The 109,408-nt window shown below is 39.8% G+C and overlaps 5 protein-coding genes across 8 annotated transcripts; 1 reads left to right on the forward strand and 4 right to left on the reverse strand.

Moving 5' to 3' along the window:
• Window positions 1-8,453: 8,453 nt before the first annotated feature.
• Window positions 8,454-39,581, reverse strand: fhdc1 (FH2 domain containing 1). Its single transcript, XM_038713004.1, has 12 exons — window positions 39,375-39,581; window positions 22,762-23,585; window positions 21,017-21,078; window positions 17,974-18,076; window positions 17,733-17,818; window positions 17,092-17,192; window positions 15,311-15,381; window positions 14,331-14,438; window positions 13,489-13,559; window positions 12,252-12,369; window positions 11,913-12,077; window positions 8,454-10,961 (listed from the first exon to the last, which is right to left on the reverse strand). The coding sequence occupies exons 2-12, from the start codon at window positions 23,248-23,250 to the stop codon at window positions 8,775-8,777; spliced, it is 3,561 nt and encodes a 1,186-aa protein (XP_038568932.1). The 5' UTR covers window positions 23,251-23,585; window positions 39,375-39,581; the 3' UTR covers window positions 8,454-8,774.
• Window positions 39,582-41,880: 2,299 nt separating this feature from the next.
• Window positions 41,881-60,009, reverse strand: arfip1 (ADP-ribosylation factor interacting protein 1 (arfaptin 1)). Of its 4 annotated transcripts, none has more exons than XM_038713005.1 (10): window positions 59,744-60,009; window positions 58,501-58,886; window positions 55,052-55,153; window positions 50,537-50,645; window positions 49,911-50,012; window positions 48,414-48,526; window positions 47,910-48,131; window positions 45,739-45,896; window positions 44,181-44,355; window positions 41,881-44,082 (listed from the first exon to the last, which is right to left on the reverse strand). In XM_038713005.1, the coding sequence occupies exons 2-10, from the start codon at window positions 58,882-58,884 to the stop codon at window positions 43,927-43,929; spliced, it is 1,521 nt and encodes a 506-aa protein (XP_038568933.1). In that variant the 5' UTR covers window positions 58,885-58,886; window positions 59,744-60,009; the 3' UTR covers window positions 41,881-43,926. The 4 variants fall into 4 exon arrangements, with proteins under 4 accessions (XP_038568933.1, XP_038568935.1, XP_038568934.1 ...); XM_038713007.1 differs by having other exon boundaries at window positions 58,798-58,886; window positions 59,744-60,004; XM_038713006.1 differs by lacking the exon at window positions 49,911-50,012 and having other exon boundaries at window positions 59,744-60,008.
• A 687-nt stretch (window positions 60,010-60,696) lies between these two features.
• Window positions 60,697-87,162, forward strand: fam193a (family with sequence similarity 193 member A). Its single transcript, XM_038713009.1, is given in 24 exon segments — window positions 60,697-61,097; window positions 62,718-62,792; window positions 64,155-64,397; window positions 74,028-74,203; window positions 74,312-74,435; window positions 74,437-74,480; window positions 74,895-75,141; window positions 75,292-75,416; window positions 75,575-75,722; window positions 75,835-75,906; window positions 76,016-76,090; window positions 76,184-76,296; window positions 76,663-76,905; window positions 77,106-77,253; window positions 77,448-77,594; window positions 78,316-78,585; window positions 79,358-79,580; window positions 79,692-80,048; window positions 81,248-81,530; window positions 81,691-81,877; window positions 82,171-82,410; window positions 82,523-83,423; window positions 84,595-84,676; window positions 86,149-87,162. Coding segments are annotated over 24 exon segments (4,839 nt in total). The 5' UTR covers window positions 60,697-60,875; the 3' UTR covers window positions 86,243-87,162.
• A 4,219-nt stretch (window positions 87,163-91,381) lies between these two features.
• On the reverse strand, window positions 91,382-94,914 carry tnip2 (TNFAIP3 interacting protein 2). The gene is made up of 6 exons (XM_038713010.1): window positions 94,253-94,914; window positions 93,503-93,805; window positions 93,252-93,332; window positions 92,886-93,149; window positions 92,635-92,751; window positions 91,382-92,505 (listed from the first exon to the last, which is right to left on the reverse strand). The coding sequence occupies exons 1-6, from the start codon at window positions 94,562-94,564 to the stop codon at window positions 92,227-92,229; spliced, it is 1,356 nt and encodes a 451-aa protein (XP_038568938.1). The 5' UTR covers window positions 94,565-94,914; the 3' UTR covers window positions 91,382-92,226.
• A 2,908-nt stretch (window positions 94,915-97,822) lies between these two features.
• Window positions 97,823-101,688, reverse strand: sfrp2 (secreted frizzled-related protein 2). Its single transcript, XM_038713012.1, has 3 exons — window positions 100,283-101,688; window positions 99,957-100,037; window positions 97,823-99,687 (listed from the first exon to the last, which is right to left on the reverse strand). Exons 1-3 carry the CDS (start codon window positions 100,776-100,778, stop codon window positions 99,383-99,385), a joined length of 882 nt encoding a protein of 293 aa, XP_038568940.1. The 5' UTR covers window positions 100,779-101,688; the 3' UTR covers window positions 97,823-99,382.
• Between the last annotated feature and the right edge of the window lie 7,720 nt (window positions 101,689-109,408).

Below are 109,408 nucleotides of genomic sequence, written 5' to 3' on the forward strand. Positions count from 1 at the left end.
AGGAAATGCAAAAGCGTACAGAAATGTCAAACTTTTGCTTTCAGTAAATGCTCCAAGTTCCATTCCACCTCCGAGGACAGAGAGTAGCCTAAATAAGTAGCTTTAAAAAACAAAATGTAAGCAGCATCGGCTCCACTCGTGATGGGACATCCCAGCACCAGTAGTAACTGTGGTTTCCAGTCAAACCCCTCCCTTCTTATGAGGGAGGCTGTTGCTGTGACAACCCTACATTATGCAGCAGCCCATGAAAGACTCTTTTCAGATAAAAAAAAAAAAGAAAGAAAAGAAAGAAAGAAAGACAGAAACAAGTTATTTGCATTCCTTTTCCATTAAAGATTTTGTGTGATAGAAAAAAGGCGGTATGAGGGTTATTGTCTGGTGTGTATCAGAGGTGGGGGAGGGGCGATGCATCTGAAGGCCTCACAACTATTTTAGAAAACTAATGCACTGCATGTGTGTGTGCCACAGTCAAAGGGCACCTGCTTAACATGCATTGCACAATCGCAGGCTCTGTGCAAAGATTTCTGTTAGCTTCTCCTATTTAAAATATATAGGATATAGGAATATAGGCACACTAACAGCTTAACAGGTCCGTTCAGACAGTTCAGATGTATAGAATTAAACACGAACATAATTAAGCTGCTTGTAAAAACTCAATACTGATGTGTTCAGGGTAAAAGTAAATCAATAATATATTTTTGCCATGAGTTATATACATGAACAATCAAATAGAAGCATCAAAGAAGCAACAATTCTGCACCACGGTGTTTCTCACATAGATCTTAAAACCGAGCCAAGCTCATTCTTTCCAAAGTTTAAGGGACAAAACCAGAATATACGGACATCATTTCACCCTGCACTGATCACAGCTGCCTGCACCTGCTGCTGTCATTAGTCCAGTAGAGCATGGCGGGATTAGCAGAGAGTCTTATGAATGGCTGCTAAATAATTGACCAACTTCTTTTGTCTCATTCATGCTGTTTTGATTGAACATATGTTGAGGCCAAATTGCAATGAAAGTTTGATGTGGAAATGGTCATTACGGGACTTTTCTAGAGCATACAGTTTGTCTTCCTATATATTCACTACGTTGAATATATAGGAAGAAGAAGAACAAGTAACGTTAGTAGTAGTTGTCGACTGGGTTATTAGAAGTAAGAAAAGAAGAGAAATTTGGACAAATGGAGGCCCACAATAATTATTTAGTACAAGAGCTAACAGAGCGTGTCAGCCACCTAGCTTCTCCTGGGCACTTAGAAAGGGAGGGTTGAGCAGTGCATTCATGTGGTGTAAAAAAGAGAAATAAAGTGTGCATGGGACATAAAGAAGTATACAGAACTTTGATTTGTGCAAAATGCATTGCATATGTAGAGTATGTAATCCATGTAGAGTGAATTAGATGTCTACGTGTTTATATGCTGTCATAATGCTAATCCCACACATCTTTGTAGCAGCGTCCATGTTAATTCCTCATTCCGATTTAAGAGCACATGAACACACACTGAAGTCAGAAGAATGACTTCACATCTCGGGAAATGGGACCATCTGAGGAGCACGTGAATGCACCATGAGCCACTGGTTGCAATTCACAACCCTCATCATTAGAAGCCACTAAAACTTACATACTGAGCCTTTAATGTATCTTTGCACATTTTAATTGGACCTTTCCATCGGTACCATCACTTATGTTTCATAATATTAAATATTTCGTCTCACGCTGACCATACTCTTCATCTGTACATTCTGTATTCTGCAGGATTGCTGCTCTCTTTATTGTTTACTTTTTTCTTAAATTCTACGTATACAATGCCTACTGCTTTAGCCATGTCCCTGGCCATGTCACAAGATTTTCTCTGTTCTGGATGACGCAGTGCTATTGGTACAGTATGACAAATAAAAAATGACTTTGACTTTGAATAACTAAAGAAAGGCCATCACACTTTCCCAGAGCCCAAGGAGGTGTCTTCAGATTCTTAGTTTTAGCCTACCATCAGTAAAAAACCTACGACATAGAAAAGCAACACATTCTCACATTTGTCAGCTAGAAGCAGAGACTGTGTGGTTTAAACGATTAATCGATTTGCTGTTGAGCGACTAATCTGTTAAAAAGATAATTTCAGCTCTACTGAATGGTTCCAAGCTGTGTAAAGAAAGAGACTTCGGCATTGAACTGCAACCTAACATGTAAAAATTGTCCAAACAATACAGTGTCTCACCCCATGTCTATATGTCCTCCAGTTTTCTCATCTGTGGGATCAGTTCAGTGGCTTGACTTTCACCTTGTGTTCATGTCATGTAGATCTGAAGACAGTAGGAAGAAGTGGACGTCAGTATAACCCACATCAGCACTCGGCTGTCACACAAAAGCTTATAACAATATATATATATAACAATATAATAACAATTAGTTTTTCCCTTGTAGTCTCATGAAAATACATCCTGAGCATTTCAGTGTATATTTGTTTTGATTATATATTTTTTTGCTGTGCAGTACTTTATTTAGATTGGCTGTTAATCTCAGTGGTCATCTGTTGATCTCACACTGATAATCTCTGTAGCTGTAGTAGAACGAGTCTATGAAATCCCAAACATGTAGGTAATGTGCTTTAAAGCCTGTAGCACATACATGCATGTGAATATATTGTATATTAAAGGTCAGAGTGATTCAGTGAGAAGAATCAGCAGTGACATTGTGTCCTTTAAAGTGACAGGGAGTAAGGTCACCGAAGGTACACTGTAGTAAAGGATTGTCACCTGGTGTTACAAAGCAAACCAGATCTGAAGCATGAACTCGCATGAACTCAAGATTGCATGAAAAAAAAGATTAAAAGGTCACAGCCTCATTTTTGGGATATATATTTTCATTTTATAATTTAGCTTTTTGGATGTCAGTGCTTGATGTCACTTGCAAATGTGCAAATTCAGTGTTGGAGGGTTTGAAATTCATCAGAAGAAGATGTGTTTTTTATTTCTAACTGCCAGAAACCACTGCTCTAAATGTGCACCGGAAATTGCTCATTAAACAGACAGGAGCTGTGACTTACTCTTTCTAGGAGTGGTGTTTTTGAGACCTCCTTCCTGTCCAGGTTATTGTCTGCCTCATGACACACTGGATGAGCAGGAGAAATTCCTTGAGCTGCTCTTTCATCCATCAAAAAAAAAAAAAAAAAACAATACAGGAAGCACGAGACCCTACTCCTGACTAGCTGTGGATGTCATGTAATGACGAGAAAATCCCTCACTACCTCCTAGAGCAGCATCAGAGTGAAAGTAAAGACTCTTCAGATGTTTGTGTGAGCTGCAGGATAAGGAGGGATTGAGAGGAGCATAATCCCTCACACATGGCTACAGCAACTTTGACCTAATGATAAACGTGCCAAGTCACAAGCTCTTTGACATCTAATGCCATTCAATACACAGTAATTTGGTCTATGCCTCTATCATATTGGCTTGTATATATACAGAACTAAGTCATACCAGACAAATCATACTACAGTGTGTGTGGTGTCCGAAGATGTGAATCTTTCTCCCATTAAATGTGGCTTTTGTCAATTTATTTCAAATAGATCCAAATGTAGTTCAAGTTCAAGTTCAAGACCTTTATTTGTCCCCAAGGGGCAATTAGTTTTGCTGCAGTAGCAAAGAAGTTGACACAGAGTACATAACAACAAAGACGACAACATCGATTAAAAATACAGTGAGAACTATCAGACATGATGGATTCTGCCTTTTTAAGCACATGTCTATTGTATGTATGAAGTAGTTATAATATGATAATAATATAATATGTATATAGTAATTATATAATCAGTCATATAAGAAGGTTGAACAGTGTTTTTTGCTTTGAACGAGAAAGCATATGTTCATCATTATGTAAAGCTAGAGTGGCTTATTTGTAATTTCAGAAATTGAATAAATTAAGAATAAATACGTTATAACTCCTGAGTGCTTTTCAGTATAATTCAATCAGTGTTTAACCCTTCTTTTAGTTTAATTCTCTTGACCATATATATATATAGTGGATGTGAAACTGCAAATATATCTTATTCTGCTATTTTTGGTTCACTTGACTTTTATAAAGTCCATCTCTCCATTTACTGAAGGAGTAACTCATGTGATTCTCTCTTTTGCCTGTCATAATAGCAATTCTCAAACAAATTACAAAAAACCAAAAACATGTGAAAAGACAATATTGTATAATACTAACATGTAGTGGCTACACCAGAGAACTGGCTGAGGATGTGTATTTACAGGACTGCTGACACACAAAATACTCTGCTGCACTCTAGTGGTTTAGAGGCTGAGGTGTGACTCTTACAGCCTGCATGTTCACCAGTGGTGGAATACAACTAAGTACATTTACTAGTATTGAACCTGAGATAGGATTTGATACTTGTACTTTACTTACTCCATATTATGCAGCTTTATACTTCTACTCCACTACATCTCAGAGGGAGACAGCTTTTGTTAATTTCATACCCTTACATTCGCACACTACAGCAGTAAAATGCAACACACGCATTAATGCACCAGTAATATTAATCCAGAAATATATAATAGTAAAACACAGAGTCTTTTCAGGCCAAATGAGTACTTTTACTTTTGAAACTTTAAGTAAATTTAGCTGATAATACTCACATAGTTTCACTTAAATTAAGTTTTGAACGCAGGACTTTTACTTCTAATAGAGTATTTTCACAGTGTGGTATTGCTACTTCTACTTCAGTAGAGGACCTGAGTACTTCTTCCACCACTGATGTTCACAGATTGAAGGGTTTTTTACTTTTTTGCTGCCAGGAGTGTTTCAATACAAATAACTGCACATTTGTTTTAGGTTATTGGAGATTAGTTGTTCCCTTTCTTTAGAGCATCCATTCTTAGGATGACCAATAAGTTTAAAGAAACACAAAGAACAAGTTTTCAGTTTACACAGCAACATGTGATTTTATTTATTTATTAGATGTTACAGCCAGAAATATAAACTGCAATACACAATTTGCAGCCCTGTGGTCAAGTGATCAGAGATGATCATTTGCTCAGCGTAGTGATCAGTCTTTTTTCTTTTTCATTGTGAGATTTCAGATTGTAAAAGACCAGGGAGAGCAGAAGAGCACATATTTTCCCCCAGGTGTGAAAATAAAAGTAGATATGTCAAGACTCTCATCACAAAGTAAAAAAACAAAACAAAAAACACAGTAGTTGTTCCTTTCCAGTGTACAAAAGGCATCAATTGGGGGAATTAATGCGACAAGACACATTTAATCATTTGGTGAAACATATATTGAGGAAATACATAGTACAACTATAGAACCAGCTAGCCAGCAAATTTGTCGAGTAATGAATTACAAAAGCCTAAAAAAAGATTGACTCTAAATAATATAAAGTCACATATTGTGATTTGGGCAGAGTCACATGAAACAATGTCAGTTTAGGCCTCTCTGGGGGTTGTAATGTGACAAACATTAGTGGATGGCATTGACCTTTTAGGTTTACAGTGTCTTTAGTAAATGATGGTAATTGATGTTTGGACTGTTACTATGGTAACCACCACTGTAACAAGGAAGTTGTGGTATAAATGGGCAAGTGAGTATCCAAATTCCACAGCAACTCTACCGCTGTAAGCCAGTCAGATGTAATGTAAAGGGCATCCATTGTTATACTCTGGGCTGTTAAAAAGAGGGCAGCAGGGGGCATTGTGGGATACACAAAGGAGGACTCTAAGGACAGACAGCATCAGAAGATTGGGACGTATCATATGAATTGTGTCAAGGTTTTTTAACAACCCAATCCAGAATCCAATCCAAATGTAAACAGATTCTACAATTAAACCTTGTAGGGAGACATTTTTCTACAAACCCAGTGACAAATTTAGTGTTACGTATGCTAAAAATGCATTTTTCTTAGGTTTGAAGTTGTCATTTTCAAGTTACAAACTGTTAGAGTACATTAATTTCAACAATCTTTGTGATTTCAAGGATTCGAGGATATACTTCCTTCTATACTATAAAATATCTTGAATGGGTTTGACAATCTTAACTCAAGGTCCACTTACTAGCTTTTCCCAGAGCTTTCAATAGTGAATTTTCACACTCAAATCAAAGATAACTTTATTTTAGGCAGTGAAATTTCATGAGCTGGAGCATTCCTGGATATATACTAATTTCAAAAGTAAAGTCATTAATTTAGAGCTTAATTAGCTGATTAATTCATTTATCAGTCAGCAATGAAATAACAAGCAACAATTTTAACAATCAAATAATGTTGTAATTTTTTATGCAATGATTGTGAAGTGAATATCTTTGGGTTCCAATGATTAACCAAGAACATATACGTCAGACTGATCAATAATGAAAGTAATCGTTAGTCGCAGCCGTCCATTACTTTACTTGACACTTGCAGGCCACACCACACACACACACACACAGTGGCATGTCACACTGGGCCTTTTGTGCCATTGGTTAATCAACTTCATTTGCATTACAAGGAAAAGGAAGACACCCACAGCATGTCAACACACTGTAAGTCAGGAATCAACATCTGACCATTTTAAAATATACGTGAGCTCACAAACGTCACTCTTTTACCCTTCATTTTTTAATGCTATGTAAACATACTGAGTCAGAAAAATACTATGTCTTTACATTATTTACAAAGTGAATCTAGCGGAGTCACTGTTTCGGTTCAGTGTGATGGAACGCAGGAAAAGTTTCTACTCTCCTTTTACAATCAGGGAGTTTATACTGATGATGGATCGGCTACATTAAGCTTTAAGGCAATGCACTGTTGTGAGTGTTGCTGCCATCAAGGCAATGGCACACTGCAGGTTAAAAGGCAAGTGGTGTGAAATGGTCAACAGGGCTGAATGTAGCCCCAGTTTGTGCCTCTCACATGTTACCATTATAGTCGAGTCATGGAGCTTAACATCTATTTACACAAAATAATCTTAATAATTTGTGATCTTTGAAAAGTCACACAGGTGTTCTTAAGGTATTTCAAGAATCCTCAAAGACTCTTTGGATGAATAACGTTTCCATCGGCTACATGACGGAAAAGATTTTTGACCCATCACTTAAGATGCTGGTATATTTCCTGTCCAGGTAGCTGGAAATAATATTAGTCAGTGCTCGTTTCGTATGACAAAAACAATCCAATGTAAGATAAATATGGCCAAATATAACTGATAAAACTTTTTTGTTTCACATTGTACAAACTGAGCAGGGAAATTTGTAATTACCAGCTACTATCTTTGGATTACGAAACATTGGTGCAACTTGAGAACAGGGTTTAAAATCACAATTTTTTTATTGTAAATGGACTGCATATATGGTATTACCATGGAGCAGAATATTTTAAGAAACAAAACAAAGGTGGTAGCCAAAAATGATATATGTCTTATATGATGTTACAATGTATTTGATGTTTCTATACAAAATAATGATAGAAAATGAGCAAGGACATATTCCATTTCTGGCTCACAGTCGCAATTTGGGGAACTTTTTATTGTCCAGTGTAATATTTTTATCCTCCACATGATTAGAAAAATCTTTGAGGATTCTGCAAATACCATCAAAACAGCAGTAGGCTAAGTGTTGTTAAACAACCTTCTGGGTTTTTCAAAGATCACTGTGTAATTATTTTTTGGAATAACAGATGCTTATTTCTGTGACTTAAATGTAACGGTAATGCATGAAAGGCACAATCTGGGGCAAGGCTGAATGATGACCAGTTAGGGCAATTTTTGTAATTTAATCTTGAAAAGTGCAGGCCTAGAGAAAAAATCAGATGACTACATTCACAGTAGAAAAATTAGACCAGTGTGACAAAACAATCACATGACTGATGATCATTTCAGTGTTGTTTTAGGCGCGTTCAATGCTTTTGTTTCAAAGCATTTACATTGATCATGTATTAGCCTACAGTATACAGAAAACTTCCTAAGTGCACATCTACTCCATGATATTATGGAGGAGTTCTAACACAGTTACAAACTACTGACACATACAAGTACCACAGTTGTGGCTTATAATCTGTGACTTTATATGTTGTAGTAATATTAATATACCAGGGATTTGTAAAAAGTGACACTGCAGTTCAAACCAGTTTATCAGGTACTGTCTACATCTTTATCATGCAGAACCAAATTAACATATTCTACTTTCTCTGCTGGTAAAAGGCCACAGCGATCTTTCTGAGGTATCAAGCAAAGAAACCAATAAGCAAACAGAGCGATACTCTACAGGAGGATGCAAACCCCTAAGACACCATTAACAGCAGCAAGTTAAGATACAACAAATCTTGTAACCCTGAATGAAACATATGAACTCAGTCTCAAATTGTCGGAGCTAATTAGCAGCATTATATAGCCAGTAGTGTTCAACATCAACATAATCACATACACTAGCATATACAGTATATAGACAGCTAAGCAGGCAAAGAGGCTCCTGTGTAAAACAGCAATTTGCCATTTGTCATTTTAGTTTATACCCCCCTTTGATAAAAAGGAAGTTGCGAAAACAATAGCTTTTTTGTACGATCAAAATAGGAACACGTGAAACCAGTTCATTGCATCTTGCACTTTGCAATTCATAAACCTGATACAGAGTCAGCTATTGGAGGAACCCTATAAGGTGAAATAGCTGAAATTTTTTCTTACTCCAGTCTTTTGCATGATATGAGAGGATACATCTGCACTGTAGATGGAAAAGAAGAGTGAATATCAATTTACATCAAACTGAGGGAGAAAGTCTCTCTTTCTACACTAGCTATGTTTATATTTATTTCCAGGTTGGTTTAGCACTTCTGCTTGTCGTCACAGAGTCTCTAGACTGGACAGACTTTTCAGAAAAGCTACCAGTCTTACGGATATCTTCATGCTTCGTAGGCAGTGTGGGAGTCTCGCTGCGGTAGGCGCTGCGACTGGCCGCTTTCACACTTTGCACTCGTCGCAGGTTTGTCCCCTTGGGCCGCTCCTCGTTAGCGTGAACTGTGGGTGGCAACCTATTCTGCTTCACCGAGGTACGTCGACTTACAAGAGAGGGGCTGCGAGACGGGGTGGTGGGGACGGAAGGGACTGAGGGGATGGATGGGGGTACCAGCTCCTTCTTGGTCCTGGAACATGAAGCTACGGTGTTGCGGGCAAAGTTGGGGACATCTGAGGTGTTTTTTGTGCTCAGTGTGTGAGAGCTGCTGTTCTCAGAGCAAGCTCCAGCCTGAGCCTGAGCTTGGGCCTGTGCCAGGGCTCTCATGGTGGAGCGGCACATCTTCTCCTCAGGAACTGGCTTGGGGATGTTCCTTAGGGGTTTGGCGCTCGGCTTGTGGATGGAAGCCTTTCTGGGTGTTGAATCGCGTGCCCATCTCGAAAAGCCACCTGTGAGGCTACCACCCCTTGAAGCTTTTGCCTCATCAGGAGGCAGACTGGAGTGACGAGGAGGTTTTGCGGTCTTCTCACTCCTTCCTCTCGCTGGGGTGCTCTGGTCACGATGAGGCCGGCGTGATTCTCCACTGTCATGCGCCAAAGGTCTCTCTGCTCTCTTGTTGCTACCTGTCCTTGTAAGCTTGCTAATGGGCACAACCTTCCGCATACCCTGGCTCTCGTTGCTGGTCAGCATTCGCACACCGCGACCTCCAATGCACTTAGTCGCTTTGTTAGCTTTGCCCTTTGTATGCACAGTTTTTTTACTGCTTCTCGGTGCATCTTTTACACCTTGTTTTCCCTCAGCGGTGTCACAGCTGTCCGTGTCCCACTCTTCTTTGGAAGCAGACGGAGTCATGGAGGCTGTGTCCATAGATTTTGTCGCTGAAAGCTCATTGGTTGAAACAGACTGGTCGTTGGGAGACTCCAAATTAGAGGATAGAGAGCTTGGATCTTGTTGGCTCTCCTGATCTTTGCTACAGTCAGCTGTGAAATAAAGTCCCTCCTTCGTTAGAGACGAGCTTTCAACCTCTGAGTAATCCAAAGTGACAGAGCAGTCTGTTTCTGTGCAGTCAAGTATATAAAACACTGGTTTCTTATTGGATACAGAGGTATCTAGTGGGAGGGGTGTATCACAGGTTGTTGATGAAAATGTACTGTTGTCCTCCTCTTCTTTCTCTCTCTCAGGAGAGACCCGAACCTGTGGGAGAGGATCTATTTTCCCTTCCCAGGCTGCCTTGGGATCTGCTCCTCTTTCAAAAACGTTATCATCCAGGAGGAAGTCCAGACTTAAGGGAGGTGACTGTCTCTCCTTTTCCAAATCTGTCACCACAACATCCCCCTTGTTGACAAAGTGCATATGATTACTGTTATTATTTGGACTAGGTAGGTCAAAAGCTTGAGGACCTCTAACTAAAGTGTGCGTCTCAACACAAACATTCAAGTGGCCGCTAACTGTTGGGTCGGGAAGATGGAAGGGCTTCTTAAAGACACACAAGGACCGAGGCAGAACGCTGCCTTCTGACACAGATGAGTAATTATTGTTGTTGTAGGGGTCTTTATCATTTAAGCCAGAGGAGGAAAACCTGGCCAGCGGACTCACAGGCTCAGTTTCTGCATGTGGAGACGTTACCTGTCTGTCGCAGCCCAGCTCACGGTTGTCATCCTGGGCTAAGATCCAGGGGGTTGTCCTGCGCTGCAAAGCGCGGCCCGACCGAGGTAGGCTGTTAAACTTAGAATAGTCAGCGGGATCCCCAGTGCCCCCAAATAGCTCCAGGTATCCTTGGAGTTCTCGGTCTGCTATGGAGGTCATGGTGTGGCGATGGCGGCGGGCGCTGGCTGAGCGTCCCAGCGGGCTGTGTGGACTCTGAGCCCTCTGCTGGAAAAAGTCCAGCAGGCCTTCTTTAGTGAGCATCTCTACATCGTTCTCGCTGCTGCTCCGACCAAATACACCACTCTTATCTGTACCCGACCAAGCAAAACGCTTTTCCTCCAACTCCCTCAGACGACGCTGTCTGGCAGCTTCCTTCAACTCACGGTCCACGTTGTCCTGAGAGTAAAAGGAAGGTGGAGAATGTTAAGACGCAGGCAGGACGATGGTAAGATCAAATCAGACTAGAAGAAATGAACATGCATCTTTTTACCTCTAAATTCACTCATCTTAAGTGATATTGCCCCAGTATTTCAAAATGGGTCTTACTTTTGTAGTTTTGGGAATCATATCATTATATTCATCAAAGTAACAGAACCTGCAAAACTTGCTCTCCTATTGTAGCAGACTGCTTTGTGGGTGCAATCCCTACTCCAAGATACACAGCAGCTTGACAGAATTGGACAGAACTGCCACAATAATGTGGACGGAAGCTTAGAATGTTTGGCTAATCCAACGGGAGCACTAGACCAACAATGTCCCATTGGAATAAATTACTTCCTGTCTCCATTAATTCGACAATGAGTGAAGTTGTACATGTGGCGTAATGGCAAGATCTGAGAATAGCATCACTACACAACATCTGAGTGGCCAAGAAACACGAGCTATGATTATATAATGATTATATATAATTTGAAATTAAAACCTACAGTGAGCGCACAAGAAATTTTGGTAAAAATCTCTCATTGCACAAGAAAATGAGGTATGCTATGTTGGAGGTATGTTAAGCCAACGCTGGATCAGGATGTCATTCTGTGTTCTGTGCTTTACCTGGCTGGAGAGACCATTTTCCCGCTGGAGACAATAAAGTTAAAGCAGAAGTTGAAAGTTGAAGTTGAAGTTGAACAGTTTGGATAATAATTTTACAAAGAACCCCAAATAAAGTTGGCTAAAGTGGGGTTTTCTTTACAACCTGTCTAATTGTCTCATTGTGTTTCTTGTCCAGGTCTTTTCAGCGATGTGTTCCCAGACCACAGCAAACAACTATGTGAGAACAATGTTATTATTACCCATGGGGCCAAAAACTATGAAAAGCTGTATTAAACCAAATATCCATTCACTAAAGCCGACCTTGACAGCTTTCTTGAACTTGATGCAGAAGTCTTGAAAGATGCGGAAGCACTCGTCCAGCTTAAAGGTGTCCTTGTCTTCACACAAGAAATCGATCAGAGCGTTCCCCTCTTTACGCAGATCCAGCCTGCGCCTCTTCAGGTCCTGAAGCTTCTCTGCTGAACTCTGAGACATCAGGCACACACCTTCTTTATTTATAAAATGTTAAACACTTTTATGGATGTCACTTTCTACAGCGCTAGCGTCAGCAGTGCCAGAAATGTACAGTGGCCTGGATCCAACTTTTTGTATGTGTGGCTGTGCATATAATGTATTACATAACTACTGCTGCTGCTTCACCTGCAGAAAGGGCTCCAGCTGCTGCAGTAGCTCTTGGTCTCCTTGAACCTTCTCCTCCAGGGATTTAATCCGTACATATAAAGAGGAATACTCCAACTCGATGTTTTCCACTGAGATTCTACATGAAGACATTATAGTAGAAAGATTCAGATCAGGGAAATGTGCTTAGAGACCATTTTGGTGATTACATACCTAATCACATCACTGACTGACACTACTTAGCATGACGATATCTGACAGCATTTTGCTGAATACACAGTCAGACTGTTCTCCATTAAAGGTGAAGATAGGACTGCTATGTGAAATGCATTCACATATCCTGAGGGAGAGAGGGAGGGACGAGTAATCTTGGAGCGTAAGGAGCTGCACTGACTCCATAAAGAGATGACCTTGTGAAGCTGACAGAGCCTGACAGCCACCAGCAACACACTGCGTTCTGAAAATTACTCTTAAAGTACCGCACAAGGTAGATGTCAGCTTGCATAATGAGGCTGGCTGAGTTTTGATCAAATTCACCCTTTTGGTCAATTACAGGACACAGAAATAAAACTGAAAAGAACTACATACTTAAAGAGGTGGTATTATGCTCATTTTCAAAATCCTATTTAGGGGTTGTACCAGAACAGATTTACATGGTTTAATTTTCAAAAAACACCATATTTTTTGTCATCCTGCACATTGCTACAGCTCCTCTTTTCACTCTGTGTGTGAAGGCTTTGTTTTAGCTGTGTAGTGATACATCTTGTCTCTAAATTATCTTTGTTGGGAGTTGCACATGTGTAGTACCTAGTTAAGGACTACTAGCCAATCAGAAGCAGAGAGGGGCAGTTCAGTGAGAAGCTGGTAGACAGGACTTCGGTTCAGCTGTACATGTTGCCTACCAGCTTGGCAACATAGACTGGAGCAAGAGTTTCACAGTGGTAAGTTATTAATCTGTAACAAATGTATTTTTCATCCATAAAGTTTTTTTTCACTTTGCAAACCTATTACATGCTCAAAAAAAGTATATAACTCAATAAAGGAGAGGGAAAAAGCCAAAAAGCATAATACCACCTCTTTAAAATGTATTTTTTACTAGTTTGTCAGAGGCCACTGTGCGTAAAAACATTAAAGAGAGGTTATTATGGAAAACTAAATGTTCCAGCCTGCTTGATAAAATCATTCTTAACTTCACAGTCAAGATACAAGTGCATTGACAAATTATTCCACAGAGCGGGTACAAAATGAACAAGATTACCTGGATGCGCTCTGGAGATTATGAAGTTTCTCTGGAAACCTGAGTAGCTTCTCGTCTTTTTTCTTTGCCTCCTGTGTGGATCACACATTTTACATCCAAATGTTTGTTACTATACATGATAAAGTGGCATCATTGCAGTGAGGAGGACTGCTCTTTGTTAGGTTACGTAAGTGCTTGGCCAGCCTTTGTTGGGTCTTTTCTGTTTCCTGTCACCATCTGCTGTCCACCTGCCCTCCTGCAGTCTTAGTATTTGGACGCTGTTTAGTCAAGCACCACTGCTGTGAAAGATTTATATAAAACTAATTATTTGTGGCTGACAAATGACTGTCTCTTTTTGCATGTTGGACTGAAATGTGTGTCCCACTTTATTTTGATTTCACACATTTTTGTGTAATTTGACTGTAATAATCAGGAGATACCACAGATGTAGAAATATGAAATATTAATGGGACAAAATGGTTCTATAGATACCTGAGTAACATCTCCAAAACAGTTTCCATAGTACAGTACATTACTTTTACAATTAGAATTTAATTGAATTACAATTCAGTATATCTCATAGATACAGTACACATTCAGTACTGTAACCTCTTAATAGGTGAAAACAGTGCCTATTTTACACATTCATGGCTCCAAAAACACAAGAGAACCTATTGATTATTATTATTATTATTACAGTTGAGGTTTGATTTAGTGCATCTGTAACCTTGCAACAAACAGTAGCCGTGTGAAGATTTCAACATTCATTTCAAGCCTCATCTTGCTGTGTTGTATTGGATTCCATAAGTACAGGTCTTAATGGCATCATGTGCATAAATTGTATAATTGAAGCCTTCGCTTACCATGGCGACAAAGTGCAGCAAGTTCATCCCTGGCTTGTTGGCCTTGGTGTCAGCCAGTGAGAGGAGGGATGACAGCTTGAACCCAACAGCGTTGCCTGCGTACCCACCCTGAGAACCAAAGAGGAACTAATTAAAGATCTCACAAACATTATCAATATGTTCAAGGATAAGCCTGGTGATGTTTTATATTTGTCTTGTTAACAACAAATCCCATGAGAAGAGTAAGTATAGCTTATGTCGCCAAAGCCTGATACATTGTATTCCTCTGTGCCATAGACCTCTATAGGGATCCAAAATTTATGAAAGGAGTAGGTCGACATTATAAGAAATATGCTTATTTGCTTTCTTGCCAGAAGTTATATAAGAGGTTTGATACCATTCTTTATGTATGCTAAGTTTGAAGCTAGAGCAGGTAGCCAATTAGATTAATTTAACATGAAGACTGGAAGCAGGAGAAAACAGCAAACATGTCTCTGTCTAAAGTTAGAAAAATTGTCCAACCAGCACTTCAACCAAATCAACAAACGTTGATGTTAATTAGGGAGGTTTAGAGACGCCGGTAGGCAGATATTCTTTTACCTTTGGACGAAGTCAGACTAGCCTTTTCCCTGTGTTTGCAGTCTTTATGTTAGGCCAATGGTAAGTCTCTACCAAATGCACAATTTACTCCTGTCAGAGTAACAACTGCAAAAACTGTAGTGCCCAGCTGGTAAAGGAAATCACTTGTATGTAACTATGTATTTATGATGCATTTAAAAAGATTTATGACCTCGGTAGGAATGAATGGGCTTGGGGTAGTGTGCCACAGAGTAGGGAAGTCAGAAAGTATTCAGAGACAAACAATCACATTTGATGTTATTGTGTTTTCATGAGATTTTTCAAAAATATATAACCTAAAGCAAGTATAGTCCTTTAAATCAGACAGATAGGAAAACAAAAGTAATGTATGAATAGAACATATAGTAACTTTTAAGACTTACAGCGTTCATGATGTTTCCGGCCTGTAGCACCAGATGCAGAATGGCATGAAGCTCCTCGCAGTTCATCAGCTCTATAGGACGAGATCAATATGAACTCAATTAGAGAATCAACAGCAGCAGCACATTACGCACTACTTTACTTTCATTTACCACCACCACAGAGAGCAACTTTCAGCAGTAATAATGACAGCCGACTCCAAATTCATAGGAAGTTTATTTAGTCCTTTAACAGTCATTTTGAGTCCTTTAACAGTAAGGGTAAATGTTAAATATTGTTTAAAGGTTTCATTAAATGGTGTCATTATAAGTTCTGCTTATTTGTCACCTGCAGTGTTTAACGGATAGCTCTGCAATGCAGAGAAAAGGTCACGATCCTGTAGTAAAGGTACAATGTGGAAGATTTGGCCAGAATTTTAGTTTAAAATATTCAAAAAATTAACTAATATGATCAGAATGTAATGATGTACAGCTCTGATGTAATGTCAACAACGCCTATGTATTGTGCTGCAGAGATATCTACTTAAATTAGCATGCTAACTAGCCAGAAAAAAAATACATATTTGGTTTATGTGCTCTGTGTGTGCGTAAACTTGTTATTTTACTGTAAATTACAAATTGGGGGCGTGGCTCTAAGGATGGATGTTGGTCGGCCTGACTGAAATACAACTATCAGATGAACTGCCATAAAAAATGGTACAGATATTCATGTTGCCCCCATGATAATTTGTAACAACTTTGGTGAATCAATGGGTCCAAAACAAATACCTTGACAATTGCCATCAGCCTTAGTTGTACTTTGTGTTTATTGCTAATAATGTTAACATGTTAACATGGGTCTGACTGTCGTTCGTTACGAAAAGAAGATTGAGTGTTTATTGTCTGGCCAAACTTGTGGTGGTCGATTAACGTAATTATTTACGCCCCGCTGGCTGCCATCATGTTAATTATTACCGTTGGCTGCAAACAGGTTACAGGTCCATTGTTAATCATGTAACGTTACAGTTTTATTTAGTTAACATTAGGCCTACACTGGTTTGAGAGTCTGGTGGTGTGTTGACTTACAGTAGTTAATAAGCTGTCATTGATTGCATTGCACATTACATGGTTGTGCTCTGTAAGTGAAAAACAGGCTACAGGTTCATTGTTGATCATGTAAAGTTACAGTTTTATTTAGTTAGCATTATACTGGTTTGAGAGTCTGGTGGTGTGTTGACTTTCAGGAGTTTAAGCTGTTATAGACTGCACTGCACATTACATGGTTGTGCTCTGTGAAAAACAGGTTACAGTTTATTGTTTTGAGAGTCTGGTGGTGTGTTGACTTACAGTAGTTTATAAGCTGTCATTAAATTCATTGCACATTACATGGTTGAGCTCTTTATGTGAAAAACAGGTTTATTAATCATGCAACGTTACAGTTTTATTTAGTTAATGTTACACTGGTTCTGAGTCTGCGGGGTGTGTTGACTTACAGTATTTAATAAGCTGTCATTAATTGTAGACGCATCGTAGCCTACATTAGGCTGACATGGTTGTGCTCTGTAAGCTTTGACCATGTAACGTTACAGTTTTATTTAGTTAACGTTACACTGGGTTTAAGAGTCTGGGACTTGAGACTTGACTTGGACTCTAGCTCAAAGACTTGTGAGCATCTCTGGTCTCAGGTGACACATTCCTACTTTTTGTTCAGCACCGCTGACAGCTCGAATATCTGGGTCACCTGTCTGAGCACATACAACTATGTGTGTGTGTGTGAGAAGGTAGAAGAGCCTGTGTGTTATTACCTTTAGTGGCGACGCGGACGACATCGATCTCGTGGCTCATTACAGCACAGGAAGGGAAGAACTCTTCGTGGAGGACCATGGTCTCGATCCGAACCTCAAACCTGTCAGAGACAAAAAAGACAGATGTTAAATCTGATGGATGTCATTCTGTAGGCTGTGAGGAAATGAGAAAAGGAGTTGACAGACTTCTTTTAAAGGACAAGTTAAGGTTCTGCAGAGAAGCCCAAACATCATTTTCATTTAAAAATGTAGAACATAACTTGATATATATTTATCTTAGGCTGAGTAGCAGTGGGAGCTGATTTCACCATCTCTGTTACACTAATACTACTTCAGTGTTTTCACCCAGTGTTCTTGCAAAAAAAAAACAACACTTTGGGAAGAGACTGCAGATATCTATGACTCAGTCGTTTCTAGCTCTGCTATATTTTAAAATGTTAATTCATGTGCACTGTCCCAGAAAAGTAAATACACATACAACACAGTACAAGTTTGCTGGAAAGTCCCCACAAAATCCAAATCTGTCCTCACAAAATGACAACAATGGTGCAAAACCTTTCTTCTTTCATTGACTGTCAAACAACATCACATTTCTCTTGGACCGAAACTACACTATGTACACACGATTGAAAGCTACTTACCAAGGCACCTGGATCAAGAGGTACATAAAGGAATCGACCAGTGTCAGCTTGTCTGGGTCTCCTTTAAAAGCCTTAAATTTCTTGATCTGTTGGGAAAATAGAGAAAGAGGAAGCTCAGCAGGCTTTATTGTTTTCTATCTACATTCAGCTGTCTTTTATCGTCAGTTTTGGTTTTTAATTCAAAAACATTGTACCAATTCATAATTTGCTAAAAGCCACACAGACATTCAAAAACACAAACCTCCTCTGCGTCAGGCAGGAGCTTCAGCAAGTCTTTGAGCAGCTCTGCTCCATAAATCTTTCCTTCTCCTTGTCGTATGTCTTCAACAATGGAGCGGTTGGACCTAGAAGACAAACAGTTTGTTTCAATTAAGTTCAATGATAAATAGCACAGGTGCTCACTTAATGCTCGCTCTCCTGTGTTTACAAAAGTAATAAATCCAACTTTTACTCACAGAGTCCCTGTCAGGCTTGACTTTATTAACAGGCAAAACAAACCAAAAATACTGACAATGACAATGTTACGGACAATATAAGTAAAATGAAAAACATCACTCCCTCTACTATACATGTGGGCATTGCATTGCTCCTTACAGCACATGACATTCACAGTTCAACATGTATTCTCAATCATGTCTAATTACATGTAGAGACACTCATATATGAATAAACTATACCAAAAGTATGTAAAAGTATGTTAAATCATGGTCGCTGTAACAGTAATTATAAGATTACATTATAAGAAACAGTATTTCTGCAAACTATAATAGCATGAAAACTAATTTGTTGCCATCTAATAGTTTCATGCTGTGTAGTATTTTATATATATAGACCAAATTTATGGATTGCTTCATAATTAATTCTGCACTTTGTGAAAACTGACATAAAGCATTTGTGAGCCCATGTAAGAAAGGATAGAAGATTTAAGTGTTCAAGCCAAAGTTAAGCATACAACACAAACTAGATTGTTTATGATGGGACTTTTACTCCTGTTCACTTTCTGCATAGAAAATCTTAGGTGACTTCCAAGGCTTGGATGGACATGAAACAATCTCAGCTGAATCATTAATACAGAAGATGAACAAGTATTTCTGGTTCTTTTATAAAAACTCAAAAGGTTCATAAAAACAGAGTGAGACAAAAAATGTCTTGTGCGTGTTGCTAACAGCTAACTGAAGCTAAAGGTTTAAAATGAACAGATACTTGATAAAACATTCTGCAGGTTAGATCAGTTTTTTTGTTTTTGTTTGTTTTTAGATATTTTATATTTTCTGTATAAGTATACTAAGATACTGAATTTACACTCAAAATAAACATTTGTTTTTATGCAATTACTTTTTATACTTTTAAGTATGACATGCATTTCAGTTGCTAAGACTCATGGACATTGTAGTATTTGGAGACATTTACAATCCAAATGGACAAATAAACTAAACAAAAAAGGATTTCTCAGCAACAAGGTTGAAATAGTTAAAACTGTTGCCCAGAACATACATCTATACTACCATTAAATTATCCAGGAGACTCCTGTGTTTCTATTTTGAGGAACATTCAGCATGACGTTAAAAGAAATAACCTAAATGGAAAATTTACAGTGGTAAAAGAAACTTCCGTAATCTGTGGCTTCTCCCACTTCGCAAATCTATTTCTGTATATTGTTTTTACTTTTGGTTGACTCTTACTTTAAAAGAGTATCACATTGTATTTGAGCCTACATTTATTGAGTGCTTTTTGCACTTTGAAATTCTATTGTGAAAACTGACTCAAATCATTTTGTAAACCATTGAAGGAGAGGACAGAGGATCATATATAGGACAGGGGACCAAACCATATTAGAGTTGAAGTCAAATGAAAAGGCACACAAAAATAAACACTGTGATGAAGTCACTGCTCACACGCATGTCCTGACTGAGCACAGCATGGCTGACAGTCAAATGGCATTAAAATACAGTGGGGAGCCATGCAAATACACTGTCATGCAAACAGAAACGTAACACACTTTAGGTACTCTGCTCCAGACGACTTATGTAACACAATGCTGGTCGAACACACTCGAGATTTCCAGAAGCAATTCATTATAAACAATGGGGAGCTAAGAAAGCCTATTAGAATCAGTGACACAGATTCTGAGCCTAATCTCCCTCAGTTAAAAAGATTTATAATGGATTTTGCCTGAAACCGAAACTGACAGTGTTTTTCAAGATACCATCAGTGTTGGATCTCTGGGACAGCACTGTGAACACCTATAACGCACCATAACCAAATGTGGTACATGAAGTAGGACAGCAAAAAACCCCTGCTATGATCAGTTATATTCCCTTTCTACTAAGTTTCAAAATACCTTGTGATCAATTAGTGTCCATTAGCCATTAGAAAATGGTACGATGAAGAAACAAAAGGTTAGATAGCTCACTGCCCTCCTCGTTATCGCCAAATATCTCCTACTTCTCAGCACTGGCCCGAGCTAACTAAGTGCCTGCCAAATTTCAGTTCAGCTCCCTCTTTTCTTCTAGACACATTGTACTCCTTATTCTTCACTGTTGTGGCCTCATAATCTGGACTTTAAGGCCTTTTCATTTCTAAAACCTTTACACAACAACAATTAGTTGCCTTGCGTTCTCCCACAGAAACATCATGAGTATACTGTATATGCAGCCGGGTGACAAATAAAAGGAAAAACGTGAATAAATGAGTGTAGAAACATTAATGGTTTGATGAGAATGAAAATGATGTGAACTTCACAGTAACCAGATCTCATCACAATAAATAGCTATGGGTGATTTTGGTCCAAAACACACACAGATGATAAGATATATATCAGAACACCACACCAGAACATCGGCGCTCAGACCTGCATGAGGCAGAATACATTCATCAGTAAAATGAGGACAAGGTATCGACAAAGTGCTGGATTCTTCGGATCTTTCACAGTCAGAGAGTATGATCTGATACCGACTTCTGGAGTGCAAGAGCTTTTTCCATTCATCAACACGGGTCAACTCTCCATAAAAGCAAAGGTAATTTTAGCACATTTACTCCTCGGATCAGCCCAACCAAGCAACTGTACCATGACTACTTCATCTGTCTTTATGATGCATCTGTGTTCTCTGGTCTTCAACTGGCATGCAGGAAATGACAAAAGGCTTTTTAGAAAGCACTTTCAAAACACCAAATGAAGGAATAACAAGTCTTATTAGACTCCAGAGACTTGGAGCATCAAAGCAGTTCTGGAGGCTTACTAAGACATTTTATGTTTTAGTTTGGGAAGCAGTTGGAACACTTACTTCTTGAACTGCTTCAAGAAAATGCCCACATTCATCCCCCTCTTGGAGTCAAGGATGCTGATCTGAAAACAAATGAAAGACATTATAAGTGATGCATGATTGTGCTGTAGTTTCGGTTAAACACACAATGAAACACTCGTATGTTCCCACAGCCCTTCCTTCTTTTTTGAAGTACTCTGTTTGTTGTTGCTTGGGTTACCTACAGTACATATTCCCAACACCACCCACACCACCTTATGGGATACTGGAATTCTATTGGGCCCCACATGTAGTTTACGCCTCCTTCATTAACAATGCCTTGCACTGCCTTGAATGTACAGTACAAACATTTTTAAAAAGAGACCTAATTACAGCTTTAAAATAGCAATTAGACACTTCTGTGGTTTAAATTTAAGATGAGTCCAGGTGAAATGGAGGAAGACAAGAAACTATTTAGTTAAATTTACTTGAAAATACCCAAATGATATACTGTATGTAATATAGTGCTGAATGATTAGTTAATTGACAGAAGATTAACATGAACAATATTGATAAACAATCAGTTGTTTAAGTCATTAATCAGACAAAAATGCCAAAAGTTTTCCTCCAGTGTGAAGATTTGCTGCTTGTCTCTGTTTGATATCATTAGTAGTTGAATATCTTTGGGTTTTGGACTGTTGGTAGGACAGAACAATTCTCCCGACTCCTCATGCAGGTTTTGCCTCATAGTTCATGTTACTTTCCAGGAGTCCATAAAGCATGCTTTTGAGCACCATTACCTAACGTGTCCCTGCAGGGATATCTTAATACAGTAGGAGCAGAGGTAGAGTTATGTACTGTAGTATCGTATGGTTGAGAACTTCCAAGAGTTTAGGCCTACATGTTTCCACTAATCAAGCTTGTGTATTTTCTGACTCTGAGCAGGTTTTTCCGCATCAGAGAATCAAACAGAATATGGTCACTGTAATCTAATATATATATATATATATATATATATATATATATAGTGTGCAAAATGAATGAAATGTCATTTTTTTGGTTAAAAAAAGGAAAAATATAAACCCTAATTCTATAAATCTGTACACTTTCATTGGGTTCAACATTTAAAAAGCAATAAAAATCTTATAATACTGAATCTTGAATGCTTTAAAAAATAACTTCATGTAGTTTACTATTGTGTGCTGCATTTTATTACAGTGAATAAACTTTACACTCATCACTGTGTACTTTATGAAAAAGTAATCTGGTCCTCACTAGCAACAAGAACCGAACTATACACAATAGTTTTTGTTTATAAACGTCTCCTACTAAAGCTGCCTTACATATCACCTCTTCTAAAATTTTAAACATCAGATCTCTCTTGATGCCGCACGAGTGAATTCTGAACTTCAGAAGGCTGCCTTCCACTACTTTGCACCGTATCAATGGAATTAATAACAAAGGAAGTTCATTGGATGAATTTAAACATAATATTTTTTAACTTTTGTAGAGTGACTGTTTCTCCTGCTGTTTGTTTGACCAGCTATGTTTGTTGTGTGTCTGCTATATAAATCTATTTCCCTCTGCTGTACTCAGGTCTCTCTTGCAAAAGTAATCTTGATCATGAACATGATTAAATAAACATATAATATAAACTGGACTTGCCAGTGAGTATTAATATTTTATTACTGTGCCAGCACTCTAAACTCCACTATCACATATCTTCTTTGTTAACCATCAAGACAAATTTTCTAGTGTTGCTGGTCTCAGAGCTACAACAGACTCACCTCATCCTTGCTGCTCTCCTTGAAGGAGCGGGACCGGGAGACACGTGTTGAGGTTCCAGTGTCTGGTGTCGCCCCACGTATGCCTGTCACTGCCTCCTCCTGCTGCCCAAACAGCTCCTCCACAGAGCGAACATCGATCTGGTACTGCTGCTGCCGCACCGCCATTGTCCAGATGTTGGGCTTCCCGCGCACCTTCTCCTCCGGTATCGGCTTCCAGAAGAAGCTGCGGACGCGGCGCTTTTTCCTTGCGTTGTGGTTGGTGGACGCCGGGGGTGGAGGGGGCGGGGGTGCCCCAGGCGGTGGGGGTGGCAGGGGAGGAGGCGGAGGAGCATGCTTGGAGGTGTCAGAGGTATCACTGAGGGAAGGTAGGGTGGCGTGAGTGTGTCCAGACATAGAGGATGGGTCAGAGGTAGTAATGGAGGAAGTGGTGCAGCTGCTTCGCTCACTGCTGCAGCTCTCTGGCTCATTGATTGAGGATGGACAACTCATAACAAGCAGGGACAAGCAGTCAGCATATGAGCTCTTTGCTGAGAGAGTATGGTACCCAAACTGATCAGTATTTCCTCTTCAAAGGGATTTCCAAAGTACTAGAATTTGTTTTCTTTTAGGTGCATCAATTCACTCTGAAGAACGTCAAAATGCTGCAGTGTGTGTCCCCTCACTGCTGCAAGAAGGTAGATGTCCCTTCATCTAGTCACAATGAAGGGAGCATGTCCTTTGATTCTGTCCATCTCCATCACCCAGCTGGTCATCCATCGTGCTGCGCAGACTCTTTGAAGGTTACCACCCGGGGGAGAGGGTGGGGGGCGACGATGGCCATGGAGCTACAAGAGAAACAAAAACAACATAGGACAGGATTATACAGAGGCAGTCATGCATTTTGTCATGGACAATCTGAAATTAGAGAAAATTAAGGGGTGCGACAGATCAAAAGTGAAGGGGTACCCAGAAAAAGGGGCTCACAATGAAGGAAATGGCAAATCCTCTTTTTTTCTATTTTTGAAGGGCTTTGAAGTCAGGCTGTGGGGTGTATAATGTCATTACACATTACACCAACAGCTTAGTTTCTGTTACACAGTTTGGTATCATTTTCATTCTTAAGGAGTTCTCATGTAATGGGCTACTAACAAATATAAAAAGTCATTGTTAAAGCAATATTGTGACTTTCACAATAAGTCTCATTTAATAATGTACTAGGGTTGCACAATTTTGACAAAATCTGATATTGCGATATTGATCATTACTATTGCGATTACGACATTAATTTCGATATCCTTAAACATATGTAAAAACACCAGTTGACGGGGCCTGTTTCTGATACGTTTACCCTTTGATCTCAGTTATTTCGTTGTCTCCCTGAGCTCCACTCATCTTCTTACTTTTTTGTTCTTTCTTGCTTTTCTTTTCGTTTCTCTCTCTCTCTCTTACGCTCTCTCTCTTACTCACACGCTGCAGAAGTATGCAGCTTGGTATGCTCAATAGGGTTTGTTTGTGCAGTGGACCCATGCACACTTGCATGTGGAAGGGCAACTGGCCAATGAAGCATGATCATTATATAGTGGTTTCAAGGAGGCTTGAAATCGAACACAACTAAGCCACACAACCAACGGACGCAACGTGTACTTGCAATAGCGATATACTGTCAATATATTGTGCAAATCTAATAAATACCATAAATAACTTAACTAATATTCAAATCAATTTTCAATTAAATAATGATCTGTGTAATTATTTCTGGCTCTTAAATGTTGATTTCATTAAATCCATTTTCATTTAATTCCTTGCAGAGGAAGATAAACTCAAATGAAAAGCAACAATTACTAAAATCCAATTAGACACATTTCCTGATTTAAATCAAAGGGACAGATACCAGTGGCCAATCAGCATCTAGTACTAGTGGTCGCATATGTATTTAGATCATCAGATCCTGTTGCATAGCAACACCATTAACAAAACTACATGATGCACCAGAAAAAAAAAAGTTGAGAACAGGCAAATTTTGTCAGATTGCTTTGCAAAGTCACCCTGGAAAACAATGCAACAGCAAACCCAACAGAAGCAACTGAAGAAGACATTTATGTCATGTTACCAGGCTCACAGACATTTCCACTACTACACAGTTGCTATCTAGCAAATCTTAATCTGTGAACTGCTTTAGGCCTGAGAGGACCTCAAATTCACTCAAATACAGTCCTTTTAAAGGAGGAATAATTCACATTTTAACACCTGCAAAAGCTCACTGTAGGGGGGACAGATGGAGATAGCAAGAATGTTCATACAGTGATAATCTACAACCAGTTTTCTTTAGAAGATTACACCTCTAAAATCTGAGTCATTGGAAAATCTTTCAAAAAGAAAGTCTTTCCAAAATCAGAGGTTGATTTGGTGGTGTGGTTAAAGAGAACTGGAAAACCTAAGCAGTCTTTAACTTCATAGACCAGAAGGAAAGGAAGCATTTGAGTCACCCACCCCTCCCCTCTCCCTCTTTTTCAAATCAACGGTTGTAGTCCTAAATTGAAGGGAAACTGGTTCTGTTTCAGGACAACGTATCACTCACTGCCACAGTCGACACGGCTACTGTGATGTGATACTTTCCTAGGCTTAAACAATGAAATTAATGATGCTTATGACAAGACACAGTAGGTACATCAGAGGCATGGTAGTGATAGTACATCACTTCCAGAATTTAGTTTCAGGGGAAACAATCGGCTTCAAGGACATTTAAAAAAAATAAATAAATAAAAAAATACTTGTTATCAAACGCTGTATTAATGGCCACTTTCTGGTTGTTTCTAGAATAAACTCTCTGCCCCTTTTACAACTTAGTAACATCTAAGTGGTCATCTCCCATTAGTTAGCAGCAAGTATACCACCTGATACCCAGAGATTATTATTTATTAATAAAGCAGACGTCACAAATGGCCTCATGTTGCCAACATCAACCTGCACGCTCAGCTCCGAGCTGGACCACACCGTCACTCATGTCTAATTCATAAGACTGCGGGAACAACTGACCTCACACTGAGTCATCTCCGTCTGCGGCGCTAAAAGATGTGGCTACTTTAACAGATGCTGTGCATAAAACTCAGGAACAAAAAGGAGTTACACTGTCTGCTGCTTCACTTGTTGCTTTTATCTCTCTGCTTTATTACTTACTGTTTAGTTTAGCACATACTGGAAACTGTGACACAGCTAGCTGGCTATGTCCAAAGGTAAAAAAAAAAAACTAATAACACGTTATATCTCTTTCTTGAATCTGTACAGGAAATAAAGTCTTGACATTTTGACACACATAACCTCCATAAAGCAACAAATAGTGATTTTTACACGTTGGTGTTTTAACTGATTAAAAAAAGGAGATATAATGTATTAATTAGTAAGTTTCAGATCTGGAACTGGTGTTGGTCCCTGGCCGCTGCCCACCGCCCTCCTCCTCTAATTGTTAACTGCCTGTTTTGTGTCGTTTATATGGCTCATGCTATTCACTCACTCATTCATTTATTCATGAATAAAAATGTTTGTATGTTTATAACTATCAGTGTCCATCTGGTTCATTTGACTGAACATTAGCTAGGTCTGCTGAATCGATGGCAGTCCCATTGATCCTTGAAAGGGGAGATCTGGTGTTTTTGTTACATTGAGTCATAGCTTACTACTATTTCAAACACTGTTTATTCTATTCAAGGCATGGCATTAAATTACAGCAAGGGTTGCACTGTGATTAGACTGCTAGCTACCTTTGCATCTCTTTCATCAGCAAATACTTCCTGTTCTTTCATACTTGCCATAGCAGGATTTGCAAATTTGCCTCCTGGCTCTAGCTTCATATTTGATGGGACAGATATGAATGGTAACAAATATTCCTGTCTGCACTGTAACTGTACACATTCACATTCATTTAATGATATTTTAAACTGCATGAGGGGACAACAACCAGCCAACAAGGCTGTAAGTGACATCCTTTGCCTAACATGATTTACAAAGGAGGAAACACACCTGTCAGTAACACTATACAACGAAGCCCTGAAGGAAAGAAAGAACAGTTTCCAGATTCACACATCTATCTGTTGCCATGAATGAACACAGACAGACTTTGAGGCTTCATCTAAATCTCCACCTGTTGTTGAGCCCGAGGCATTCCTGCATTCCTATCAGTCTTCATTAGTGACAAGGAATACCCCACCCACTTATTAGTGTTTGACAGGGAACACAGCCCAGAGCAACAGAGGTCAAAGTTAACATCAATATATAAAAATGGTCTTCTAGAGCAGGACCTTGGGACCTCTCCCAAGACAAATCTGAGGAAGAGGGTCTGATGGGTCCACTTGGGTCCTAGTAACTGTGACCCCAACCAGGACCCAAGTCAGGCCAGATTAAAATTATACACAAACAAATTTTCATTTCTTTCAATATCGATAATTATCACGATAACTATCAAATCATTATTTATTTCGCGTTTAAAGGCTGATATTTGCTCCTGAATGAAAGTTGAAGAAACCTGATGGTTAATTGTGGTTTAAACTCTTATTTGTGGTCAACACTAGATGCCAATCAGTGGATCACTTCACAAATCTGAGGTAGAACATTAAAAACAATTATGATAAAATCTTTGTCAACAAATATGCATGAGTCAAATTAAGTAAAAGCTTTTTTGCTCTCTTTTCCTCCACAAAAAAACATCTTAATAAAAAAAGGTCCTAATTTGTGTATGATTCATGTGAATAAAATCAAACATTTATTGAATATTTATTGAACATTTGTTATATTGTTATTGAAAAACATTATATTGCGATAATTATTGTTATTGTTTTATTGTCCAACCCTAGGTAGGGCCTCTTTCTATTGTTGTGGAAGTTGCGTCTGTGCGTCTGTTGCTGTAAGGACTGCAACTAACAATTATTTTCAATTGTGACTAATCTAGGCAAGATGTAAAGTGTGAACTGTAAGGTGGCAGGGAAAATTGAGGGGTTCTTTGCCAACAGTGAAGGAGAAGAAAAGACTCCTTTTGGGTCAAGCTCATCAATACTCAGGTCTACTTCAGAGTGGTTCTGACTGTTCTCACATCCCTTTTTTTGTTGTTGAAAATTTGTGGGGTCACAAGTGGCACGTACAGTCATCAGATCTCACCTATTTGAGACTTTGGACACATGAGTCCAAAAGTACCAAATGAGGGAATATTTTTTGCAAGAATTGTGTTTATCCCTTCAGTAGATTTATAGGGACTTGGAGGAACTATGTCAAGGAGCACTGACGCTGTTTTGATGACATGTCCAAAACACTTTTACTAAGACATTTTATGTTATGTCATAATAGAGCAAAAGCGATGCATAGAGACCTCTGGCTGCAGGTTATTTTTTCTTTTCTTATTCCATTATGCAAAACTGAAAAGGATTTTAAAAGGATGTACCTGTCAACAAGCCTCCAGGGAGCAAGCAAGTCCAAAACAAATAAAATCTGCTCCACTCACAAATGTGTAATGCTGAAGGTCAAGGTGCCACCGCCTGCTATAATAATCCCCTGTTGCGAACTTCCAGTTCAATTTCCTGAGGGTCAGTGAACACCCTGCAGAGCTGAGGTCTTTCAGTCACACTGTAGGGCCAAAGAGGAGCGGTCACAAGGAATTTGTCCAGTCTTATGCCATCATCATTACCATAGCAACGCTCATTAGCAGAAAAAGGTTTTGTGTAGGGCTCAGTGGGATGTCGCTGTCAGACCTGTTTGTTTCTGATCCTGCCGACCACCTTGATCTCCACTTATCCAAATCAAGGTCCTCTGGATTCAGGGTATTTATTGTATGTTGTACAGTCTCCAATACTTTAGTTTATGACTAAATACCTGCAAAACTCAGGACGACCCCATCAGCCTCAGATGTACTTTGTGTTAGGTTCAAATTAGCAAATGTTAGAATGCCAACTTGCTAAACTAAGATGGTGAACATGGTAAACACTATAACTTCTAAACATCAACATGCTAGCATTTTGAGCATGGTAATGTTACCATTAAGTTTACAACACCCGAGGAACAGCCTCACAGAGCTGCTAGCATGGCTGTAGACTCTTAGTTGTGTTGACTGATAAATGAGTTGAACATTTATCAGATTTGTTGTTGATTCGTTTTTTTTTTTTTAAACTGGGCTCTTGGGATTTGTTTGTGGCCTTTCCTGTCAACCAATGATGTTCCTAGCTGAGAAATATTTAAACTACCTTTTTGTCTCTCTCCTGTCATTGGAGTCCATACTGCTTCACCCCTCCACCATCCCACCAACGCAAATGTCACAGCCCTGTTCATGGCTCCCAAGGGGGATCGCTTCATGGCTGCATCTAAACAAATATACACACCATGTCTGTGTTTTATTACTTGGATTGTGTGTTTTTGTATTGTGCAGTAGCCCAGGATGCTTTCTGGGACTCCCTGGATGAAAAGGACTTCATATCCATTTGGGAACTCTTTTAACAGCGGCTTATCTCTCTGATTACCATGTCTTGTTTACAACAATGGAGAGGACACACAATAGACTGAGAGTTGAGCATAAGCAACAAGGCCCCCGCCACCCCGCCCCACACACACACAGCCCTGGCAACTACTGCCCAGATACTCAAGACAAAAGGACTGCATTGCCAACAATTCTCCTTTCACACACAGAGGATATGAAATGACACCTTTTAGGTGTGTATAGCAAACACAGACAAACATTTAAAGTACTGCGGGTCTTGGCAACAGCAGAGGGACTGCAGTTCATCATTCAGATAGCAGCAGAAGGTGACAGACTGCAGCAGGATCACTAATGTATTCAAGCACATAAATCTGGTCTGTTACATAAATCACATTAAGCTTTCAGCTTCATTCACAAACTGTACCTTATAGTCACATAAAATGTATTTAAGTCCCTTCTATGTAAAAATTGTTGAACATCTTTATATAAATTGTTCTTCTCACATTTTGAGATAATGAGCTCATGTTCGAAACTAAATATTGAATATCTGATGAACTGCAGGCTATTTATCACCTCTTGCCACTGGTTGTGTAATGTACCAACATACCCTAAGAAAACAGAAAACAGCAGATAAAGTAGTCTAATTGGGAAACATTGTGGACAAGGAGCCTATTATTCAGGAAATCCTGGATTTATCAAATATTTTCAGACTGAGTTCTTGGCACTGTTATGTCTGTACTTTTTGAGTGAACCCTGGCAGAACCTGACAGAGTGAATTATTCATGTCCCCATGAATAAAGTAACCCCTCTTCCAATCCAACTGCTGATGTCCTGAGCGGATAGCCACTCAATGGTCCTGACCCAGAGGCAAGACACCTGTGTACATTTATGGCTTAGTAAAACATTTATAACGCAGAAGCAACACGTTCTTGAACGGAAAAAGAAATATAACTTTATTTTATCTCAGGTTTTATAATTTGTCAGGATTTCTGCTGGGTTCACCAAGTTAAATGAAATCTGTTTTAGGACCTTTCAAATATCACATATAATACAATTTAATACCACCTTCACAATCATTGCAGCCAAAGTATGAAATATACAAATGAAAACCAGTACTGATAAAGCCTAGAATTATTTAACAAGTGCATGAATTTATTGACATTTATCTCACACTTTTGTTCTTCCCAGCAGTATAATTCCTATTAATATCATTAATGAATCATTAAACACGACCTGGATCTGGATGAGCAACAGAAAATGGAATGATGAATGGATGGATGGATTAACCAATTTAAATATTAGTAGTAGTTCATTTAAGGTCCACATGTGGATTTTATCAGAGGTCTGGAACAACAGCACTGGGGATTTTCTCACATTACTGCCAACAACAGGCAAGAACAAATTTTGTAAATTAATGTTTTTAATACCTTTGAAAGACTTTTGTTTTAGCAAATTTAAATTAATGCTTTGCAGATACCCTGTTTGTGGATATTTCACACAAAACAGCTAGCTCCTAATTTGCTCTTGCTTAATTAGCTTGTGTGATAGTCACATTTGAAGGATCAATGAGTTAAAACACTCAAGCTTTCAGCCTTACTCCCTTGACACAAAGCGAGATTTGGACTCTGGATGAGTGAACACATCAATGGATATGTCAGTACTTGGTCCACAAGCTGTTGAATCAGATAATCCTCATCATAGAAGGATCCTTCAGAGTCATAGCAATTTTTAGGACCACATTGGGAACTCTAATCAACACAGCACTGCATGTGCTCTGTTACTTCAAAATAATGTTCCAAATTGAATTAGGTTACATCTAGTACTTAGGCTGACCAATTTGCTGCATGTACAGGCCAACCACCTCCAAAACAAACAGCCATGTGTGATACTGTAGGCTTTAATAGAGGATTAATTTGGCTCGAACAAAACTGAACAGTTCTTTCACTGTCAAATCTGCAAAATCGGTTTTAAAGGAGATTATTACATGGTGTTATTTGTCTAGAGTGAGGAATGAATTCCTAATGAGGCCAAAGTACAGTTCATGCAACCTCACGGCATGTGAAACTAAACCTGCAATACTGACTGGAAGACAGCAGAGGATCAGCTTTGTCTTGCTGGTCACCAGTAGGTTTATATTCTCATTTTACCAACTCCACAACTAGTTATGCAACTTTGCTGATGTTACGAAGCAGCATTAGGAAACTGTTCCATAAAAAGTCAGGAGTCTCCTGCAAACAGCAGGAAAGTCTGCAGTGCACTGTCCTTTTATATTGATTAAAAAACAATTTAGGTCCAGCCCAATCTTCAGAATGGCAATTAAATCCACCTAAAACTGTCCCTGATGTCCCTCTGCCTTGATGCAAAATTGGCCCACAATTCACAAGTGTTACTATTAATAGACCGCAATGTCCCTTTCTCTCTCTCTCTGCATCAAAGTCCCATTCAGTGTGAAAGGGAAAGCTGTCGGCTGGAGTGTCTTTTTAATTCATAAAGTTTTATAAGCAGCTTGATAATTAACCTCCCAGTCCCAATTATATATATTTTTTCTGTAATTGATCAAGGATTCATGTGTTGCATTTTCACTCCATGAAATGATTAAAATAAAATACTCACTAGGTATTTTCTATTGTTATTGATAATTGGCAAAGAATTTATATTTTCTAATCAAGGTGGTAGGAACTGTAACAACTTTGTACTCTATATAAAAAACAAATCTATAGGAAAGTGTCTTTGGTTAGCTTGTGCCATCAGTGTGACTAAACCTGAGATTTAGCCACAAGTTCTTATGACAGCAATGTGGGTTTCTGGGTTATGTTGTACAGTCTTAAAGTACAAAACACAGTAAGTTATTTGGGGCACTTTAAGTCCTGATTACTGATCACATCACATAATTATGGCATTGTGTTCCTCTGCTGTTCTTTGAGTCCAGTTTAAGGAGTCATGAAAAGGAGTGCGATGCTACTATATCACCTACTGACTGAACTTCTTTTCCACTGTTATTTTATTCTTTTAAGGATATGTTCATAATTTTTAAAGTCTGCATTAAAACATTAAAACAATAACCAGGCTTTGCTTGCTGTAATCATTCCTCCTGCTCATTCTAGTCATTCAGAAGTTCATCTGAAGCTAATATGATGCTTTTGCACTCGATATAGATCTAATTTAGAATTAAGTAGCTTCCCAAGTTACAGCAGCTGAAAGGAAATCCCTGTCCAGGAAGACATAAAGGTTCTAACTTTGGAAGATACCCACTTGATTTGTCTAATTCAGACTGCTGAAACATATCATATTAGATTTAAATAAACTTTAGGAGAAGAAGGCCAGAAGAAATCATTACAACAAGTAAATCTTGTTTCATTGTGGCCTTAATGGGCACCCACCCATCCATCCATCCACCCATCCATCCATCCATCCATCCATCCACCCATCCATCCATCCATCCACCCATCCATCCATCCACCCATCCATCCATCCATCCACCCATCCATCCATCCATCCATCCACCCATCCATCCATCCACCCATCCATCGTCAACCACTTATCCTGCATACAGGGTCGCGGGGCCTTAAAGGGCACCTATAATGCTAATTTCCAGCTCTATATTTTTTTTCTGGGATTACAATAGAGTAGCTTTGCAAGATTTACAGGGGGAAAAAAAACTTATTTATCTTATACTGGCTTTTACAGCCCCTCAGTTCATCATCTGCCTGAAACAAACAGTTTGAAAAGGCATTTTATCCCCATGAAAATTAGCGGACAGCTAAATCGGAACTGGCTCAGTGGCCTAAGTCTCTAGTGCGCTTGCTCCTGTGGGGCCACGCAGTGTCCTCCAATACTGTATACATTTCTGTTTATGCATCCAGTGCTGTGAGCCAACATCGCCTCATCCTCTTGCCGATGTGCTCGATGCCATATGACAGCTACAGTAAATTATCTTGAAAAATAACGATATGGGGAAATGTTCACCATAGCACAAACAAGACAAGAATTAGGTTGGAAAAACGGTAGAGCAGAGGGTTTCTGGGGGCCTGTGTAGGCGGCAGATATGCTTGGGGCCTTCTTGATCACTGTACAAAAAACAGGCTCAGAGCTTTACTTTACTTTTACTCAGAGCTTTACTTTACTTTAGCAACAAGTAAAGTTATCTGTCCATTTCACAACAAAAAAGTACTTTCTGCAAGACATATTGAACAACCTCCAAAAACCTTTAGAGTAGCCCTGAAAAGTGTAGTCTTGCATAGCCATTCCAAAAGTAGGCTTCTATGCAAAAGTTTTTAGGCAGGTGTGGAAAAAATGCTGAAAGTAAGAATGCTTTCAAACATAGACATGTTAATAGATTATATTTATCAGGTAACAAAATGCAAAGTACATCAGCAGAAAAAAAAAATCTAAATCCAATCATTATTTGGTTTGAGCACCCTTTGCCTTGAAACTGCATCAATTCTACTAGGTAGTACTACTCAGCGGGTAGGTTGGCCCAAACATCTTGGAGAACTACGAACACTTCTTCTCTGGATTCGAGAGAGAGATCAGGGCTCTGTTGGGGCCATACCATCACTTCCAGGACTCCCTGGAAAGCTGAAGATAGTTCCTAATGTCTTTCGCTTCACTGTTGCCTGCAGAGATTCATTCTTGTACCGCTCTCCAGCCCTTCGGCAAACAAACTGCTTTCTGCTACAGCCAAATATCCTTCTAATTTTGACTCATCAGTCCAGAGCACCTGCTGCAATTTTTATGCACCCCAGTAGATGGGTGAACCAGGGTCCCACTGTTTTCTTCCAATTTTGTGCTGATGGCACTGCTGGACATTTTTCCGATTTCGAAGGGAAGTAAGCATGATGTGTCTTTCATCTGCTTACTTCTATGAACATCCAAAATTGTAACACATGACAGAAAATAAGGAAAAGCTCAATCCCCTTTAAATAACAAGTGTTATTAGTGTGAATACTAGCAAATACTGAAATGTAGTGTAAAGGTAGCATAAGTACAGAAGTCTAAAAGATAGTGACTTGACTCAGAATTTCAGTTGGACACCAATTTTTAATTATTTAGCTAACATTAGCCTACATAAGCTACTAGTCATACCAAACCGGTTAGGGGTGCAGTGGTAAAAGTAAGGGTATTGAATTGAATTAAGTGTCTGTTCTGTTGACTTTGTATTGTCAATAAAACAGCACATTAGAAAACTCTGTGTGGTAGCCTGACTGCTGAAGCAGAAATTATGTCAAACTAGGCATTTCTTACAAGAAGCCTGTACAAGTGCATCATTACTTTCTGTATGAAGAAAATATTAATAATGTGTCGCCAAAACACAAGGATTGCCAAAACTCTCACACATCACATTATAGCTTACATCAGCTCTAAATCATAGATTTAGAGTATAGCACCATATAATGAATACTGGTCTCCTGTGCTGAACAATCTAATGGAGATGCATAATCACAAAACTGTCTTGTTACTGCAGTCCCTTCACTGTGCCTCCTACTGGCACACAAACACCTGCAGAGTCAGAGAACGAAGGATTTTGTAAAGACTGTGTGCAGATCCAGGAGCCCCCAACACAGCATATCCCCCAAGCTTAGCACAAATCTGGTAATAACAGCCTGTGTCTGAAACGAGGTTTTCAGATTTCACAGATTAAAGCTGCCAGTTTGCAGAGCACGCAAGCCTGCTCTGTCAATGACTGTTTAAACAGGCGTCAGATGGGTTCAGTTAAGACTAATATGAATGACTATCTCACCTGTAACACAGGTTATGTCACGCCTGTCAGCTAACCTGTAACTGAGGAGGGAATTCATCTAATCATACAACCAACAGTAAAATCTTTCCAAATCAGATTCAAACAACCACGGAATGTGCGCTAAACTGACCAAGTGGAACGTCTCACTTGTTGCTGTTGTTGTTCAGAGAGCCTTTCCAATACTCGTGAAATGATTAAGTGATTGACAGAACAATTATGATATAAATCATAGATAAAAATGTCAAACATTTGCTCGTTCCATCATCTCAAATGTGAGGATTTGCTGATTTCTCTGTTTTACACCATCGTAAACGGAATCTCTTTGGGTTTTGGGCTGTTTGTCGAACAAAACAAGCAATATGAAGACAACATTTTAGGCTCTGGCACATAGGGAAAGGCCCTATTTTCTTACATTTTATAGACTAAACAACTTGAACAAAAAGTGAAAGAAATAAACACTTACTGCTGGTGAATTTATTTATTTTTTGGTTTACACAACCTTCATCAGACTGAAATGTTGTAAATAAATGCATCCCTCCAACGCACCTGTCATCCATTCAGACGTGAAGAGATTCTTTGAGTTAAAGCCTCCTCCAGTCGTTTTTAACTGCCGTTTTTGGTTAACGTTCTTTCTCAGAGAATGGGGGTGTGGTTAATAGTCGGACGTAATACATTACCATGACAACCAAAAACTGACCGGCAGGAGTGTTCACTAACGATATGCTGTGTTAACATCACTACACTGTACAGTTTAGTACACTTTACTGTCTGGAAGGAGTAGCTATTACTTACCCATGATAGAAACTACTTTACCGCAGGGGTGTGGGGGGTCTATTACTCTGTTGAACTGTATGTAAAGACTTCTGATACCGTTGCCTCCGCTGATGCATTGGTAAAACGGCAGTAAAATGCATGTTGCATACTGTATTTAAGACGGTTGCAGGTGAAAGTGCGACGGGTTTTCTGTCATCTGTCCTCCAACACCGCATGCACAGATGCCATAATGAAAACGAACAGCACACTAAACCAAGAGGAGGAAACTAAAAAATTAAATGAATGATGATGACCCTCTGTTAGCTAACTTTCTGCAATATCTATGCTAGCTAACTACACCTGGCTAACTACAACTTAGTTAACTTAGCTAACTAAACTAGAGAGACAAAACAACAATCAGACACAGAGACATACCTACTGTAAGTTCTAAGTAAATGACATGATAAATTGGTTAACTAGCTCACAACGATGTTTATCAGTTTGATGCTCTGACTAAACGAGCCGTGACAGTTTTTTTAACAAGGCATGACAGTGCGCCTGCGCAAGCTTGGAGAATGACGTATGACTTATGGAATTACTATAGTCATACGTCACCACCCCGTTTTAACAACTAAGCAACTTTTGCAACTTTGAGCACAAAATCAAACTATTTGTGAAAAAATATTTGGCGAACTATGTGGGTAAACGACACTGTAAGGAAATGAAATATCATAGAAATGTCAAAATTTGATAGACTAAACAATCAGTCCATTAATCAAAAAATATTATGCTGGTTGATGAATTCATTTAGTTGCAGCTCTAAAATAAATTAGGATTGGCATGACGATATATGAGACAGCATAAATCTGTCAGTTATCTGACATTTTGCTACACCACGGTATCTAAACTCAGTTGCTAGTTTTTAGGCACACATGTGTTATACTGTGTGTGTTGTTAATATAATCTCCACCCCATGTATATCAATAAGGCTAAGCTAAATATTAAACCCCTGTCAGTATAATGAAACTATCACAACTAACTAATAAACTATAACTGAAATTTGAACACTACAACAATAAGACTGATTGCAGAACTGTTGTATCAGACTGCATTTGGTTTTAGCTAGGTGTACCTAATAAACTGCCAACAGAATATTTAAAGCTGCTCTGACAAACCGATTGTGCACCGCTTGCCCAGCACCAAACGACAGACAAACAAAATTAGCAACTAGCACACACCCAGAGAAAAAGTAAACCAAACAAAACCCACTAGGGCAAGGTAATGACAAGAAGGAGGGATGAGATGAGTACACCATCCACGGCGCTAAGGATCAAAAACAGAGCTTTGAATCTTCTTCTGTTTGTTCTTTTGTTAACAGGTGATCAGTGTCTAGCCTGTAGCAGACCACTGCGTCTGTTTCGCCTCTGGCTCTGCTCTCCAATTGTTGCTTCAGCAATCTGAAACTGGTGCCAAGATAAGCTCATGGCAAATCTTGTTGTACCTCTTGGCTTTCACAGTCTTGTGCAGCAATAAACCAACGTCTGCCATGGAAGCTTACAGATTAATCACAGCATTTTGAGCAAAATAACACGTACTGAATGATTTAGTAAAAACTCTGCTAAACAACTGGCTTAAACCAACAGATCCTGAGTAAGACGCAGGTAATTATGACATACAGAGGTGACAGATAAAGCAGGTGCTCAGGTCACCATAGAGACAACAGCAGGGAAACATGGAGGGAATGCAAACATGGTTACATGGCAGTGGGGAAAAGTGTTTGCCCAGGGGCCCAGAGACACAGCATGCTTCATTAGAATACATTTAATACCTGCAAAACACTACTTATACGCATGTACACGGATCACATTACAGACTCTCGCAAAACACAACACAGGAGCCATTGAGCAATGTTCATAAATCCCCAAAACAACATTTATCAAGACAACATCTGTGTTTGTGTTGTTATTTTAGCCATGAATCCCTTTTTTTTTTTAAGCAGAAGCGGTGTGTTAGTTAGGTTTTTCCTTATAAATCACTTTATAGCTGAGTCCTGGGTTGTAACTGGGGTGGGAGTTTGGGGCATGACATAAGAGAAAGGCATGCAAATAAGGACACTTTTGTTAAGCTTTTTATTTTTTAACCGTTTTTCATTGCAGACTAAAATTTAATTTATAAGACAAGGACAGATTTTCAGGCAATAAAGACCCCTTGAGTTGACCCAAGTTGGCAGCAACTATTCAGCCCCTCCCTGCTCCCACAGAAATAAATCAAGCCCCCCCAACATCTTCCTCCTCAGGATGACGTCAGAGAATTGAGTTTTCCATGTTACTTTCGGCTTCCACAGCAACCGGGAATGACACCGCCCTCCCCCCATGACCTGACCCGGGGAGAAACTTTTTTTTTTCCACGGGGGTATTGTTCCCAACACTTGAATGGATTGCCCTCTAATTCATCTCAGCATGTATAATAGTGTACAAAAGCCAAGGAAGCCAGGGTCTGAGGTGCAGAACAAAATAAACAGGACAGGAGGTATAAAGCCATACATGTTGAATAAAAGGGTTGGGGATGGGGAAGTAAGCTCTGTAAGTGAATCCACAACAAACACTAAACACCGCTTTTTAAAATAAAAATGGCCATCAAATATAACAGTATTTGTGGTAGCAACCAAAATCTCTCTGTAGCACCACAGAGTATGAAAAACTGTAAAGTGCTTTAAACAGTTTTATTTCTTGTATGGCTGGCTGTGAATAGACTGAATAGAATGAATTTTGGCTACTTTTGTTAAATAAAACAATGATTTTCTAGGAAAACATAAGTATTGGGCAAAGTAGTAGTGTTGTAGTAGTGTCGAAAAACGGAAACATAAAGTAATTGCCCAAATGGAAACTTTTAAACTGTATCCAGCCCAAATACAATATCTGTGGATCATAAAGTAGGTAAGCTACCAATTAAGCAAAACCACAGGCTTCAGTCATTTACAAAAACAGACTCATAATTTAAAGCGACAAATATATGTGTATGAAAGAACTTTACTCCAATGTGAAATAACTATTACTCTAATTACCATATAACTACTGTGCCTATAAAAAGTGTATTTGTATTGGGGGTCTCATGTTGCCTACTGTCAAAAAAAAGCCACATTAAAGGTTTGATTCAATGTTGTAAAACAATAAAACATGAAAATGTTCATGTCTACTACTCTTTTTACAGTACAATGTAGTACCTTGAATGAAAAGGAAAATATTTTTTACACCCATTTTACACCTTTGGGTGCAAAAATCTTTAATCAATTGTGTAATAAGTTCCATTTTGAGCTCTCTAGTAGCAATATTTAACGGATAAAATGAAGTTCTTGCATCAAATATTAGATACTGAAAACAAGCTAATGTTTCCTTGGTGTTTGCATTGCCAATATGCAACAGAGCAACAGATTCTGGCCTCAAACTACAGAAAATCTTCATAAATAATGATGTCATTTTGGACCTAAACTGCACTGAAGGACACCTTCTGTTGTCACCAGTAAACGAAACAGTAGTAGGAAGGTTAAATGCTCCTGCTTTGTTAAAATGGACATGCAGACTCCACTCCGCGCGGTACGATGACTTTTCACAGCAGAGTTCCAGTAGCTCGTTACATACCTCACATCCACACACAAATGATGCGGCGGTACCGTCCCGCTTGACTTACCGGAGGGATGACGGGGCTCGTCGGGACACGTAATGCGCTCCTACACCGTTGGAGTTAGTGGTAGATACTTTTCAAAGGAGAAAATCTGTGTTGCGTTTTAGGTTATCAGCCGGTCAGGGGAGCTGCTGGTGTCCTGGCTGAGCTGCAGCACAAACAGTGCAGAGACCATAGCCAGAGAGACACACCAGCAGCAGCAGCAGCAGCAGCAGCAGCAGCAGCAGACGGCAGCTTCCTCGTACGTGATTGGGCCAGGTGGAACAGGCGCGTTCCCTCGTCCCTCGGCGGGAGCGCGCCACACGCAGCTTGTGACAGCTGGTGCAATCACAAGGCTGCAACCAGTGCTGGGGGCTGAGGTGGGTTACTGTAGCTAGCTACATTTCATCAGGTTTGAGCAGTGGTGGAAAGTAACTTGGGTATATTTAAACGAGTACTGTAATTAAGTACAAACGGCCTTTCTGTGTGGAGTTTGCATGATCTCCCCCTTGTCTGCCTCCCACCGTCCAAAGACATGCGGACTAGGTTGATTGGTGACCCTAAATTGTCCTTAGGTGAGAGCGTGAGTGGTTGTTTGTCTATGTGTGGCCCTGCGATGAACTGGCGACCTGTCCAGGTTGTACCCCGCCTTGCACCCGATGCCAGCTGGGATTGGCTCCAGCCCCCCCGCGACCCTGTACGCAGGATAAGCGGTTGACGGTGGAGTAGTCGACATTTTAATGATAACTTTTAATGGTACTTTTGCTTAAGTGAAATTATTAAGGCACACTTTAACTTGTATACGTTAGCACTGTGGTAATGTTATTTTACTTCTGAGTACTTCTTTCACCACTGGTTTTGAGATGCTAGCAGCTGTTTAGCTTACATTAGCTTAAATTTTAACTTTTAGCTACTCCATTACATTTCTGAGGGAAGTATCAGTCTTTTACCATCATATTTATCTGACTGCTAGGCCTATACTGTATAGGATATAGATTTCCCCCCCAAAATTTGTTTTGGAGTTTGATCCAGTTGAAAACATTTCTGTAATTTCCTGCCTTAATTTCTTACCATAGCCATTCTTTCTTTATATTTTTCTTATGTCTGTCCTTCTTTCATTTCGTTTTTCCAATTATGTTTATCCTTTCTGCTGTCCTTCCTTCCTTCGCCGTTTTGACAACATGAAAGTCCCAAAAAGTGATACTTGTGAACTGAAAATCTACTTTGAATTTGGATACTTGAGTACGTTTTACTGCTAATAGTCACTTTTAAGAAAAATGTGAATGCAAGACCTTTACCTTTAACTCCGTATTTTTATGGTATTAATATATTGCCGCTTGTTACTTTATTACCTTAACACTTCTTCCAAAACTGGGTCATAATAAGTGTGGAGGCACTGATAAGACCTCACATGGAAAATGTTCACTAAAGCCCATACTGTTTGCATGTTTGCCCAGTCTCATAAATCTTAAGTTATACAGAATTTCTAGTCTGCTTAGAACCTGCTAATTCTGTAGTTCAATACATTTCATTAAACTAGATACATGTAAACATATACAATAAATCAGGGAATTAAACATGAACATGCGTTTACACAAACACAATGAACAAGACTAAAATACAAAACATATTAAAAAGTACAACAGACCTTTTCTATCCACTCACTCACTTCACACAACTAGGTATACAGTGTTCAAGACAAAATCAAAGACAAACAATTGGATGAGCATACTTTCCTCCAGTTGTCTTTTGAAAGCATTTGCACATCCTGAAAAGTAGAAAGTTTTCATTTAGTAATAGAGGTGGTTCCTTTTTTGTTAAATATTTTCAACTATTAACATTTGAGTATAATTTCTCTTGTGTTTTTTTAAATTGCCTTAGGGTTTCTCAGTTTTTAATTCTTTTAAAATAATTTCGTGAACGGGAGACACCCACAGTGACAAACTGAGCTACACCAAGTCTGACCCTAGCATCTTATACCTGCATTTTTCCATTCGTTTCCACTGAAAAAACATTGAGCTGCTGCTGTAAGTATGCTTTAATCAAATCTATTTATTAATTTGAAGAGCCACAGAGATGAAACGCATCACTCAGGCTGTCATCAACATCCTCAAAGCTTTTCTGGGGATTAACCAGATTCTGTCTAATGTATAGCTATGGGTGTGGTGGGTTTGTGATAATGAAAACCTAAAAGGGGAGTCTAAAAGCACCTGGACTTGTGTAAACATAAGTCAATTTGAATCGACATGTCAACAGCATATAAACCGCTGCTGTCTATCTGGAAAGGAAAAGGTTGATAAAAACACAGGATGAATGCAGAACAGGTTTACTTGAAATGTAATTGTAATTCTCATAGGACATATCTTTTCTTGTCCCCTCAGTGATATTGTCTGCATCTCTTTTGCTGTTGTGTTAGACAAATGTACTATGAGGCTTCACATTGTTTTATACGTCTTTGTTGGCCTCTGGTGGTGCCTTTTCATACAAGCTGCTACTACAAACCCTTAAAACAACAAAAAACCTCTGGAGACACTTAGAGAAAAGAAACTTTTATTTTTCCCCAAAGAGGTTACACAACATTCAGAATCCTTTCTTAACTCAACATTTGTTAATGTTTCATTATTACAAAAGGTAGAGATCCACTAGCACATACTAGTACTAGCACATCCGTCTGTAGGTCTTAAGGGAAAAAAAACCCAAAGCCAAATGGCAGCATTGGTCATAGACTACATAATCAAGGTAAAATAGAAATATATATCTATTTCAGGGAAACAACAGATTGTTGTACAAGATTCACACTCTCAATTTGCTATGGTGAGCAATAGGAAGTACAAATCAACAAAGTGGAGACACATGACAGCTGGTTATCAATACCAGCATACAATATGTCGTCTTTGAAAAATATGCTTTTTTCTAGCCTGATGAAATGAAACTGTTAGCAGCTCAGGCAAAGGATGCTGGTCTTTAAATTTTACAAAAGACAAAAAGTTTCTCAAGTTAATCGCATTTTGGTTTTCACCTTACATATTATACAATTCTTGCAAGTTTTTTTTGTAACTTGTCTCAAATGCATAAATGTGCAATATGGATAAACGTATCTGAGAACATCAAGTCTTAATATTAATTTAGACTTTCTGAAGTTAATGGAGTATTTCTTTTTAAATACAGCTATCGTTTGTGTTGTGTGGAGTGTATCAACAGGTAAAGTTGTACAGGCTCTACTGTACGTCCTCTGAGTGTGTGTGTGTGTGTGTGCATGTGTGTTTGGGTCGGTTCTCTTTCTTCAAGAGTTGGTCCCGGAAACTGGTAGTGAGTGCGCCTGTTTTTCAACAGCAAGACCAGATTTCATAGTTCGGAGGGGAAGAGAACAAATAAAGAAATCAAGGCACATTTAGTCACATAAGGCTAGTCCTTCATTTTCTGGAATTTAAAAGAATCAACACTTTAACGCATCCAGTCGTGTGTCATGAATGTAGAGTGGGGGGGGGATCGATTAAAAGTAGTATCATGTATCATATCACAACATGCAGGATTTGTTGTGAACGGCCATCAATATTATTTTTAATTATCAATTTAAAAGGCTTAAAAAGTTTAACATTTTGGTAAATACTCTTATTTGTTTTCTTGCTGACAGTTAGGTGTATTAAGTATGAGGCTACAGCCTGCAGCTGGTTAGCTTACCGTAGCCATAAAAACTGGAATGAGCTGGAAGCAACTAGCCTGGCTCTATCCTGAGGCACATAACCTCTCATAAAGCCACAACTTGATTTGTTTTTACACTTTGGTTTTTGTATTAGTGAAATTCAGAGGTGCTGGTAGTCAGAATATTTTACCTTTGGACAAAGCCAGACCAGCTCTTTTCCCCGTGTCAAGTCTTTACCATAAGCTAAGCTAAGCGGCCTTATATATACACAGATAAGAGTGGTGTTGAAGTTCTCATCTAACCCTCAGCATCCAAGCAAATAAGCGTTACCCAAAATGTCTTTACTCACTTTGAACAGTTTACATATAACAGTGGCCAGTTTGCATTCGCAAGATCTTGAAATCTGAATGCCATTTTGCCCCGTTTATCACAGCAGGTGTCAAATCATGAGAATTCATGTTCAGAGTCTCGTGAAGCTTCCCGATTACACTTTCATAAAGCATTTATCCCCCATCTCAGTCAGCTGACAAGAATAATGTGAATAATGTAATTTTGATCCCATAGCTGCCCTTACAGAGCCAACATGTACGCCGTGCTGAGATAAAACATTCATATGCTGGAATACAAAAGGCCATTTAGAGTTTCCAAATGTCTTTACTGCAGCAACTCCTGTTCAATAGATTTGTCAAACAGTACAAAAGTGCATTTCCTATTATTTGAAATAACTGCAAGATGAAAAGTATGATTTAACATCAAGAGTAAAATGGATTGTAAGAGCCCCCCCCCCCACAATTTTCTGTATTGAGTTAAAAGATTTACAATTCTGAAAGTTTGAAAGGCAGTGACAGAGCTGAAAGGAGGAGAGGGGTTCCTGTAGTTTCTGTAGAATTTGACATTTCCTGTCAAACTGAGCCACAGGGGCTTCAGAAGGAGTAATTAGTGCTCTTCCAACCAAGATGGACTGTCCCCACCTGGCATTTTCAACTTGATATGGAACTGCTTGAGTGTCTCTTCTAGCTGCTGTTGGTTTCCAGCGTAGTACGCAGCTATAGCATTGTGGAACAGGATGAGCTGGTTATGCAATACCTTCACCTGTTTGGGAGCAGGAAAAGGAAATAAAGAGACACATTAGAAGGGTAAGCCAATATGTTGTTGCAGGTATGTAGAGCAAGACTAGCCTCTGGCCCGACCTTGTTCTCTTCCAGGAACTTCAGCTTGATGGAGACGTCGTTTCTCATCCTCTCATACTTCTCGCGGTGGATCTGGAACTGCTGCTGGGACAGCTCAATCTTGGTCATGGTGGTGGCATCACGTGGCCCCAGATTTAACTCCTCCAAGTCTGTACGGTACGCATCATACTCAACCCTAGAAGTGTTATTTAAACAACATCAGAAATATGTAGTGTGTGTATACACGTAATTTTTTGAGCTTTGACAGTAAATAACAGCAAATAATCGAAGCTTCGACTGTGTCACGTGCGAAGGAGGAATATTTAATGCGATGTTGACGTGATCGGAAACTGAGCCAGGGAAGAGCGAGGCAGAGTGGAAGACTAGATGCTGCAGAGCCAGTGGAAGACTAGATGGCTGCAGTGCAGAGCAGGAGGGAACTGCAGATGAGAGTCCAGAGGGTGAGAGGCTGAACTGAGCTAGAACAGACCACGGCAATATATTAAAGCGGGCCCAGGGAGCGCAGACAGGATAGGCGCTGTTTCCGGTAGCGGAAAGTAACGTGTTATTTTATAAAAATTCACTTTTAACTTTTTTTTACAGCCTAGGCTACTAAATGTTCTTAAACCCTGTAACTGCAACACTGCCACTGTCATCACTCAGTTTAAAATTTGCTCCCACAGAGCTGAGGGCTTCATTTTGTTTTCCATTTGATGTGAACTGGAGTGTTATGATCACTGCTGTGGGCGGAGGTCAGGCATTCGGGAAAAAAAAAATAGTATCCAAATCCCAAAATACATTCCAACGATTGAATATTAAAATGTTTGAATATTCGGGTCCAGCCCCGGTGTATACATTACGATATGTGCTAGAATGTTAAAAATCAACACATAATCCCTGCAAACCACATCAGTTATGTTTTTTAAAGATCTTTTTTGAATTTATTCCAGATAGTAAAGATATGAGGTTACTTTAGGTAGATATATTAAGAAATAATATTTACTTAATTAATCTGTAAAATCATATGTTATTGGGACTTAGCCACTGACAGATAACATGGAAAATGTAAGTCAAGAGTGTGAAACGTTGTCACCGTATCTGCACTACAGGTCATTATAAACCACATAATAGATGAAGTGGACCCTCGCCAAAACTGCCCGCCAGCAGATTATGGTGCTTTGATAGAAGCTCGTAGATATAGCACACAGCTCATACTCAACCGTAGTGACGGTGGTCCGTCACACTGAACAAGGCCAAATCAAATGAGTTTTCCTCCACCAGGAACCATATATATGCATTTATATGTGTGTATGTGCTTAGAATGTTTTTGTACCAGCTACATTACTCATAACTGCCTGTATGAGAGTGTTAGCTTGTGTTAGGAGTAAGTGGGCGCTCTCATCATGAAGAAACAGGAAGTTCACATTAAGTGTGTAGTAAATGTGGTCGCTATTAAAGCACTTCTCTGGTAACTTCAAACATTCCATTTTCTTCTTGTAACAAAAGCCAGAAATCACTAGTAAGACTTTTGACAATGCCTGACTCATCCATGGTTGATTTTCACATATGCATTACCTACCTGGCAAATTCATACTGTTTGATATTAAGCATGGTGTCTTCGATTGTTTTGTCCACGAGTGTATTAACACTTGAGATGAAAAAAGTGATCGCACCCAGCAGTGTCTCTCCATTTTTGGACAAAAGCTTTTGGGTGTCAGCGTTGTAGCCAAACTCCTCCTGAGGAACAGAGGAAACAAATCTTAACTATCTTTCTGAATTTTTCTTATTTGGCACTGTTCTCCACAGTGACTTAAAGAACTGCAGGTGCCAGCACCATACAGTACATTTTGCAAGCATATACACATCGGTCACAGGAGTCAAGTTTATCCAAAAGGAGACCAACTTCAACTTAAAAAATGATGTATGGTTGTAATTGCTGGTAATTATACCAGCAATTACTACCATAAATCTACAGCACAACATTAAATAATACATACATACAGTACTGTGCAAAAGTTTTAGGTTGTTAGGTAAATGCTGTAAAGTAAGCATGCTTTCAAAAATAGACATGTTAATAGATTATATTTATCATTTGTTCTTAATGCTGAAGATAATTAATGTCTTTTGCCTCACTGTTACCTGCAGACACTCCTTGTACCGCTCACCATCCCTTCGGCAAGCAACCTGCCTTTTGTTACAGCCAAATATTTCAAATTTTGACTCATCAGTCCAGAGCACCTGCTGCCATTTTCCTGCACCACAGTTCTTGTGTTTCCGTGCATGGTTGAGTTGCTTGGCATTGTTTCCATGTTGGAGGTATGGCTTTTTGACAGGAAGTCTTCCATGACAGCCACTTCTGAGCAGACTTTAGATGGGTGTACCAGGGTCCCACTGTTTTCTGCCAGTTCTGGGCTGATGGCACTGCTGGACATCTTCCGATTGCGAAGGGAAGTAAGCATGATGCGTCTATCATCTGCTGCAGTAAGATTATTTGGTCCTTAGCGTAGCCTGTTTCTTTGTACTTCTTCAGAAGAGCTTGGACAGCACATCTGGGAACTCCTGTTTGCCTTGAAATGTCTGCCTGGAAGAGATCTTGCTAAACTACCTTGTGTCTTGTTGCTGTGCTTGTGTCTTGGGGCGGCTGTGGCTCACGAGGTAGAGCGGGTTGGCCATTAATCGGAAGGTTGGCGGTTCAATCCCTGGCTCCCCGAATTGACCCTGGCGGCTGTTCCACCAGTGTTCCACCAGTGTATGAGTGTGAATGTTACTTTCCGTTTGAGCACTTAGGCTCAGTGTATGAATGTGTGTGAATGCAGATGTAGTGTAAAAGCGCTTTGAGTGGTCGAAAAGTACAAGTACAAGATGCACATTTACTCAGTCTTGCCGTGGTGTATGACATTTGACAGTATACCGTCTTCAGCAACGGCACCTTGTTAGTTGAGTTTGGCTGTTCCTCATCCAGCTGTAGTCTTCGACTTTGTGAAAGTGAACCTAAAAGGACTGATGTAGTTTTGAAAGCAAATCACACCAAATTTTGATTTGATTTAGATTTTTCTTTTGTTCATGTTAACTCACTTTGTATGTTGTTTGATTGATCAATATAATCTATTAACGTGTCTATTTTTGAAAGCATTCTTACTTTTTCCAAACTGCCTGAAACATTTCTATGATATACACCAATTTTACTGTATATTATGCAATGACTCAGCAAATATAAAATAAAAAGGCTTTGAAACATGGACCAATTTTAATAAATCCTGTAACACAATTAGAGGACTCAGAGGAAGTGGACCTAATCTTGAATTATGCATGACTCATTATTGCCTTTTAAGCCATTAACTTCCTAGTTTAGTCTTGTGATGCTTCAATAAAATAAAAATTAACAAGGGCTGTACCTAATGTCATTAATTATATTCAAAGCTTCTATTGAGGTTTTTGAATGAAGTTTCAAAGTCATCACCCTAAAAATTTATAAATAAATAAAACCTTCAACAAAATCCTCAATTTGAATAAGCTTTGAGCTATTTGGTACAGCCCTAAAATAAACTGACAATAAACAGTAATCTAATGGATGGATCTGAGTCTCAGAAAACATTTTTGCCCAGCAGATGACCCACAGGTCATCATTATTAATACATTCTGTATTATTTCATGACAATATGCTAGAACACAAAGGATGATAACACCCTTTATCCTACCCAATCTGATTGATTTCAGCATATCTATATATCTATCTATCTATGGACTCACATGGAGTTCTGGTGACTTGAGGCTCAGGTCGGCAAAGGCGTCACCCAGCTGCCTCTGCGTCTGCATCATCTGGGACAGCTGATTGGCCAGCGTCTGAGCCAGCTTGATTACATGCTGGTACTTTCTCTTATTGTCACGGAGGACTTCAATTTGAGCCTCCAGCTCCATGTCTACAGTCCTCGAGCCCCGACCCAGCTTCTCTGACAGGATCTGCCTGGTACACTGCAGAGGACAGCAGGCTTTTTAACATACACACAAAAGAGCTTATGTCCATATTTTATATTAAGAGTGACTGGTGGGAGTTTCTACAGTCCTTAGTGAAGAGAAAAGAGCAGAGAGACTTTAAATCAGACAGAGCAAAGCAAGAGAAATTTTCAATCAATTGTGTGGGTCAAAATAGTTCACTTTTCTGTCAACATCTTAGTAACTGAGAGAAGATTTGGACTAAAGGTGAAGCACAGTAGAAGAAAGACATAAAAATAAATCAAGGACAGAGAGGATTACTTTATATGTGTTGATGCTCCACTTTCTCACAAGGTCCAATTTTTCCATAGCTGGGTTCTTTAAGTCATCTGAAAGGACCACTGCTCCACTCTGTGGCTGTGGTTTCATCATGCCTAGACAATTAAAAGTCATTCACTTAGTGGCTGATTAAGTTATTGGATTTGCAGACTACAGAGAGCTGTGGTGAAAATAAGGAAGGTACAAATCAAGTGTTAAAATTATCAAACAGTGGAATGAGATTGTCATGTTAACGCTGAAACTTTAACACAGACCAAACACTGAATTTAAGGCATTAGAGGATGCTGACTCTATGGTTATTGAAATCAAAATGACCATGTAAATACAATTAGTCATGACTTACCACTTTTAAAATGCCACAGTAAAAAGTGATGAAAAGTGATTTATTGTGGTTTGGGCATAGAGGGGAAATGCTGAGCCCAGAAACTGACTAAATATAGTAAAAAATTATCAATGTCAAAAATATAACTGGATACATCAATAAATAATATTGTTAGTTAATCATTATAAGCAATTATAAAAACAACAACAACAAAAAAAGCTTTATAATTTTAGCTAATGCTAACAAAGCTAGCTAACTAAAGCTTTGTCTCCAAGTGCACGTCCCTTAATCTTTACTCTTCATCAAGGACCACGACAAAAACATCTTAAGCAGTACCAGTTAATTTGTTATAGAAACAATAAGAGTTTATACAACACTATACAGCATACAGATAATTAAAATTACTACCTCTGACCGCTGTAGTATTATGAAGAAATTTAACTTCAGTGAGGTAGCTAAAATTAGCTGAAAAGCTAGTGGTGAATGTGTTTAGCTTGTTCCAGTAGAACTGACTGGTACAAAAAAAAAAATAATTAAAGGGGTAATAGCTTTGACCTTTTTTCACCAACTGGATGTAGGTTTAAGCCAAAATATAAAATGTACATTTCTTTTGACACTCCATTTTAATTATTTAAATAAAAAAATATCTATTGATGTATTCAGTTATATTGCTGACTTGTCTGACAACCAGACAACTAACAATCCGTTTCGGGGCTCCACAGAGAAACTATGGGTGTCAACTTTTGCAAGGACAAAGGTTGCAAGCAGGAAAACCCACTGAGATTGAATGTCAAAGCAGTTTTCTTTCCAAGCAAAGCAAATGTTTTAGGCATCAAGAGGTTGCATCAGATCTAGAAGTCTTGAAATGTACATCTTTGGAAAATGACTCTAAAGAGTACATAAACGCTTATCATTAGCCACCTCAAAGCAGGAAACTACATCATTAGCCCAGACTTATGCAAAGGTAAAGTTGAGAGAGCGAGTAAACAAGAAAGGAGTAGAAGGCAGGCGTAGGTATCTGAATGCAGCACAGCCTTTGGGATCAAGGAGCAGGTGAGAGACTGGTGAAAAAACCAAAAAGGGTAAAATTGACTGTGGTTAATTTAGTGTGTAAATGGTAACGATTCAGTATCATCATACTCCATCGCTGCTGGTACCTTTCTCAGCCTGACTATCGCTGGAAGAGCGTGCCAGGCGGCTAGCAACAGCCGAGCTGGGAGCTATAGGTGCCACGGGAGTCGCGGGCAGGCTTGCTGACCCTGGGAGATATTCAGAGTTATGATTCATTAGAATGTCACTATCCCGCCTGTACGGATAATGTGTAAGTGTAAGGCGGAATATATCACTTCCTGTGTGTTGTGTTTTTTTTTTAATTAAATGCTTTACTGAACAAAGGCCTATCTCTATCAGTGTAAATGATATAGAAAAGACACATTGTGGTAAACGGTGTACAACGGATCACCCATCTATGGGGAGAGTTTCATTTGCATTTGTAACAAGTACGTGATGATGAAAAGGAAAGGAGGGTTTCAGCCTGGAGATCAGACGAAACTCATTAAAGTCAATTAGATGCCACCTTTACAAATTCAAATTTCACAGAGATTAAAAACCAAAAGTGGAGCACTGAAAATATGGAGAGAACGACTGTTTGTAAAAACTGAATGCTGCAAAGCAATTCAATAATGTAACAAGCTGACAAGGCTTGATAGGTTTTTGACAACCGGCTCCGTCACAAAACTCTGATGGGCGAGGAAACAAGCAAATGGGGAGTGAAATATTTTACCTTTGTAAGGTCCTGATTCAATGATGCCCTCTGTTGTTGAAGCAAAGTTGCTGGAGGTGACACAGGACTCTGATAGGTTTAGGCCCCCAGGGCCACTGGGGTAAGAGTCCTATGAAAAAATTCAAAGAGGGATTATATAAAACAGGTGTAAGGGCCCGTGTCCACCAAAGCGTTTTTTTCTTACACCAGCGTCTATTTTCAATTCATTGCAATGGAAGCGCCACGTTTTTCCAAGCTGGTAAAGACGGCAGCAGCGTGACGAGGCGCAGAGAGCTGAGTGCTTTTTTCCGGTCGGTGAGAGTTAAAAAATTTTCAACTTTGGCAAAAACGCCATGCTCCTCACTGTCACTTTCTCCCTGCCGTCCAATCACAGTGCAGGACTGGCGGGACAAATACGACACCGAGCACATACAGTCTTGAATGAAACAATGTGCCTACTCGCAGAGGTGTTTCCTCACCCGCAAAATCTCATGAACCCACATACGGACAGTCTGTGCTGTCATGTTTCAGCCTTCTCTTCATGCAGAGCAAGGGCCCAATCACACAGAAAGCGATTTGCATGTTCGAAAACACTTTGCTCACAGCAATGCCTTTTTTGTTTGAATTTGGAAAAGGTCAGTGCGCTGCGTTTTTTTTAACATTGCTAGGCAACCACCGAATAAGCTGTCCTGTCAGTCTAATCAAAGATTATAGCGCCAGCGATCTGTAATCTCTGGTTTGCCGCTAATTAATAACTGTCATATTAGCAGAAACTTGATCACAACTCACATGTCTGTGTCTTTTGTTGCTAAAAACATCTGCTTTAATATCTGCTCTGGCACTGTTTGAGGGCGAGAGGTGTAGCTACAAACACGCAGGAGACAGGGAAAGGGAGATCCGTGTGTAGCCTAGATGAGACCCTCAGAAAGAGGAGACACTGCTGGTAGAAGCCTACCAGTTGGTCCAGTAGCTTTGTCTTAATGATGATCGGTTTAAGGCGTAGGCTATTTTAGGATGAGTCGGGGCCAGTTTGTTGCAGTCTCCAGACAATCCAAGCAACTGTAAACTTCCGCCAGCATAACTGTTGGCCCATCTCTCCATTCATTCACGATTGGACAATGGAAAAAACGCAAATGACGTCGGGCGCTTTTCTGCCCCGAGTTGAATTTTTTTCAACTCCGTGCGCTCAGAGCGCTCCTTCAGAAACGCAAGGCGCAGCAGGCGGCCAAAACGCTAGTTTTGTGTCAACCTAATCGTGTGTATGACTTGGGAGGAACAGGTTGTCTCAGTGAGTGATTCGTTCATTGTCACACATGCGTGAAGGATCTTGGACTCTTACGTTCACTCGTCACACGGCAGCTGCATGTGTTCCATCAGCACAGGAAACAGAATTGATTAGTTCACGACTCTCAACTGTGGGTCTGTAGGTCTAGGAGTCGTTCATTTGTCACGTGACCGCTACTGTGGAGCAGGAATGAACGACTCATTCACCGCTCACATGGGTCAGCTGTCAGGTAACAGTCACTGGACTGACATTATATAGCTATTTTGTTAATTATGTGACATTTAATAAAGCATACCGTTATTACAGCACAGTGATGTTGTGCTAAGTTATAGTTTTAACACAGCCGTACCATAACTTTAGACCTGCTAGTGTTTAACATTACAGCTAACAGCTGATGAGAGTTGTTCTGGGTCCGCTCCACTTCAGAGCCCTGACAGGGTTCTACCGGGAGCCGAATTACCTCAGAGGTCGTCTCCTCTCCAAAACAAATGGACCCGGTCATTAAAACATTAAAACACAGCCACATAGCAACGTTAGCATTAGCCCTGTAAACAGCTAACAGCTGATCCAGGTCCGCTAGAGAACGCAACGTAACTTCTCCTTTTTATTTACCAACAGAGCCGTGCTTTTGTTTCACAGCTCATGACTGGTGAACAACCTGGCAGTGTTTGGGAGCGATGTGCTCATGTTTGTTTCTCTGTCTGCAGAATCCGGACCTGATGTGGCCCATTCTGCATCCAGACCTGCTAAACTGCTGCATTTATATAATGTTTTAATATTTCTTTGTTCCTCTCTCTGTGCTGGAGTTCTTTTAAGAACTTGGTCGCTTGATCCAGATTATTATTAAATTGTTTTTTTAATTTTGAGTAATTTTAATAAGAGTGTGTTTATTCATATAGTGTATCAAGCTTATTACTTCAATATATTTACTGCAAATCTGATATTGATATTTTACTTATGTATAGGGACATTATGCTACTGGATGAATGAGCACTTTAGAGATAATGATAGTAATTATATACATAAGCCTTTATATGGCTGGCCTGGTTGTATACTACTCAGGAAAGATTGTGACAATGGAAGGATTTCGGCAGAGTAGTGGACTGCATATAGACAACATATTTCTGTGGTTTTTACATGGTTTGAATTTGGTTGTGGGCCCAAGGGGGTGTATATAATGATGATAGAGAGTGATCAAGAGGTGAATTTGTGCATTATATTGTGCAGCCTTCCATGTTGGAGAACTGCGCAGTTTTTTAATCGCCCACTAGAGGGCTGCAGCGACACAATAACCAGCCTAGTTCAAATGAACGAAATGACTCGAAAAAAAGATTTGTTCATTTTAATGAACGAGATTTGAAGATTTGAGTCTGTCAAAAGAGTCGAACTTGCCATCACAACAAAACGCGAGGCGCCCAGAGCACATAAACAGCGTGCAGAACGCTCACTGACAATATAATACATTTAAAAAAAGGGCGCCTCTCATGCGTTCTGTCTGATCCGGGCCCAAGGGCCAGAGCACATAAGCCTACCCTACTTTGTGGTGACAGTTTTACATTCGGTAAAATTAAGTAGTCGCTGAGTTGCGATAGCCTATCAGTGTTGAGATTGTCCGTATGTCACCGAGGCTTCAGAGCGTTGTGTGGAGAAGGCCAGGCAGAGCGAGCGATTGAAAATCTGCAGGCCGGCTGAGAGCTGCTAAACTTGGGGGAGAGGAGCAGGGAGCAGCGCTGCAACTATTGGACAAATATCCGTATCCGGTCGGATTCTGCTCTGACAACTACGACATTTACTCGCGGGAGGAGCTCGGAGTAAACTGCTTTTATTAAATTAGCTTTAGTTTTTGGGATTTCAACGTTGATTTATCTTCACTGGAGCTTCTCAGCAGCTAGGTTCCGTGCACATCCGGTTCCAGTGTTGTTGCTAGCATCGTAAGCTCTGTCGGACTATGACTTCATATTTATATAAAAACCGGACAAAACTGGACATTGCTGGGAGAAAAGAAAGCGAGGAGGTTGAACTACCTGGTGAGTTCTGTAACTTTATTCCAGCTATCATTGTACTTTACTGTGACCAAGTTAGCATAGCATAGCCATGATCGATCCAAACTCCATTCAGAAAACAAACATTTTAGAAGTTGTTGTCATGCTGTCTTGCTGGCAGACCTGACAAAGCATGAATTCATATGTTTAACAAATCTGCATCATATTGTAGTTATTTCGGCATCAGTTTAATCCGTTTATTACTATTTAATCACAGCAAAATGTTTACTTTGGGTTCATACAGTTGTAATAATGGCGAAATTGTGTTTATTCACCTTATGCGTTAAAATCGCTTTCTCGCGTTGTGTGTGAACACTTGCAGTGAATGTACTCACACGAGGAAAGCGTCGCGAGGCGAAAATTCGCAGTAGGTCTGAATGCAGCATAAGAGGTTCCTTGCATACGGGCAGTAATGGCAGGGAACTTTCTGTATGTGGATTTGACATTTGGGATGAATGGTTGATTGTAAAAGAAGCAAAACATTTCATAACATTTATGCCACTAACCATTGAATTAAAGATAACCAATTGTGCCCCTAAAGCAGTGAACTGCAGCTATGTGGTGCGCCGTTGACAGACCTGTGTATTAGGGATGGTAAGATTCACCGATTCGCACCGGTGCTCCAGCATAAACGTTCAAGATGCGATTAACCCGATTAAAAACTTGAGCTGTATCAATTTCGAACATCTTTGCATTTATTAAAATCCAATTTATGTGTGAGTGCCTATGCCTTAATTTTTTAGAAATGTGACCTAACATTTGGTATCAAATGGATTACATCACATTAAGATGGATTCCTCCTAAAGCGTTTCTTTTATCTCCACTTCTGCCCGTGGCCTGTCAGCTACTATGGAGGCCATCTCCTTATGCTATGGGAAATCGTGAAAGACATTTTCACTGTTTATATTACGACGACAAAATTGATTGACAAATAATTTGCTAATCGATATTGAAAAGGTGAACTTACTACTATTTAACATACGCTGCCAAAGACCTAAATATGTTTGCACTGTTAAATTTCATCCTGGAGTACAACTTTTTACTGTTTTATGTCAAGCCAGTTTAATGAAAGACACAGAGATCATAACAAAGGGTAGTGTGTCAACTGAAGACCTGTTCTGTAAAAGTTTTGTTTGGTAATCCAGTAGACTTGCATTGTCTAAGGAAATTATATAGTTTTGAGAGATGCTGTTCTCAACAAGCCCTTACCCTCTGGAATACCGTCTCAGGGCCCTGATCCAGGTCTCCATTGCTCGTGACTGGGATCTCAGCAGCTGAGCTTCTATGCGACTCCTCAGCCATTGTGCCTTCCTGTAACGAGGAGTGTGAAATGAAGCAGGTTATTTGATAAAGCTTTCCCAAACAACTTCAAAGAGAGAGACAGACCTCCATCAAGAAACAAGGACTCAGGATCCACTAGTTGGACACAATAGTTGTGGGCTGCCATCTTGTGGAAATTATTGGCCTGGGCAAGGATTATATGGAATGATATACTATCATGTCACAACCGTATATCAGGATGAAGGACACTGACATATGCATAGGTGATAACAAGTTGGACATGAGCCAAAGAACACCATTTTGATGCGACGCTGGAATACCATAACCGTATTGTAACATACAATGTACAGATTAAAATGATAACACTAATTTCACAAAAATTGTTCCAACCCAGCATAGTTTTGCAATAAACATGCCTGCATTCTGGTCAGTCCACCCTTTTTTAACAATTTCTTTCATAGATTTCCAGGACAGGATGGAGAGGATCAGTGAGCTTTAAGATAGTTATGTTGCAGCATTACAGCATTTACCAGGATACCAGAAGTTATTGTGCAACAACTGCCATCAATTTTCAACACTCCCCTATTTTACAACACTGTTTCTGTTTAATTACCAAACACAGCGGGGCAGAATGGGTTACTAAGAGCATTACGCCATCTTCTTTACAGTACTGTACACGCAGTATGTGTCATGAAGGTTTAGTGTTTAATGCCTCCACCCATGAAGCTAAGGGAATCAGCCAGCTATCACTAACATCTGCTGTTCTACATGGCAATGCTTTGGACTAACAACATCTGGTTTCTCACTGCCATGGTCAGGTCAGCGTTGCCTAGCAAATACAAGACTTTCTGTTTTACAGTGACGGAAATTATTTCAGACCACATTTTGTGGTCTAACTTGGAAAATATTAAAATACAGGAACAAGCATGGAACTAAATTCTCCTTGGCCTTAATTAACAATCATGTAGAAAGACCTGATATCATCTTTATGAAAACATGTAAATCATGGTCCCTCTTAATCGTGCATGTGGATTAAAATGACACAGTTACACATTGGCTTGCTTTGCTACACGTTTACATGCTGGCTCGTAGCAAGCCACAGGGTGGAGACAACAGTTTGTGGCAACATCATTTTTGTTTAGGCTATAATGAACTGCTGCCTGTAGTTGCAGGCTGAAGATAAAGGGGTGCTATCTTTAGTACAATTTTTCTGGCTTAATCACTGAGAACTAGGACACTAAACAACACAATAGAGCTTTGCATGCAAGCTTTGTGACGTCTAACACGGTTAAGCTGGCTAATGCTGATCCGTGACACACCTGGCAAAGGGGGCAGGTACCACTAAAAACATTTATTATAAATCAATAAATAAATAAAACTGTGCATCTTTCAACAAGACCCTTCAACTATAGGTGGACCTTGACCACTGTCTAAATAATGTAAATAACTGCCAGATAACAAGATCTGGGATTCAATTTATGAGCAAAAAGAACAAGTTTAAATCATGGGTCACCAATCACCAGGTCAAATTCCCTCCAGTACTTCAGACTATGAATGAAAGAATGCTAGTGCACAAAAATGAATCAGGTAATACAGTGTAACCTGATAGCTTCTTCAAAACTTGTTTATGTCTAGTCAAGTTCATTAAGATACTAAAGAGGTGGGTCATCTATTGCAAATACATCAAGAGTGTTTCGCTGGGATCACAGTGTTATCTGATACTGTACTTGCGTTTATAAAAGTTTAAAACTGGCCTTAGAGAAGAACACTTGGTGTAAATAAGTTGATGTGAAAACCAGCAAGATTTCTGATATGCTCAACCAGAAAATTACCAAAGTGAAGCACTTTAAAATTATTTCATGCTTGTTGGCATGTGGGACAAACACTTTACTTTAATGTTGTGTCATGTGACAGACACATAAATAGTTAAAGGCCATTCGATGCCCTCTTGCAGGCAAGTAGCACAGACATGCCCTGTTAAGACTTTTCTAACCACACCTCCTGCAGATAAGAGAGAGTGATAGTCCTCTGTGATATTAAGTTTCAACAGGCTGTCTTGTAGAGACACGTCTCTGCTTTCATGCATTTGAAAAAATGGTGTAGATAAAGCTGAAATAAATACAGATTGTAACAAAGATTGTTTTTTAAATATATTCTACTGCAGCAGAACTATCGATGTAGCTTGATTTAAGAGCCTCCAGGGATGAGCAGGGGTCACAGAGCTAAAATGATCCAATCCACCATCTGCAAACATTCTGCAAAGAAGCTTGCTAATAGCTTCAGCCTACTGGAGCACCGAGAGCAGTAAAATGGCAGCAAATTAATCAGGCATATGAAGAGGAAGGTATGGCATGTCATTGTGTTGTGCAGTTCCCTACAGTTCAGTATCCTGGATACAAGTTAACATGACGTGGGAAGGAGGGAGGCATGACAACAATGAGGTAATTGTCCAATTAGCTGCATCATTTGAAGAGGAAAGAATCATGTCTTGCTTCGCAACCTGTGGAAGTACGTGACAACCATGTGTTGGGTTAAAGCTGCAAAAAGGATGGACAATTTGTCTGGATTACACCCGTGCTGAATTTTGATTTTTATTTAAAATGTGCAAACTGACATGCAATACTTGCACAGAGCACGAGACAGAACATGAATCATTGCCTGAGGAATAACACATTCCAGCTCCACAATTAATGTGGGACTGCCTGAGAATGTGCAATCAGGAGTCCAAATCCGTTTCACTTACCCAGCCATGTGACTGACAGCATGTACTATTCAAGAACTCTGTGTATACCCAATGTTCAGGGAAACATTATGAGGAAATGGTATCATTTACACTTTCACACACACTCACACAGAGTCAGCATCCAACAAAAGAAGGCAAAAATGTAGTAAGTGTACACTTACTTACGCCGTACATACTGTATATATTGCACAGTAGTGAACAGCATGAAGATAAATCCTTCTCAAAAATCACTTTGAGATAAGCCAGCATTATACAAAGCAGAGAAAATGTATGAAGCCTCAGATCCACAGAGCAACACACAAGTAGAAGAAAGAAAGCCACTAACTGCACCACCAACAAAGAGCAACCACTACACCAGCTTCATAGTTCTAAAACCTCCAGCAAAGCAGAACTAAATCTGAAACACATCTACAGACATAAAAGAGATAAATAAACGATATCTCTTTACAGTTAGAGCTTCGCTTTATGGTGTTGATTGTATCAGATAAAGCTTCACAACAAAATTCAACCTAATAATCAAGTAAAGACACCACCACCATCACAGCAAATAAAGATCGAAATAGCAACATGAACAAAAGCCCAGTAAAGAAGGGCTAGAAGAGGCTGATTGTCCTAAGTGAAGGTAAAAGGTCACCTTTGTTTCAGTGTGAGAATCTCCACTTTCCTCTGGTGTTTCAGCTGTTTCACCATGGTGATTTGCCTCATGTCCCCCATTGTCTACACTGTCAGACATGTGTGAAGCCTCACTGGCACAGCATGTCACTACACTCTCGCTCTGAACGCTCTCATCCTCCTTCTGAACATCCTCGTCACTGTTTTCTGGATTTTCTTCAGCACTGTCAATATCAATGTCATACAGCACTTCATCTCCATCGTCTGATCCCTTACTGCTATCTACACTCTCCTGATTTACATCCTGACTCAAACTCCCCTCTGCTTTGTCAGCTTCACCGCAAACCATCTGAGGGTCCTCGGCGGAGGTCTTCCCCGATTCAGCCTCAAGACTAACTTCAGACATACCTGAAAACAGACAAATAGGAAGGTATGAATAGCTCCTAACAAGCTAGCTGACTGTTTATAGTGCACTAATACAGTACAATACAGGAGTCCACTACTAACCTACAATTTGCACTTGTATATTAATGCATTATTATCATTACATCCAAGCAAACATTTTTTTTATGAAAGAAATCCCTGACAATATATATAAAAAAAACATCGTGTTGTCGCATAACACTGCCGTTTAGAATGTATTTCCAAACTTCTCAAAGACTTTTCTAAGCATCTGAATGAAATCCCTGCTCATTTTGTATAAGGTCAATATAAACGTATTATTGTGACTGAAAGGCTACTCTAAATCGATGGGATTACAGCTGTTGTTACAATGCATGCTCTTTTTCACTCTGGAACACTATAACGTTACACAGGAACCGTGACTTTGCAAGGTTAGGTAAATTACCTGTTGCGCATCGTCACGTGACTTGCGAAGGCGTCCAAAAGTAATAGAACACTCTTTAATTAATGCTAACATAGGCACATCATGTAATGTAATGGTTATAGTGCATGGTAAAGACTAAGCGGACATCATCTATTTGGATAGCAAGCATTCAACAAACCTTTCTGTACTTTTACCTCCCAGTCAGTTAGCGCATCAAGCTATCCACTAATTTGACTTAACTGAATGTATCACTGCCGTTGACGTGTTGTAAGCTAATGTTAATGTAGCTAAACAGCAGATAACGCACATAACGAACTTATGATAAACTTAAATAACAGCACTTTAAATGGTTAACGTCATCTCACGGTTTCTCTAGATATGCAACTCAACACCATAAGAGAATGGGGGTGATGAAAACTTTAGCTAACATTAACGTTACCTGTCTGCGGCCGTGGCTAACTATTTAGCTGTGAACAGTTAGCCGTTGTAACCCTGTAACGTTAGTAGTTAAGTCACTGAAATCCTTGGTGCCGTGCCGCAGTGGATGTTTCTTTGAAAAGCGGTGCGCCTGAGGTTAATGCAAACGTTGCATAGATAAACTACCAATTTATCATCGGTGGTCTTCGTCTCTCTTCGAGCACATAGACTTCTTATTTGAACCCCGGAAAGACTACGCTGTCCAGGCCCTGTGCTGTCATCAGAAGCAGACCACATCATTTGCTGACTGCGCTCCCCCTCTGCTGTTAAAACATGATGTTTGCAGTTTGAGTCCTCAATGGGTCTGAAATAAGTTTATTACCCCCGATATATTACCTGGGATAATATATTTAGACCGATTTTAGGTAACGTTAAAACGCTACAATGAGCAGCAGGCTACTTTAGTGGCCAGGTATTCGACATTAACGTTTTTCTCTACTGCAACTACAATTTTCTGCCTTTTTATTTAGTAAGAAAATAATATGAAAAACAACATAAAACAAGAATCATAACGTTGCAAAAGATACACATAAGGGATATAACTGTACCTAGCGAGGGGGTTCAATAACAAAAGGAAAAAAATAAAAAAGTAATTCCATAAAAAAAGGATATCTCACAGAAAGACCTTCAAGCGAGTTACAGACATTAGGTATCTTCCGAGCCTTTCTGCTGAAGGAGATACGGTTTGTTTTAAAATAAAAGATAAATTTCTTTCTCAAGGATTTTAAAAAGGGTTTTTGTTTGTAAACTTGCATTTGTGTAACATTTGTGACATTTAGCCAGAACTCCAGTAACTAAACTAAGCGACAATGTGATAATTCACAATAAACTCAATTTCCCATAAGCCCCGGGATTGGGTGCGTACAGCTGCGTTGTGACGCAGTCTGAAGGCTGAAGCCTTGTTGAGACAGCCCAGCTAGAGGCCATATTGGAATCTATGAAGTCGGCTTGCACTTTGATGGAACGGAGTGTCTGTCGTTTTGGGAGTCTCTAAATCGCTATCCCGGATTTATACCCGAGTGATTGCGCCCGGCATTCCACTTGAGACCCTGCCACGTCTGGACGGCAAGTTGTCTCGCTTCTTTTGTGGAAAAATGAGTCCAACCGATGCTAAACGAGGGGCTAAACGCAGGAAGAACAAGCGGGGCGGTGGCAGTAGCTGCAGTGCTGTCTGCAATACCAGCGGTGGCAAGGCCGGGGTTGCCTCGGCCCTAGGCTGTGCGGGAACAGCAACACCTGCCTCTGTCGTAAGCTTTTTAACACCTGGCAGTACAGGCAACGGGAATATAGGGTCCATCATGGGCATAAACGGAGAGGTAAGAGTGTCACACAATGTGAACCGGTGGATGTCAAAACGGGGGCGACTAGCTAGCACTGTTATCAACGACACAAATCTGATTTGGGCCTGACACTGCTGCGAGGAAGGCAGCTAGCTAACTAACCTTTGCAACGTAGCTAGAAATTAACTGGCTTAACGTTAATTGCCACCACTGCTGGTTGTTATGCTTTGTGGAATACCTTGTCAGCTAGCAAGTCGTATAGCTGTGTAGTTCAAGAGGCCTTGTTATGTTGTAAGAAACTGCCGTAACGTAAACATCAGGCTACTTCTGCCTTGGCCAAACGCTGAGGCTATAATCGTTAGCTTAAGTTAAGAGATCGTAAGTTAGCTGAATCGACAACAATGTAGACATCACAAAGCATTATTTTGAGCTAATACAGTCCAGGTTGGTGGAGATTACATTGGCCAAGCCAAGATTATAAGGTGGAAATATAGGTTCAGCACAGTTTGCCCAAAGGCTGCTGTTAAACAGAAACATTATTGCTAGCTAAGTTAATGCTAACTGGGAAGAAAACTAACAACTTATATCCCTGTCGGGCCTCTCTCTGTTTTTACAACCTGACCTTCCACATTTCATGCTTAAAAAGGTTTGTTTGAGTTTAAATTGGTTAGATTTGCCAGAAATAAGAGAAACTATCTAAGAAACTTCAGTTATCCACTGTAGCTTAGCTACACACCTTAAGTTAGCACTTCAACAATAACTTAACATGGCACCATAAGATGTTTAGCTAGTTTAGGTTCAAACGATACTTCCTCACAAACATCACAAATGTAGCCTACAATTGTATAGTCGTTCTGCATGGCAGTGAAATGTGTCCCCTCTGTTTTTCTTTGTCTTTAACTCAGCAAATGTGCGTATGTTTATGATAGATCATGCACAAACAGCCAGCCTCCTAACAAATAAATTGCATTCTTCCTTGGATGTTATGACCTCTCCAACCAGACAAATCTTGCACATCATAACAATTACATCCTCTGTTCATCATGAGAAAATCATAGACTCAGAAAACTGCTGCATGATAAAATGTTTATAAACGTTTTGATAACAGTGTCTACTTATGATATGCAATAGTTTGTGTAATAAGGTGATAAGGTATTCATTTTTCAACACAGCTGTCCATCCACTATTGTTGTTGTATATAATTCCTGTGCGCAAATGATCTGCTATGAATGTTAATCAGTCAATTTTATGCAAATTGGCAAAAGAGCAAACAATACCTAAACTACTATTAGGGGCAAGTGGGAAAATGTTTTATTGTAATTTGGGTGAACTGACTCTTTAATTATGTTTATATAGTAGTCTACGTGCCTAGCCTGGACAGGCCTGTCTGTATTGCCTAACAATTATCTGCCTTGAATGTGCACCGCACACACATAGCTTGGAAACTCAGAAAGTATAGATCTGTACTTTACCTCATAAGTATTTGAAATGTGATGTTATAATTCTCCCACTCACCAAGTCAACCAGCCATAGGTCCTAAACAAAAAACTCTACGACAGTGCCCGACACTATAGACTGTCTTAAGTTTTACTAACTGTATTTGATCAAGCTCACGTGGTAAGTTGTCTGTTCTATATTTATGTTTGTGTCCCTCAGGTCAAAGTGAACAACAATGTTACACCACAGTTTACGGAAGGACCAGTTAATGCTGACTTCTCCGGAGTCCTTCAGGTAAACGTACATCAAGGTTTTCAGAAGTTCATCTAAGACTACTAAGACTCTCTAAATTTTAAACATTTAATGTCCAGAGTTACAAAACTAACAAATATCAAGCATATTCAATTTTGATGTGACTTGCTCCAAACACAGTTGTGCTCTCTGCAACAGCGTGACATCAAGATGCTCCTATATTTGTGTTCGTACACATCTGGAATGTGATTGGAGCCAGTCTCATCGTATTGCCACTGCCTGCCCTTGGTGATCAAAATTTCTTGGCAGCACAATTCTTTCCATCATTTTTTCACAGTAGTGATCTGGCACTGACACCTCAAATTCTGCTTTCTGTCAGCGTTTAGCTATATTTCAAGTGACTGTTGTCAAAAGTTTTTCTTGAAGGTAAAAATTTGGGCCTAAACCAAACTTTATATTGTCATATTCAATGATCTTGGCCAGACAGAAAAGCAGGTAAACGGGATATCCCAACATAATTTCTTAGAAATGTATTAACGTGCATTTCTGAACAAGTTTAAATATATTGTCCTGTGCCACCATAAGTACTCTAAATGGGCCAGGCAAAACTCTGTTGTTTGGTGACAAAGTCTCAAATTGCATACTTTTACAAAATTGATAGGGGGTATTGGTTTACTGCTGTGCTTTTTTGTGTAGTCAGAAAATGCCACTGTGGGTGAAGTTGAGTAACCCGGTGCACCAAACCGAACTACTAGTACATCTATACAGTGTTGGAGAAATGGATGCAAAGCAACGTTCTTTTTAAAATCCCAAAGGCTGTTTTGTTCTCTGACAAACACTTCTAATGTGGATATCACAGTTGAAACTTCTGGCTGCTAATTATGTGTCTGTACCTCTCTGTGGTTCACTCACTGACAAGGCTGTGCATTAAAAAAGGTTCCAATGTTTTAATTGAGTCCAGTGGGGCAGATTAGGCAGCTGGAGTACCAACAGTGCAATGGGTTACAAAGACATAGAGTGTGACACAACTTAATAAATAGCAGATATGCGCTATAGCAGACTTGTCAATCTTGGAGCCAATGTGGACAAACTAAAATTTTTTTTGCTAAAGTATAGAGTCAAATTTTGCACTATTTTTTGAGAAAGGGTTTAGTTTGACAGTCCACCTTGAAAGATATAGTTTTTTTTTTTTTTATCACACTTTAGCAAGTAACTGAAACGAACCACTATATATCTTTGTTGACCCTTTACAAATACAATTTACAAAATCAGTTTTTCTTTCAAAATACATGTGGTGTTTTAAACAGTTGTCATACAGTAACTTAATGCAAGTTCTAAATTGGTTGTGTTCCTCATGGTATATTTTTCTCTCTCTACTTGTTCTTGCTAACATACTCACCACAGACCCCATTCACGTTTGGCTTGAACCAGCGGGCTCCCTACACGGCCGGCGATCGCTGCCTCTTGTGCCGATGTGAGCGTAAAGACGGTGCCGTGCCTTCTGAGGCAGGGATCTCGGGCCAGAACGGTACGTCACAGCCCAACAAAACACCCAGTGCCATCCAGCTGCCTCTGTGGGTGTGCTCTGACTGCAGGCGCACAGTGGAGAAGGAGGACCGACACACTGCTCTGGAGCAGTCATTGGGGGTAAGTCACCTGCCTATAAAGAATTTTTTAACTGTGTGAAAAGGATGTTGGTGTTGCAAAAGAGATTCTACAGTTTTCAAACAATAATAGTAATAAATCAAGTGTATGCCTAACTTTCAGATTCTTTTTTTTATGCTTTGTAGAATTTCACATTTCATTTACAGTGCAGTTCAGTTCTTTGTCATTCAACCATGTAAAACATAGTTGCATGCCACATGCCACAGTGTTTAAGGAGAAGTTTACACATCAGAGCCTGACTGTAAATATCCTCTCAGGCCTATGTTGTGTGCCATGATGTCAAAGAATACTGCCTCTTCATATAAAGAGCTTTTTTATGTTAGATGGCCTGGGCACATGCTCAGCTTGTATCTTTGTAAGGACAACACCAACTAAAAAGTGGTAAAATCTTGTGATTCAACACAGCACTTTTGTTCACTGGAATACAAGGTCACTTTTCTTCCTCTGGGTTGTGTTTAGAAGGCTTTGGTTATTGGTTGTAATTAATGAGGCTGACTATTAACTCTTTACTACACGCTGAATTTAAAAAGGAGGGGACTCACCTTTATTCAGGGTACCCACGGGGTCTTAAAAGTATTTAAAAAGTCTTAAATTTCATATTCCAAAAATAAGGCCTTAAAAGTCTTAAATTTCATTTACAAAGTATTAAATTTCATTTACCAAGGTCTTCCATTTTTTTCTTGTCCTTCCGTAGGATTTAATTAACGTCATAAATAAATACTTTGTGTGTGTGTGTGTGAAACTTCATAATATACTCTGTTTGGTGTGACTCTGATGTTATATGGCAGTACAGGTAACGCTACTGTTTACATTAGTGTTTAGCTTTACGCTCTGAATTGAGAAGTGTTTGCTGTGCAAGAGCTCTGGCATCCAGCTCTGCGCGAATCAGTCAGTTGTTAGAAAATAAAATAAAACGTCTCTGACGTGCTACAAACGTTAGCTCGACGACTCAGAATGGGCAAGTGTCTGAAATTCAGAAAGCCAGAGATACGAACAAGTTGGCGGGCGAGGCTGAGGTTAGCACAACAAGCTGATCGGCGTGCGAGCCAGTCACACTGTGGCGAGCGCTGATGAAACAGCAGAGCTGGAAGACCCGCTGCAGCTTACTGGTCAGTGAATGTTACAACAGCAACGAAGAGACGGGTGTGTATGAGACGAGGACCGTGTCTGTGTGTCGGCGTTGCCCGGCTGTTGTAGGCACAGTAACGCACATTAAACTTACATCACCCAGATGTGCCGATCACGCGAACAAGGGAAAAACAAACCAGAGCCCAACTCCTTTCCCCTGCTACTTTCAAGCCAATACTATATTTCAAGCAGCCTTTAGTTGCTTTAGAAAAACAGAACAAGATGAATAATCACTGAAGCAGCTGGCATATTATATTACTTTTACAAGGTGTAACTAATTGCAACAACTCTTGTATTTTTGATTTCACCCCTTAAAAGTTCTTAGTACACAAATATTTTATTCATTTCATAAGTGTCATTTACGCTGGGGATACTGGGGACATGTCTCCATCACTTTTTTTTTTTTAAAGCATTTGTTAAATATGTTCTGAAAAATGGTTTGCAACAAGAAATGTTAAAAAAACAAAGGAAAATACTTTGAGTTTATTTGCACAATAAGAAAACATGCAATGCAATTTAAAGATAAAAGAAACAAATTTGCATTGTTCAAAAAAGTTTAAGCTAAAACAATCTGAATCACTTTATTTATATAAAGACAATTCTGCCATAAATTGGTGCAGAAAATGTCTCTAGAATGCAGGAAATAAAGTGTTTAGTGCTCAAAATTTTATAGGGCATTAATAGGGCATTTCAGCATTGAATAGTTTATCAAATAGTGTTAAAATATCTTCTTGTCTTGTTCTTGTGAACCCAGTATTGTGAATCGTGCATGTGAGCTAAGTGTATCATCGCAACCCTAATCTGAACCCTTTTGTCCCCACCACTTTTCAACACAAAGTGACATCCTTGATTAATTTTATCTTATCAAAGTACAAAAACACCGCAAGCTATAGTGTGTTTATTGTATTGCAAATTGTTTGGGAGTGAGTTGCTGCCTAAGCGAAGGAGTTCAAGGATCTCGAGATCATGTTTACAAACTACAGTAAAATGGTGCGTGAGATGGACAGGTGGATTGGAGCGGCAGCAGTAATGTGGATGCTGTAGAGGACCGTTATGTATCGAGTTCAATACTTTTTAGGCACCGACCAAATTGCCTCAATACCATCAAGTATCAAAAAATGTCTCGTCTTTCAGTACCAAATTTCGATACCTAATGGTTCTTGTTAACGTTGTCAATGAGCCAATAAGCATGCAGCATGCTTGATGTGCTCAAATCTAAAAGTGATTGTAATTGGCTGTGGTGATGTAAACACTAGTTCACGCCGGTAACGCACAGATACGTGGCTCGTGGATGTAAAAGACGTGGAGAAAATCAAAAGTGTGGCTACATTGCACCAGGCTTGATGCAATGTTTGCGACGTAAGATAATTGCTGCCAAGATTGGCGACACAACAAACCTGGTGAAGCCCTTGACTGTGCATGGAATAAACTTAAGAGCAGAAAGTTGCTCCGTCTTTGACTGCAACAAGACAGAGCCGTCGCAGTCATCGTGTCAGCACTCTACTGCCACGGAGCTTGCTTCCACTTACCCACCATACGGGCAGTGTTGGGCAGTAACGTTACTAGTTTAACTACATTTCTCAGTAGCTTGGTGGTAGCGTCGCTGTTTTCTGAATCACATCAAAGCTCTTTTATTGACCGAGTAGCGCAGTAGCTTCCACACACGCTACATTTTCCAAAGCGTGACTTTACTGTCTATTGTGATAGTTGTTGCCTGGCCACCGCTTCCTCTAGTGAGGAGGAAACTTTCATATGTAGTGGCAGAAATTTGTTTCCATGAGATGAGATGAGAGATTTCTCTCTCTCTCTTTCTCTCAGGCCTTTTGCTATGAATGTTTAGGTTGTAATGTTGCCAGAGCACAAATTCACAAATAAACAATAAAAAATATATAATTAATAAACATTGAAATTACATTATAAAATCTAAAGAGGAATAAAAACAACAAAAACACAATATAGGCTTATGGTACATTGAAAATATGTCTTGCTTTTTGACAAGCGGTAGAATTTTTCAAAGGAAGCATAATAAAAAATAAAAACAATTAAATAACAAAATAAAATAACCACAATAACAATAATAAGTTACTTTATACAAACAACAATGGTTCTCAGTTTGTTGAGAATAAAATTGGTATCAAAGTATCATTCAAGAACCGGTGTCAAAGTCTTTGAACGATACCCAGCCCTAGTGCTAACCCTCACCTATGGTCATGAACTTTAGGTAGTGACCGAAAGAACAAGTTTGCACATACAAGCAGCCAAGATGAGTCTCCCCTGTAGGGTGGCTTGGCTCAACCTTGGGTATAGAGTGAGGGGCTCAGACATCCAGAGGAAGCTCGGAGTAGAGCAATAGTTCTACGCCACCATTAATTTTTCAACAGAGCCTGGCTAAAGCTTGTTGTCATAACTGTTTCTATATTCTTGCTGCCATTTTACTGTGCTGTGTTTTAGCTGCATTTTGGGTGTGTGATCTGAGTTAAACTCTGTTCATTCAGAAATAGATGTGTCTCCAGGAACTACAATAATCTTTTTAACACAGAGGCCAATTCTAACTCATTTTGCTGTTTGCACATCGGTCTCTGAATGGAAATTAATTAAAAGGCAAATTTATTTGTATAGCACAACAAGGCACTTCAGGGGCACCTCTGCCTTAGAGTAGGGCTAGGCGGTATATCGGTATAATGAGGTATACAGATATAATTTAAAAAGTGAGATAAAATTACAAAATACCTTTTATACCAATTATATAGTTGGATGGTAAGTTAATTTATATGTTTCCGTTAAGTCCTGCCAGTGTTTGCTTCGCTCTCTCTCCCTTATCACGCAGCCCCGTCCCTCCCTCTGCGTCTGCATGCAGCTGTCTACTCACAAACTCTGTAACAACATGGAGGGAGACACGGTGCTGGTCAACACTGCTGAAGACCTCGCTTATAAGAAGAAAAACAACGGTTCAGTCAGTGTTTCCCACACGTACACTTTACTTCGGCAGGCCGCCCATGTATATTAACAGCTGTCCGGGTATATTTGGCGACACATTGTAGCATTTTTCAGAGACACACAGAGTTATTACGTTACAAGTTCTTGACACAGTGGATATTTTACAAGAGCAGATCAGTCAAAGCGATAGTGAACACACCAGTGAGGTGTCATTCATTAGCTACCATGTTTGTTTTGTTTTGAAAGGCTACGTCATCAACACGCCTCTTCAACATGTGGCGCAGCTGCTGCTGTGAATGGAACTGTGAGTGGAAAAGTTTGTTCACCGACTTTATATAACATTGCCAACTACTGATGGAGAATCAATGGAGCATACAGGGAGAGAGAGAGACGGAAAAAAGCGGGCACGCTGACGTATTTGCAGCAGAGGTACGTTAGGTTTGTGAGTGTGAAGAGAACTGAAGGAGGCAGATTCAATAAGTGAGTGACACTTAAATAAGGTGGAGAATGAAGTATAATTAAAACGGTGAAATAAGAAACAAGCTACTACAAATAGTAAACAAATAATATATTTTATACCGGTATTCAGCCTAACAGTACCGGGATATGACTTTTTGGTCCATATCGCCGAGCCCTAGCTTAGAGGTAGTGTGGGTCGCCTATCGTATCGTAGCAGCAGATCAGAAAAGTATTTTGACCCTTAACCATTCAGTGTTTTGTAAACCAACAATAGTATTTTAAAATCAATTATCTAACCAACAAGAAGCGAGTGGAAGTGATGTGATCCACTTTTTTTGGTCTTAGTGAGGACACGAGCAGCAGTGTTCTGAATCAGCAGCAGCTGTTCGAGTTTTTAGGGAGCCCTGTTAAGACACCGTTACAGTTGTCGAGTTGACTGAACATAATTGCGTGGACACTTTTTTCCAAACCTTGCTGAGAAGTCCTTTAATTCTTGATATATTCGTCAGGTGATAGGAGGCTGTCTTTGTAATTATCTTAACTGGGTTAATGGCTATTCAAACTCAGGCCTCAGAGTCCATGACTACATAACTAACTATTATTCGTTCTTCTTTGGCTCCAAAAACACTTACTTCTGTTTTATCTTTGTTTAATCAAAGAAAATTCTGGCACATTCAGTGCCCTCCATCAGTGCTTCTATTAGACTATTATTAGTGGTGTAATGCTTATGTAAATGTGTGTGCTGTCTTGTCATAATTATGGTAACATAATCTGAGCCAGTGGAAGCCTGTAGATGTTGAACAGAAGATGTCCCACAATGGAGCCATGGGGAACTCCGCAGGTCTTTTTTTGTCCACTCAGATGTTACCTACAGACCCAAAGTACAGGAGCTGGCCGAGTGAAATGGACTATAGACTGACGTGTGTAAAGTTTTCTTCCTTTCCAAGTATCAACCAGGATGTTCGTTTGCGTTCAGCTGTCAATTCCACACCTGCGCAGTGTGTACCACAGTCGCTCTCGCGCATCAGTGGTACGTAACGTTTTGGGCAGTAATACTGCAATATTATTTTTGCCAGTAAAGAGTAATGTAATGGATTACTATTTCCAAAGCTGTTATATAATTACAGTTACTAATCCAATTAACGCTGCGCTACTGAACGCACCATCCCTGATGTGAATGCGCGACCGCACTGCAGGTCACCGGACCTTATGTTGTTCAGGTCAGTTATTAGCCAAAAAGCTAAAGGAAGACTGGAGAACAGGGACAGAGAGGTATTTTCAGCAGCCGTAAGTAACGTTATTGCCATTATTATGTCACAGTCTACGATGCAAAGAACATTGTCGTCAGTTGTAAACTTTGTGCCACCAGCAAAAAGTTTTTTTCTGCAAACAATTCTACATTTATACTTAGGCTAATTGAAGCACTATAGTCTATGATCGGGAGAGAGTGGCGTTATATCACCCAGTAATAAGTAGAGTAGCTAATATTACTTTTTTAAGGAGTATATGCTGAGTAAGTAGTTGGTAATAATTATATTATTTCAGAGTAACTTGCCCAACACTGAGTTGACAATAAGGATCAGATAAATTGGGTATGTTTTGATTATTGCTTGTTATAGGCTATCTAATGTTTACTTTGACTTTGTTGTCGATTGATCAATCATAGGCTAAATAGGCTACACTTTGCTTTATGAATGGTTGCTTTTTAAGTCATCCGTATGTTAAAGGTTTTGGCAAGTTATAAAAAAAATTCTTATGAATGGTTGTGACAGGGTTTATATAAGGCCGTTTCAGACAGCTTGGATCCACGGGGTCGCTCTGCGCTCAGGCGAACAAGCGCTCCGCGAGGTAACCATAGGAACGGCTTCTGTGGAACTGGCGCGATCCTGTGAAACTGTTGCGGTCGTTCTCGTCTCACGCACACGCCCGCCCACTGCCACAGTTGAAATGTCAGTGTTTTCCTACAGGTTATCATCAGACAGAGACTGATCTTGCTGTTTGATCATAATGGGCAATAATATAACTTTATTTAACAGTTAGGCCACCAGGTCTTACACAGGCGACAACCTGCTGCTGTCTCTTATTCTTAAAAAATAACCTATTAACTTTTACTGAACTAATTAGAAAGTTAGTAGTTATAATATTTAGTTATAGACTCAATTATTTCATGTCTCATGCTGTTGAGAGGTTGCGATGGCGCAGTGGATTAAACCCATCCACCAAATAAGTTATTGCCGTGGGTCCTGCCACTGCCAGTTTAATCGGGGTGTCAGGGGGTCTCTATATAGATTCCTGTTTATCTGATTTTAAAATCGTCAAATATCGAAATTGCTATCGGACTTAAAAATCTCATATTGGTCGGGCTCTAGTATTTTTAGGCCGATAGGAATATTGGGTTTGAGTTTTGACCCTTTGGGTATTTTTATTTCACACAAAGCTCAGGAAACATATCTACTTGCACAGTATGGTACTCAGATGTTCAGCATGCGGAGCGAAATGTTAAGTTTATGTTAAGATTATATTTTTGCAATCGCGATGCTAATGTCTGTTAGCACATTAATGGAGATTCCCATTATACATTAGTATTGAGCTAACCATCACAGCGTTCTTTTTTTTTAATTAATTTTATGTATCAGAATATAGATACGATATATTGCTGTATCGATTTATTGGCACACCCCTACACATAATTTGTGCTGGTACACATACGTACAGCGTGTTGGGTGCAAGATATCTTGCCAGTGGCCTCAAAGACACACTGCCTTACTAACCACAAAGTTGTACTACAAAGAATAAAATAGTATGTGCATTTGTTCATCAATGCACCCTGCTGTACATTTGAACAAATGCAAGTGAATCTTGACACTACTCAAAGTAGTATAATTTAAAACCTTCTTCAGTGCCTCAAGTAGTGTCACATCATTGAGCTGATTTATGTGCTATTGATCAGACTTTAATTAGAAGAATCAGAAGACTTGTCAAGTATGTCAAAGGGTTTCCTCAGTTGTGGGTGTGGGTGCGTTGGCTTTTGCTGTTTGGCTTGGGTTTGGTTTTCTCATAAATGAATTGTTCCATTGCATCCTCACAGCAGTGGGGTACTATGCTGACTCATGATCTCATGGCCGTGTAGTAAACGGAACCATGCCACTGGAAAGCATTTATTGTGAAGCGGCTGCAGAAAGTTAGCTTGGACAGAATTGTTACACTTAATTATAGCTCCATTAGCTTGGCACTGATTAGATCAGAAACCAACAAGACTCCAGAGGTTTGTTCTGGCTGCTAACTTCAAAACATGTGATTTCAGTAAGACACACTTATCCCATGCCATTCGTGAATACATGGTTGGCATCGTGTCTGTATAACAGACTTGTCAACAGATTGGCTGATCCGGGCTTAGGGTTGGGCAATCTTCTCAATTTTCATATCGTCTGATCATGGCTACTTGAGATCACCGATTGCCGATCTGATCACCGGGGGGTCTACTTACGTTGTAGTAAGTAAGTGAAATGCCAGCATGGAAGAAACAGGCTGATTAGCTTTAAGAGATACCACCAGAAACATCTGTAAATGCACAGTACATTTTTTCCCACAGAATTAATGTGCAATGTGGCGCCGCCCATTTGGGGAGGAGTGGGGTGCAGTCGATAGCAGCTGTGTACAGCGTGCTAACTAGGGGTGTGCGTCTTCACTGGTCTCACGATTCGATTACGATTATCAGGTCTACTAATCAGTATCTCGATGCATCACCTCAAGGGTGGGAATTTCGAGGTACCTCATTACGATTATGAGTGGTATGATGCGATTTGTAAAAAGAATTGGATAAAGATGCATTTTTCTCATTGTGTGAATACTTGGTACTTTTAAATTGAAGTATTTGTATTAACAATCCAAACAAGTAGGCAGTAATGAAATGCAGCTCTTTAATGTAACTTCATAAAAATGTAGCTAACATTGTATAGCATTATTACTGACCTCTGTTGCTGCTATTTTTATTTCTGAGACTGTTGTTATTAGTATAGAGTCCGATAGGGGCTGAACTACGCACTTTACAATGCTCCAGCCACACCATGTTCACTCCACCTTAATATATCTGTTCCTTTTTTTTGTCTCGTCTAGTGTAGTTACATGTTTGTGTCTTGTAAGTTGATATTGTAATCTTGTATTGAGCACCATGGGCCTTGAGAAACGGCATTTTGTTCATTTGTGCACTCAATAAGAGGGTGAATGACAACAAACAAACTTGAACTAGCAACCAACGTCTTCCAGACCGCAGTCTGAAGAGATGTTAACTAGCACTAACTGCCTTCACTTTTCCAGTAGTTGAAAACTTGAATTAACGGACACAATGTGACCGACACTGTACATTTACTGCCAGACTGAAACGCAGCGCTCATATTTTCCTCCGCTCCACTCGCTTTCTCCGTCACCTACTTCCGCCTGTCACGTCGCTGTCCAATGAAGAATGAGCAGAGGCTAAGCTAAGCGCTACCAGGCTGCACAGTGTGCGGGTGAAAATCATTAAGTTAGTTGCACAGTGATTTTTTTTATTGATCATGTGAAAGTATAGTAGCGGCAGTCATTCAATCAACAGCTGCCTATCTGTGCCGAACAGGGAGAACCACACGTCTCCGTTGTGTGTACACCACAGGAGCTGCACTTTCGCATTTCCAAGTTCTGCCTTTTTCTTTCTGTCAACATTACCTTATCAATTGACCTCTAGTTTATTGATTGACATTTGTGAATCGATTCATAATCGTCCAAGTCTGCATCGCGATGCATCTAAAAATAACTTATTTTCCACACCCCTAGTGCTCACCTCGACAACACAGCTGCATTCTACTGCATTTATTTGTGTCGCCACAAATAAATCAATAAATGGGAAACACTGCAGTGTGGTGCAGATTCTAGAAACTGTTTTTGTCATCTTAGTTCTGATATTGAGTTAGTTAAAATTGTCTTAATATTGGCACATGAAAAACCAATCAACATCAATATTTGTGACACAGTAATTGATAAGTTTCTTTAAATCTCTGCATCTTGAATAAATATTCTATATCTTTAGCGTGCTGTTTTTCATATTTCCCACAGAGCCAAGACTTCCTTTTGCACATGCCTGTGGGTAACGGAAACCTGGGCCAGGAGGCAGCCACAGGGGACAGACTGACCACTGCTGTGCCTACGCTACCCATGCTCCCTGCCCCGGACCTCACCGCACCAATGCCTGCTGATACAGTGTGCAGCTGTGAAGCCTGCAATGAGAGACGGTCAGTTCAGAGTGATTACCATTGAAGTAAATTTCATTTAAATTTTTGAGTTAATCTTTGTGTTTTAAAGTTGATGTTATCTTTATGAATGTATGTTCTGAATGACAGTGAGATCTCTGCTGAGTCAGAGAGAGAGTCACAGCAGCTGCAGAACCACTGGTCGGAGGTTCGCTACCTGGTGCGCTGCATCTACCGTCAGACAGGAACACCGCTAGCAGATGACCATGACCAGCCCCCTGGAGAGAGACAAAGAGGGCATGAAGGAGCTGGTCGATAGGTATAAATGCAGTCTTATTCCTCTTTTTTTTTTTTTTAGGATGTTTGTCCACTAGGGGTCTCCAGTTAACTGCAAAAGCCTCATCAGAAGATGCCTAAGAGCCTTTGAAGGCAATGATGCCAACAAGCTGAAACTCCTACCTTCTCTACTGTAATAGCCCCATAAAATGCCATCTTTATTTTTTTGATATGATGTATTTCATATTGAAACAGGATCTCAAGCTGTGCTGTGACTTACTGAGGGGAATTTTTAATACTTTAGACCAATGGGAGATCATGGAGAGAAAAACAGTTTTATCTGGTAACATCAATAGGAGGCACTTGCCCTAAAATGTTTGGTTGGTATTTATGCCAAATTGTCCAGTCTCAATTTCTTAGCATTTTTAACTTTCATTGTTTCATTTTCCTCCTGTAGACTCTGTGAGAAAGACCCCTACCAGCTGTATCAACGGTTGGAGCAGCAGGCTCGTGAATACGTCTTGGAAATGAAGGTGCGGCTATTGAAGCACCTATCTACAGGTCCCAAGACCACAGGTCCAGGGGGGACAATGGCTGCAGCCCATGGTCCTCCTCAGGCCTACCAGTTCATCTCCCTGCTGCTGGAAGAGTACAGCGCCCTCTGTCAAGCTGCACGTACCATCAGTAGCTTCCTGCTCACCCTGGTCAGTTTACCTTATGTGTAGTCAGAGCCACAGCTATGATGTGTTAGCTGTCCTGCAGGTGCCATCCTAGGCAAATCACTCCTTAGTTGTGGGTGTGGCCTGTTTTACTGAATTTGCTGCAACTATGATTTTAATACTTTTTTCTCTCAGGAGAATGAGCACCTCCAGAAATTCCAGGTGACGTGGGAGCTGCACAACAAGCACCTTTTTGAGAATCTAGTGTTCTCAGAACCGATCTTGCACAGCAGTTTACCTGCACTGGTTGCGCAGCTGAAGTAAGATATAGTTTTACTAGTTTAAAAATATACTGAGTTACTCATCCGCTATTATCTCTTAATCTTCTACTTTACTTCCAACTAAGGCCAATGTTCCAAATTAAGTGTTTTAGTTTTGTTTTTAATAGCATCTGTGTCATTTTTCATCCTTTTTTTAGACATGGCACAGCCTCCCATGATTCATATAATGAAGATATGTACAGGACCTTGTTAGAAAGCTACCAGCAGCTGCAGCAGGAGATGGACTCTGTGGCTGTTGAATGGCAGGAGTGTGAGAAGAGGATTGATGACTATGTAGATGAACAGGTATACACATCCAAAACATAAACACAGAAAATAACTGTATTTGTAAAAAAAAAGGTGGTGGTGTTTGATGAAGACGCAGTAATTAAAGCTATAAGCATGTCTCTTTTTGCAGCTGCTTTTTAAGGTGGATGGTCAAAGTCTCAACCAAAGAACAGAGCCACACAAGTCCTTGATTAGCAAAAACGTAAGAGATAAATTATTATCTGAACAAAGTCAACTTTATCCTACCTTCAAGTTCTAATTTACTTAATTTATGGAAGTTTATGTGCTTATCATTATCTGCACATTTCCAGACTTTGAAGAGTAAGCAGCGAATGCTGAAGGAGGACTGGGAGTTCTTTAAGCAGAGAAGATTTATAGAAGAACAGGTACATAACACGAATATAAACCCATTATGGCAGTTTAAAATGTGAATTTCTGAGCCTCAGAGAAGTTTTTATTTGTTGTTGTTTTTTCTATAGTTACCTAACAGTAAGAAGTCCCCTGACGGGGAAAACAATTTCACGGACACTATGAGAATGCTCTCATCTCGTCTGAGTATTCCAGATTGTCCAAATTGCAATTATCGCAGAAGGTAAGTTTCCAGGATTCACTGGTATGTCATTTTCTTTTCTGGGGTCATTCTGCTTTCAGTGCCTTTACTCACAAATGTTAAGAAAATTTAGTCTCATTTACCTTTTTAGTCTGTTAACGTGTTTGTTATGATCGTCTCATGTCAAATATTTTTAAATTTATGAAAGATTTCATTCCCTAACTTTGTGTTGTCAGGGAATTTGATCCCTCACTGAACATAATGCACATCTCACTTAATCACTGAGCTAAAGAATGAGAACATTCTGAACTTTGCTGTTTGTGTTTCATGTGTATGGTTGCATCTGTAATTATTGATTGATTACCAAATCAATATTGAGTTAATGCTGTCACCCACCCCTACCAACAGGTGCACGTGCGATGACTGTAGTCTCTCCCACATCCTGACATGTGGCATCATGGACTCTCCCATTGCTGAGGACCTCCACATCAAGCTGCCCCTGCAAGGGGAACCTCCCCGTGACTACCTGGCAGAGGTGCACCCTCCCAGTCTCTCCTCCGGCAGTTCAGCATCTGGCTCCAACTCAAGTTCTCCCATCACCATTCAGCAGCATCCAAGGCTCATTCTGCCCAAAGGGGATACCAACACTTTGTAAGTTGGCGATACCACGATGCCATTAAATGGATGTTAATGCTTTGTAAAAAAAAACAAAAAAAAAACAAAAAACTTTTAGGCACAGTTTAGTGTTGTGTATATTCGATGATCATAATTGCACACTTCTTCCAATAAACAATAATTTCCCCCTCTTTCACTTCCCCCTAACATGATTACTCATTTCTCTCTTCTTCTAGTATTAGTGATGATGATGAAGTGCCTCCGTTGTCCAGTAAGTTCGGGGACATCTACCCCATGAGTGGTTATGAGGATAACAGTGTTGTTACTGCTGCTGTAAACGGCCTCCACAATGGGGAAGGTGAAAACATGGCACTAAAAGCAGGGGTGAGTTCTGTACTGTAGAATGTTACTTCAAAAAATGCCCAAGATTAGTTGTGAATTTCCCTGCCGAGTTTCTGGATGATGAATCTAATGTTCATTATGAGTGGGTTACCCATATTTCGGGAAATGTTTTGTGTATAATTCCTCACCTATTTCCTAATTGAGTCTTCTTGTTCAACCCATTTCTGTCATTTCAGTCTCCTCACATTACGAGCAGCAGCAGTTCATCCGAGGGTGACGAGGAGGAAGCTGATGGTGAGGTTGGTGGGGAACCCCGAGGGCAGCAGGAGCAGCTTTCCTCAGGAAAGACCAGCAGTCCTCCACCTTCTTACAACCACCAACAGGTGTTAAAACACTTTTAATGAGATTTTTAATATTGGAAATGTAGTGAATGAACCTGTTGCACATAACAGTTATTCCTTTTTAAGTATGTTCCTGTTGTTCCTAAAAAGGAATGACAACAATCACAGCATTTCACATGATTCTTTTTCATAGCAGTGGATACAAATGACATTTTGGTTTAGGGATCCTTTAGAAAGTAGCCCCTATTTGTGCGCAGTATCAAATAACGGTACTTTTTCTGGTGCTGACCAAAATGTGTCCATAGTGATACAGATAAGACACATGTCTTTGTTGTGGATTATTATCCATCAATGTGTCCCTGAGCAAGACACTTAACCCTTAGTTGCTCCAGAGGCGTGCAACCTCTGATAACAATAGCAATTGTAAGTCGCTTTCTTTATTTAGACCAAGTTCTGATACTCTTTAGACATCTTGACAGTTGAGAAGTTTGGCTTCTCTTGTTTGGATAGAAAAACTTGTCTATATTCAATCATACTGAAACTCTGTCATCATACTACTCTAGTACTAGTATCGAAAAACACACTGTGCCTCACCCTAGTTCCCATTTTATATCCTTGACTGTAGGGAAAATGTTCATTACTAATTCATATTATGTCAATAAAATGTGAAAAAATGTCCAAGGTGACATCTCCCTTGTTTTGTTTTGTCTGACCAACCGCTGAAACCCCCAAACTTCAACTGAATTTGTGTTACCACTCTCAGATAGAACAGGTCCAGCATGCCTGCGAGTGTCATGTGTGCAACCAGGACCCAAACTCCTCCACCCTGGGCCCTGCCACATGCCTGCCCCCTAGTCGGCTCCACGCTGCACCTCCTCCCACTGTTGGACACCAGTTCTTCACAGACAGCAAGACTCCCCCTGCCCTCCACCTTTACCCCCACATTCATGGCCACCTGCCCCTACACAACTTTTCCCGGCCCTTACTGCACCCTACACTCTACCCTCCCAGTCCTCCTCTCACACACAACAAGGTGAGGAGAAGTTTCTTCCAGATTCATTTCTTTTTACAGTGTGTTAAATGGTAGCTATGAGAGTCTCTTTAAGGGAAAATTGATTCATTTCCTTATCACAGGGGATTTTTTTAAGGTTCCAGGAAAAAGACTGAGCTTAGTTGTATTCTAGTTTCACTCAGTACTTATTTACGGTCATTTTAATTGTCTGCCACAAGGGGTCAGACTGAACCCAATCTGGGAGAATTCAAAAGTGATTCAAAACTGAATTGAACGCCAGCTCAAATCATGTGATCTCAAAAACTCAAACTAATAACTTAATTTGCTTTCTGATGCTAGGGCCACACTGCCTACCTCTACGTGTTTATGATTGCTACCTCGCTGATCTGCTGTGTGTGTGGTGTCTACACAAACAGCGTTGCTGTTGTGGCCCTGCTATTGCCAGTCTTATATTTTTACATTGAGTTTGCCTTTAAATAAAAGCCTTAATAACAAATTAATGGATTCTGTCCACAGAAATACTAGAGGGCTTTTAATCTAAACGGATACAGGAGGTATTAGGTTAAAAACAATTTCTTAATTAACTTTTTTTATGTATCTGCGACATGTTCTACAGATAAAGACATTCAAACTGCAGTGAAAGGTGTAATGTTGCTGGTTTGATGTCTATATGATGACTATCAATAATTTTCACTGGCTGCTCTAACATGTTGACATGGGCGCCAGAATGAAAAGTACTGCAACACACATGTGTAGCCCTAGCGTAACTTAACTTATTTTTTTTCCCCATAAGCCTCTACCCCCAAACCCTACATCAAACCACTCGGCGGCCAAGCAGCCGGCCTTCAGTCCATCGTTACCCGACCACGTCTACCAGAACTGCTTTGGCGGTGCAGGTGGTGCAGGTGACTGGAACAGCTCACTGCAGTGCCTCTCACTTAAGTTTGAGAACCTGTGGGATGCTGCTGTGATGAAGAGCTGGAATCCGTCTGTCCTGTTGCCTGAGTCCCTGCCAGGTGAGCCACTCGGCCTCAGCAGATATGACCAGCAATTTAAAATAATAATAATAATTTCAGCAAGTCAAAGACAGTTAAAATCATTAGTTGTCTTGCATGATTTATCAACAGGTGACATGCTTGGACCACCCCTCGCTGACGTGCCCCTCCCTCCAACATCATCTATAAGCCCCCAAGGGGAACAGCCCTCATTGCCCACCCCTATACCCTCTTCCACTTCCTCATCATTGTCATCGTCTTCATCATCGTCATCGTCGTCGTCATGTTCCTCTTCAGAAGCCAAAGAGCAGAAGAAGAGCGGCGCCAAGAAGAAGTGTCTCTACAATTTCCAGGATGCCTTCATGGAGACCAACAGAGTGACGATGGCCACCTCCGCCTCCACGTCCTCCGTGTCCTGCACTGCCACCACTGTCCAGTCAAGTAATAACCCACCCTTCCACCTATCATCTAAAAGACCCAACTCTTTAGGTAATCTAGGAGGTAGGAGTAGTAGATAGGTTTGTACTGATGATGGGGCTTTTTTATAATTAAATTATGGGCCACACAAGGACACCCTGTTAAACCCATCAAGGAAAATGTTTTGCTTTTTGACTTTCCAAGTGAGTTGTAAAATGTAATTCCCCCTTTCTCTAGAAGAAGAACATGTTGACGGTTGCTATTCATTAATCACATCTCTTCAGCAAGACAATCATTTAGTTTGTCTGGTACAATAGTTTTTAGGTAATTGTTAAGTATTAACTGCCTGAACCTCCTGGTCCAAGGATTGGACCAGGCAGAAGTTTATAAAACCATTTTGAGTGAGACATTTTATAAAGGCAATTACACCAGGCATGCACATGTGGCTTTGGTAAAGGAATTGCATTTAAAGAGCAGTCGTAGCACTAATAAGGAATTTGTTGTTACTGTATGAAGGTTTGAATCCATGATTTAATATTAGCATCCACTATAGTGGATTAAATCAATCTGGTAAAAACAAACCGCAGTCGCGTGTAGTTACTCAGTTCTGCATTAAAGTCAAACTGAAATTTTATTTCTCCCCCCCTTTTTTGAGTAAGGAAATATAAATTAAAATTATAATGCAGCTATTGTACATAGTTTTCTATTTTTCAAAAGAGGATAAAACTGTTTTTGGACATATTTGTGGAAACGGAGCATAAGATCTCGGCCTCTGGGTTTCTTTCTCATGGCTGTGGTTGACTGATATTTGAGGGCCAGCATTGCGAGGAGAAGAGACAAGTTCCTGGACCACGTCGTTGGCCTGTGTAGCTTACCTTGATACAAGACTTTTTCTCCCTTTTACATCATTAAACATTTCCTAAGCTTAACTACCCAGCTTGTTAATGTTCACTATTATAGCATAACTAATGCAGAAAAATAAATAAAACAAATTTATCCTTTTTAGAGAATAGAGAAAAAACCAAATATGTCAAAGCAAACATCATGGAGATATATATATATATATTATATATATATATATACATACAGAATAACAGAAAATCCATTTTTCTAATAAATGAGTGCTAGTGAATTTTGGTATTTGATGTTTTTTGGTAACTTGGTCCATTGTATGAGAACTCTGTGAATAACATGCATCTTGTAAATAGTTGGTTCTGGGACAAAGAATAACTAAACCATGTTCTCATCCAATATATCTTTGTCTCCTCCAGATGATGTATTTCACAGTATAGGTAAAGAGGACCATAGGCAACCCACTGCAGCCAACCCTAGAAATGGCCCTACAGGACTGACGTCCCTCCCTCCACTTTCGGGCCCCAGCCTTCCTCCAGCACCCACCACACACCTTCCCACAATGGGATCCCAGCCCTTTCCGAAGATGGCCGCTCCAGCCCCAGACTTCATGGAGGCCCACCAGGGTCTGTGCCTCCCGCAAGCTGAGCCTCCAGCCTCTTCCGCAGATGGTCCTATCAGTGCCCCGCCTAGTGTCTGCAGGTAAGACCACTACCATATCCCACAGACTCTTAAAGATGGACACCCAATAATGAAATGTAATATTAATTACTAATAAGCTGATTGTTTGGAAAAGTGATTGTTATTTTTGATGGGGGGAAAAGTATTTATAGGGACCAGTTTTAAGTATCATTCTTTTCAGTGATCCTGACTGTGAAGGCCATCGGTGTGAGGGGAATGGGGCCTATGAGCACCAACCGTACGATGGAGAGGAGAGTCAGGACGAGGACAGCTGCTCGGAACACAGCTCCTCCACTTCCACTTCCACCAACCAGAAAGAAGGAAAGTACTGTGACTGCTGCTACTGCGAATTCTTTGGGCATGGCGGGGTAAGATACACATTTACTGCTCACTGGAATAAGCAATGTTCACCTCAAATAAGCACATTTTATTATTTAATTAAACATTTTAATTTAAATTCTGCATTGAGTTTATTTTAAGTTAAAGTATAGATGTAACAAATTGATTTTAAATAGACATTTGGTTGTGATCCCTTGTACATTAAGTAAAACAAAAAACTGAACTATGGCATTTACAGTCTAGGTAATCGTTGTTTATTAGCTTAATGATAATGTATTCATAGTATCCTTATTGATTGCATCATTCTCTGTTTTATTCTTAGCCTCCAGCTGCTCCTACCAGTCGAAACTATGCTGAGATGCGGGAGAAGCTGCGTTTGCGTCTGACAAAACGTAAGGAGGAGCAGCCAAAACGGGAAGAGCAGCAACCGATAATAGAACGAGATGGAGGGGTGGAGGACCACAGGCGGGTGGAGGACCTGTTGCAGTTCATCAACAGTGCCGACAATAAACCTGCCTCCAGTTCAAAGGCAGCCAAACGGGCCAGGCATAAACAAAAGAAGGTAACTCCAGTGTATATCTATCCAGTCTAAACCACATAGAAATACAGTAACTCTGCTAGTTACTAGGATTGCAGTCACAGTTGCTGAAAGTGTATGTCTCCGTGTGCTTCAGATGGAGGAGAAGGCCCGTCTGGAGGCAGAGGCCCGTGAAAGGGAGGAGCAGCAGGTGTTGGAAGAGCAGCAACGGCGACAGCGGCAGGAAGAGGAAGAGGCAGCGCTTCAAAAGGAACTGCTTCGGCTGCAGGAGCTGCAGCAACACCGTGCTGCCAAGAAGAAAAAGAAAGAGAAAGCAAAGGAAAACACCGCTCCCCCTCAGAACAACCCACAGCCCCTCAAACAGACAGCTCAGAACGTCCTAGATAACCTACAGAATGGAAAGTCACAGCTGCTTCAAACCCTCATCCACCTCCCTGACCAGAATGAAACCCGGTTTGATCCAATACCCCGGCCCAACACACTGCACAGCCCAAGACACACCAGTGAGAAGAGGTTTTCTACAGAGACCAATGTTCACAACTGTCCAGCCTCCCTCCACAATGGCACTTCTACATCTCAGATTGAGGTCAACAGTAAAGTTAAAGCTAAGCATTCTGCTAAATTGGCAACTTGTGAAGCTGCTTTAAAGAAAGCTCCAGAGTTGCCCAAGAGCTCAGATGTGACAGGGAAGCTAGCTAATGGCACCGCCCCCACCACTACAACAGACACCAAAGCAACGCGGATCAGGCCTGCTGAGGCCCTGGCTCCTCTCCTAACCACTGAACCAAGGAGGGAGGATAGGAGTAATAACAGAAGCATCAGTGGAAAAAGGCAGCAGCACCAACAACTGCTGACCCACATAAAGGAAGAGAGGAGAAGTCCACCTGTGTCAAACCCTTCCCCGTCTCCCCCTCCAGCCTCCCATACAGAGCAGGCCCAGCAGAATGGCAAACCTCCCAGTGCAGAATCCCCACAGCCCAAAGGCAAGGCAAAGAAGAACAAGAAGAAGAAGGGAGACAAGATGAACAACTCAATAGGTTGGTATTATTATGATTCACAATTAGATTTTGAAGGTTTAGTTTTATGTGTTAACCATAAAACAGTATATGTCCAGTAGTTTTGTCTTAATCTTATTCCTGACCAGCTTTACTGCAGAAATAACTGATGTGGCTCCACAAACATCATGCTAAGCAACGAAAATACGATCTATGTCCTAAACAGAGCAAGGACAGCCTGGTCTAGTTCCTAATTTGTGTTTTGGGTGTTCTGTGACATAACCACAAAACTACAGTGTGGTTAATGAATGTGTTCGCTGTGCACCTTGCACAGTGCCCTCCTCTCCGGACCTGGACCAAAAACCTGTTTATTATTGAGGATTTCCACCTCGTGACGGAGCGTTTCTATTTCAACCCACGTAGATTTTCTAGCATTAGCTGTACTGGTTCAGCGCCCCAGGAAACTCACAGACCAATTGCATGTGTTCCAATCGTCTCATGGCTGCTCAGCCAAACAAATCTGTGCATTCCGAAAAGCATTGCGAGTCAAGTCCGCAAGTAAGATACACACGTAGAGAGGAGATGAAAGAGAGAAGAGATTTCACATGGCAGATTCTTACATGTACATTCTTCCCATGGGCTGTTCAAAACCAGAATATATCTCATATCTCCAATCCTAACTGACAGGACAAGCCACAGCTCACGCTTCTCACTAAACAAGAGAAAGTAGGGAAGGGGTAGCCATATAAAAGGGAATGAAAGAGAAGAGGAGGTATTAAAGCTGTTCATTTGTTAAGGTATGTTGAGGGTGTAAAATTGGTTGGGACTACACTTCAGTTCACTTCATGCTACACTTTTTATTTTATTTTTTCTGAAATTAAGTACTTTATTTTAAGATGCACATTTAAAAAGTAAAAATTTTATGTAGCCTTTAGTTTACTTAAATGTATTTTAATTAATTTATTATTAGAAGCTATTATTTATTATCCCTCCAGTTTGACATGAAAACTGACAGTAGCCTAAATATTGTTCAAATATTTGATTTGACAGTCAGTTGTTGATTAAAAACATATGTTGATACAACTATACATTATGGTACTGAATAATAACCCAGATTTGTCGTTATGATGTTCCAGACCTTTGCTTTGGGAAATTTTCTCTAACTGTACCTCTTTTAATTTTAATTACATGCATGTGTGTTGTTTTGTTTTAGATGATGTATTCTTGCCCAAAGACATCGACCTGGATAGCACTGAAATGGATGAAACTGAGAGGGAGGTGGAATATTTCAAAAGGTATGTGTATTATATGTGTATAGGCTTTGCCCTCTAAGGCCATCGCTATTGGGTTTACCTGTACGCACCCCTGTGCGGCACTGATAAATTTTGTCTACGCCAACCTACGGCGTGGACCTCTCTCACGTCCGCACCTTGTGTGTGTGTGTGTATGTATATATATATATATATATATATATATATATATATATATACAACGGTGAGACCCAGCCTTCCCATTTTTCTTCAGCACTGAGCTGAGGGTGGTGTGATTCACACCACCTACTGGAGCACAAGCTAGGGGTCATGAGAACACTGCACCACAGAGCGGAAAACATACCAACAAGCGCCCAAGCCAGAGAGAAGGAACAGAACCACCTGAAGGCGGCACTTACAGCCTGTGGATACCCTAAATGGACCTTTGTGAAAACAGCCACAAGATCCAAGAAGAACAAAACTACAGGGGAGGAGGAAAAGAAGGTCAAACGCAACAACATTGTGATTCCATACGTGTCTGGATTATCAGAGAAACTCAGGAGGATTTTCAACAAACATAACATCCCTGTGTTTTTTAAACCCAAGAACACGCTAAGACAGATGCTGGTCCACCCCAAAGACCGCACACCCAAACACAAGAAAAGCAATCTAGTGTATGCGGTCCAATGCAGTGAGGAATGCACAGACCTGTATATTGGGGAGACTAAACAACCACTACAAAACGCATGGCTCAACACAGAAGGGCCAACTCCTCAGGTCAAGACTCTGCAGTCTACTTACATCTGAAGGACAGAGGACACTCGTTTGAGGACCACCAGGTGCACATTTTAGACAGAGAAGATGGATGGTTTGAAAGAGGTGTCAAGGAAGCCATTTACACCAGGGTTGAGAAGCCGTCATTGAACAGAGGAGGGGGTCTACGCCACCACTTATCCCCCACGTACAATGCTTTCCTTTCATCACTTCCCAGGAAACTCAACAAACGTAACCTATTGGCCTCAGGTGAAGATACCAACGATGGTCGTTCAGTCTTGGCCACCGGTAGTCTTAACGACTGTAACGACTGTCGTCACAGCAACAAGGAACACTAACGAACCAGCGGTATCGATGACCCGGGCCAACGACCCCACTGAGGTTAAATAGCTGAGTTTCCCTGCCAGTCAGTCAGAACTGAAGAAGTCCTTTGGATGAGGGACGAAACGTCTTCCAGTATCTTCAACCAAGTCCAGTTGCCCTTGATTTTAACCTTCGTTGGATAATTATGACCTGGATGACTGAGAATCTTCATAGACATATTATCCTGCTTTGCCTCTAAACCCAATAGCGATGGCCTTAGAGGGCGAAGCCTATACGAAATAGAGCGAAATAGTAACCTGTCTCTGTTTACATGAAAACTCCACAGCTACCTTTTTTAACATTTCAATTTGAGGTAGTAGGGCTATCCAGATGGCTCATGTGTTTGTTTGTTTGTTTTTGTTCTTTTTTTTTTTTTTCAGGTTTTGCTTGGATTCTGCTCGGCAGACCCGCCAACGGCTTTCCATCAACTGGTCAAACTTTAGTTTGAAGAAAGCCACGTTTGCTGCACATTGAGGGTGCTAGTGAGTGACTGTTGGGACACAATCAGTACCTTAACGGCTATACCAACCCACACGTTCCCCCCACCCACCCGTCCCTTTACCCTCCACTCAGCTGTTGTCCTCCCAGAACTTCTCTCCTGCTGTGCCCAAATCACACCCACGCTGCCTTGCTTTGTTCTTGTCACTGTGTGGTTCCAACACAGACCCATCTGGACTGATGCAGAACTAAAACAAATATTAAATGAAATGACACAAAAAGAATCACAAAATGCTACTTTACATCTGATTAATTTTCCTTGCGTGCTTGTGTGCTTTTAGTCTGAGTTGGGCACTTCTTTTGACTCAAAAAGCCATGGTCTGAAATTATTTTCTTATTGGCTTACCTGTAGTCAAAAGATGCTTACTATGTCTGGATGGTTTCCTTCCAAAAAAAGAGACAAAGGAAACCACAAAAAATGAGAAATGTAATGAATTAAAAGCTGTATTTGAGATATTGTGGCTTACTATCCCATCATTCCCCGTTCCTAGCACGGCATCTCATCCACATGATTGACAAGGGAATGGGCTTGGTCAGCTGGTCTCCACTCCCTGCCTCTACCCCACCCACCACCACCTCCACCCTATTTCACAGAAAGGAGGAAAGCGTAATACTTGACAATGTTCTTTTTTGGTTTTTAAGTACTGTTTAACAAACTGTTGAGTAAAAGTGTACCAGTTACAGTTTTTGTTTTCTTTCTTTTTGACCTGTAGCCAGCTTGTATCAGAATACTTTCAGAATGAAATTGAAAAAGAACAATACTCACACTATCAATCTGTTATAGAGTGTATATTGTATTAACACTGAAGCCAAACTGGCTACTTTTAACATATTGTTAAGTAATATTAAATCTTGTCTTTCTTTTTTGAAAGATGGAATACAGTAGTATGGCAGGATTATGTGTCTTGTGTCAACTTTTATTTCCTACATGCAGTAGAAATTGCCGATAAAGGACATGGACACTTAAAACTACACACATACACTACAAAGAAAGAGGTTTTGGGGAAAAGCTTATTTGCTCTGTGAGTTAGACAACAAGATGGAGAATCTTCAAATTTATACCTACAGCTAGCATCCACTTATCTTAGCATAAAGAGTACTTATTACATATTAAACAATTAAGATATAGTGTGTTGAGTGAGCTTTACTGGTGGACTAAGCTAGGGTATGTTTCCACATGTTTTCTGTCTTCCTGCTTGCCAAGCTAACTGGCTGCTGGCTGCAACTTCGGACAAAACATGAGGTGGTTATATGCCATAGACTGGTGAATAGTATGTACTGCTTGAGCCAAAGCAGCAAATGTAACCCATTGTTACTGCTCTGCGTGTCTGCGGCTACGAAAAGGTTGCAGGGTGAGTCACACCCTCAAATACGTGTTCTATTTGGGAAATCCACTAATTGACAGTCATAATCAGTCTAGAAGGCCACCAAGTCATGTAGATCCTGAGGTTCAGTTTCAGTTGTGAAGTACGTTAAACAAAAAAGGTATCTGCCATTAGGCTACATCAGACATTTACATGTAGCCGCATTTCATATATGTACTTGAAACTCTAGGGAAAATTGATTTCAGGCAGTTATGAAATCAAGTACATTCCCTGAGGGTAAAAGTGAGTGTGAAATGAGGTCATGCTTTGGCTTATCTAGATGTAGATGAGTTAATATATACCTTTCACTGAGCACTGACAGGACAGTGTTCATCAGCAGCAGTAAAAGCTTTTGCTGCCATACAGTGGTAAAATATGCTCAGTTTCAGCTGATCACTTCATTTTTGTCCTTAAAACCTAATTTCACATCAGTTTGCACAAAGAAATAATGGGTAAGAAGATGGCCAACATTTGAGGATGCAGTAAATTCACATATTCCCATATAAAAAAAAACGAAGCTCTTGAATAATATTGTTAAAATAGTGTGCTGTAAAAGTACAATATGTTGATATCTTACATTCAGAGCCAATGTGAAGAGGAAGTGAGTTAAAGTGATGTTCTTCATGATGACTGCTTCCTCTTAACTTCTCCAAGTGTGGCTATTAAAACTGGGATTTCACTGTGAAAAATAACCACCCATACAAATTTCATGAATGGGAGAACTGTGGTAAATGTACTTAATACAAGAGAAGATAAAAAAGGTTTTGGTTTGTGAGAACCACCTTAGCACATATGACTCATTATTTATTTCAGGTATAACTGCCTGGCTCTTTGTGGAGTGGGCTCGCTCGCTCGCAGTCACCAGTGTTGTAAGATTGGATCTACCGCGTTTAGGCAAATGCTCCACAAATCTATGCTATCCTAGACAAGTCAAACCAAGCAACCAAGCAAAATGTCTGACAAACATGGGCAGTGATCTAAATAAAACATGAAAAAAAACACCACAGATGTGTTTTCTCATATATGCAGAGATGAGAGTCGCTTATGTACACTTTCCCTCAGCTAATAATAGATGCATATGTCTATAAAAGTCACTTCAAAGAAATTTCCACATTGTGTCCTATCAAAATATTTCCCTGATTTGACACTTTGCTGTTAAAATGGTCTTGGTTGATGAAGAAAAACAATGGTGCAAGAGGAGTCTTGATAATTACAGGGGCGAGAACCAATAGGATCATTAAAAGGGATCACAGCTGCCCGGTAGCTTGTAATCAAAATGCTGATCTTTTCACTGTCAACTGCCTAGAGCACTTCAGGATCACATACACTTCATAAAAAGAGAATCCCCCCTTTGTTTGCTGGCTTCAGTATGCCCCAATGCAGTTTTTGATGGCCGGAAGCTTGGACTTTCTTTCCAAAAAGCCTTAAAAAAAAAACCAGTCAGCATTAATACCCAATGCCTCAAACAACATACGTTAAATTTAAATAATCTGCTCAGGTCGACAGCACTGCATCTTCAAAAAAAAGCATGTCTGCTTTTTTTTTGGGAATTCCCTCAGGATGGCGGGAAATTCCCATTCTTTTAGGATACACACACAAGATTAAAGGCTCTATCTATCCATTCTGTATTTGTCTGGATAAGTGTCAGGCTGAAGTTTTCCCTCTTTGTTAAAAAGTAAATGACTACATCTGTACATCCTGATGCTTTGAAACAGGAACTGATCTACCACCGTCACCTGACTTTTCTCATTAATTCTTTGTTTCTTAGAAAAGTTCCCAGACACTCAGGTGGGGATTTGTGACCTATTTTTTTTTCCACTCTCAGATCAGTGGGTAGAGTTTGAGTGTGTGGAAGTTCAGTCACTTATAGACCCTGTTGTAAATGCGTGGGTGTGTGCTGGCGGTGGGGGAGAATCCCTAGCAGACAACTCGTGGCCTTTTTAGGACCAATGTGTATTTCTACTTGTCTGCATGCGGTTGGCTTATAGACGAGATACTGATGTTGGCCTTTTAAGCCAAATTTGTAACCAATAATTCTGTGGGCACATGAATTGGAGCCAGGCTGGTATATTATGCAAATTAGATAAATGTGTTGGAAACTAATTCTGCCACAAATATCTTCCCCTCTTAGCTGATGAGTAAGTTAGCATGTGATGCTGTCTTGTGTCATTTGAATGCTTGGGGACTTGGGGGGGATATGCCAGCTTTCAAGCCTCTTGATTTTGTTTTCAGAGGTAATCGCAGTAGCATTTTCTTAAATAAAAAACCTTAATTCTGGTTTAAGTAGAAAGATTTTAAGTTACCACCAAGACATGTTTGCCCATACTATATAGCCTATATATACATTTTAGATTTACATGCAAAGAATTGTTCTACATTTCGGGAATTTCTGGCAGAAAGTTAGATGAGAAGATTGATAGCACTCTCATGATTGTATGGTAAATATGAAGCTACCGCTAACACCACTAAGCTAGCTAAAGAGCTAACCTGGCTCTGTCCATTGGTTACAAAATTCTCCTAAGAAACCATAGTGTAAAAATGACAATTTAACGTTTTAAGAGGATTATGTCCTGGAATAGCACAGAATTCTTACTAATTCTCATTTTCACACTTGGTATGGGGATTTTTCTACCATTGGACCCCAAGTTCCAGTCTTTATGCTAAACTAAGATTACGGACTGCTCTTGGTAGCTTCAGATAGTGCCAACATGAGAGTGGTATGGTATCAATCTTTCCCAAAATGTTGAACTTTTGCATTATAACATGGAATGAAAATATGAGATGAAATGAGCTTGTTATTATTTGATCTAGAACTATAATATTTAATCATATAGTGTTTAAAGCAAGACGATGTAACTTTTGCTGAATGGCAGCCACATTCAAATGTACAGTTTTCCCTTAGAGTCTTCCCATTACAGTCTGACACAGATTGTCACACAGCAATATCTAGCCACACTTTCTCAACATCAGCTAACACAATCTACTAGTCATACCAGACCAAGTAAGGCTGTAGTGACAAAACCCCTGAGAGTATTAAACTGAGCAAGAGTAAGTTTTATTGTTTGTTTTTCATTTATAAGAATGCCTTCTTTCAAAAGTTTCATAGTTTTACTTTAAACAAGCCCTTATCTGATCAAAGAACAAAGCAGCAAAATGAGAACGTGTTCACTCACACATACACTTAGAACACATTTGTTGGCAACGTCTTTTCTATGCACTGCAACTGCCTACTTCCTTTTAAACAGGGGATGTCCAGCTTCCTGTGCTTACTACACCAAACCCATGACAACTGATTCACCAAACAGCACTGTTGGTCTGTTTGTGTCAAAACGATACTTCACAGTGACTGACTGCAGTATGTTTTGGTCACCAACAGATCCTCAGGCAGTTGTTGAAGGTTGTTGGATGTAACTTGAGCTCCTGTCTTTTGCTGGTCTACTGAGTACCCCTGTAGTGTTTGCTTCAGCCACATAACAGCTGGGTATATAGCTGTCACAGTACAGCGTGCCCATTCAGGCAACGCTGGGAAGGGGGTTTCCACCGCGCACAAGCACATACACGTGACACAGGATGGACACACACAAACACACACTAAAAAAAAACATGCACACAGACTTAGATTAAGTAGTGCCAACATTTTTGTGGTCAGGCTATGATCTGTGGTTACAGCTCGAGGCTGCAGACTCAAGAAGTAAAATATGCCATTCAATCATGAAATGCATTTAAACCTAAATAAATCACCGTAAGATAATATGTGTGTAAACATCCTTTTATTATAAAAATTATGTGCCAGCTCAGAAAAAATGGCACCAGATCTCCAAAAAATAAGCATGTTGTCAGTTGGGATGCAATCTTTACATACATCTTTTCAAAAAGTAGATCCCAAACATGTTTCCAGTTGTATTTAACATTTTTGATCCCAAAAGTTTACCAGGAAAAATATATTTCATGGCTTTAATGGAAAAAGGCAACAAAACATTGCACTAAAGTGATTCGCTTTTCCCAATTATTTATGCAAAGGTGAATAAATATTAATAGTTATATATTTTAAATCTGTTATTAAGAAATATATAATTCACAGAACAAAAATATGTAAATTTCAATCAAAAATAAACAACTAATAGCACCACATTGTCAACTAGATGTGTCTAGATCCTAAATAAGAAGCTTATGCATCATGAATCTCTCAATCGTACAATCCTACGATTAGTTTTTGGCTAAATGTCAAGAAAGTGCAACAGGTTTGTAATTTGACACATTGAGGTATATGATATTGGATATATTGCATTGGCATCCACTTCCCCACCACAATAACCTCCTGCATTGCCACAGGAGCACACTAGGAACCTGACACTGGACTTTTTAAAACTATACAGAATTAACAAAGTCTGATGAACTAATTTCTCTTGCAACGGGGAACTGTGGGCTGTACAGTTTTTCTTCACTGTGTACAAACTCAGTCGTTTCATTTGTTGTCAACCCTCTCCGACTTGGAAACTCCACCCAGGATTTTTTTCTGCCGTGTAGTGCTGCTCTTCAGTGTTCAATTACTGTCAGCAAGAGATAACTGTCTTTTCCACATGAGTGTTGTTCTGTTTATAGTTTGGCACACTCTTCACAATGGTTCAGGTACTCTGAAGCGTCCCTGTCATTGAAGGTGGCGAGGCACCGCGGGCACTGTAGCTCTGACAGGCCTGGGCATTCGTTCCAGGCAGGGTTTGGTGTTGCTGCTGCACCTGCAGGCTGTTGCTGCATTTCAGCAGTGGCTCTCAAAAGAGGCTCGGGCGAGTCCTTATGCCGCCTTGAGGAGATTCTGTGTCCTATGTGCACACGACACATGGGAAGCGCTTCTCTGTTCTCTCTGCTGGCTCCCTCCTGAAGACAGTCATGTACATACACTGTTAGGATTGCACAAGCCAACACATATCGGAATGTGCTAACCAAAACTGAAAGTAAACATGTCTAAAATGCACTCATCCATCTCATTTAACAGTGCCGTCTCACCTGTTTGTGTAACTGCCTTTTTAACTGATAAATCTGCTCCTTCAGGTCTTGGATCTGGCCCTGTGCTCGCTCTCTGTCGGCTCGCTCTGACTTAAAGTCCTCAGTGTAGATTAGGACCTGAGGAAGCAACAGAAAGAACCTTTAGTCTTCTTGTTTCTTCAAAGTTTGGGTTTCAAACACATCAAATGCCACAACAGCTGTATACGGTCAAATTATACAGATATATACTGAGACCACAATGTAGCACCGACCTGTTGCCCCAGAGTCTGGATACACTCCTGGTCTTGCCTCCTTAGCTCATTCATTTCTCTACCCAGCCGCTCACACTCGCTCATCTTCTCCTCCAGTAAGCCATTGAGCCTGGAAATCTCATGATGAAGCAACCCAGTGCTTGCAGAGCCCAGCCCAGGCATCAAGCCCTGCCCAGTGGTCTCCTTCAGCCTCTGGCACAAGCCTCTGATATAGTCCTCCCTGCTGGAGTCATACTTCTGCCACTGAGAATTCAGACCTTGTACCTAAAAGGCGCAATTACAAAAAAAGGTTAGACCTTCTCTAATGCACGGTTGATTTCTGAGTAAAAAAGTATTGTCACTGAGCATAACTTGTATAAGACTTACATATGCCACTCGCTGCTTTAGCTGTTGATTCTCCTCCTGAAGTTGACTGATTTGGGCATTAATGTCAGAGGACTCTGTTATCTGTAGAAAAGGTTGACAGATAAGTTACAACAGAGCCCTTCCAAAAAAATAAAAAATAAACAGTACCACTACTGCATTTAAAAAAGGCCCAATGAGCAAGTAAATAAAGGCACCCCCATGAAGCCCAAAGTATTCCAAAACAAATCCAACCCAGCCCAAGTGTCACACACCTCCTTAGGCTTTTGTTGCTGAACCACCACCTCCACTTCTTCTCCCCCCTTCTTCTCCTTCTCCATCCTGGCCAGCAGCTCCTGGCACACCTTCACCGTTGCGCCAAGCTGGCTGCGTAGCTGTTCGGCCTCCTCCGCCAGGGACGTGCAGAGTATGGCTCGGGTGGCCTCAGACCGCTCCCTCTCCTCCAGGGCGGACCGCAGCCTCTGGATCTCCTGGTCCTTCTCGTGGTCCGGCTGACACCTGACACTCTCCAGCTCCAGCTCCTTCTCTCTGAGCTGCACATTCAGCCTCTGGATCTCCTGATGAGGAAGACGGGAGAAGAATTGCTTGAACACCTTTGTTTGTGAAGTGTAAATCTTTTGGTGCATTAATGCATTAAAGATAGACTACATAAATATATATCCACAATTATAATAATTTATCATTCTAATTATTGCTGCTAACATTTGTTCTGTATTGGATTTTCTTTCAGTCATATGTATCTCTGAAGATGTTCTATTCAGTAAAGAATTTATAATAAATACATTCAGTTCAGTAAGGGAAAAAAAGTTGAATATTGTAGCATAGTTTTGAGGGTTTTTAAACCTCATTAGTTCTTGCCAAGAGACTTGTGGGAGTAACGTTATACCCACATGGGACAGACCTGTGCCACTGTAACAACTTTTCTCCATCAGCTAATTTTAGGGTCGGTCCATTGTCTACAAACATCATACACACACATTATAAGCATTATCAACATATTTTACCTCTGCTTGTCGAGATGCCTTAAATTCCATATCGTTCCTCTTCTGTTTCAGTTTGCATATTTCTTTACACAAGCTCTCCAACAAAGACTTGGACGGCCCGATGACCACAGACTCGTTGTCTCCCACAGTCATGTAGATCCTCTCATATCTCCCCAGCCTCGCTTTTAAATCTGAAATGATATTGTCCTTTACATAAATCTGTTTGTTCAGAAGGTCGATTTCCTGCCGCGTCTCGTGATACAGAGAATTCAGCGTACTGTAACTCCGCACTTTGAGCATGTCATTATCCGTGTTTATACTGGCGTTATCCATTGCAGTTTTTGTAATTTAGATTTGACAGAAGGATCCTTTTAATAATCCAGCATTTGACGCCTCTGCTTCTAGCCCTGTCTTTACAAATGCAGCTCGGTTGTGTCGGAGCTTTGGCGCATCACTGTCGAGAATAATATCCCCGAACTGTCTTGGGGGATTTCCTAGGGAACTTCCCCGCGGACTTTTTTGAGCTTTGTCAAACTGAACCCTGCCTGCTCTTCAAGATTCACCGTCGTCGGTGTACCGTCACTGGGAGTTAAAAAGGGTTTTTATAGCATGTTGGCACAAATGGGAAGGAAAACAGACACACAAATTTTAAATACAGGCTCAATAAATTTACCACTACCTAACAGCCGAAAAAGAAGTTGTAGTGCTGCCTTCATGACCGTCGTAGACTTTGAATCTCGAAGCCAGAAGTGCCAATGCTTTTGATTGGCATTAGCAAACAAAAGATGTTCCTGCCTGAAAGACAGTCGTTTTTGAAACATGTTTTGGGGCGTACTGGGCCACATAGCTTCGATGTGAAAACGTTCTTATCACAGCATGTTTTCATACCAAACAAAAAGATCTAAGCTACAACAGAAAGTAGCTTCAAATAAACCCAAACATATTACCTAATGTTTGCATGGAATAATAAACAATACTTATTGAAAAGCATTAATTTTCCCACCCGTAGTTTACAGGGTTTCCACGCATCCGACCCCCTAAACGTCACATTAGTGCAGTTGGAGTGTCAGCAAATTTCCCACATAGCCTAAGGTTAGCCTATACTATGTTAACCTACTGTTGGTTTTTTTATCCCCGCCCAAAAGGTATTAATTTTCCCATAGCTATGAAGGCATCATGAATGGCGCGACTCTTCATTATGATGTCATTCAATTGTTCTGGTTAAGCAGCCTTCATTGAGCAATTACGGACTGATTCACGCTGTATGACCGAACGTTTTATGGCGTTTAAATAATCCTGGGGTATTTCAGCTTTAGGAAATTTTGGAAATAGAACTCTGTTCTGTTACCGAATATGACAAAATGTACATTATTAATATTGTCCATAGTGCCACCATGATACTCGATTTTTATCATGTGTTTGTAATTGTAATGTATAGCCTATATAGATAGAGGATTTAAAATTGACAGGCTAATCCACAATCTAATGAATTAATTCGGGAATATAAATACAGTTATGAAATGAATTTTAAAAAGACAATTTCACCGTGGAGGATAAGTAACATAACTTGGTCTAAAGACACCAACCAAATTATTCATTCTTAATGTTGCAATTAGTAAGCTACATGTTTGTAAAAGTGTTACACAGGAAACATGCAACAGGTGTAATACAGTATAGTGATGGAAGAAGTATTCCTGTGCTATACTTAAGGTTACGTTTACAACAGTGTAAACATACTCTGTTACAAGTAAACGTTTGGTATTCACAATATCACTAAGTAAAGAAAAAGCTATTAGTTTGTTATAGGTAACAATTAAATGTTGTAGCTGGTCGAAGTGGAGCTACTTTTATCCACTTAGTGTTTGGTGGTTTAATCATTAATGCTCAAAAGTAGTTTGTAATTGTACATTGGTACAGTCCTTCAGTAGAAGTAGCCTACTTAGTTGAATTCCACAGCCGTGTATCTTAGGCATCTATAGCTGATTTGCACGTGCAACCCTTAGTTAGGCTTTGAATTAAGGACATATTTAGACATGTACAGCCCTTAACAGTAGTCTTGTAGGATGCACAGTAATTCACACAAAACCTATTGTTGTTATGTAAGCTACATGAGCAAACCTCCATGCCCTTCAGGGCTGGATCCTGGACTACAAGAACAAGGAGTATTATCTGGTCAAAATGAAACTACTGTCTAGACTGTAGGTGTAGCATTACATTGTGTTACTGATTGAAGAGCCCTAATCAGTTCTACTGGCCTGTGGGGACTCCCATGTATTTCTCAGTCAATCACACCATAATGTCATATGAGGGCTGAGGAGGCGACTCATTACATGAATCAAGGTGTGAAGTGTGTAAAAGCCATGTTGGAAGAGGTATGGTTAGGGTGGCATTGTAATTTCAATAGTTCATCTTTTAGCTGGTAGCCACCAGTTACTGTTCTCTTTCGGAGGACACAAGTGAGTTTCCTGATTGTGATGTCCCATCCACAGGAAAAGACAGGTACCCTGGATATTTTAGACTGTATCCTACAATGCAATCCTGACACTCGTTATTTAATTTCACGAGTTCACACCTAGATCATGTGACCCCAATAACTCAGCAGCTGATGTGACACAGTGTGGTCCACCCAGAGAGGTGAACATACCTGGGAGTCTCCACCACTGATGAATCCTTTTGGAGGACTGACAAAACATCCATACTTCAGTAGTCCAGTGGATAGTTTCTTTGTTTACCTGTTGGTATAACATTAGTTGGACAGTTCCAGGTAATAAAATAAAGCTGTATTACCTCACAACAACATAAGTTGAAGGATAGGTCTGTAAGTACTGACACATTAGTTGATTAACTGATTGATCAAAAATGTAATCAGCAGCATTTTTCAGAATCAAATTTTAAGTTAATCCCTTTCAAGTCATCTATTAAGCAAAAATGCTCAAGATTTGCTGAATTTAATTTCCCAAATGTGAGACTTTGTTGCCTATGTCTCAGTCAAAAACTCAAAAAATATTCAAATTATATATCAGTATAGTTTGAATATTTTTGAGTGTTGGACAATCAATTTGAAGACAAAACCTTTATTTCAGGGAAACTAGCAGTCATTTTGAATTATCTTCAGATATTTTATAGACAAAAAGCCCGCAAAGCATTTTCATAAAATGAAATCATTAGTTGCAGCCTTGGTTTGGTGCTTTCAAGTATTCAACATTGAAGATGTACATGTCTTTTATCTGATACTAGCTTTACAGGCCAATATTTATTTAGCATTATAGCCTCAAAAACTGTCAATACAGATCTGAAGTGTTGCAAAAACACTGACAAACAATGTTTATTGTATATACATTTTGTGAATATAACTAGACACACTAAATGCCTCCTATGCATCAAGTTGTTACCCATGACCAGATTTTACCATTGAATTCCACTAGATGGGGGTGTTCAATTAAAAATACATAATGTAAGTTGATTTTCCATCTTAGAACTGATCATTAGGATTCTTTTTTAAATTCCTCTTTTACATGAGTATTTCCTGCCCTCCATCCCCCCAACACACACACACACACACACACACCAATGAAAGTAATTTCAAAACATGTTGTTGGTAGCTTTTAATCACCAGAAACTTTACAAGAATAAAATACAGTATTTGATATTTACACAGTACTTTCAAAAAATACTTTTTACATTGCGCACACACAGGCCCATGAGTATTTGCGCTTAAAAAGTTACTGCTCATGAAATCAACGCTGCCAACCAAAACTCAGATAGTCATCACTAATACAGAAAACTCTGACTCTCACTGATCAAACAAAAGGATGTAGACGCAACCCAAAACTTAACATGGAAGTTTAAATGAAATGTTAAAGTCTGGAGTAGAAAAATATTCATTTTTAATCTTACTGTGGTAGAAAATTATGGAACGGCTCAAACACAAAAAGATTACCGTGAATATTAAAATGTTAAACAGGAAGAGAATATAGCCAGCTATCTCTCATTTTTGCTAGAGAAAACGGTGGGAATACAAAAAACAGACATTATTTTGTCTTTGAACATCACACTACCCATATGGGGATCACAGCTTCACTCAATATGCACCATGCAATAACAATACATTTTAGTAATTGCTTCTGTGGAGCAATAACAGAATGTTTTTTATTGGATGCAAATTCCTTCTTTTGGAAGTCTTAACTACACCCCCTCAAACATACACACAGTTTTTTTTAAAATTAACTCGAGTATTTTATAATCATCCCATCATCCTCTCTCAATTTGACAAGGCCTTTGACTGTGTGTTGTAATTTATTCCTTATAGGAGTTTTGGAAGATTTATGTATCATTTTACAACAGGCCCCATGAAAAAAAATGCTTTGTGTTATGATGAAACTGATCACAGGGAATACCAGGAAAGAAGGAACATGTCTTAAACTCACGCTCATTGCAGGATTTAACAGTTGACCACATCTGCCAATGTTATTTTAGAGTCAAATTATTTTTAATCCTGGATTCACAGTTCTGCTAGTTTTCACTTTAACCACGTAGTTAGTGACTCTTTCACACCTGGGACACCATCTTAAGGAGGCAACATCAAAGACAGCTCCCCATGAAAAGACACACCACTTTAAAACTGGCTACTAGGGGGCGCCAAGTGCAAAATGACTGGGAGTGGATGGATGAATTTCTCAGATTACCACAATTGAAGTGCCTTTTTTTTTTACTCCTATATTTGCTTACTTCCAAGTCTATACCAGATATAAATGTGTGCCCTGCTCAGAAGACATGGGCAGTTTATGTAGTATAGCCACTTGCAAATCCCCTTTGAAAATAGTGTGGCCTTATTAATGAATGTAGTTTAAGTGTACTGGGACATAGCACCTTTCAGAACATCCATATGAATTACAGTTATGGAGTCAATTCAAAGCAAGTTTTTGTCCAGACCCAAATATGCTAAATAGCCTACTGCCTTTTTCAAGATATTGGGCATTTTTAACTGAAAGCAATGGAAAACACAGTACCTGGCCAAATATTTGCTGGAATCCAAAGAGGAATCTATGAACCATAATTGCAATTTGTGTGACAACTGGAAAGGCCTAGTAATTGGAAAGAGCTCAGCTAAACGTTTTCTTCAACAGTGACACCTGCAGTGTGTCCCCCTTCCTAGCACTGCAGCTTGCGGATGCTGCGCGAAATCCTCTTAAACTCGCGCTGTCCCTTATGCCAGCGCTTCAGCGAGGTGATGACCAGGTGGCCGTCCATCTTCTGGCCCATGACCAGGTAGGCAGCGTTGATGTCGTTCATCTCCTCGCAGATGCACTGCAGGCCGTCCTTCAACCACAGCACCGTCTTCCTCAGTTCACGCTCCGTCACGCCGTTCAGCTTGTAAATGGTTTTGCTCTTGGTATCCGGCACTATCTTGGTGTCACCGTTGATGTAGGAGATCTCCTTAACTTTGATCTTTAGAGCTTTGCATCAAGCAGGAGAGAAAAGAGAGGAACAGAGACTGGCACTGTTTTTCACAATAAAACTGCACAAAGATCATCCTTTTGATATGAAAGCATCTTAAGGCCTGTGCATATGGTTTAGGGTTAAAATGCATACAGTAGGAGAGATAAAAGTGAAGGCTAACAATAACTCCTCATGTGGCCTAAAATCTTTCAGAACCTCCCGTCGTGACCTCTTGTGGCTCCTGAGCTTCACTTTGGGAACTAATAAAATAGATGGATGGACTTACCAAAGTCATTCTTACACAGGTTGTCAACAATTTCGTTGTCATTTTCATCACTTTCCTTGCAAGCATCGCACACTCTGGGCACTAAAACAGAAAAGAGAAATAGCTCATGTTCAATAATCTGTTACCGTGCAAAACAACTAGGACACACATAACCAGATATGAATTTGGATTCTTGTGCAATAAATGTACAGACGGGTATGGCCTATTGACAGAAAATCGTGCTGTTCACACACGCATTCGCACGAAGCAGAAAAAGTTCGTTTAATATTAATTATTTATTAATACTTGGAAATAGTAGATTTGCTTGTAAAATACAGAAACCTTACCCTCTTTGGTCACTGGTGCAGAGTTCTCGAGGCCGGCAGGTGGAATACACAGGTCGTTGTCGATTGGGAAATGGTCGCAGTCCAGCATCTTTGGCCAAGGAAAGCCAAACGCGGACATCACGGGCTCGCAGCCGTTCTTGACGCTCTCGCACAGAGACCTGCACGGCTGTATGGGCTCGTCCAAATCGTCCAGACAGACGGGAGCGAAAAGGGAGCAGAGGAACTTTCGTGTGTCGGGATGACATTGCTTCTGAACCAGAGGGATCCAGGAAGAAGCTTGCTGCAGGACTTCATTCATGGTTTCGTGGCCCAGCAGGTTTGGGAGGCGCATCTCTGTGTACTCTATATCATGGCACAGGAGGAACTTTTCGGGAATTGGCTTGCAGTTATTTTTTTTGTAGTATAAGTCATGCTGGCCAAAATTGTATAATCCGTGGATGGCTTCCATGCAGGGTATTGTTATCACCCACAACACTGTCGAAACAAAGGCTCTCATTTTCAATGCGCGTAAAAAACCCTGCGGAATCAGGGTTTGTTGAACATCAGTCTGCGTGGATGGAAGCTCTGTCAGTGGCCAGCTCCTACTGTGACAAGAGGTTTTCTTCCAGGCATGTCTGGGAGGAGTCTGTAAATTGTGTGTAAAGACCCCCTCTCCATTCAGTACTTGGTTTCCTCATATCAGGTGAACGCTGTGTAGAAATTTGTCTCCAATCTCAAATCCCACTTGTTGCTGCTCTGGGTCTGACAGGCATTTTTGATTTCTAATTATAGCTCACGGTATTTTATCACCAGTCGTTTTCTTAACAATTTCCCTCTCTATTTCATCTCCTGCCCTTCATGGAAATAATAACAAAACGCGTCTGACAGGTTTTCCTCATTATGTCCAAACCAACAGAAATACATCCTGAGTGATCCCTTCACTTGCTGTTTTTAGACCCATGCTGTAAATAGTTTGGAAATGTTGTCAGTAGGGGCATTTAGCTCAGTTCACTGGAGCGTTAATTTTCCATCATTAGGAGTTTAGTGGTGAAATCCTCTGGGCAGGTCTGCATGTTCATACCACATGGTGAAATATTGTTTGCCCTGGTGTGAGAAGCAGACCTCCACACAGCACACCCAGGGGTGAAACCAAATCTGCCTCCTTCTGCTCTGCAGTTCTGGCTCCTATCCGCTCTCAGACCCCCTTCAGCCACAGTCTGGTCTGCAGACAGCAGTGTGGTTCTTCTCAGACTTGACCTTCCTCTTGCTCCCTTCAGAAGAAGCTGAAATGAGTGAACACTTAAATCCTGAATGTGATGTTTGTGGAATTTCTAGCTAAATGGGTAAATTTGCCCAAATTGCAGAAACATATTTTCCCACTTTCCCTTTGTGGTTTCTACAGTAGATATTCAGATATTTGTGGTTTTACTTACCCAGTTTTAGAGATATTTGAGACTTCTGCTGCCACCCCGGTACAATGGAGGTAAATTTAATTTAATCTGTGGTGCTGAAAATCCAACATCAACATGTTTGTTTTTTTTTAATCCAGAAGCAAAGAACTAATGAGTATTAATCTATTTTAAAACTCTAGTGTGTAAAGTATCATGTGGATTCCTGTACTGTCACAATTCAGTCTCTCAGAACCTCCTTCCCCACTCAGCATCTCCTTCAGTTGTTCAAAAAGGTTATGAGTCATTTGTTTTAAGTAGGAAAAAGAATTTGAATTGAAAACACAGTTGTAGTTTATTCACATCACAATTAAACCTACCATTAAAGTTTATAGCTCTACGTGTGCCAATTCTTTTTTCATAACTGAACAAAGACGATATTTTGGCAATAAGTACCACTTCACATGTTTTTTGTGATTTGGTAAATCTGGCATGTATGAATAATGTTTTATGAACCAAATGCTGCACCCTTAAATTAGGTGTTAAATTGTTTTGCTACTGAATTTACAGTAAGTGTTCAACTCTTGAAGAAAGATGCCTCCTTTCTGACTCATGAATCTATATTAATGACCAGTGATATTCAAAGTACATGTATATTGCTCACTTCTAGAAACTAATTGTATGTGTTGTAACTGCTGACTAATGGGTGACAGCGATACTTGGTTCTGGTATGACTCTGAATCATTTTTCTTTACCTGTAGTTCTATCTAGACATGCAGACAGATATGGTTGTATTTGCATAGGTTATGAGATATACTGTATATTTTCTTCAAGACCACATTACAAGGTTAAGTTGGAGGTGAATGGAATTTAATATGTGGTGCTCAAAACTTTAAAGAATTACATTTAGTAAATTCAACGGCAACATCTCTGTCTAGAAACAGTGTCATTGTTAGTCTTTGGAAATCCACAAAACCTCCTATGAATGCTTTTCATAGGGACTGTTTCTTGAAGAGAAAGTGGTTTCAATTAAACTGAACTGACAACTGACGGGCAAAGCAAACAAACTGTAACACAACACAGACATTACTGTTTAAATTAATATGTGAGCAAACAGTTGCTTATTTACACAGCAGATATAAGGAAACATTATCATTTATTTGGAGCCGTGTTTCTGGCCACTGAATGAATGTAAGTCCAATATCCTTTAGCTCTGTTTTTGGTCCCACTACTGTGGGAAATATCTAATTCTTCAGTTGCTAAATGTTCTACTCTGTTCACCAGCCAGTCACTAACTGTGTCTGTCTACCGTTTGGTGCTGAGCAGGTAGTGTACTGTGGGTTTTTAGAGCCTTTTTGCTGAAAAATAGGAGAGTGAACCAACACAGTGGAGTTGCGGGCTGGAAAACCAAGACAATGAGCTGAAAGATGCTAAAAAGCTGAGGGGAACTGAAGAGTAGGCTGATTATTCTTTGTGGGCTCATCACTACACGTGACACCTTTCACATTACACACAGTCCTTTAATCCTGTGTTGTTATATAAATACTGGTTATAGCTGCTTTAAAGAACAAAAATGTCTTTCAAGCCAATGAGGATTAAGCTGGAATTCAGAGCAAAAACAGGCCTACTTTAAAATACTGCACAGAGCTGAGTTGATGGGGGTGTGTTGCTTCAGGTACCAGGGAGAAATGAAATACGATCCAGGAAGTTGCTTGAGTAACAGATCCATCAGTTTGAAGGATTATCAGATGCCAAAACACTGCACAGCGGTTTATAAACTCTGAGACAACTTATTATCTGTCACTGATAACAATTGCGAGGTAAACAGTAGAAATACAACGTTAAGAGTGAGCACTGGAGCAGGGACCTAACTTGTTTTTCATTCTATGTCAAAGGTTTAACTTGCTTTTAAGGGCAACTCTGCCCCACTTATCCCCATTTCATTCAAAGTGTTTTAATTCTATTCAGGTCTCTATAGAAACACTTAGACAGCCATGTAAGCGCTAGAGCCCCCTATTAACCTGCAACTAGACTCTCTTTAGCTGGGCAGTAGGTCAGCTGGCCAAACTGTACCCGTGGTGTGGCAGGTCACATGCTAACCTTTCTGGGGCAACTAAATGTAGCTCCTCTTTTAAAATGACAAGAAAAAAAGGCTATAAATCATAGAAAGGATCCGTAAGGGGATAATTGGACTGAAATTAGTATGTGATCAAACCTTACCAGGCATATTGCTTTAGTTCACCAAACACAGATAACATGTAGCCTCCATTAACAATACGGTTTCACAGACAGTTAAGGTCAGAGGCTCGGGATAGAGGTAAGCTGATCCTAGGCCTGTGCTTACAGCCACCCCAGCAGGTTCTTATTACAACTCTGTGTGGAAATGAGACACAGCTTGTCCGACGTAGTGGTCCATCTGTTGCCTACTAACCCTTCGTCCCCCCCCCCCCCCCTTACACCCTATACCCTTGTTCTTCCTTTTTTCACGAAGAAGGGCTCGATTACTGAACAATTACACAGTGTGTTGTTCAGGTTCTGAAGAAGGCCAAACTCCAGTGGAAATGTTTGAGGAATCAATAAATTGAAAGTTCCTGAAGACTCATCTCTCAGTGTGAGGAGCATCAAAGCCATTAGGACTGCCATAATGTAAACCAAACCCATTTCCTGTTTCCCATAGTCCCATTTGTATGTAGACAGACTACACAGCTCCATACAGGATCTTGGGATCCGATTGGAAAAATCTGAAAAGAATACATTAAATGATAGGTCTGGTGAAATTCTATAGTTTTCTTGTTGTCAACAAATACCAACACCAACCATAATGTGATCCTTCTAAGTACTGTCTATCTAGTCAAAGTCTGTTGTACTGTTGAGTTCCATTGTTGACAAAAATCTATAAAAAACACATTAATGAGCCACACTGTTGAACTGGGTGAAATGTTTCTTGATTGCCATAAAAATGGGCACTGTAGTCTATTTTGAATCAATACTTGCTTGGGACCCAAATTTGTATAAATAAGCAGGTGAATATAGTCCACAACAAATGCACTATTTACTCATTTTTGAGGAAGATTTGCTAAAAACTAGATATTTAAAGATTTATGTCTTCAGTATGAACACATGGGTTTGGGGCTAAGTGCCATAGACAGGCTGAGGGAGTTGGGGAGTGTTATGAGTCAGACTTGTGTAGTGTTGGTTTGGTCTTCTAATGGTATTTGATAACGGTATGAAAAATGTTGAATAATGCCAGCCATATCCTTTAAAGGAAAAAATTATTTTACAGTATAACTTAATTTGTTTGGACATTGTCAAGATAGACAATTGTCACACCTTTACAAAAATGGTGTTATCTGGTGTTAACTTAAGGATTATTTAGTACAAGGCACAGGGCTTCACTGTTAGGACAACTAGTCTATCTTCCACAGCCCCTTGGCTGCCAGCTGAGAGTCATCTATACAGCTTTGAATATTGTCTTGATGTTCACTAATGAGCTTGTTAACTTCAATCACTCCTTCTACATTGACATTTGGGAAAGAATTCATCCCATCCAAGAGGAATTAATCTCATTAGAGCTCCAGAGTCATATAGATTGTGCCTGCTTGGCGTAATTGATGTTCCTATTGTACAGGTCTAATTGACTCAGTATGGGGTTTCAGAGCAGCTGTGGGACACGTAGATGACTGTACCAGACTTTGGGATATCCAGATATACACATATTAGAGACGTGTGCACTGTACATAGCAGTGTAGAAATATGTGTAGAGGGTACAAGGTTATTTGTATTTTCCTGTATTGTACTATTGAATGTAATTAATAGGCTACATGATAGAAATACTTCATGTTAGTTGAACAGCCATTTATAAGTCATTCAAAGCAATTATTTGTCATTTTGGAAAATGTACTTTGAGCGTTAGATGAGAAGATCGATCCTATTCCCATCTCTGTACGATAAATATAACATAATTCATAGCTTAGAGACTGGAAACAGGAAAACAGCTACGCTGACTATGTCTAAAGGTAAACAAATCCACCTGCCAGCACAGCTAAAGCTCACTAATCAAATAAATATTATATCTTGTTTAATCCATAACTTTCTGAAGTTTGTTTTTATACTAATGATGATGTGGCCAATACTGAGCTTTACAGGTGCTGGTTGGCATATTGTGCTGCCTTTGGACAGAGCCAAGCCAGTTGTTTCCCCCTGTTTACAGTCTTTGTGTTAAGCTAAACTAACAGGCTACTGGCCGTGGCTTCATATATACCTTACAGATGACCTTCTCATCTCATCTTGGCAAGAAAGCGAATAAATTAATTTCCCAAAATGTCGAACTACTGCTCTAACAGTTTGTGATGACCACCATATAGCCATGTATTAGCATGAGAACAATCTTAGTATTTAAAGGCTGGTCAAAAGTCCGGCCAGATTTGTGATCCTATGTCATGACAGTGTCATTGTACCATAAAACACAGCACTGAGCCAGGCATGTTTATGCTTGCAGGATGTCTATGGATCAGTGTGACAAGCAGATCCTTCTGTAGAACCCTGCTCTTTGACCCCTGACCAATACTGAAACTGGCAGACTCACACTGTGAAGGGCTCTAGGGGATACTTTACAACTTAGACCAAAGTACAAGCAGCTCTGCTGTCAAAGAAGTGTTTTCTGAATGACCCGTACCTGATCTCCACCCCATATGGAGAAGGTCACTCCATAGTCTTGCCCCTTAGCCACCATCACACATTCCTCACAAAAGGGATGCTGCTCTTCTACTTAATTAGTCGATGAGCTTTTACTGAATCTTTTATGAATGAAAATAAGAAGGTAAAATCTATTTAAAAGGTACATTTATCTTCAGTTGGGGGTTTTCCTGGTCTTTTAAGGAGACCAGTCTTTACTTTTACCCCTACTTGCAAACTTAAGAATAAAATCTATTAAAGTTCATTTAAGAGTAGAAACAAAGGTTCTGAGACATGGGTAGTTTTAGCCTATTATTTGCCTTTCATTTGAACAGTTGACCGCCTTTTCTTCTTCTTCTTCCATTTATCAAGCTTGGAAACAACATGACTTCTGGCATTGATTATGTTTGCAATCACTACATTGTCTGCACTTGTCAATGTGATACTAAATTCTCCAGTTTGCCTTTTGTTTTGTTTCCATTTCAGCCTTATTTTATTCCTATAAAAATATATATTATTTCCTATAATTCCATCACTATTTATATTTATAAATATATTAGATTGTTGTTTATTTAACATATTAATTGCTACAGATGTTAAGGATTCTGCAAAAATAAAATTAAGATTGCATATTGCTCATTATTTTTGCAGCAGTATGACAGATAAGGGGTAAATCCTTGTCTCTGATGGGCTTTTCCTGCACTAGGCATACATGTGATTGTATTTTTATATATCTTAAATCTCTTCAATTTGATCTTAAAGGTGACTTAATTAATGTGTATTATTCTTTACACACCTCAAAGAATCTTTATCACTAATATTTTATATTATTCTTCCTAAATAGGCTTTTTAGAACATTATTTTTTAGGTAAGTTTGATAAATGTGGGTTCTGGATCTCAGTCTGCTTTTTTAACAGATTTGTGCTGTTAGACCTTAAGATCGATTTGGTTTACGAAAGTGTACTTTTAAAAATGCGATGATTAATTATTTATTTGATCTAAAGACGTGGTATTATGCTCATTTTCAGGCTCCAAATCCTATTTAAAGGTTGTACCAGAACAGGTTTACCTGGTTTAATTTCCAAAAAACTCCATATTTTTTGTCATACTGCACTTTTCTGCAGCTCCTCTTTTCACCCTGTGTTGAAGGCTTCGTTTTAGCTGTGGAGTGATACATCTTGTCTCTAAATGATCTTTGTTGGGAGTTGCACATGCGCAGTTCTTAGTTAAAGACTACTAGCCAATCAGAAGCAGAGAAAGGCGGGTCAGCGAAAAGACGGTAAACAGCTTCGATTCAGCTGTAGGCTACGTGATGCCGACCAGCTTGGCAACATAGACTGGAGCAAGAGTTTCAGAGTGGTGAGTTATTAATTTGTAACAAAAGAATCTTTCATCCATAAAATTTTAACTGAGCTCTGTCTCTACATCACAGTAACAACTTCATGTCCATTGACTGCTTGGAGGGTAGCTAGTGTTTGGAAGGGAGAGGAGAGGTGTGTGCTGCAGCTCAGTGTTGGCGTGTCGGACTAGTCTTTCGGCGAGCATTATGACACTTACTTACTTGTGAAGTCACAAGAAAGGGAAATAAAGGCTGGACTACAAACGAGCTGTTTTCAGGCCATTCCAGCAGAGCTTTCTGTGGGAGATGGGAACTCCCTTTGGGGTGGACTTTGGGCTTTTTCACTTTGCAAACCTATTACATGCACAAAAAAGAGATATATAACTCAATAAAGGAGAGGGAAAAAGCCGAAAACCAGAATACCACCTCTTTAACTTTATCTGTCCATTTGGTTTTCAAAAAAAATACATGTTTGTTCTTTTAAATGTAAAGTATTTTGGATGCAAATGCATATGAAAAAGTCAAGTTAGTTTAAATTAAAACGTTATTTTTTTCACAAGCCTTTAAATTTCTTTACTTCCTACAAAGACAAGTTCTCCATTACATGTACAAATTACAAGAATTTTTTGTTGTGAAATAAACTCACATACAGTACCTTCATCACAGGAACTTGGGGGCTAGAAAGAAGAAAAAGCAGCCCTCTTAATTTTAGTGATGGCGGCGGAGGGTTAGCAAGTGACCCACAGTGACCAATAACAGACACGGGCTCAAGTGTAAATAAAGATTTGGTATTTGTTCATTTCATTTGTGACACCACAACAAGGATCCATTTTGTTTGGCGGTATAGCTGAGAAGTGTGTGTCTCCTGAACAGAAACAGACTTTACACTAAGTTCATCCCAAACTCTGAACAACCTCTGCTCACTCATTCACCCTCTTAACTTCAAAACAGCCACTCTGGACCATGAAACAAGATTTTACTTGTAGTTGCTTTATACAGTTTCAAGATCAGGACAAAGCCATCAAAATATAACAGTCTCCTGCAAAAACCTGCATAGCACTCAAAACAGATCTCCAAGGTAATCATTTTCAGTTAAATTTTCCAGATGTATGTGATTTGACTTTTTTTCTTGATGCTGTAAAATGTTTTAGTTTCTCCTAGTGTAAGACTTATAACTCCATTCAACACAAGTAAATGTAATCAAAAGTAATTTTATCCAGATACCCCTGACATGCCAAAAGCTACAGACACGCATGATTAAACAGAATACACATATTATTGTTTTCTAGGAAGTTTGAATGTGCTCTGGAATGCAACTCATCAAGATAAGAGCAGAAGGAAAACAGCACATGAAATTATATTTGTTGTGTTTTAAATGTTTAAGCATTTTGTTCATATTTGATTTGTGTTTTACTAGGTGATTTTGAAAATCAAATGTAAAGACAAGACTTTTCTGCTTTTTCAAAACCAAGACAATACATTAATACAAAACAAGATATTAATAAACATAAATGCATGTCAGAAAAGCAAAATATGAAAGAGAAAGAGTTATTAGAGGGGCATTAGGAAAAAAGTTTGGCACCTAAAACACTCAAACACATAAAAACCTTATTTATAGCGTGATTCTCATGTCAAAATCCACATAAAACCTTCAAAGTCTTCAAGAACCACAATATACTTTATGTATCTAACAGAGTACCCTTTATATATCTTCTCCCTTTGATAAATGTAGGCTCAATACCTTAA

The sequence above is a fragment of the Micropterus salmoides genome, unplaced genomic scaffold (assembly GCF_014851395.1).
Source record: "Micropterus salmoides isolate LMB-PRFRI ecotype aquatic unplaced genomic scaffold, ASM1485139v1 Ms_hic_scaffold_12, whole genome shotgun sequence".
NCBI classification, from domain to species: domain Eukaryota; kingdom Metazoa; phylum Chordata; class Actinopteri; order Centrarchiformes; family Centrarchidae; genus Micropterus; species Micropterus salmoides.

What these genes read in the sequence shown, in the direction of transcription:
- tnip2 (XM_038713010.1), bottom strand. Translation starts at nt 94,564, where the DNA reads ATGGATAACGCCAGTATAAACACGGATAATGACATGCTCAAAGTGCGG. An exon ending in AGGCATCTCGACAAGCAGAG is followed by an intron (nt 93,806 to 94,252) that starts GTAAAATATGTT and finishes CTTCCTCATCAG; the next exon opens with GAGATCCAGAGGCTGAATGT. An exon ending in TAAAGCAGCGAGTGGCATAT is followed by an intron (nt 93,150 to 93,251) that starts GTAAGTCTTATA and finishes TGCGCCTTTTAG; the next exon opens with GTACAAGGTCTGAATTCTCA.
- arfip1 (XM_038713005.1), bottom strand. Translation starts at nt 58,884, where the DNA reads ATGTCTGAAGTTAGTCTTGAGGCTGAATCGGGGAAGACCTCCGCCGAG. An exon ending in TGAATCAGGACCTTACAAAG is followed by an intron (nt 50,013 to 50,536) that starts GTAAAATATTTC and finishes AATATCTCCCAG; the next exon opens with GGTCAGCAAGCCTGCCCGCG. An exon ending in AAACAGTATGAATTTGCCAG is followed by an intron (nt 44,356 to 45,738) that starts GTAGGTAATGCA and finishes TAACACTTCTAG; the next exon opens with GGTTGAGTATGATGCGTACC.
- fhdc1 (XM_038713004.1), bottom strand. Translation starts at nt 23,250, where the DNA reads ATGAGTTGTCCATCCTCAATCAATGAGCCAGAGAGCTGCAGCAGTGAG. An exon ending in TTCTTGAAGCAGTTCAAGAA is followed by an intron (nt 18,077 to 21,016) that starts GTAAGTGTTCCA and finishes TTTGTCTTCTAG; the next exon opens with GTCCAACCGCTCCATTGTTG. An exon ending in CTCTTGATCCAGGTGCCTTG is followed by an intron (nt 17,193 to 17,732) that starts GTAAGTAGCTTT and finishes TGTCTCTGACAG; the next exon opens with GTTTGAGGTTCGGATCGAGA.
- sfrp2 (XM_038713012.1), bottom strand. Translation starts at nt 100,778, where the DNA reads ATGAGAGCCTTTGTTTCGACAGTGTTGTGGGTGATAACAATACCCTGC. An exon ending in TGCACCAGTGACCAAAGAGG is followed by an intron (nt 100,038 to 100,282) that starts GTAAGGTTTCTG and finishes TTTCTGTTTTAG; the next exon opens with TGCCCAGAGTGTGCGATGCT. An exon ending in CCTGTGTAAGAATGACTTTG is followed by an intron (nt 99,688 to 99,956) that starts GTAAGTCCATCC and finishes CTTGATGCAAAG; the next exon opens with CTCTAAAGATCAAAGTTAAG.